The 144179-nt window shown below is 34.0% G+C and overlaps 1 pseudogene; it reads left to right on the plus strand.

Annotated features, from left to right (window-relative positions):
• The first annotated feature begins 49561 nt into the window (after positions 1 to 49561).
• Positions 49562 to 113743, plus strand: LOC149559247 (uncharacterized; annotated as a pseudogene).
• The last annotated feature ends 30436 nt before the right edge of the window (positions 113744 to 144179 follow it).

The following is a 144179-nucleotide window of genomic DNA, read 5'->3' on the forward strand; positions in this document are numbered from 1 at the left end:
TTGTAATGGTTAGTTGATCTTTTGCATTCAAGATTGAGTTTGTTTGTTTTAGTCTTACATTCCAAGGAAATTTTTGATTTTTATCCATGGCATTCAAGAGTGTGTTTTGAGAAAATTACATTTAAAGAAAAATGTGTTTAACCATTCAAGTTCATTCCATGAAAAACCTAAAAAACATGATTAAGTTTTTTGCTCCAACCTACAATGAGACAAGAAAGCAAATTGATTAGTCACCCAAAATCTTCCAAAAATGAAAGCTTAACTATGGGAAATTTTTTTAACTTTTTTTGTTCTTTATCCTATGCATAAAAATGCTTAAAATAACCTCTACTCTAATTCTTCCTCATCGGTAGCTATAGTCTAGCCCATCACATCCCCTATTTAAGGTGCATAATCCTCTATCTACATACCCCTATCTTCAACTTCAATGGTCAGCCAAGTAGTGTTTTTTAGTTTTCCTAATTTAGCTTCTAGATAGAGATTCCTTTGTTCCAAGACATTTATTTTTCCTATCCTCTTCATAATTCCTATTTGTATTGATGTACCTATCATAGGTTGTATAAAATTGATCCTCTAGTGCATAAATATTATTCTTTCCAAGAAAATATGTTGAAGTCATCAATCCATAAATTTGATTGCTTGATGTAGAATGGACATTTCAGAAGATTATATTCCCACTAGGGGAGTCTTTGGTTTCCATGAGAGTCATTTTTTCATTTTATGGAGCCAAGCTCCATATTTCCATGGTTTGAGGATCAATGCTATAACTAGATCCTCTCAATTTCCCTTGTTGATTCACATCTTCAAAATAGATAGTCTTCTCTTGTCTTCTCATTTGATCTAGCAATAGAGAGGAACTAATTTCTCATCTTGGAAAGATAATTATATCACTTCCTTTTATCAGTTCTCTTTCCTTATTGACATTCAAATTTTCACTCACAAGATCATACTCTTGTAGCCTTTTTACCGTCTCTGCTACCTTTTCATTTGAGTTGCCTGGTCTTAGGTATAATGATAATTCATTTTTCTTTATCTTGAAAAAAGAGGTTCTAAATTTTTTGGCATCAATAATCTTGTCATCTACCAATTTGGCCTAGAGCTCCAACTTCTTAGTCCTTTGCTCATCTTCATTAGCCTAATTGATTAGGAAGTTTTTCCTTGCCTTGTCAAAATATATGCAACTCCTAAGCATAATTTGAAGGATTTCTCTCTTGAATTTTGAGGAATTTCTACCAATTTTTTTTTCTTCCTTCTTTGTTGAGCCTACACTGAGATTTTTGGTTGCCCTCCATCATCACCCACTTCTACTACAATATCTTGTTTAGGAGATTCAAGATTGACTCTATTTTTAATCTATTTAGGAACCTAAGCTATGATCTCATCAAAATTATGAATGCACTTGTTGAACCTAGTCCAACAGCCTTCTTCATGATAAAAACCCTTAAAATATGGGTCAAATCTCTTTATTTCTTCTTAAAAACTCATTATATCCCTCTATTGTATTATTTTATCTCTACATATATTATGATCTAGATAATATGCAATTACACCCTCTTCCCATAAATTTTTTTCACAAGCAAGTTGTATCCCCTCATTCTTTTTAGAGCATTTCTTATTACATTAAAAGGTCCATATGTTCTTATAGTGGTATTTGGAAACTTATAATCCCTAAGGAATGTGTCATTTTCCTCAATTGCAGTTTTGCCAATTTCAAAATCTCCAATCTTGGAGCATCTACACAAAAATGTGCCCTTCTTGACATTGCAGCCTATGTATTCTATATTTGTTCAAATCAAATGCTAATAGAATTTTACAATTGCCAACCTTTCTAGCACAAATTTTGCGATAACATGTGGTGGTTGAGGGCATCGAAAAACCCTATTAACTATGTAGTGTTCAAATAGAAAAATAAGTCCCCAATCATGCTCTAATTGTTTTCCCTCATCATAGCATCTAGAGGTCTTAATCAATTTCCTAATACTTCTAGGAGCCCTTTCTACTATAGCCCCCAACATATTCAAAATAGGCTAGACAAAATTGTTATAAAATGAAATAGTATTTAAATAAGGTTAAAATATTTTCCATACCATTGTCTATCATTGCACAGGAAGATTTTGTCCCAGCTCTTCTATAGCCTCAATGAAACTTGGATCAATACATCCCACATTCTTATAGAGGATCAAATGCATCATTAGAGAGTAATGATGAAACATGAATTTATCTAGTCTTTCCTCTTGAGTTACAATAATCTCATCATAGATGTGATTAGCTATGTAAATGACAAAGTCATACCCAATATGCGTGTTTGGGTCCTAAATATTCAATACCATGACATAGATCCCACCAATAGAATACATAGTTCCATCTGAACCTAGGAATTTGTTCAAAGAAAAACTATGTTCTAAAGATATCTCTAGAAATACCCTAGAGGCAAAAAATCTCCTAGGTTCTTTGGTATATCTCCCTATTCCTATTTTAACTTTGGAATATGTCTCAACATGGTTCTAGCAATGAAGAAATTATTATGGTTTTTGAAATTCTCATTGAATTTTTCCAAGTCAATGGGAAACAAAATAGGTCCACCCAAGTCAAAATCATCAATGGAAGTCTTCTTTTCTAGTGCACAAAGTATACTATGGAATGATTTACTAATAGCATTGTAGGCCTTAATCAATGCCTTCACCAAATCAACATCAACAAAAACTTGTAGTACAATAAATTTTACACATTCCTTTTCAAAGGGTTGGGTATATGGACCTTCTCTAATCATTCTTATAGAAGTACTAGAATAATTCATTCCAGCTTCTAGCCAACACCTCTACACCTCTACAAAAGTTGTATGGGTCCCTAAAAGCATGACCATTGGTATATTGAAGGTTTAATAAATTAGGTAGGAAATGTAGAAATTAATCAAAAAAGGGGCTAGGAATCTTCTCATTTGATGAATTTGATAGAGATTCTTTGATTTGAGCCTATGCAATTAAATCTCCCTCTTTTTATGCCATCTTTCTGACCTATCACAATAATATTGAACTCTATTTGCTGAAAATTGGTCTACAAATACAATTCTTCTATATAATTTTAAAACACTCTACAAGTTGTAATGAAATTCTTGGCCCTTTTTACCTTTTATCTCTTTTCTGCAAATTAGAGCATGTCATTAATGGCATTAAAATTGCATGCACAAAATCTTAGTACTTCAAAAGTTGCCTTGCATTCAAATTTCACACTACTCATATCTCTAGCTCACCATCTAATTCTAGCTTGGACATGAGCTTTTACTTTGTTTTTTTCCTTTGAAACTTAAAGTGGAAAAGTAGTGATTGACCTCTTATCTCCACTTCTTGGAAGTTTCATGTCTTTCTTTACTTCTAACCATGACCATGCAGACATGGTTATTGAAACCATTTCATAGCTTCACAATTGATTAGTTAACTACTAGCTTAATCCTATTATGTTTTTTTATACACTAATCTCTACTTTTCTATCATGCTTTTTTGTTCACCATTCAAAGTTGTAAAGCAAAAAAACCTTTATTTAAAATTTTATGCAATATCACAATAGTTAAGGGCTTATCATTCAATACAATGGAGATGTAATATTAACTATCAAAAAACAATCATTGCTCCATCACAACTTGAAATCAAAGTTCTTTTGATTGACCTAAAAAGTAGAAAACTATCCCTCTTAACCAAACTTACAACATCAAAATAGTTGAGTCATCCATTATATTAAGCATAATGACCCAACAATTCATATTGCATGGTTTATCAACCCTTCATCACAAAATCTCTACCTTAAAATATAACTATGGCTTAATATCTTTGAAGGCACAAGAATTCTTATCTCTTCATCACATATTATTTCATCAATGTACCTTTTGTCCTTGCAAACTAATAAAACCTATCTTTTGGCCATTTTTTTCGTTTCTCTGCAATGTATTTGTCATGACCCAAATTTAAGGATATATGAATATTTGAATAATGTATTATACAATGATAATAATTAAGAATAATAATATTATAATCTATTATAATAGTGATATATTTGATAATGTTTGGAATGAACCTAATTTGGGGGTCCATTGTTTTTATCCGATCTTTCTCTTTTCTTGGTTGGTTTCTAGAAACCATTTGTTGTTCCTGTTGTTGGATTTCCTTTGTATGTTTCCTCAGTCCCTTTGACCTATTTTTGGTCACTCCTTGGACATTAATAAATTTAATTTTTATCTTTATCTTTATGGAATAAATATATTCACATATGTAACATGTGACGTAAGTATAAAACCTATTGCAATCAATAGCTGGTAGTGCATATAACAGGGTATCTAATGCATTATTATCTATTACTACACACAAGCAGATTGAATGTATAAGTTCTTAGGTTCCATATAGACTTATGGATGCAATGCCAACAACTCTTTTCATATTTGAGGTCTGATTTCTCATATCAGATTGATGCCTTAAATTGACCTCTTTATCAAATGGAATTATTCTGCTTGATCTACCCTTAGCATTTTTCCTATTTACTCATTGCTGATGTATATATTCATTTGAAATCCTCTCTCATGACTCATCACTGGTTCTATTGACTTCCATTGAAGAGATGGACTAATTTTTGTATATTTTCTGATCTCTAATTTCTTGAATCAGTTCATATATATATATATATATATATATATATATATATATATATATATATATATATATATATATATATATATATATATATATATATATATATATATATATATATATATATATATATATATATATATATATATATATATATATATATAATCATACCAATAGCCAAGACATAGGTGGACATGTCTATTCATTAATGAAAAGACCCGACTATATATAATAGTATATACTTTTAACAATATTTATTTATTATGATTTGACAAATTTAATATGATATTTAATTCATTTATATTTCAGATTATATAATATAAATTATGTCAATTGTAATAATAATATATATTTAATGATTATATAATATTATACAATGGTTTGTTCTATGATTAATCTTATACCTATTATCTTTTAATAACTCCTCTTAAGGATGATTGTGTTTACAAATCATTTAATATTTATAATAGATTATTATTATATATATAATAAACTATATTTCCAATGTTTACAATTTATTTATTTATTGTATTATTAAAATTCTATGTCATATCATTATATTAATGATATATATTACATAATATTAGACTATTTGCTTTTATATTTGTATATTTATATTGTACTAACATTTCATATTAATGGTTGTACCATATTCGATATAATATTATATTGATTAATTAATCAATATATTACCTTTAGTTATTAATAATATTTATATCCAACGTAGGTACATTATAAAATCATTATTAGTGTTTGATATTATTTATAATCAAATTATTTATTTGTTATTTAATATAATATTTTATATTACAACTATGTTATAATCTAATATATTGTTTTACATTGTCAAATATATCACTATTATAATAGATTATAATATTATTATTCTTAATTATTATCATTGTATAATACGTTATTCGAATATTCATATATCCTTAAATTTGGGCTCATGACAGTATGACTTAACACCTTCAATACCTATGATGTTGTGAAGACTTCATCTTTAACCCTTTTTCCACCTCACAATAGTTAAGAACATGATATCTATTAACCTTTTGATGTAGCAAATGCTACTTTAGATCCAATAATTTCCCTATTCGTGGCTTCACATTAATAAAACTTAACTCATGGTTTAATCTTGTGATGCTGCAATCATCAATTATCTCCACTTCTCCACTCTAACCTCACATTATCTATAACCATAGGAGATGTAGTGATAACTCAAATCTTGATCACCATGGTTACAATTTGCATCTTTGCAACTTAAAAGTCACCAAGTGAAATACAAGGCATGACTTCATAAATTCAAGCTTACCTCCACCTCGTAACTTTAACTTTAATCCTAGCCATGTTGCCCATGATATAGTATGAACCTCATAGTTGACTACTTTGCAACATCACCACTCTCAAAATAGTTAGAACACATAATGGAGAGATGAAGTGATCAAAATGCTTTGGCAACTTCACATCTTAAAACACTTAAGAAAATGACTTTATAATATATGAAATAAAGAAAAGAAACTAAGGATATGTAAATTTAAGTGTATAACTAAATTTTTAATGTATTCCAATTTATTGATTTCATATCAACCCATGAATAACCTTGTGTTGCATAAAATTGTAACCAAAATTATGCAAACCTCAAATTATGAACATAACAATGGAGAAAATGTTCGGTATGCTCTTAGGAACACAACAATGGATGAATCTCTTGGATGTATGAATGCAAATGGAAAATGTACCTAGACTAGATGATATGAAAAATCCAAAATGATAGAATGATGATGCAATAATGAACTTCGAATGATTCCTAACCCAGCCAGTATCAGGCCATTCTTCTTGTAGTGTCTCTTATGGTGTCAAATGCTTGAGACAAGATGTCTATTTAAAGTGGATGGAGGAAGCATCAAGAATGTGCTTAGAACCCACTAAGAGATAAAGATAGGGATTAACAACTAAGCACAGGAGATAAGGATAAGAATTGACAACTAAGCACCTTATCTCACATTCTAGATAAATGGATAAGTCTGATGAGGTGGCATGTCTGTAGAAGATTCCTATGGTGTAGACAACATGTGCTTAAAAGATGTGATGGCAACTAATATGAATGCACATACTTCTATGCAGTTTGAATAAAGATTAAATTAAATAAAATTTAATTTAATCAAGGTCTAGAAGAATTAATGGAAAATGGAGGATTTTAAATAAATAAAATTTATTTAAAAAAGAAATATGTGGAGAATCATGTGTTAATTAAATTAACACATTAGAGCTAGGAAGTATTTAAATTAAATTTAAATACTTAGACAAAAATGAACTTATTTAATTAAAATAATTTAATTAAATAAGTAGAAAAATGTGACTAGTATTAATTAAATTAATAAAGTCATTTAGGACAATTTTTAGTGTATACATTTTGCCCCTCTTTGATGTGATGTCGGGACGACATCATATCAAAGAACATACAGGTTGCCCCAGAGATGGAAGGAGAATTAAGGATGCCCCCTCACGGAAATTGCGTAAGAAATACAAATTTGGGCAATTTTCGTGAAAAGGTCTTGGAACGGAAAGAAGGGAAGAAAAAAAGAAAAATAGGATGATGGAAAATGATAATCTAAATGCAACTTAACTACATGAATGCAAGAGATTCAATTGTGTTCATATGGAGAGCAAACCTTATTTTAATATTGCAAGAGGAGTTATGCACCAAATGCTATAGAAGCATAGTTGACAAGATTCCTTTGCATCTATTAGATTCTTAACACAATAGATGCAGGTTTCAGAGTCATGAGGGAACAAATGACATATACACACTGGAGAGGTCTGGGCACACCCAAAGTCTTTTTAAGGAGCTTGATGGAAAGTGTGCTAACCCGTTGCCCCCAGTGAGCAATGCATTAACATAACTTGAAACTTACATAGATGTGCTAAAGAATCATGAAAATAGATCATATTGCAAAATAACATGTGTAATCAGGATAAGCCATTCAAATGATACCAAGATATGGAAGATTGAGGCACACTGGAGAAGGCTATCACTAACTCACAAAGATAAAATTAACAAAAAGACATTATGACCAAGAAGTCATTCAATTCACCATGCTTGCCATGAACCTGATAAATTTGTTAAATTTGTTAAGTTTGTTAAGCCTGTGTAGGAAAGATTCATCCTTAAGGAAAAAACTGATTAATTGATTGAATTGAAATGAGATATTTGTGATTGGTTGCTGGCAATGACAGTAAAAGGAATGATGTTCTCAAATCATTGAGTCTAAATGTGAATTTGTGTAGGCTCGTTTGCAATCACTATTTGATGAGGTTGGTGTTATGGATGGAAGCTCAATGTGGTGAGAATATGGATAAGATAAGATAAGATAATGAATTGAATGGGAATGAAATGGAAGGAATCGATTATAAAAATAATACATATGCTGTTAGAGGAAAATGTGTTGAATGGAAGACTAGAAATTTGATCAAGGTAGATGCAAATAGAATGAAGGAATTGATTATGGAAATAAAGTGATTGGAAGAAGAGAATATGATGAGATTAGAGGATAGATGAATCGATTGAATGATTGAGAGACTTGAATTGAATTTGATTATGAATGAATGAATAGAAGTGAATGAATGTGGAATATGTGGATTGAATGTGAAAGATTTAGATTGAATTTGATATGAATGAATAGATAGAATGGATAGAAGGAATAGAATGGATTGAGACCAATGACAAGGGAGCCATGGTATTCGTAAATGGATAGGAAGGTTGGGTAGATATATGAATGGAGGAATAATATGGATGACCAACGAATATAGTTATAATGGGAAACCATATTTCAAAGGAGTGACCAACAATGCCCCATTCCAAGGATATGAAAATGGAAGGAAATAATAGAGAGGAAGGATTGCATGAAAATGGACGGATGGTGTAAAAGCTCACATATGGAGAAAGAAAAGGGATGTGCTCTTCTTAAGCATGTATGAGCATTTTTGTTGTTGTGCCTCTAGTATTAATTATGAGCATGGGTATGAAAGTGGAATGAAGGAAGGCATGAAAAAGGGATAATAATACAAAGGATATGGAAGAGGGATAATTATATGAAGGATGAGGATGGAAAAGGGATAATGATATGAAGGATATGAAGGAAATGTGTGATAAGAAGTGGATGAAATGAAAGGGATAACCAAGATCAAGGGTATATGGAAGAAGGATAGGTGTGCGTAGGATTAGGGATGGAAAAGATATGAATGTATATGAAAAGAGAATGGGAATATGTAAGATAGGGATAACATGTCAAGATCAAGCATATGGAAGAATGTAGGAATATGTAGGATAGTGTATGTGGAAAGGATATGGAATGTACTTATGGATGGATGAGAGGAAAGGGAAAGTCATGATCAAATATGGGAAAAGGATAAAGACATGTGGATAATGTAGAAGGGATATGGAAAGTGGAAGTCAAGATCAAAGATGGGAATGATAATGGATGATAGATGAAATATAGAAGATAGGTAAGGAGGAACAATATGGATGGAACTTGCCCCTAGTGTAGAGTGCAAGTGGAAAAAGGGAAGTTAATGGATAGGTAAGTGAAAGTGGAAGACAATGGATACATAGTAGGGAAATGAAGGTAGGACTCAAGCATCTAGGTATATGGATGTATTCCTTGATATTTATGCTTCTGTAATTTGTTTATTATTATGTTTTATTTTTTAGGAATTGTTGGTATTTTCTCGTAGATGTTGATAGGGTAAGCAAAAGAATGCTAAAGTGAATTGGGGAATAGAAGACAATGACCTATGAAAAAGTTTGGATTGAGGGAGTTGAGTAGGTAGGAGGAAGACATGGTTGATGGATACTAGATTGGAAGACTTGTGAAGGAAGTGGAAAGATCTTCATTGGCACACACCTTGAAGGGTGGTGGAAAGGAGTAAATTGTGAAGGATGTGTAGGAGAAAGTTGGAATTTTGGGATATAGGGACCCAAAATGGATGAAGGAGATGATAGAGTTGGGATGGCAGATTTAGGTGTATAAGGACCCAAAATGGATCTGGAAGATGGAGGTTGAGAGAATTTATGAAGGAGGGAGGCTTTTGGATTAGCAGAATTGGATGTCATTTGGAATCTTTCTTTGAGATTCATTGCTACATTAAGTAACTTTGGTATCCACATAACTTTTGTACTTTTGATTTTTAGCCTTTGTGGCTTTGTGATTGTATTTTGGATCTGATTTTTCTTTTCTTGAACATGTCCCTTAGATGGGACATGTTGATCCTTACGCTCTTGTGGATTTGTGACTTTGTTTTCTTTTTCTTTGGCATCCAATTTGCTTCCATTTGCCATGGTATGGGTGCATGAAGATAAAGAAGATGAAGAGTTTATGGAAGGTGAACGTTGGAAGGAATTCAATGATGTGCGCCTTTGTTGATCTTTCTGAGGGGATAAATTGGAAAACATGGATAAGGTAGAAGGATGTATATAAGGACCTAATATGGAAGGAAGGAAAGAAGGGTTTGACGATGGAACATATGGACCTAGAATGGATGGACTATAAAAACCTAGAATGAATGGACTATAAGGACCTAGAATGGACTTGGAAGATGAAGGAGGAAGAGTTTTGGAATGGGAAAAAGTGGAAGGTGTACCAACATCTTGAGGAATTATTTTTTTAAGGGGATACTTAGTATTCTCAATGCAAGATGTGAGTCTAGGTGTATGGGGTTCATGAGGTGATTGGATAGGTGTGATAGGATCATGTGAAGGAGTAGGGTTATGAGGGGAATCATGAGGAATAATAGGATCATGGGATGGAGAAGGATCATGAAATTTGGATGAAGGGGTGCATTGATCTTGACTTGGAAGAGGATCATTGAGTGGAACGAGTGGATTGTGAGATGGAATAGGTTCATGAGATGGAATGGAGGGAGTGGAACTATGAGATGGAGTACTTTGATCTTGACATGAAAGAATATCATATAGCTCAAGGAGTGGGTCATGAAATGGACTAGAATCATATGAGGACGTAGAAGGAATGGAATCATGTGGTGAAAGAAGATCATATAACATGGTTAGTGGATCATCATATGTGGGCGTGGAAGGAAATTTGATCTTGACATGGAGGAGTATTAGTGAATGGAGTGGAAGAAACTTTTTCATGAAGGGGAATATCTATGGATGGTAATGCTGAAGATGGAATGGAATTAGTAATGTGCGTGGTAGGTGTAATGTCCTGATCTTGATTAGGAGGGGAATCAGAAGATGGACTAGGAGGGATGGATGAATCTTGAGGGATATTGGAATGATGGGATGGAGAAGTGCTCAGATCTAGAGGAGAAACATCATGCTTTGAAGGAAGATCTTGAGACGAAACTGGAGGTGTGGCTTTGGGTGATTGGCTCACATTATGCTAAATAATCAATCTAGCCAAAAGTGCTGTGAAATACCCCTGACGAGGTGGAGATGACATTGTTGTAGGCTTAGGAGATAATTTTGTTGGAGGATTATGGGATGATGTTGTTGGAGGATTAGGGGATAATGTTATTATAGGATCAGGATTTTGTGAAGGTGGAATTATGGATAAAGGATTTGGATTAGGTTCATGGCAAGGGGAATTACATGGAGGATTAGGATTGGATGGGACATGAGAACTAATGCCTTTGAGATATGAGAGACAATTCTTCATTTCTTCCATTTTCTTGGTAAGGGTTTTTACGTCTGAGGCATTGTGTGGGCCGTGAATGGAATTGTATGGAGGGATATGAGAGCTAGAAAATGAAGGACACATAGCAAAGAAAATGACCTTTTCCTACGGACTTAGTTTGTTCAAGAGTGTATTCTTTAGTTCCTCAATTTCTATGGCGAGGTTATTTATGACAGAGTAATTATATTGGCTATGGATGAAATTATCTACAGATGAAGGATAAGGAGATGGATTTCCCTTGTCAAAGGTAGGAAAATGGTGAACATGAGACAAATTTGAATTGAAATGTTGAGAAGGAATTTGATATGGAGAAGGTACGAGACCATGTTGTCGTGCAATATTGTCAATCATTGAAAGAAGCAGATTTGAATCCATGGATGCAAAATGAAAAGATTTGAAGAGGGAATATGAACTTGGAATTAGGAGCTTTGTGCTGATTGGACTTTGATTTGATTTGGAATTGAAATTGATTGCACTTGATATGATTCGATTTGATTGAATTTGAATTGATTTGATATTGATTTGGTTTGGATTTGGATTGGATGAGGGTTCGATTTGATTTGATAAGAACCCTATGATAGTGCAAAAAAAGTGAATATTTGGTTTGAATGAAAGTCCAATGATAAGACAATACTCCTATGTCCAAAGTAGAATATGTGATGTCAGATTGAAATAAAAGAAGACGTGAATGAGGTTTTTGAAAGATTGGGTTTTGACTTGGATGACTGAATCTGACAATAAATTGGATTAGAAGAATGCTGATTTGAAGAATCGAATTAGAAATGCATGATGAGCTTGACTAGGGAAATTGAATATGAATAATGATGAATCATGACTAGGATGAAGATTAGGAATGTGATTGAATGACGAGAAATGTAAGAGGGAACGATGTCGTGAAATGCTTTGGAATGATGATTAAGAAGAGATTTTTTTTTTTTTGATTTTGAAATGTTTTTTTGATGTTTTTGGATTTTTAGGTTTAAGATGCAAAAGCAAATATTGAAATATGTACAATGCAAATGTGCTTCAAACATGCCAAACACACCAACAGTTCTATAAAGTTTGACTAGGTTGTACAAGGCTCAACTAGGGGGCGTCCTCAATATACGCAAGGTACGTGAGGCCCGAATCAATAGATGAAAGGAAATACTACCACACAGCTGGGGGGAGACGGTAACCCAATCTCCTCCTTCACTTCCCAAAGGTATAAAGTTCTTTTGGGCTTAGCCAAGAGTGACAATATTACACTTCCAAGAAAGGTGTCTTTTGATTCACCTCCCGATTTTTATACTCCGCCAGAACGCTGGAGTTGAGGTCATCCCAAGGGGTGATGAAATCCCCAAGCAAGCCTCCTAATAAAATGAAAAACAAATCCACTTATTTCTTGTGCACCCAAAGTCACCCAAAGGCGCGAGGGGAGAGAATACGTAAGTGGACCTAGGTTTAAAAGACACTTGTTCGTTACCAAATAAAAAATAAAAAAATTTTAAGTTTTGTAATCTAATTGAAGACACACATGATTAAAATGTACAATGTTCGTTCAATTTTGCAAAAAATCAGGCACACAAAAAGCAAATTTTTTTTTTTTTTTTTGAATGTTTTGGCTAAAAATAAAAATGAAGATCTACATGTACAAAATAAATTTAATTCTAAATAAAAGTAAAGGAAATAAACAAATTTTGAAGGAAGAAAAAAAAAAAAAAAATTATTTTTATTTTATTTTTATGTTTTAATTTTTTTAATTTTAATTTTTTTTAATTTTAATTTTTTTTAATTTTTTAATCTTTATTTATTTTTATTTATTTTTTTATTGGAGGAAGAGGTGAACAATTACAAGCTGAATGTGCCAGTGATCAACATGGAGAAGAGCTCAGTGGAGGACGTGGGGTGTTAACGCATTAGCCGCAGGAAGAAGCTAGAGGGTTTGCACAGAGTGGCCGCGGGTGGTTCAGGTACCGCCGGCAGCGGGTGAAAGCAGCGCTGTGGGAGGAAGAACAATGCCGTGGGAGAAAAGAGCGGCCGTGGGAGGAAGAACAATGCTGCGAAAAAAAAAGAAACGGTCGCGAGCAGAGGAAATAGGCGGGGGCTTGCAAGCGGCCTAAGAAATTTCTGTCTTCTTCTGTGTGTCCAATAAATCTTCAAAAGAGTCTGCTTTATGAATAATATAGAAGCATCCGTTTGAAATGGTGTGACATGTTTTGTGGATCTGTTTGTTCTATGCTGTGGTATGAAAGGCGGGGTAGAAATGTGTGGAGCGGTGGACCAAGCAGGCAGGGCTTTATATCAGGTGTGTTCAAACGTAGACGAGAGGTTTTCCTGGGATGAATACCATCCAACAGAGAGAGGACGAAATACAATAATGTCGTTGTATATTAATGGGGCAGCTAAAGAAGGTAATAAAACAATCAATTTTATCGAAGGAGCGCAAAACATTTTTCAGTGAGTAAATTCCCTCAGATTTGTGGCTTACCATATGTCCACCCACCTAAACAATTTAACTAAATGCCATGTATATATAAACCTAAGTGATCTCAGAACTAATGAAGAAATATTTTATGAATGTTAGCAATAGAAAGAACGGGTTGTTGTTTATGTATTAGTCAATAGATGGCCGGCGGCGGCGAGAGAAAGGGGAAGCCGCAGGTGACGGCGGCGGCGCCAGAAGTAGGGGGAGCGGGCGGAGCAGGTTGCAGAACGGGCAGAGGGGAAGCAAGCAGAGCAGCTTGCAGAACGGGCAGAGTGCAGATGTTAGTGCCAGCGGAGGAACTCGGGAGAGCGGCACCGAGGTGGCTCGTGGGCGGTGAGGAGCCGCAGCGACTCTGCGGCAGCGCTGCTGGTGGCGAGCTGTGTGGAGACGGTGGTGCCGAACAGAAGGGAGAGCCATTGGGGTGGCGGCAGCAGTGCCAAGAGGAAGGAAGAGGAAGGAGGGATGGCAGTGCGGTAGAAGAGAGAGTGGCTGGGGCGGCGGCGCTGGTGCCGGAAGTAAGGGGAGCCGCCGACGGAGGCGGCTCGGGCTGGAGAAGAGAGGGAGCCACCGGCGGTGGTGGCTCTGGCTTTTAAAATTTTTTATTTTATTTTATTTTTTATTTTTTGTTTTATTTTATATATATATATTTTTTAATTTATATTTTTAATAAACAAAAACCCTCCTGTTTATTTATTTATTTATTTATTTTATTGTTGTCTCCCCTCCCCATATGCAAGAATGAAAATAACTCCACTATCCTTTTTTTTTTTTTTTAATAATAACCTAAATAGCATAAAGAAAATTGAAGAAAACCTACCCCAAGCCCCTATTTTTTTTTTTTAACAACGAAGAACAAGATATAGGGTACTCACCTCATGCGCTCCAAAGATGGTGACGAACCTCATGGCTTGATTTGACGCTCCCTATCGCAAGTTATTCTCCAACCGCGAGCCTTCATCTTGAACAGATTTGAACCCTTGAAGTGGGTCCCACAGGGCGTGCCAAAGTGTGTTGCATAAAATTGTAACCAAAATTATGCAAACCTCAAATTATGAACATAACAATGGAGAAAATGTTTGATATGCTCTTAGGAACACAACAATGGATGAATCTCTTGGATGTATGAATGCAAATGGAAAATGTACCTAGACTAGATGATATGAAAAATCCAAAATGACAGACTGATGATGCAATGATGAACTTCGAATGATTCCTAACCCAGCCAGTATTAGGCCATTCTTCTCGTAGTGTCTCTTATGGTGTCAAATGCTTGAGACAAGATGTCTATTTAAAGTGGATGGAGGAAGCATCAAGAATGTGCTTAGAACCCACTAAGAGATAAAGATAGGGATTGACAACTAAGCATAGGAGATAAGGATAAGAATTGACAACTAAGCACCTTATCTCACATTCTAGATAAATGGATAAGTCTGATGAGGTGGCATGTGTGTAGAAGATTTCTATGGTGTAGACAACATGTGCTTAAAAGATGTGATGACAACTAATATGAATGCACATACTTCTATGCGATTTGAATAAAGATTAAATTAAATAAAATAAAATTTAATCAAGGTCTAGAAGAATTAATGGAAAATGGAGGATTTTAAATAAATAAAATTTATTTAAAAAAGAAATACGTGGAGAATCATGTGTTAATTAAATTAACACATTAGAGCTAGGAAGTATTTAAATTAAATTTAAATACTTAGACAAAAATGAACTTATTTAATTAAAATAATTTAATTAAATAAGTAGAAGAATGTGACTAGTATTAATTAAATTAATAAAGTCATTTAGGACAATTTTTAGAGTATACAAACCTTACAACCCATAAGGTATGAGTATTTAATTAGGGCTTTTTCTCGAGAAAATTAAATATTCTAAGGAATTCTTATCATGAAAACACAATTTCTTTTCAATTTTCATAAGACATCAAAAAATTTAAGCTTGGTGAAAATTTAGGCCATCAAATCCATTAAAATTGTTGGGTGTAGACACAACATAAAAAAAAATTAACATGCAAAATGCTATTATTGAAAATCTTTGGAGAGGTTTGAGTATCAAGAAGAGTAATGCTGACATCTAGTCTTACTAGTTGTGTACCTCAAAACAGACAAATATCTTTTATTTCATCATAGATGGGTTTGAGTATAAAAATAATATCGAAAACTATCAAGAGGAGAATGGTTTTGGATGATAACACTTTGGAAGGAAATTAGGAAATTATGTGTAGAGCTCCTCATCATAATAGGATTGATGAAAGACTAAAAAAAACTGTAATACCATTTTCGAATGATAATACTCAACCATCATCAAAGACTAGAGATATTGTCAAATATAGTGGTACAACTAATTATTTTGAAAATCATACAAAACATTGGTTGGACATATGATGCAGGAGCATCATGGGTGTAAAAGTGTTCTTGCATCATCCATAAATTTATTTTCTTCTTAATCTTTTCTATTTTAATAAGGACTACTTGTGATGAGGGCACAATCCAAGAACAAATGAGCACAATAGGAAAAGGAGAATATTATTATAAAAAATAATCCTCTATTACATTTAGTACAATAAAAATTGACTCAAACACATGCCCTATGGGCTTACAATGTTGTCTTATTGTGGAGAAAAATCCTCCTCTAGTACCTCTCCCAAACTCCAAAAAAACTACATTTACAATGCCAAAAATGTCCTTAAGTACCCAAATTAGGTTTAGGGTTAGGAATAAATTCTAGAATATGCCACTTGAAATTCACCACAAAAATATAAGGTTCTAGAAAACACATTAGAAGTCAATGTAAAATTAGAAGAATCCATCAATGGTTGTCCAATTTCTAGGAGGCATAACTTTTGATCTGAGACTCTAATTGACAAACCGTTTACATTTTTGTAAAGCACTCCAATTGCTCTATAGACATATGGACCAAATTTTCTCATCCCCCATGTTTTAGGCCTGAAAAAGGTCATTTAGTGCTTCAAATATGAGTTTGAAGTGCTCTTAAGAGGTCTCCAAGCAACTTAAAACTGCAATAACTTTTAAACCATAGAGTCTTTTGACCTGAATCTTTTTCTAGAGTGCTCCAAATTACAAGAATAATCATCCCTCCAACTTAAACCCTCTAACTCATTATAACTATAGGTAAATTACAAAATAACCCATTTTTTGCATTAGCACATATCCCAAGGTGCTCAAAAACTCTAACTTAGAAAACCACTAGTGGAACTATGAGAGTTGGAATTGTTATTTGACCAAAAGGGGTATCTAGAAATGAAAACACTTTAAATAGAAACTAACACTAAGCATATTTTTGGGTGATATAGGATTTCCCTTACACCACTGGATGCTCTTACATCAGACAACTAGGGTAGATTGAAAAGTGACCTTGTCACTTTATAGTTGGTAGAGGAAAAACAAAATTGGCAACTTCCATTGTAGATATCCAAGTTGAATCTTCTACTGGTCATCCTTTCCATTCACTAGGTATTCTTCATACTACTTTTTTTTGGTACTTTGACCCATATGACTATCCAAAATTTCTTCTATCTCTTCCTTCTTAGAAGTAGAAATTAGACATGGCTCTAGCATCAACTCCTCATCTGCACCGTCATCATGATATATTATGTTAAGTCTATAATATTGAAAATAGTAGAAATGTGAATCCTATATGGTAACTCCACCTTATGCATTGCTTGAATCATTTTTTCTTCAAAATTTTATAGTGGCCAAATTTCTTCATCTTTAGCTTATTGTAGGTACCCACTATAAATCATTCCTTCCTCAAGTATACCATAACTAGATTACCAACTTAGTAATCCTTATGTCTCCTCTTTTGATCTTCCCCAGCCTTATACCATAGTTTCATCTTGGTACTATGTGATTACACCTCCTTGTGTAGGTTCTTGACATGTTCAACAAAGTCTTCTACCTCAACACTTGTCCTGTCCCCTTGCTCCATCTTCCTTAGCTCTAGTGCAGTTCTTGGACTACTTTCATACATAATTTTGAATGGTGATCTACCAGTACTCCTATTTACCTAATTATTGTTAAAAAAATCTCCTTGTGGTAGAATTAAATCCTACGCCTTGGGTTTATCTCCTACAAAACACCTCAATAAATTCCCCAAGCTCCTATTCACTACTTTTGTTTGTTCATTAGTCTGCAAATGATGTGTAAAAAAAAACATCAATTCTATCTTCAACTTCTTCCACAAAGTCCTCCATAAAGAGCCCACAAATTTAGTATCCCTATCAAAAACAATACTTTTTAGGAGACCATGTAGCCTCACCACCTCTCTAAAAAACAAAATCTGCAATGTGCACTACATCATGAGTCTTGTGGCATGGAATTAAATTTACCATCTCTAGAACCTATCAACCACCAAAAAACCTAAATCATTACCCCTTTGTTTCCTTGGCAATTCAAGAACAAAATCTATACTTATGTCCTCCCAAGGTTTTGATGGAATAGAAAATGGCTAATATAGTCTAGTATTATGACTAATTCCTTTGGTTGTTTGACATACTTGACAATTTTGCATAAACTTCTTCACATTGTGTGATAATTGGGGCTAAAAATAATGTTCTCTAATAATGGAAATCATCTTATCTTGACCAAAGTGTCTTGCACACCCTCCATTGTGTTTCTCCTTGATCAAGTTCTCCCTCATAAAACTCCTTGGAATACACAATTGACTTCCCTTGAACAACATACAATTTTGAATCATATAATCTAGCCACCTAGTCCTATCTAGAGTAACACATTATTTACAAGCCTTCTAAGCCTCTACAAAGTCAGGATCCTTAGGGTATAGATTTTTGAGTTCATCAAACCCAACCACTTCAACTTGCATTATTGTCAACAACATATGTCTCCTACTTAATGCATTTGCAACCCTATTAGACCTTCCACTTCTATGTTTCAATACAAATGTATAGTTTTGCATGAAATCTACCCATTTCAAATGTCTTTGATTCAATTTAACTTGGCTATTTAGGCACCACAATGCCTGGTGATTAGTATACAAGAAAAATTCTTTTGACAAAAATAATGCCTCCATTTCTTTAAGGCCTGAACTATTGCATAGAACTCCTAATCATAAATAAAATACTTCTTCTTTGCATCATTCAATTTTTCACTAAAATAGGAAATAGACTTACCTTCTTGGCTTAATATAGCCCCAATAACATTGCCACTAGCATCACAATACACCTAGAACACTTTGTTAAAATTAGGAAGTGCCAACACAGGTTTCTCTATCACTTTCTTCTTCAATAATTCAAAACTTCTTCCATCTCTCATAGTCCACTTAAACTCATTTCTATCCCCATGTTGGTCTAAATTTTTGCATAGTAAAATTTCTTTGTCCAAGTATAAAAATTCAAATTAGAATCCATTGATGGTGAATTGGGTTTCTAGCTAATATTATTTTCCCACCTATTTTGTGGTTGTTGTTTAGTCTTGGTGAAAGAAGTTTTACCCCACCATCAGATCTTATTTGAATCTATAGTTGTCATATACGAGTGCTATGGAAAGATGCTTGAATGTTACGCCTAGTGAGGTAGCGACCATCGAATAACTATCTTTGATACTAAAAAGTGAAGTCTGGAGCTAAGAATTGTGGTAACATGAATAAATTATGACACATGCTATGTCCTAGACTTGTCAATTTTGAGAATAAATACATGTGAAGAAACATGTGAATGGTGTCACCGACATCCAAGTTTCTTCGGCAATTCACTAAGTCACTATCAAAAAATCCATGTGGCTTGCCAGTGATGATGTAGCAAATGCCTAGATTTTGCAAAAGGGTAGTGTTATTTTAAAGTTGATTTGACCACATAAATTCCCATGTAGTATTATAAATGTGCATGGCCACCTTCTTTGACACCAACATTCATTGGTACGTTTTCAATCAATGTATGTTTTGTTCTCCATCACTAGAATTGAGAATCTGTCAAAGGTTGCTATATCACTACTAGAAAAATTACCACCTTTCCAGTAGTGACATCGTGAGGGCCTGATCATTGCAAAAGACAGCGTTCTTTTATAACAAGGAATGATTTTGAGGATCCCGAAGAATATCTTGTGCAAACTTTGCTTTTATTTCTGTGCAAGTTGTGCTTTATTTCTTGGCATCAGTTTTGATGTTTATCGGGAGGTCATTGTATCACTAGCCGGATAGTTGGTAATTTTGCTAGTAGTGATGTAGCGACTAGTCAAAAAGTGGTGATGTAACAGAAAATCCTTAAAGGTGGGCCCTGAACGAGTGACATGATAAAAGCTGAATTGTGTAGATCAAATTACATGGTGGCATCCTACTAAGCATCTATAAGTCAAAAAATTTGGATTAGTCAGAACTCACAATATTGCTAACTAGGTATTTAGTGTTTTTGTTGGTAACGATGTAGTGACCTACCTAAAAGTCATGAGCGTGGCAAGGCCAAGAACATGTGATGTCATTAAAAGATAAAAAGAGGTACATATGTACACTAGTGTGTTGAGCCAGCTCAACGAAAATAGTACCTGGTGTATATGAGAAATATGTTAGCAAAGGAATACTAATCTATTAAAAGAACAAAGCATTAACTAACAAAATTACTATAACATATGAGAGAGACCAAAAGAAAAACCCTCAAATGAGAATATGAGTCATGAAATGGCTCTCTCAATGAGATTATTCTCTTGATGTATGAATGAGTCTAATGGATTAGTTTGGTAGGATTATGGGATGTATGCTCAAGCTTCAAACTAGCTTCAATGGAGATTTTTGAGATTTTTGGTGTGGATGTATGAGATTGGTATAAAACTTGGTCTTAAAATGGCTTTATAACTTTAGCTCAAAAGTTGTGATGAAATGGCTTGGGAGGGGATTCAATTTATAGGCTAAGGGCTTGAGGGATGGAGGGTTAAGATGCAAGGAGAGATGAAAGCTTAAGGAGGGCTAGGATGCACTCAAAGGGGAGCACATGGATTGTGCTTGTTTAGCACCAACTAGAGAGTGACACATGTCAAAAGGTGAGTGGATGGAGGCAAGGGGATGGATGAGTCAACAAAGGAGGCTCAAGGGATAATATCTTCATAAAGACCCTTCATAATGGCTTGTAAGAGCAATGAATGGGCTTGTAAGAGTCTTTATGGCCTTTGTAAGAGCATTCATGGCTTGGTGGTTGGGATATTTTGGAGGGAGTTGAGATTGTTGACTCTCCTTGGCTTAGGAAAGTCTTAAGCTTACTTAGGGAATGTGACAAGGTTAGGGGGGATTAGAGGTGATTTAGGATTAGACTAAGCTTGTTAGAGATATGCAAGTGGATGGCATTCAATGAGGGTGAATGAGTTAGTGGCTAAGCTTGGTTAGTATGGGTGGATGGGGTGGATTAGGCTAAATGGAGGGTTAGGGATAAGTTTAGGGGTTATTAGATTTGAGGGCTTTATTTATCAAATAGATTTATTTAATAAATGAGGATTTTGGATTTAGATAGAAGAATAGGATTAATTGATAAATAATAGATTATTTGATTTATCAATTAGGACTATAGATGATTAATTAAATTAATCAGCTAGGGGATGGTAAAGGATTAATTAAATAAGAATTTAATTAATGATGCCTTTAGAGATAACTGAATAGGATTACCAAAGTGATGTAATCAAATTTAGGTGTCTACACCTGGATCCACTCCCCATGTATAAAGCATACAAAGATTTTTGATCGTGAGAACAAACAAGGATCAAAGGCCATCATTAACTCGCTATGGAAAAGTGCTTGGAAGTTATGTATAGCAAGTTAGTGAATGATGGCCCACCACTATTACAGTAAATTGTTGTCCACAAGATCAAGGATGGATCAACGATGCTCGTTAATTCCCTATGAAGAGATGTGCAAAGATTAAGTATAGAAAGTTAATGAGTGAGGGAACCACCATTGTTTCCTTTAAAGGACATTTCAAATATCTGCCATGTGATCAATGCAAGATCAGTGGTTATCACTAGCTCGCTATGGAAAGGTGCTTAAAAGTTATGTATACCAAGTTAGCGAGTTGATGACATGTGTCCTTGGTCATCTATGGGGCCAATTTGAAATGCTAGCGTTTAAGGAAAGGTATAGATGGAGGAATTTTATTGGTTTAACTACTAGCATGCTAATAAGAACATTGAGTCAGCCTAGCTTTCATTCCTGGATTGTAGGATTTTTTAGGGATGAACGGTGCAAATTTAAAAGGAAGTGCAATGCTACTCTATTTTTCTATTCTATGCATTTACGATGAATGAAAGCTTCACATGTGAGAGAAATAGAGTATAATATAGAAGATTTTCATTCATTCTAGTCCTATGCAAACAAAGATTTCATGTTTTTTGAGCATAAGAACCTATTGACCACATTGTGTTAAGCTTGGTAAAGATGTGAAGCGATTCCTCATCTGTTTGAGAGCAACTGCAAAAGTTCAAAGAAGGATAATTTAGGCAAGTCAAGTAAGTACTCATATATAACCTCTGTGACATTCCAGTTCCCATTATTATGAACAAGATGCCTCCTAAGAAAGCATTCTTTGGGCAAGTTAATTATATGGATAGGAATGTCCATGATAATTTGTTAGAAATACTCCCAAGATGCACTACAGAGCCTGCTCAAGTTAAACGGTTAATTTTATTAAACCCTAGGCTTAAAATTTCTGATGGCTTATATGATAAGGGGAACTGAGTTAGGGATGCAATAACTACTCAAACTAGCCTTCTTTTGTTTAAAAAGTGGTCTTCAAAAAGGAAGTTGTTTGTGTTGGCCCTCAAAATTGCAGCCTTGATTTTGAGCACTGTTGAGAAATCAAGCCCTATAAGTGCCCTTTTGATGAGATTGTACCCAACTGTCAGTTTGAGTCCCCTAAGGTGTCTAATGTTTCTAACACCCTGTATTCAGCATGTCTAAGCATTCCATGAAGAAAAATTGAGGTTTTGAGCCAATCCGTGAAGTCCCGTTTTGAGTAATTGTCATATCAACATTTTACCCTAAGTGTCAAACAGCAATAGGAGGCCTTGTTTGCAAATGAATATCTCACACCCAAAAATGTTTTAGGACTCACTGCTTTGAGAGTATCTAGTGTCCATACTCGAGAACCTATGTTTCTGATTTTGAGTAGTTTCAAGTTTGTTTGACTAGGTTTTGAATCCCTCAAAGTTGTTCTTTTAAATTTGTCACGCTGATGCACATTGCACATTTTTGGGAAGCCCTATTTGACCTATAATAACTTTTTATCAGTTGATCCTAATGCTAAAATTCCTTTTGCATTGCATTATAGACTTCAGAGACTTGTTATATTTCAAGTTTTAGCTCTTGACAAATCAGTTTGATCAGTTTTCAAACGCGATTCCAAATGGAATTTCTAAAGTTTTACTGGTGTCAAGTATCTGTAGATTGATCAGTACCCCTATTCATGACATCATATCTCTTGATCCGTGATAGGTGAGATTGAATGGTTTGTTTCCCTGTGTTCTATAGTGAAAATACTCCAAGTGTGTCAGTTTTGAAATCTTAACGAATCCATTTGCACACTTTTCTAGGGTCATTCTATTTGTAAAAAATGATATTTTATTGATGTCCACTATCTTGCAAATCTGAATAGCCAACTTTAGATGCTTGCCAAATGTGTCTAGTGATTTTTCATGAGCTAAAAGTGCCTCAAGTGCCCATTTGCTCAATTTTACAAGCCATTTACAAATGCAATTTCCAACCTTTTGACATGTTTATTTGCAGGTGAAATTAAGTTGGCAACTTCGGAGGTCGATATCTTTTGACCCCGATGTTTTCATGCAACAAGATCTAGCAGGCTTATTGTACATGTCAGAGAGATGTTATATCCAGAGTTCCAGAGCTCGGCTAGGTGTTTGAATCAATTTTTAAGACCAGCTTACAGGCCCTGCCATCAGAAAATTACACTTTGCAAAGAACAGTTAGAATGAGTTTCTAGAGTTGGTTCAATGATCAATTTGGTTTATAGTTAGTGCAAGAAGGTCACTGGATCACTTTACAATATTAGTTGTTCGGAAACAAATTTTTTTTTAGCTGGACCCACTCAGGGCCCGACTAATTGCATCAGACTAATACAAGATGAGAGATATCCATAGTGAGATTAATCAAGCATCCAAATATAGTTTAGTTGTATGAGATCATGGCCAGCAAGACAAAATTTTACATTATTCTTGAGTTTTATCTAGAACTAGCATCATGTTCCCCAGCCCCTTGCATTTTACGTATGGTAAGACCTAGTAGAGACCAAGGTAGTTGACAAGTAAAGCTGAATATCTAATCACTTTGGTGTAACTCTTTCAAATCTTAAGGACGTAACAATCAACTATAGTGTTACAATTATATCCAGCTTTGGGCCTATTATTAACAAGACTCTATTGAATGAAATAGTGTATAGGATGAAGGAAGTTTCTGACCACAGTAAGTTTGACAGAAAAGATATTTTTATGATGGAGAACATGTTAAATCTGAAGACATTGGGTCTTTGTAGTCCTCTATTCATCTCAAGATGGTTTGACCTTTATTAAGAGTCCAAATAGAATTAACCATGAGGAATGGAGGGCAGCAGCCATAGTGGTCTACATCATGAGCAAGGGTAGCCCCACATTTCTATGGGGGCACATGAGGATTAGATGTAGGGGTCTACGCAGTAAGGCTTCCCATGCAACGAATCAAAGTTTCCATACAAGATTCCAAAGGTCCATGTTGAAATAGAAAGCCACAAGAAGAAGCTAATAAACAGAGTCGGCAAATAATAGAACACACCATTAAAATAGAGACCATCAGTGCCAAGTAGAAAAAGACCCTACACAAAATGTTAAACCTCCAAGCCAAAATAGTGGCATTAGGAAGCAAGCAGCCCACATGAAGACCAATGCAAGAGCAGTCAGTGTTAAAAAAAAAATGCATCAAGACAAGCTAAGGAAGGCCACAATGCTGAAGAAACCCACGTCTATGTCTACTGGGAAGATCCACACTAAGTGACAAAGTCTAGACCTTGAAAGATAAAAAGGGATCAGTGTGATGAAATCATAATCATAAAGGAGAAAATAGAGACAAAGTATTTAAATAACATTTTTCCCACATTCTTTGCGAAAATTGTTTTGGAGTTGTTTCAATACAACTTAACACTTTAAGCTCTATGAATTGAAGGCAAAAGCTTTTGGGAAGTCGCAGATCAGAGGGTGGGGCTCGTGGTCAGATAGATGACGTCAAATTTGAAGACCTTGCAAAATTTTAAACTGGAGTACAAGCATGATGACATGGAAAGTATTGGCGGCAAGGCACGAGATGTCGACACGTGGCAGAGATCTACGAAGGAGGCAAAATCGCAATATGAAGATGCACACTCGATAAAATATGCAAGAAAGAAAAAAATTTCCATGTGGAAGCATGGGCCTGAGTCAGTGATGTGGCACCAAAATGAGAAGATCAAGACAAAGGCACAGGATTTCACCACGTGGCGCAATTCAACAGTTCGCGCATCCCTGCTAGACAGAAGTGCAAGGTTGTTAAATAATGCAGGGAAGTAGATTTTTGACACATGGCACTAGGTCCCTGCGATGCTGACATGGCATCTGAGAGCAGTGGTTAGCCAATCAAAGGTTGCCACGTGGCAAAAAGATTGGTCAACAGAGGTTGACCCCAAATTTGAAGGGGTGAGGAAAATATAAAAAGTTTTAAATGCCATTTTAATATTTTTCTCAAAAAATGGATGCACATTCAGAAATTCTGTTAAACCAAAAAGGGGATTTATTCTAATGTTCAGACATTAGATTTTTTTAAAATTTTTGAAATTTAAAATTCAAACTGCAGGCCTGACTTTTATAGCAGAGGAGCATTTTTTGAAATAAGATTCTAGGGGTTTTCTATAAGCAAAACATAGACTCCAATATACCATTGGAATCGGCAAAAGATGAGCTATCCATTTTTGGAGTCAGATTTTGCACAGGTAGCAATGTGTTCTTGCTACAAGGAGTTCTTTTTTCCCAAGTTCCTAGATTGTAACCAATTTCTGGTATTAGAGTTCAAAATTGATTTCTAGCATGGAAATGACATGGATATGCATAAAGGATAGTAAAATGCAGTTGGGGTCAAATGGAACTAATTTCAAATCAATTAAAGTTTGATTCCTTCATCATTTTGTGAAGATATCGGATATTTTGCTGATTCAAATAATTTCATCATTAAACAGAGATATTTTCCAATTAGTTATAATATAATGATGAAACAGAAAATCATATCAGATGGATAAAAGGATGAAAGAGGTTTTCAATTGCACAAGATGGGATTCCAAATGGACACTTGTTGTCTTCAGTTTCAATCCGAGAATTCATCTCCTCGCTATATTATTCTTTCTTTCTTCCATTTGAGGGGTTCCAATTTTTGTCACTAAGAAACCAGTTGGTTCCAGTCTTTTGGAGAAAAATATGCACATTACTATGATACCAAGGTTTTGGATCCAGTTCTGGTTGCATTCCCATGATTGTGACACCATTTTCTTCAGCATTTTTCTAGCAAGTGTAAAGATAATAAATATAGTTTTGAGATGTTAGGTTGTTTCATGTTTTGATTTTATGCATCTAAATGTATATTTTCAAAGAAAATGAATACATATGAGCAATAGTTTTACTAGCTTCATTCTGTTTCTTGTCTCCTATCTCAACAATCTGTAAGTCTTATGTGGTTTTGGAACAAATATCTAAGACCCATTTGCATCCCTTTCAGGTTGTATGTTTGATGTATTTTACTATTGGACCAAAGGGCCAAGTAAATGCTTGATATGTTTAACAAGGTTACTAGTTACTTGAGAAGGATATTTTGTGAGAATGAGATCTAAATGAACACTAATGTCTAAATCACAAGGTGATTAGATAGATTTGATGTCTGGGTATACAGAATATATCTTGATGTCACAAATGTATGTTTTTAATTCATGGATCTACCCAATGGATTAGGCACTGATCATGTGTAGGATCAATTTGTTCTCATTGCTACATGTTTGAGGATTTGTTGAACATCAACATCAATAATCAACGCTTTTCCCTTTCATGTTGAAGAGTTATAATAGAATGCCCTCACTCAACTTATGAGGTTCCTAGATCTGCATTTAGCTACTATAGATTGATATTATTTCATGAGCTACTAGGAGATATAAGGGTTTTTATCTACTTCATAATAGATTCAGTGTATGCTTTGACAACTGGTAGCATATAAAAAATCTATAGGTCCACTCGCCTAGGTTTTGTAGAGCCTAAAGAAGAAGGTCATGCCTTATAGTTGGCCTAGTGTCTGAATGGGCATGTTGAAAATGGGAGTTAGCTGCCCCTAGATTTGTTTTATTCTCATTAGGGTAATTGGAAATGGGTAACGTTTTCAAACACCAAAAAAATGGTGACTCTGCTAGGGATATAGGATGGCAATCCATTTTTTTGAAAGGACAAGAGTCTCTAGTGTTCATTGAGAATTTCAGTCCTACTCTCAGTTGGGTTTTTCCCATTCGAGTCACCAACAAGATGGTGACTCTGTTGGGGAGTGTATTGAATTAGATTTAAGACAAACCTTGAGAATTTAAAAGAAGAGATTCAATACAGCAAAAGAAGTGCATAAAAAAGTTGCAGTAGTAGGTTATCTGATGTGTTTTCTAGGTCTCTTACTCAAATATCATGCACCCCAGTTAAGCTTTATTCATGGACAACAACATGTTGTGAAACTAGATGAAAATTGTGTTCTATGACTGTTATAAGTCTATCTTCAATTAGTTCAGTATTTCCAAGTGCTATTGAGAAAATTTCAGAGTCAAGAAATGATTTATAAAGTTTATTTTCTTTTCAAGGTGTTAGTGATCTACAAGTTTTTCCTACATTGAATGTCTGGTTTAGATTTGTCAAGTGACAAATTATGTTTTATTTCTCACATGAGTGAGTAGCGACTCTCAAATCTCTATACCAGTTTGTTCGTAGTTGATTTCATTGTAAAATTTTGAAGGACTTTCAATTTTATGGGCAGATCTAAAGTTTTTGATAAATTCTTGGAAAGGAAGTTTTAAATTCTTGACAAGTTTATGTGGTTTCTTGTGTCTATTGAAGTATTCATTTCAAATGGAGGAATCACAGTTGTGATTTTCTTTTTCCTCTTCAAGGAGATGGCGACTCTACAAAATATTAGATCAGTGGTGTGAAGGAATTCCATGTTTGCACCTATGCCAATCAGCAAATCAAAGATATTATACAGCAACACATAAAGGTATTTGCAATTTTCATATAGGTGCATTTCATGAAAATTGAATGATAAAAATGGTTACCTCCATCCAATGTTTCAGCACTAAGAAAAAGAGGTAGGAAATTTAAAGGTTTAAAGAAATGGATTCTGAGTCTGGATATCAATATGAATTAGAGAGTCTTCGTGCGGAGATTGCTAGATTAGAAAGAGAAGATCATGATAATCTGGTTGTCATACTAAGAAGTAGAATTGGTGATGTTGAGGGTCCTGATGGATTACAAATTTACATTAAGTTCAAATCTATAGTCATGAATCTTCATGAGTCCTATAGACTAGAGAAGTCCTCATGGCCAATGTTGCTCTTACAAATTTTTACACCGTCTTTGGTTGATTGGCCAGAGGAGGCAAGATTCCAAAAGATTATTAAATTTCATGATATTATCATAGAATTTGAATGTGAGTTAAAGGCTATTGAGTCTAATGTTAGTGAATGTAATGAGTCTGTTCAAGATGATATAAAAAATGAAGAGTCTCAGTTTTATGGATTAGAGGATAGTAACCAGCAGTCTGATAATATGCATAATGTCAGTTCATCTTCTTATGATGATGAGTATACAGAAGAAGAACAGTGTAGTAGTAATGATAATATTTCTTCTATTGATGAATGTGTTTGCGTTGAGATGCCAATTGTTGAGGTGTTGTCTTAGGAAGAAGAATTATGTGATGATCAGAGTTCTGATTTTTTAGAATGTATTACTAATGAATCTGTTGTTACAAATGTGCCAAGCCATCGAGATAATGATCTCAGCCAAGAAGAAGAAACCAGGGATGAAGTCTTGTTAAATGTTGATGAGATTTCTGATTTGTTGGCTCAAAATTTTGAAAGGTATGCTAACCAATCTAAGGATGCTTGTGTTTTGACATGTTATGCAAATTCATGTAGTGAAGTCATTTCCCCTAAATTTGATGCTAAAGAAGATATAGTTTTAGAATATGCTTTGTCAAGTTTGGGAGGTGTATGTGATGGTAATTCATACATTAATACACATGATGACTTTTATGATGAGAATGAAAATGGAGAGATAAGAGTTGTTGCTGATTCAATATTTTCCTATTTTCATAAGGCTAAGATAAGTTCAGATAGCTCATGCAAGAAAAGTAATATTAATGGAATAGTATATCCTAGTAAGCTATTTGAAAAGGAATTTGATACATATAAGTACATTCTAGGCACACAATTTTATGATAATTCTTATGACTTGAGATCTAATCATTTGCTGGAATATGAAGAAAATGTAGCATATATTCAATCTGATATATGGTGTACTACTATTGCAAATGAGGATAAATCAGATTTTCCATACTCTTCATATTTGGAGGCACAAGGTTAGTTACCATCTAATTCATGTAACTCGTTCAATGAAGTAGAATATCAAACTTTTGTGTTTTTGGTTGAAGGAATCCATGACTCGATTAGTAGTGATCGGTTTCATTTTTAGTCTAATGTCGATTGTTATGATCATGTTGATTCATATTTTCATAGTGAGCAAGCTTTGTCTGATTTTTATATGCACTATGAAGATGATGATAGAAGTTTTGTTTTGCCTAACGAAGTAATTGAAAGTGTTGATTTGATTGGTGAAACAAATAAGGATGAGATTTTTAGTTAGCCTCTGGAGAATGTAAATGAAAATAAGGTTTATGATAGAGGTAAAAAGTTTTGAAACTTTTGGTGGCCCGGGGTCATCGCTTGTACATAGTTAGAGTAGTTTCCTATTTTCAATAAAGCTATTTGAGAGGAAGTTTTTTTGTTCAGGTGTGTGGTCTACTTCTCCTAGAAATTTGAAATCTTGCCATGCCTGCAAGGGGCATGCATCCCTAGATAGAGCCACTATTGGCGCTCAAAATTGCAGCCCTAATTTTGAGCACTATTGAGAAATCAAGCCCTATAGGTGCCCTTTTGATGAGATTGTACCTGACTATCAGTTTGAGTCCCCTAAGGTGTTTAATGTTTCTAACACCTTGTATTCAGCATGTCTAAGCATTCCATGAAGAAAAATTGAGATTTTGAGCCAATCTGTGAAGTCCCATTTTGAGTAATTGTCATATCAGCATTTTACCCTAAGTGTCAGACAGTAATAGGAGGCCTTGTTTGTAAATGAATATCTCATACCTAGAAATGTTTCATGACTCACTTCTTTGAGAGTATCTAGTGTCCATACTTGAGAATCTATTTTTCTAATTTCGAGTAGTTTTGAGTTTGTTTGACTAGGTTTTGAATCCCTCAAAGTTGGTCTTTTAAATTTGTCATGCTGATGCACATTGCACATTTCTGGGAAGCCCTGTTTGACCTATAATAACTTTTGATCAGTTGATCCTAATGCTAAAATTCCTTTTGTGTTACATTATAGACTTTAGAGAATTATCGTGTTTCGAGTTTCAGCTCTTGACGAATCCGTTTGATCAATTTTCAAATGTGATTCCAAATGAAATTTCTAAAGTTTTACTAGTGTCAAGTATCTGCAGATTGATCAGTACCCCTATTCATGACATCATATCTCCTGATCCATGATAGGTGAGATCAAATGGTTTATTTCTCTATATTTTATACTAAAAATACTCCAAGTGTGTCAGTTTTAAAATATTGATGAATTCGTTTGCACACTTTTCCAAGGTCATTCTATTCATAAAAAATGATATTTTACTAATGTCCACTGTCTTGCAAATTTGGATAGCCAACTTCAGATGCTTGCCAAATGTGTCCAGTAATTCGTCATGAGCTAAAAGTGTAGAATCATACTCATCTCATGAAAATCTACCAGTACACCAATTTTCAGAGCCTCAAGTGCCCATTTGCTTAGTTTTCCAAACCATTTACAAATGCAATTTCCAACTTTTTGACATGTTTATCTGCAACTAAAATTAAGTTGGCAACTTCGGGGGTCGATATCTTTTGATCTCGATGTCGTCATGTGATGAGATCTGGAAGGCTTATTGTATGTGTTAGAGAGATGTTATATCCAGAGTTCTAGAGCCAGCTAGGTGTTTGAATTAGTTTTTAAGACCAGCTTACAGGCCCTGCCATCAGAAAATTACACTTTGCAGAGAACAGTTAGAACGAGTTTCCAGTGCTGATTCAATGATCAATTTGGTTTATAGTCAGTTCAAGAAGGTCATTGGATCACTTTGCAATATTAGTTGTCTAGAAATGAAATTTTTTTTAACCGAACCCACTTGGGGCCTGACTAATTGCATCAAACTGATACAAGATGAGAGATATCCATAGTGAGATTAATCAAGCATCCAAATGCAGTTTAGTTGAATGAGGTCATGGCTGGTAAGACAAGATTTTACATTATTCTTGAGTTTTATCTGGAAGCAGCATCATTTTTCCCAGCCCCTTGCATTTTACCTATGGCAAGACCTAGTAGAGATCGAGGTAGTCGACAAGTAAAGTTGAATATCTAATCACTTTGGTGTAAGTCTTTCAAATCTTGAGGATGTAATAGTCAACTATAATGTTACAATTATATACAGCTTTGGGCCTATTATTAACAAGACTCTGTTGAAGGAAATAGTGTATAGGATGAAGGAAGTTTTTGACCACAGTAAGTTTGATGGCAAAGATATTTTTATGATGGAGAACTTGTTAAATCTGAAGACATTGGGTCTTTGTAGTCCTCTATTCATCTCAAGATGGTTTGACCTTTATTAAGTGTCCAAGCAGAATTAACCATGAGGAATGGATGGCAGCACCCATAGTGGTCTACATCATGAGCAAGGGTAGCCCCACATTTCTATGGGGGCATGTGAGGATTAGATGTAGGGGTTTGTGCACTAAGGCTTCCCATGGAATGATTTAGAGTTTCCACACAAGACACCAAAGGTCCGTGTTGAAATAGAAAGCCATAGGAAGGAGCTAATAAATAGAGTTGACAAGTAATAGAACACGCCATTAAAATAGAGACCATCAGCACCAAGTAGAAAAAGACCTTGTGCAAAATGTTAAACCTCCAAGCCAAAATAGTGGCATTAGGAAGCAAGTAGTCCACGTGAAGACCAGTGTAGGAGCAGTCAATGTTAAAAAGAAAATGCATCAAGCCAAGCTAAGGAAGGTCGCAATGCTAAAGAAACCCACGTCTATGTCTGCTGGGAAGATCCACGCTAAGTGACAGAGTCTGGACCTTGAAAGATAAAAAGGGGATCAGTGTGATGAAATCATAGTCATAAAGGAGAGAACAGAGACAAGGTATTTAAACAACATTTGTCCCACATTCTTTGCAAAAATTGTTTTGGACTTGTTTAAATACAACTTAACACTTTAAGCTCTATTAATTGAAGGCAGAGGCTTTTGGGAAGTCACAGGTTAGAGGGTGGGGCCTGTGGTCAGATAAATGATGTCAAATTTGAAGCCCTTGCAAAATTTTAAACTGAAGTACAAGCATGATGACATGGCGAGTTCTAGCGGCAAGGCATGAGATGTCGACATGTGGTGGAGATCTACGAAGGAGGAAAAACTGCAATATGAAGATGCACACCCGATAAAAAATGAGGGAAAGCAAAAAATTGCCATGTGGTAGCATGGGCCTAAGTCAGTGATGTGGCGCCAAAATGAGCAGATCAAGACAAAGGCACAAGATTTTGCCATGTGGCAAGATCTGACAGTCCGTGCATCCCCGCTAGACAGAAGTGCAAGGTCATTAAATAATGTGAGGAAGTAGATTTTTGACACGTGGCACTAGGTCCATGTGGCGTTGACATGGCATTTGAGAGTAGTGGTCAGCCAATCAGAGGCTGCCACATGGCAAAAAGTTTGGTCAACAGAGGTTGACCCCAAATTTGAAGGGGTGAGGAAAATATAAAAAGTTTTAAATGTCATTTTAATATTTTTCTAAAAAAATGGATGCACGTTCAGATTTTATATTAAATCAAAAAGGGGATTTATTCTAATGTTCAGACATTAGATTTTTTAAAAATTTTTGAAATTTAAAATTCAAAGTGCAGCCCTGACTTTTATAGCAAAGGGGCATTTTTTGAAATAAGATTCTAGGGGTTTTCTGTAAGCCAAACATAGACTCCAATATACTGTTGGAATTGGGAAAAGATGAGCTATCCATTTCTAGAGTCAGATTTTGTACAAGTAGCAATGTGTTCTTGCTATAGGGGGTTTAGTCCTAGGTTTCTAGATTGTAACTGATTTTAGGTATCAGAGTTCAAAATTGATTTCTAGCATGGAAATGACATGGATATGCATAAAAGATAGTAAAATGCAATAGGGGCCAAATGGAACTAATTTCAAATCAGTTAAAGTTTGATTCCTTTAGCATTTCATGAAGATATCAGATATTTTGTTGATTCAAAGAATTTCATCATTAAAAAGAGATATTTTCCAATTAGTTACAGTGTAATGATGAAACAAAAAATTAGATTAGATGGGTAAAATGATGAAAGAGGTTTTTAGTTGCACAAGATGGGATTCCAAATGGACACTTGTCATCTTTAGTTTCAATCTGGGAATTCATCTTCTTGCTATATTATTCTTTCTTTCTTCCATTTGAGGGGTTCCAAGTTTTGTGTCTGAGAAACCAGTTGGTTCCAGTCTTTTGGACAAAAATCTGCATATTACTATGATACCAAGGTTTTGGATCTAGTTTTGGTTGCATTCCCATGACTGTGACACCATTTTCTTCAGCATTTTTCTAGCAAGTGTAAAGATAATATAGATAGTTCTGAGATGTTAGGTTGTTTCATGTTTTGATTTCATGCACCTGAATGTATATTTTCAAAAAAAATAAATACATATGAGCAATAGTTTTACTAGCTTCATTATGTTTCTTGTCTCATGTCTCAACAATCTGTAAGTCTTATGTGGTTTTGGAACAAAGATCTGAGACCCATTTGCATCCCTTTTAGGTTGTATGTTTGATGTATTTTGTTGTTGGACCAAAGGGCCAAGTAAATGCTTGATATGTTTAACAAGGTTACTGGTTACTTGAGAAGGATATTTTGTGAGAATGAGATCTGAATGAACACTAATGTCTGAATCACAAGGTGATTAGATAGATCTAATGTCTAGGTATACAAAATATATCCTGATGTCACAAATGTATGTTTTTAATTCATGGATTTACCCAATGGATTAGGCACTGATGATGTGTAGGATCAATTTGTTCTCATTGCTGCATGTTTGAGGATTTGTTGAACATCAACATCAATAATCAATGCTTTTCCCTTTCATGTTGAAGAGCTATAATAGAATGCCCTCACTCAGCTTATGAGGTTCCTAGATCTACATTTAGATACTATAGATTGATATTATTTCATGAGCTACTAGGAGATATAAGGGTTTTTATCTGCTTCATAATAGATTCAGTGTATGCTTTGACAAGTGGTACCATATAAAGAATCTATAGGTCCACCCACCTAGGTTTTTCAGAGCCTGAAGAAGAAGAAGGGTCATGCCTTATAGTTGGCTTGGTGTTTGAATGGGCATGTTGAAAATGGGAGTTAGCTACCCCTAGATGTGTTTTGTTCTCATCAAGGTAATTGGAAATTTGAAACATTTTCAAACACCAACAATTTGACCCTCATGCTAATATCTGGAATTTTGATTTGGGAAAGCTAGTAGTTCCAAGTGTTTTCATGGATTATGATTTGCTTGAAGACATTTCCAAGAATTATGACCAAGCTACTAGGGTTGTGAGAAGAAATGATGGTGTGCCTCTGGTCTTAATTAGCCCTGAAGAAATTAGAGAAGTTTTTCACCTAGAACCATTGTCAGATTACCATGTGCCAATCAATTTGCTAGAATTAGAGAATGAATACAAAACAAAGAAAGATGTAATTATGGGAGGTGCATTGAGGGCACACATTGGTACTATAGGAACTTTTCTAGTAATTATTGCAGCCTCTAGAGAACCTTTCAAGAAGAGTCTTTTCATTTCCTGGGCTGAAGAGATATACAAGACCTTGTGTCATGTTTTTGGTGAAGATGAGCAGGATTTCATGCCCATTGGCCTTATGTATATGATGGTTCAAATTGCTTCTTTCGGTGTAGATGTTATCTTTAATTTTGCTTCCTTTTTGGCTAAAGAAATTCACATTGGATTAGTTGGAATTGCAAAGGACAAAGTGGAGAAAACTTTTGGCCACTATTCCCTCTTAATGCACATGTTCTTGTTTAAGGGGGTGACATATTTTGGTAATGAGATGGAATTGAATAGAGAGGAAAATAGGGAAATATTGCCAGTCCAGTTGTGGAGTACAAATATGACTTGGGAATCAAATAATGCCAGTTTTGTCAAATTTGATAGATATTTTGCTTCTAAGTTGAGATATCTCATATTAAGAGACAATCCCAGAATCCCTATGGTATAAATGGACCTCCTCAGACCTATAGAAAAATCCCATAGCTTGAAAGTTTCAAACAATTAGGGAGATATTATTCCTTACCCTATTTCTACAGTTTTCAGAATCTATGGTTTTAAAGGGAGTCCTCATGTCTTGCCTTACCAAGTTCCTTTGAAGATAGGAATGACATAAGTCTTGTGACAATTAGGAGGAGTAGAAGAAATGTTTCTATTGAAGAGGAAACTAGGGTCAATTTTCCCTATCTAGATAGTGGCCCATCAGTTTGTGATTACCACAGGGGGTTGGCTCTTTTTGCATAAAATTTTGGATCAGTATATGATGGTTGTCTCCCATCCCCATTTTTATGATTGTGAGGGATTTTTCAATCAGAATTTGAGGCATAGGATTAAGCTGGGACCAATCAAACATGATTCATATTATCCAGAGGAAATTACAAGAAATGAATTCTCATTGCAGGAACAAGAAACTAAAAAATAAAAATGGAGAGTTTACTCTTGGGTCCTAGAATTCATTTATTATTTTGATTATAAATATAGTCCTTTAGATAATGCTAATATAGAGGCTGACATAATAAATAAGCTCATGAGTAACTTCCCTAAAATAATGGAAGCTATGAATGAGAAGAAATAAATTTGTATTGATTCTTATCCTGATAAGGCTAGAGAAGTCATGAGGAGGTTGGCTTTCAATCCTAATATAGGAGCTGGTCAAATACTTGTATAGTGGAAGCCTGGTTACACTATAATTCAAAATAAAAGGGCTCCTATACATAAGGGCAAACAAATAATGGGATCCACTAGTACAACCCTAGAGGAGAGACTTGATGAGCCTAGTCCCAAGAGGTAGAAGATAATGAGAGAAGAGAGGCCTCAAGTTGAGGAATATTCTCCCACTCAATCCCCTTTGAGGATTGGAGAAGAACAACTCACAAGTGAGAAAATTGAGGAAATGGGATCACAAGGAGGTATTTTTGTTACTCAAGTAGAATTGGATGAAGGTAACGCTCCAGAAGCTCCCCTCCCAAGTTTGGACCTAACAATATTTGACTATAGAGTTAGGGAATTGGACCCTATGTTAGAATAGGCAAGTCATCAATTTTTGGCTGATATAGTTTTGTGAAATCCAAGGCTTTTCAGCAGTTTGCATGGAGGCCAAACATGAATTTTTTTGAGGAAAAATATAAAAAGTTAAAAACAGAGCATCTAGAAATGGATGAAGCCTCCATCCAAAAAAAAATAAAGGAAAAAATGATGCAAGCATTCTAGAACATTACCCTTGAAAAGGGAAGGCAAATGGTAAAGACATCTAACATTCTATTATTGCCCAATTGGGATATTGCAGATGCATTGAGTTTCAATTCTGTTTCTAATAAATTGGAGTTGCAAGACCCAAATAAAGGGGATTTCCAAGGCACTGGATTCATTGAAGATCAAGTTGCATTAGTTAGTTGGTCATTAAGAAGAGGATCTAGAGCCCCATCATCACAACTAGATGAGTCTTGATTGATGGGAAGCATAATTGTGAGAAGAGTTGTTGATACCTTAGATGTGTAGGCAGCACACTAGAATGTGGATTCTTCCAAGTTTCTTTTGGCCACTGCTAAGAAGGAGGAATAGTCTATGTTTGAATTATAGAATAAGTATGAGATAGTGGTGGATGCCTACAATAAAGAGGTAAAAAAAAGAATTGAGCTTGAGAACAAGCTATTGGGAAAATCCACTAGGCCAAGAATAACATACCCTCGCCCCCTAGTTGAACCCTTCAAATCCACCCCCCTCATAGAAATGTCAGATACACCCCAAAGGCCACAATACTACACTACTGAGGATTTTGAAGAAGAAAAGAGTAAACTATGGCCCTTACATGTAGAATTGGAGTCCAAATATGAAGATAAATTAAGAAAAGCTCTCACATATTTAGGAGACAAAGTTGAATGGCCACTAATTAATGATCAGTTGGCTAGAGTGATCAGTATTTGGGAGGATTTGAAAGCCAATGATGAGGCTCTAAAGCCTATTGTGAATAAATGGGTAAGAAGGGAGAAAGCAATGACATTTTTGTGTTTATCTGTTATAAATAATTCTCATGATCAGATTGAAAAAACCTTTGACATTGTTTCCGATCTTGCTGATTTTGACAATAAAAGGATACATTTATAGAAGATAATAATAGGCTACTTAAAGAAATACAAGAGCCAAAATTTTAGTTTGTTTCCTTGTGCCATAGATAAAAGCAATAATTTGAAGAAAAAAAAAGATGACTAGGCAAAAGAGCTTGATGATATTTTTTGTTTAAGGATGAGCAAAATTATAAATGAAACAGGGCATGCATGGTGGGCTACCACAATAGAAGAAATGGTGAAAGCCCATATATTCTTTGATTCTTTAAAGAAAGAATTTGTTGATACTGATAATGAGGCTAAGTATATACAAAAAAGATAGAGGGATATTTTGCAATTCAATTGGCCAAATGACACATTATTTGACAAGTGGATGGCAAAAATAGCTCTTGGTGAACAGTTTGATGAAGATAAAACTGATAGTGATGAGGTGCAAGGTGAGGAAATCCAAATCATTGAAACTCTCACTACCAAGGCCCAACCAGAAGAAGAAGACACAAATAATTAATCACTTTCAGTTGTAGGCCCACTAAAAAAAGGGAAAAGGTAGATGTTGTTCCTACCATACAGGATAAAGATGGTGAAAACCTACAGGTGGAGGTTAATGTGCCATCATCAGAACAAACCTCATCATTGGCTAATTTGGTATTTGCATACAAAGAGAAATTATATTAATATCCAACTTAGAAACATTAGAAGATGTGACAGAAGCTAACCCACCAAAAGGAATGTTTTGATTTAGATATCTTTTATTACCCACATTTTTGTCATTTTGTGATAGGTGTATGTAAATATTCCTTGTAAAGGACACCTATCATTTTCTCTTAGCCTGAAGCTTGTTGCATCTCACACTATATAAATGAGATTCTAGGGCTAGAGAAAGGGTCCGAATTCTATTTTTTCTAAGTGATATACTTAGTCTTTTTTTGGTCCATTGTTTGGAGCAAATTTGTGATGTATTTTCCCTATTAGTTCCTAAGAATACATGAATAATAGAATGATCCTTGTGTTTCTTCCTAAGGTCATTCTGAGTTTACTATAAATGTATACAATTTTCAAAAGAAATGAATACAAATTATGAGCTATCCCCATATCAGTTCTTTCTGAATCTTGTCTCCTTTTGATTACTTGGTTATCTTGATATTGTATAAGTAAAGGCTTGTGCAATTGAATGTAATCCAGTTAGGTTGTATATCTATTCATCACTGCTATTAATTCAATAGATTAAGTAAAAGCTTTGATGAATTTGATAAGATTGCTATAGTAGGGGAAAGGATTTTTGAATGATGAATTATGATAAGAATTGCTGATAAAATTTGTTGTAAGGCAAAAAATTAGATCTAAAGATTTGTTTTAGACTCTAAACTCCAATGGATTAGGCACTAGTGAAATTGATTCAGCTAAAAGAGAGATTTATCATAAATGGTTTTCAAATGCAAAATTATAATCAATTTTACTTTTATTTCCTAAAATTTTTTAAAGTTGGCCTGTACTTGTTTGCATGGAATGTTTTAGCTTTATTTAGTCACTATTGCTGAGAACATATGCAAACCTATAGAAGAATTTTGGCCAAATCTATTATATGGGATGTGTTTAGCAAATTGTCATGAATTATGCATGTATTTGAGGATTTGAGATGAGAACAAGAATGAAACTAAAATATTCCTCATACAGTGTTTCCTAGTCTTGAATCATCCCTGGGTATACCCACCTTGGTTTTGCAGAGCTTGAAGAGTAGAAACCCACCCTTGGTTTTGTTGATGTTGGGCCAAAATGGTTTGCACATACAATTATTAATAAGAATTGGCTAGTCTTTAGATTGTGTGAGTAATGTCATCTTGGTATTGAGCATTTTGTTGCTTAGTAGTTTAAAAAAACCGAAAAAATTTGGGAACCAAAATAGAAGGTTAAATTTCAAACAAATGAAACAACAAAACTAATCGTGCAAGGAAAGAAGTCAGGACCTAATACTATCAAACAAATAGTGGTGCCTGCTGTTCAAAAGACTTCAACTCCAGGCATTCTTGTAAAACCAACTATTGTTGAACCTGTTGATATGATATCCATGTTGTCCCAAATAACTCTAAAGTACCTTTGTCTGGACTTCTTAGAATTAAAGAACATAAAAGAAAGGCTTTATCATGGTTGGGAGGGATAGGAAACAATAGCACTATTGTAGAACAAACTATTATCCCACAAACCCCATTAGTAGTAGAGGATAGTGGTATTATATCCCAAATTCTCCAAAAAAATTTAGATGATTCCTTAGTGGCCTTTATAGAAGATATTGACCCATTTTTCCTCAGTCTGATCATAAAAGGGAAGACCCTAAAAAATTATATGATAGACTCAGGAGCTTCTAACACCATACTGTCTTTCAAAGTAATGGAAGCCTTAGGGTTGAAAGTGGACATCAAGTAGGGTAGATGTAGAGGAATGGATGCTAGGAAGTCCCAGTCATAGTCACCATAAATGCTTTACCATTCAAATTAGTTGCATATCCTAAATTAGAGTTAACCATGTCTATCCTTGTAGTGGATATACCTCCACACTATGGAATGCTGCTCTCCAGAAAATGGAGTGATGCTATGGGGGGAAGCCTACAATGTGATTTGACTTATGCAACTTTTCATATTGGATATAAAGCTATCAAGGTGAATAGAGAGCCTAGGGTCAGTCACATTTTAGGGGAAGAAATTGACAGAGAGTCAACTTGTTTCTTGGATATTGGTTTCAATGCTTTCAGAGCTGAATTAATTATTCAAGAAGTGGAGAATTTGACTGCTATAATTGAACATGAAGTTGAATGCTATACTAACTCACCAACATTATGGACAATGTTTTTCGATGGGGCTAGTTCTAAAGAGGGTGCAGGGGTAGGGGTGGTTTTTGTCTCCCCTAAGAAAAATACTTTCAAATATTCATTCACTTTGAAGTTTTCTTGCACAAATAACATAGTAGAGTATTGGGCCTTGTTGCTAGGATTGAAAGTTGCTACACATCATGGAATCAAGAAATTGCATGTCATAGGTGATTCTGAACTAGTTATCTCCCAGATAAAAGAAACCTATGCATCCAAGAATAGGAGATTGAAACAATATAGAAATTCAGTTTAGAATCAGATAGAATCTTTTGATGCATTTGGTATCTAATGGAGAGATAGGACTCAAAATAAAATTGTATTAGTTGAGGAAAAATCCTATGAACTTAGGTTGGCCTAACAGCTATTGAGAAATCCTTTAATAGGGTGACATTCCAAGTTGAATGTTCTAAAATCCTTTAACTAGGCACACTCCTAACATGGTGTTTGAAATCCCTTGACCAAGTCACATCTAATGGTGTGTTCTAATCTTTCATAGGGCAAGCCTTTCATAGGGCATCACTTCAGAAGGGTGAGAAACAAGGTAGAATGTTACTGGTGGTTTTTTCCAAATTCAGTTTCCATGTAAATCTCTGTGTTATGTGTTGATTTCATGCATTTGATTTCTGAATGTTGATTTATTAGTAACTGGTTAGGATGAATGTTTAGCTTGGATGCATGGTTGGTTTGAATGGGCTCACTATACTTAGTGAAAAGTTTGAATAGGTAGTTTTGGACCTTGAATAATTGATTCACCCCCCATCTCAATTATTCTAAAGAATTTTTAACAATTGCTATCAAAGCTATCTGCTGATTTGGTTTAAAGGTACTAGAAATAGGAAAGATCAAGATGCCTAAGAGAGAAGTTCCGAAGCTCAATAGAGATAAATTTGTTGCACGAAAAAGTTTGATGAAACTACACCTTGGATCTATAAGTGATCATACGCAAACCATAATCAAAGTGGAACATGTTGATCCAGTTGGTGTCCCTACTACAAAATATATGAAGAAAAAGGAGCACAATAAAGCAATGTTGGAGATTGCCTCTACCCTCAATTATGCTGAATTTGATGACATCAAATGATATACATCTACATTAAAGATGTGGGAAGCCTTATCAAATATCTATGGAGGAGATCAGAATATCCAAAGAGAAAAAAGAGAAAGCCTTAGAGGAAAGTTTGATGAGATGAGAATGGAGGAAGATGAGAACATTGCCCAATATGCCTCTAGAATAAAGGAAGTAGTAAGTGCAATTAGAAGTGATAATGGTATTTTTGAAGATGAAATTTTTATTAGAAAAGTATTGAGAACCTTGCTCCCCATCTATGCTATTAGAGTGTCAACCATCCAAGAGTTAAGATGTATACCAGGGAACAAACTCACTCTTGAAGGTATAGTGGGTAGGCTTACTTCTTTTGAGTTATCTAACTTTGATAACTACAAACTAGAGAACCTTGAATTTTCTTTCAAGGGAAAGCTATTGTTGAAATAAACTGAAGAGCTAAAGGCAAAGAAGAAGAAAATAAAGATCAAATATGCATCCAGTGATAGAAACACAGATGAAGGGGATGTGGAATAGTTAGAGGCTTTGTTGGCTAGAAGATTTCATAGAGGCAAAGGTAAATTCAAAGGTAAGCTTCCTATGATTTGTTTCAATTGCAATGAAGTAGGTCATATTGCTACAAGGTGTACATAGAAGAAGAACTACAAAGAAAGCAACAAGTACAATAATAGAAGAGAAGATGATAGTAGAGACTACAAGGACAAAGGGAAAAAGTGCTACATTATTGAAGAAGATAATTCTAATGAGAATGTTGATGAGGTAATCTATGTAGCCATGAAAGATGAATTAGATGAAGATGAGGCAACAACACTAGTAACCTATGTAAACAAGAATGACAAGTGGATTATAGATAGTGGATGTTCTCATCACATGACTAGAGACAAAAGTAAGTTTGTTACCTTTACTCAATATGATGGCAATAGTGTTAGATTTGGAAATGATGCTCCATGTCTAATCAAAGAAAAAGGTTCCATTAATCTTACAAAGAAAATATCATGTGATAATGCATATTATGTTTAAGGTATGAGCTACAATCTACTGAGTCTGTCATAGTTAGGCAATGTAGGATGCAAAGTAGAATTTGGAAATGAAACTATGAAAATCTATGACACTGATAAAAATCTAATAGGAAAGGGTGACTAGACTAGGAGTAACTTGTTTTATCTAGATATGGAAGATGTTTCTTGTCTTGTTGTAAGATCTGATAATGTGTGGCTATGGAATAAGAGGCTATGCCATGTAAACTTTGATAATCTGATTAGCATCAACAAGATGAAGAAAGTCAAAGGATTGAAAAAATTGGAGAAGCCTAACAACACAATATGCAAATAGTGTTAGCTAGGGAAGATGACAAAGTCAAGTTTCACAAGAAAAACTTATACTTCCAAAGAAGTGCTAGAGTTAGTCTATACTGACCTATGTGCTTGAATAGAAATGCAAAGTTACAAAGGAGACAGATACATAATGTTGTTTGTTGATGACTACTCTAGAATCATGACTATCATGTTCTTGAAGCAAAAGTTTGATGCATTCCAAATGTTTAAGTGGTACTTGGCTAGGGTTGAGAAAGAGATAGGAAAGAGTATGAAGTGCCTAAGATCTAACAGAGGAGGTGAGTTCACATCAAGGGAATTTGAGGTGTTCTGCAATGATAAGGGAATTAAGAGACAAACATCAACACCTAAAACTCCCCCATAGAATGGTATTGTAGAAAGGAGGAATAGATCAATGATTGACTGTGCTAGAACTTTAATTATGTAAAAGAATGTTGCACTAAAGTACTTGAGAGAAGCTATAAGTACAACTGTCTACACCCTGAATCAAGTTCAAATCAAGAAAGGTACTAATGCAACAACTTTTGAACTATGGTATGGCTACTCACCTAATGTTAAACATTTCAAAGTGTTTTCTTATAAGTGTTATATTCTTCAAGGGTCCAGAAATGGCAAGTTTGATGCAAAAAGTGATAAAGGCATATTCCTTGGATACTCCACTAGAAGTAAGGCCTATAATTTTTCAAATGCTAACACTAAAAAAGTTGTGGAGAGTGCAAATGTAAACTTTGATGAGCATGCAGAAGTTCAAGATAATGCATCCATCAAGAAACCATAAGAGTACAAATCCCTTGTATACTTCTATGAAGGAATGCTAGATGAAGAAGAAGAAGCAACCAATCAAGTTGGGAATCAACATCAAGTTTTAGTATATGTCAAATTACAACTAGTGAATGCGAATTTGCAAAATGAAGGAAATTCACATTTTGATTCCAAAATTAGTACACTTGAAAGAGATGTAGAGATACTTGATAGAGATATACATAGTGACTATGATGTTGAAAGATCAAACATGGAAACAAGGATTGAACCTAGGCTATCAAAGTATGTGAGAAGACATCATCCTGCAGATCAAATCATTGGTGACAAGGAAGCTAGGGAAATAACAAGGAATAAACTAAGAAATAAATCATGTCTACTTAGCAAGATTGAAGCCAAAATAGTGAAGGATGCACTACAAGATAATTATTGGTGCAAAACAATGGAAGAGGAGATAAAGAAAATAGAGAAGAATAAGACTTGGACTTTAGTTCCAAGACCAGCTGATAAGAATTTGATTGGAAACAAGTGGGTGTTCAGGAAGAAGCTAGATGAGAATGGTGAGATCACAAGAAATAAGGATAGACTTGTCTGTAAAGGTAAATATTTGCCCCTGTTGCAAGAATGGAAGGAATTAGAACTCTACTTGCATATGTTACTTACAAATGTTTCAAGGTCTACCAAATGGATGTAAAGTCTACTTTTCTTAATGGTATACTGGAAGAGGAAGTCTACATAGAACAACTAGAGGGTTTTGTTGATGAAAAAAACAAGGATATGGTTTGCAAACTACATAAAACTCTCTATGGTTTGGAGCAAGCATCTAGAGCTTGGTATGAGAGACTTCACAAATATCTAGTGAAGATAATATTTGAGAGGAAAGATGACAACAAAAACTTGTACATCAAGTCAAAAAAAGGTAAGGATATCCTAATATCAGAAATCTTTTTGGATGATATAATATTTGGAGGAAAAGATGCACTATACAAAGATTTTGCTGACCAAATGAAACATGAGTTTGAAATGTCAATGTTTGGGAAAATCAAATTCTTTGTTGGATTACAAGTGCATCAAATGAAATATGGCATATTTGTGACCCAATCAAAGTATACCAAGGAGATACTAAAGATAGTTGGCTTAGAAGATTCAAAGCCAATTAACACATCAATAATAATAGGACACAAGTTATCCAAGAATGATGAGTCAGTTGAAGTCAACTAGACAATGTATAGATCAATGATTGGAAAGTTATAGTATGGTGTCCATAGTAGACTAGACATTGCATTAGCTATTGGGATAGTAGCAAGATTTTTTGAAAATCAAAGAGAAAATCACCTTATGGAAGTAAAGAGAATAATGAGATATCTAAAAGGAATAGATGACTTTGGCTTATACTACAACAGGAGTGAAAAGTTTGAGTTGAATGCCTAGGCTGATGCAAATTGGGGAGGTAACATTGATGATAGGAAAAGCACTAGTGGAAGAGCACTCTTCTTAGGAAGAAGGCTAGTCACTTGGATTAGCAAAAAGCAAAGTTGTACCTCACAGTCCATAGCTAAAGCTAAGTATGTTGCAGCTCCCATCAATTGTACCAATATTGTATGGATTAAACATCTGTTGAAAGGGATGAAGGAGGAGATAACTAAACCAATGATACTATATTGTGATAATACAAGTGCCATCAACATATCCAAGAATCTTGTGACACGTGAAAAAAAAAAAGCACATTGCAATTAAGTATCACAATGTAAGAGAACTAGTGGAAGACAAACAAGTGCAGATGAAATATATCAACTCAAAGGAACAAATTTCTGACATCTTCACAAAACCATTACCTAAAGATGCATTTGAGTATCTTAGAGGTAAGCTAGGGGTAAAGCCCCTATCTTGGGCTATTTAAGAAACAACAAAATTGCCCTACATCAAATGGGTTGATTGTTGAAATGATATAAATTGATGCAAAGGATACTAAAGTGCTAAAATTCCAAATAAGTCACAAGCATGGTGATAGAGGGAGAAATTGGAAGTTGCAAAGCCTACATCTACATATTTAAAGATGCTAAGTCTTTGGCATTGTTGTCAAAGAGGGAGAAATGGTAAAAATTGATCAAATCTAGAAGGTCAAAGGGAGATATAGAAATTGGTCAAATAGTAGAAATTGATCAAATCGAAGATATAGAGGGAGAAATAGAAAATCTATATTATTAGATGTATAGAAGGAGAAATAGTAGAAAGGAAGTAGAAAGGAAATAACAGCTAAGAGAGAGAAGCAAAAGCAAGTAAAGAAATTATGAAAATAGATCTAAGGGAATCAATATGTATCAACAAAGAGGGAGATATGAATGACAACAAGTTTCCTTTTTGGCATTTGACTTGCTATTTTAACCTAGTTAGCATTTTTGATAACTTGGTTGATCAATTTAGTTTGTCATCAATGCCAAAGAGGGAGATTATTAGAATATGATTGAAAAGATCATTGTTGAAGAAGGAGATTGTTGATAAAGAATATTTTCAATCATTGTTTTGTCACTAATGCCCAACCTACTATTTTCCAAAAAGAAAATTGCTTATAAGATCCAAGTACTATTACTTAGTTCATTAATGAGGAGGAGTTAATTAATAAGATGTAACAAAAGCACCTAAGTGAAAGGTTGAGTTATGATATTGTAATGAAGTATAAGGATCAGTTAAGACCTTGGTAAAATGATGTATTGTTAATATACTTGAAGATACAGAGGTTGGTCACACTTAGAAACATTAGAAGATTAAGTTGTGACAAGGCTATCTGCAAAGCTTGACTAAATTCATTAGTAGGTGCTGAGCAAGTTAGTTTATGCCAAGTAGATTTGCAGTTAGTGCTAAGCAAATGCAAAATCTAGTGTGTGCTGAGTGAAAGTGTTTAGGTGTGAAGAAAATAATGGGTGTCCAAAAAAGTTTAGGTGATGAGCAAAGAAAAATGTAATAGGTACTGAGCACCAAAAAAAATTAGTTGATGCTGAGTGAATCCACAATAGGTGCCAAGTAACATAGTATGTGTTGAGCATTAGTAATTCAATAATGTTGAGTGGCTGCATTATTTGAAATGTCCAAGATTCACCATATTTGAGTTGATCAGGTTGTTACCTTGAATTTTGTGAACTAGATGGAAGATAAGGTTGGTGAGCTGGTAGTATAGAATTTCATGTTAACTATTTTTGGGTGAATACAGGCAGATTCCACATGATGTTTCTAGAAGAAACAAAAAGGAGGGAAAGATAAATCATATCTTTCCTAATCAATTCAAATACAAATATGAGAAAAAAGAATAGATCAAGAAATGCATTCCAAAATTCTACTTAAGAAGTTATAGGTTAGGAATCGAAGAGGATGTGGTTAGAGAGTGATTTTTTTGGAGTGTGAATTGTCAAGAAGAAGGCACAATGAGAGAAGAATAGAGCACAGAGACTCTACTTTGATAAATGACCATAGGGAGAATATTGCATTGCCATAATGAGCAAGAAGACTTAGGAGACTAAGCTTGAAAGGAGGACAAGATGTTATAGCTACAAAGATTGAAGGCCAGGAAAAGTTGTGAATTGAATTGTGATCTAAAATCTATAAGTTAAGTTGTAAGTTGTATCAAATAAAAAGTCCTTAATTATTATTCTCTTGAAATTGTATCAGTTGAGGAAAAATCCTATGAACTTAGGTTGGCCTAATAGCCATTGAGAAACCCTTTAATAGGGTAACATTCCAAGTTGAATTTTCTAAAGTCCTTTAACTAGGCACATTCCTAATAGGGTGTTTGAAATCCCTTGACCAGGTCACATCTGATAGTGTGTTGTAGCCTTTAACAAGGTAGGCCTTTCATAGGGCATCACTTCATAAGGGTGAGAAACAAGCTAGCATGTTACTAGTGGTTTTTCCCAAATTGGGTTTCCATGTAAATCACTGTATTATGTGTTGATTTCATATGTTTGATTTCTACATTTTGATTTATTAGTAACTTGTTAGGATAAATGTTTACCTTTGATTCATGGTTAGTTGTAATGGGCTCACTATACTTAGTGAAAAGTTTGAATAGGTAGTTTTGGACCTTGAACAACTGATTCACCCCCCTCTTAATTATTCTAAAGCATTTCTAACAAATGCTACACTTCTTAAAATTTATCAATAGCTCCTCTTCCCTCAACCTTTCAAGGACACTACAAATGTGCAATAAATTTTCATCCAAGTACTTACTAAAAATTAAAATATTATCGAGATAGACAATAAAAGAATTTCCCAAAAATTTGTTTAGTACCTCATTCATAAGCCGCATGAAAGTGTGTGGTGCATTGGTTAGTCCAAAGGGCATGACTAATCACTCATATAGACCCTCCTTGGTCATGAATGTAGTATTCCACTCATCTATCTCTTATATCTATATCTAGTGACAACCACTCTTGTGATCTATCTTTGTAAAGTACTGAGCTCCACTCAAATAGTCCATACGATCATGCATTCTTGGCAAAGGAAGTTGATACTTGATGGTTATTCCATTTATGGCCCAAGAGTCTGAACACATTATACACTATCCATCTTTCTTTGGTGCCAACACTATAAGTAGTGCACATGGACTCAGGCTCTCTTGAATCAAACCTTTCCTCAACAACTCTTGAACTTGTTTGCTTAGCTCCTCAGTCTCAGTAGGAGTCATCTTATGAGAAACCTTGTTAGACAGACTAGCTCCAGGGACTAAATCTATTTGATGACTAATTTTACTTACTATAGGCAACCCTTCTAGAACATTATCAAAGATGACATCTCCATACTCACTTAATAGACTTGAAACTTCAAGTGGAATTTCACTACAACTTTCCTTATCCTTTTTAGGAGTTAAAGCATAACACATACTCTGATGTTTCATGCCATCTAAAAAATTTCTTCCATCAACATGATATACCTTAGCACTACTGCATACCTTTTCACTCTCCTTTATCAAGGGCTTCAATTTGTGGTAAACTCTATCCTTTGTCAGAGAGTATGTATTTACATGACCATCATGTATAGCATGCCTATCAAAATGCCTCAACATTCCCAAAAATAAATGGAAGATATCCATTGGAATGATGTTACAGACAACCTTGTCATGGTAACTCCCAATCTTGCAATCTACCAAACATTGCTCACTAACCAGGACCTTATGATGATCTTGCACCCAAGAAATCCAACAGGGTTGGGGTTGTTTCTCCCTCTTAAACTTTATCTTTGAGACCATCTCCTCTGACACTAAGTTGTCAATGCTTCCACCATTAACAATCACAAAATTTACCCTCACACTTACACCTAGTATGAAACAAACTACTCCTTTGCCTAGGTTTAGTCTTATTGCTTAGTAGGACCCTTTCATTAACTAGAACCTCTCCTCTTTCTACATCCTTTGAATGTGATAATAGTGCATCATCATCCACATGAGTAAACCTTACTTGAGCATCATCTCTCCTATATGTATTTCCTTGGTGTTGAGGGAATTCAAAGTGTCATGTCCCCAATTTTTGGTGACAGTTTGATTTAATTAATCTGGTTGTCCAAGGACGACTAATTAATTATTTTAATTAAATAAATAAATATTAAAAGATAACCTTGTATTTAATAAAGTGACTTGGAAAATATTTAATAAAGTCACTTGAGGGATAAGATCAAAAATGTTCTAGAAGTCTCTGGAGAAGGTGGAGAGAAAAGAATAAATAGGCACCCCGGGGCTCCATTTGAACCAGGCAGTTGTTTTATCTCTTTTGATTCTAGATTGTGATTTAATCAAAGGAGCATTGTGGAACTTAGGGTTTCTGCAATTAGTTGGCCATTGAGAACGATAACTCTCAATCGGTACGCAATTTTGAGGGTGTGAAATATCATCTAAATTATTGCAGATTGGAGGTGACAATCAGTCATTTCATCGGAGCGATCATTTGTGGCTTTAGGCTAGCTTTTTGGTTCTTGCATCACTAACCTCTGAAGGATTCAATTCAGATTATCAGGTCAAGAGTAGAATTGATGAGTTTGGTATCAGGAAAGAGTTTAAGAAGGAGTTCGACTGCTAAGGAACATTTTTTCAGCGTTCTCTATAGAAGTTGCTGCATGAACAAATCAGAGGTTAGAGATCAAATTTCCAAAATATCTTATTAGCCAGTATTCCATAAATTATTAAAGTCAAAGTCTAGAGCCGAAGGCTATCACAAATATTCGCAATCTCACAAGCCCACTTGTTAATTCAGAAATATTGGAGTTCCTTTTTAAAGACGAGTGAAGGCAAATTGCAAAGATCATTTTATAGTGAAGATGGAAGCGAAATTGAATCAAATTAATTCATAAACAACTTTCGAATTCCGGCCAAGCACCGGCAGTTTGTGAACAAAAAAAATAGCACTAGCAGATTGTCAAGACAAACAAATCCGATCGCTCATGTATATCACGAATTAATGGAAATAGCGATTATCAGATCATTGCCCGATCCTACCTGTGCTCTGTCGGCTTAATCCACGTCAGGAGCGGCATCTCAGCGAAAGGTGTAAATTTGTAGAAGATCACAGTGTGAGCAAAAAGAAATGACAGAACTGATCGAGGGCAGACTGTGAAATTTTCAGACCCATTCTTCCGTCCATTAACCGATATTAATTAAGGAAGATGTGTAGGTAGAGGTCAAGCTCTCATTCCAGCTCGCGCCGATTGAACCAGTCCATATCAATCAGGCCAAAGGAAGAAACTTCACATGTCCTCCCATGATTTAATTGGTTGATCCAACTGTCAACTGCTACAAACTCAATATAGATGAGATCTTGGACGTGTCAAAGCCATAGTCTTACAGCTGATTAAAACACAGAGAAAGTACACATTCAACTAATATGTTGGAAGCAGATTTGTAAGTGATGATGATCATATATTAATCAAGCAATAATGAGCAGGTGGCCAAATCTAGGACAATGCCGAACCGACACAAGATTGCAATACAGGGCTGAACTGTAATTGTATCAATGATCATTTCATGCAACCAAAATAGCGATTACTAGCTCAAACGGGATAGTGGCTTGGCAGTTTGTTAGTGGCTTCAGTTTGGGATCAGACAGATTCGATATTAATAGCCCTTCATAATCATTGATGGAGCCGGCAATCTCAGGTTTTTATTCCTATATAATCTAGGTCATTGTGTGATTATTGGGTTAAGAAACATTGATCCTTTCATAAACATTATTGGCATTATTATCTATTGTTTTGGTGAATTAATGAGATACTACCCTTTGCATGGAAAAATTCATAGTACATTGTCTTTCATAGTACAACTCCGACTACAAATTTGACATCAATTCATCACTGGTTCTTAGCGACCTTGATTGCTAATTGTTTGGCGAAATGTCAAACTCTTGAAGTTTTAAAATTATAGTGCTTAAAGAGTCAATAATCCTGTCGGGGATATTACAGTGGTACCAGAGTGGTTTTCTTTCCATCCTGTGGGGTGAGAACCAAATTACATGATTGATCAGCACTCTACTTCAACCAAGATGGACAGGTACAGCACAAAGTCTCCAAGGACACAATCTCGAACAAGTAATAGACGCAGTATTCAGAGTCAGAATTGTGGAAAGGAGGACTATTCAGGCATTCAGGATGAGCTCAGAAAAATCAAACATAACATGTTTGAACTGTTGGTTAAGCACCGCCATATGATTGACAAGCTATCCATCCCAGCTAAGGTGAATAAATCAACTGGATTTCGTTTTGGAAAATCTTCTCGCAAAGCACTAGCTGATACAGTGGGCGATGTTACTAGGAACCTTAATGGGGAGTTCGAGAAACAAGTGTGCAACCAGTCAGAGGCTTCAGTTCAGTCACAGGAAGAAGTGGTGAAGGATATGACGCTGATGGATAGTAACTGTCAACTTGACACTCAAGTTGAGATAGTTGAATACGAGTTTCCCAAAGGTGATGTCTCATGTACTCAGGGTAGTTTAGTTCCGACAAGCAATGATTACAGTGAAGTGAGTTCAGATGATGATGAAGATGTCATTGTGCATGATGATGAGATACTTGGTGAAAATGAGCAGACATCGAGCATTTATGATTTTGCTAACAGAGAGTACCAGGCTCAGTTAGATGTTCTGTCACATGAGGATGAGAATGGCAGTACTTCACATGATTTGTCCAGCCAGCTGAAGGTAAGCAAAGATAGTATTGTGGCTTCTTTATCTCATCATGACAGGATGCGAGAGATGTTAGAAGAGCACATCCAGATGATTCAGTTACAAGGAAGACATAAGGGAGTTTAGGCGAATTCTTCTTGCTGTGACTTACATGCAATTGGTGAAGGAATGGGAATGACGAAGTTGAGCTATTTGCATCTTCTATCAGACCGTGATCATCTTCTAAGCCTTGCCAAAGACTATTTAGATGCCTTGAGGAGGAAGGAGGAGGAATTTGTCAAGCTTTCTTGCGAGCTTGAGGACACTCGAGCAACTTTGGCATTACAGGACTGGGAGAGACATGAGAATGAGCATGGCATGGAGCTAAGTTTAATTTCATCTGGTATGTCTAACACTCAGCTTTCTACATTTGACGGATCATATATGGTAGCTGATAATGTTACGAGTTCATCTTGCATTCACATCCAGGATACAAGGACAATGGCAGACAGGTATGTGAAGTTAATTGGTATTGGTCACATTACTCAGGTAAGGAGTTTGCTTGAGTTACCAGTTGTTCCTTGTTTACGGATATGGACTCAAGAATGTTTCAGGGGCATTTGGGGTTCAGTTAACTGGAGATCTTTAACACTTAATAGTAGCAATGTTTGTTTGAATGCTATCATGAATTTGATTAGCAGAATATACGGTGTTGTCTTCCCTTGTGCCAGTAGAACATCTGATGTTGGTATTAGTTTTTATACACTGGTATTGGGCTTGGTTCATATATGTAGACAACCCTTCTTGCTGAAAGGTGTTGAAGATTTTTCATATTTGCCAGTGTGTACGAATGAGTCCCAGGATCATTTTGTCCTTGATGACATCCAGGAGAATGAAATGGACAGTTTTGAAGACACAGTTTCTTTGTCAGTTTCTTTGGGTACAGAAGAGCTTGACAGCAGTACTACAATTTTTGACAAATTGGATATTGATATGGACCTTGGAGATGATTCACGAGATATGGATGTTAATATTGAGGATACTCCTTTAAGAGCTCCAGAAGAAGATTGTTGGAGACAGTTCAGCCAGAGCCATCGTGTGACTAGCCAGTTGAAAGTTAGTGAGTGAGACATTGCTATCGCTTGTGAGCATTTTGATACTGCTTGTCAGTTGTTGGCTGTTACTGGTTGGGGTTCTTCTATGACAGATGAGTCCAGTGGTGGTTACTTTTCTTTGGCAGAGACTCATGCTTTGCGTGAAGCTGTTCGGATATTGAAGCAGGATTATTTACGATTGGTAGCCGACCGTGATCACTTGGTTGAGTGGGGGAGTACAACATATGAGGCACTCTTGAATCATGAAGAGGAGGTGTGTGAGCTTTCCCAAGAGCTCATAGCAACTACTGAGGTGTTAGAGGACACACGGTGAGATCTACAAAAGTCGCAGTTTCAATTGAAGGAGGTGACCATGGAGTTGGAGCATTTGCGATCAAAACTAGCTCCAGACCCAGTTCATTTGTCTATTGAGGTAGATGACGGTAAGTACACTCCTATAGTTGTTTTTGAGGAGCTTATTGTTGAGACTGACACACATGTTCAGGGTTTGGAAGAAGTTGGTCTTAATGAGTTTGGGATACTGGTAGAGTCAAGTTTCTAGATTGATTCTTCTCAGATAGTTGATAGTGTGGTACAACTGAGTATGCCACCCTTACAGGAGGACCAATTGTGGTGTAAAGGGGAGTATGTTAATGTTTCCTCATATAATTTTTACTGCACTGAACCGTTCATGGAATATTTGCTGGATAGTGCATGTGTTCATTTGGACTCGCATAAAGTGACGGAAGGTGTTCTCATCCAAGATACTAGTATTATTTGTAGATTGGTTGAGAAGATTATAGGGGTCCTTTCTACTATGCTACCTCATAGGGATCTCGAGGAAGGGTTTGTTGAGCAAAATGCATGAGATCCTATCCAGCCTATAGTCACTTGGAGTCAGAAAATGGAGCCATCTGTTGATTCCCAGTTCAGTGATGATGAGCCAGCAGCAGAGTTTGGAGGTTCTTACCGGCATTATATGGTAGGGTATGCTCATCATTTTTCTTTTGACACAGAGATAGAAGATTTTATTTCATGCAGATGTAGATTGGCTCCAGTTTCTTACCATCCATTAGGGGATAGATTGGCACCTTCTTTCGAAAAAAGAAGTGGTAGTAGCAAGTTATTCAGCCTGCAGCATCGACACACTCGGAGCAGTTTTTCAGAGATTGAATTTGATGGCAGTAATTTAGGTACCTATGGCTGCTATCATATCTATAGTGCAGTTGGGTGCAGGTGTCATTTTGACAGGGGCTTGAATTCTGATAGAGTTGATGTTTCAGTTGGGTTGAGATCTACAGAAAGGTTTCTTCTATCAACATCTAGAGTTGGTTTTCAGATGATTCTATCAGAGTTGTCAGTTGTTTGGATATTGAGCATAGTTTCTCAGCTACAGGTATTGATGATTTCTCCACGGGAGTATGATGTGGATTGGGATGATACACAGATTTACATTTGGGATCTAGGCAGACTGATTGGTTCATGGTTCATCCATTTCTTGGGGACAAGCAATTTCAAGAAGGGCAGACTGTCATGTCCCCAATTTTTGGTGACAGTTCGATTTAATTAATTTAATTAATCTGGTTGTCCAAGGATGACTAATTAATTATTTTAATTAAATAAATAAATATTAAAAGATAACCTTGTATTTAATAAAGTGACTTGGAAAATATTTAATAAAGTCACTTGAGGGATAAGATCAAAAATGTTCTAGAAGTCTCTGGAGAAGGTGGAGAGAAAAGAATAAACAGGCACCCCGGGGCTCCATTCGAACCAGGCAGTTGTTTTATCTCTTTTGATTCCAGATTGTGATTTAATCACAGGAGCATTGTGGAACTTAGGGTTTTTGCAATTAGTTGGCCATTGAGAACGATAACTCTCAATCGTTACGCAATTTTGAGGGTGTGAAATATCATCTGAATTATTGCAGATTGGAAGTGACAATTAGTCATTTCATCGGAGCGATCATTTGTGGCTTTAGGCTAGCTTTTTGGTTCTTGCATCACTAACCTCTGAAGGATTCGATTCAGATTATTAGGTCAAGAGTAGAATTGAGGAGTTTGGTATCAGGAAAGAGTTTAAGAAGGAGTTCGACTGCTAAGGAACATTTTTTCAGCATTCTCTATAGAAGTTGCTGCGTGAACAAATCAGAAGTTAGAGATCGAATTTCCAAAATATCTTATCAGCCAGTATTCCGTAAATTATTAAAGTCAAAGTCTAGAGCCGAAGGATATCACAAATATTTGCAATCTCACAAGCCCACTTGTTAATTCGGAAATATTGGAGTTCCTTTTTGAAGACGAGCGAAGGCAAATTCCAAAGATCATTTTATAGTGAAGACAGAAGCGGAATTGAATCAAATTAATTTAGAAACAACTTTTGAATTCCGGCCAAGCAGCGGTAGTTTGTGAACAAAAAAAATGGCACTAGCAGATTGTGAAGACAAACAAATCCGTTCGCTCATGTATATCACGAATTAATGGAAATAGCGATTATCAGATCATTGCCCGATCCTACCTGTGCTCTGCTGGCTTAATCCACGTCAGGAGCGGCATCTCAGCGAAAGGTGTAAATTTGTAGAAGATCGCAGTGTGAGCAAAAAGAAATGACGGAACTGATCGAGGGCAGACTGTGAAATTTTCAGACCCATTCTTCCATCCATTAACCGATATTAATTAAGGAAGATGTGTATGTAGAGGTCAAGCTCTCATTCCAGCTCGCGCCTATTGAACCAGTCCATATCAATCAGGCCCAAGGAAGAAACTTCACATGTCCTCCCATGATTTAATTGGTCGATCCAACTGTCAACTGCTACAAACTCAATATAGATGAGATCTTGGATGTGTCGAAGCCACAGTCTTACAGCTGATTAAAACACAAAGAAAGTACACATTCAACTAATATGTTGGAAGCAGATTTGTAAGTGATGATGATCATATATTAATCAAGCAATAATGAGCAGGTGGCCAAATCCGGGACAATGCCGAACCGACACAAGATTACAATACAAGGCTGAACTGTAATTGTATCAATGATCATTTCATGCAACCGAAATAGCGATTACCAGCTCAGACAGGACAATGGCTTGGTAGTTCATTAGTGGCTTCAGTTTGGGATCAGACAGATTCGATATTAATAGCCCTTCATAATCATTGATGGAGCCAAAAATCTCAGGTTTTTATTCCTATATAATCTGGGTCATTGTGTGATTATTGGGTTAAGAAACATTGATCCTTTCATAAACATTATTGGAATTATTATCTATTGTTTTGGTGAATTAATGAGATACTACCCTTTGCATGGCAAAATTCATAGTACATTTTCTTTCATAGTACAACTCTGACCACAAATTTGACATCAATTCATCACTGGTTCTTAGCGACCTTGATTGCTAATTGTTTGACGAAATGTCAAACTCTTGAAGTTTTAAAATTATAGTGCTTAAAGAGTCAATAATCCTGTCGGGGATATTACACAAAGGTATGATGACCTTCTTCATTGCAATGAAAATAGGTACCACAAAAGCCTCCTCTTCTTGAACCTTTTTTATGTCCTCTACCTCTTCCTCTTTGATCTCCAAAGTTTTGATCATGGGAGCAGTTGAAACCCTCCTTCCACTAGTTTTGGCTAGTACCCACATCTTCATTTTTCTTTTGGTTCTCATTTTTGCCTCCAAATGACCTACTACTGCCCCTTCCTCCTTGACTACACCCTCTTTTCCTTCCATCAAACTATTTGTCTAACTTCTCCTCAACTCGCAAGGAAAATTGGTATGCCTCATCAATGCTAGTCATTCTAACTAGATTTAACTCCTCCTGAATGCTAGGTCTTAACCCACTAAGGTAACATGCAACCTTCTTCTTGTTTTATTCCGCACGCCTTTCCCTAATAAGGACTTGATGAAACTCCTCTATGTATTCCTAGAAAAAATTTCTTACTTGCTTTAACCATTACATCTTCTTGAACAAATCAAGCTCATAATCAATAGGAATGAACTACTTCTTTATTTTGTCCACCATGTGATCTGATCTTGTGATTTTCTCCTTTCCTCTTCTATTTATTTCCAACTGAATCTCTTTCCACTAGATTTTGGCATGGCCTTTCATTTTGGCCTTTGCAAACTTAACCCTATTAGGGTCATTGATATCCTCATACTCAAAATATTCCTCGAGCTCATTGATCCAATCAATCAACTCATTCAAGTTTAGATTTTCCCAAAACATGCTAATGTCAATTTTAGGTCTTTTTCCAAGCTTGGTAATGGCCCTAAAAATCTTCTCCTCTACATGGTTTAGGAATTCTCCATCTCCTTCCCCTTACTACCTAATATTTCTTTCTTCTTCATTTTCTTCCTCACTTTCGTTGCCTATGACAACATTCATCCCTTTGTAGATCTCCTCCTACAATGCCTAGACTTGTCTTTGGAGGGCTCTCACATCAAGAGTAATAACTCTTGCCCTTCTACCACTCTCTCTTCATGAAGGAATATTCTTGTATCAAAACCCACAACCACACAATCCTAGTGCAAACTACCTCACAGTCGACACTCTATCTACACACTTAGGAAAACTTGCTCTAATACTGCTTGATCAGGGCACAATCCAAGAATAGATGAACACAATAGGAAAAGGAGAATAGTATTATCAAAAATAATTTTCTATTACATTCAATACAATGAAAATTGACTCAAAGACATGCCTATGGGCTTACAATATTGTCTTATTCGAGAGAAAAATCCTCCTCTAGTATCCTCTCCCAAACTCCAACAAGAAAACTTCCTTTACAATGCCAAAAATGTCCTTAAGTACCCAAATTAGGTTTAGGGTTAGGAGTAAATTCTATAATATGCCATTTAACATCCACTGCAAAAACAAAAGGTTCTAGAAAACATGACAAAAGTTGGTGTAAAATTAGAAGAATCCAGAAATGGTAGTCCAACTTCTGGGAGGCATAACTTTTGATCTAGGATTTTGATTGACAAACTATTTACATTTTTAGAAATCTCTCCAAGCACTTTATAGCCCTATGGACCATCTATGCTCATCCCCCATTTTTTGGGCCCATACGAGATTTTTTAGTGCTTCAAATCTAACTTTGAAGTACTCTTAGGGGGTCTTTAGGCAAATTAAAACTGCAATAACTTTCAAATTGTAAAGTCTTTTCACCTGATTCTTTTTCTGTAATGCTTTAAATTACAAGTATAATCATCCCTTCAACTTATACCATCTAAATAATTATAATTATGGATTAATTACTAAATAACCTATTTTTTGCATTGGCACCTATCCCAAGGTGCTCAAAAACTCCAACCCAAAAATCCAAAAGTCAAACTATGAGAGTTAGATTCCTTATTTGACTCAAATGGGTATCTAGAAATGAAATAACTTTAAATAGAAACTAGCACTAAGCATATTTTTGGGCAATACAAGATTTCTCTTACACCACTAGATGCTCCTGCATCAGGTTGATAGGTTGGTTACTATTTTTCGAGCATACTATTTTTAGTAAGTTTGTCATACAAGCTCATCATGTTTTGATTTTCTATATAGAGGTTTATTTCAAAATTATAAGCCTACCATAAAAATCTCATTGCTCTAGCTTAAGTATCAAAGAAGTTATTACAGATTTTTAGTGGAAAATTTAGGAGAAAAATATTTAGACTCACTATTGGAGGCCTTAGATTGCCTAGGTGAGGTCTAAAGACTTGATTAAAGGGTGCTTGAATCATGTTGAGCCTATAGATTAGGAGCTAGCATCTTTGAAAACTAGTTATAATAGCAAATTAGAGCAACGGTTCAAGAGATATGGTCTTCAAAGTTGGGCTACCCAAATTTTCTAAATAATTTTTCAAAGATTTATTTGACCAACTCTATATGTATTTTTAGGGTCTATCAATCCTAAGTATTAGGTTTGACCATCTAGAACATTCCTAAGTGGCATAAAATTACCTATTTAAGAAATTCCCAAACATTGTCTAGGACAACTTTGGGTGATAGTTCATAGCTTAGTCTTGCATATTACTATAATGAAGGTGTCCATGTGGGTTAGCCTATGGTACTTCTAAATTTTGTAATTTTGCATTTGTGAGGAAAATAAGGAGTCTATATTTTGATCTCACATTTTTTGTTGTTTCTTTACTTCTATTATGTGTTTATGGTATTGAGGGGAGCACCCTTCATCAGGTGGTATCAAAGCTAGAGTTCTTGAGTGTGTGGATAGATCATCAACTATGATGTAGTTTACACCAGGATTATGATTTGGGCTGAGCATGTAGACAGGTTGCCAATTGTGAGGCAGTTTTCACTAGGGTTTCAATGAAGGTGTGAAAATGCCTCCATGAAGAAAGAATAGCAGAAGAGCTCTAGATGTTACACCTAAGGGTTTTCCTCTAAAGAAAAATACAAGCATTCTAAGAGCAAATGCATAGAGGAATAAATCTTCTTATAAAAGATGAAAGCAAGGATGAGGATGAAGTAGAAGAAAATGTTGAAGTAGAGGTAGTTCTAAACCCAAAGGACAAGAGGCTTTTTAGGGCCATCTTCAAGATTGGAAAAATATTATAAGTTTGAAGTTCCCACATTTTCAAGAAATTTTAACCTAGAGGAGTCGATCAATTGGATCAATGAATTGGAGGAGTACTTTGAGTATGAAGATATTGAAGATCCTAATAGGGTCAAGTTTGTGAAGATGAAACTAAAGGAACATGCAAAGATATGGTGGCAAGAGGTTCAGTTGGAGCAAAATTGAAAGGCAAAGGAAAAAGTTACAAGATGAGATTGAATGATAAGTAAACTAAAGTGACAATTCATTCCTATGGATTATTAGCTTGATCTATTAAAGAAAACTAAATGGTTGAAGCAAGTGGGAAAATGTGTTTAATAGTATACCAAAAAGTTCTTAGAACTGTCCACACAAAATATGATAAGGAGAAAGTGGCTTGTTATCATAATGGGTTAAGGCCAAGTATTCAGGAAGGACTAACTCTAGTTTGAATGAATAGTATTGAGGAGGCATACTAGTTTGCCCTAAGAGTTGGGGTAAAACTAAGCAAGAAGTTTGACAACAATAATAGTGAAAGAGGTTGTGGTGGAAGATTTGGTAGATGATCTTATGGAGGTCATAATGATGATTAGAAGAACAAGGATGTGGTTGGAAGTAGTAATCAGAATTAGAGGGGGAAAGTTACCATCATTTCTATGATCAAAATAATAGAGATCATAGAGGAATATGTAGAGACAAGGATCTAGAAGAGGCTTCCATGGGAAATGTTTTCACTACAAAGAAGAAGGGTATGGAGCATTTGAATGTTCCTAGTGCCAAGGAAGGACAAATTGAAGAATATAAGGCTAGGCTAGAGTTGAACATGTTGATGAAGATGCTAGATTATCACATTCTAAAGATATTGAAAGAGGAGAATTCCTTGTTAATATAAGAGTTCTATTGAGTTGTGAGAATGAATGGGATCAAAGAAGGAGTTTGTTTTTCAAAAGGTGTTGATGTAAAGATAAGTGCTTTGTTGTGATCATTGATCATGGAAGTACTAACAATTTGGAGTGAGAAATTATGGTCACAAAGTTGAAGTTGAAGAGATAGAAATACCCACATCCATACCAAATTTCTTAGGTGCAAGATGACCACAAGGTCATGGTCAATGAGCAATGCTCAGTGAAGTTAAATATTGGAGGCTACCAAGATGAGGTACTTTGTGATATCATACCTATGGAGATATGTCATGTGTTGCTAGATAGGCCATAGAAATTTTACAAGCATGTTGTGCATAATGGGTGAGAAAATACCTACACTCTAACCAAGGATGGAGTGAAGCATAACTTGAAGCCATTGAATAAGAATGAAGAAAAGGTATGTAGTGCTGCCAGAATATGTTTGTTGATAGAAAAGAGTTTCTTAAAGGTATGAAGTGTGAGCATTTGTATTTTTCTATATAATTCTAAAAGATAGTAAAAAAGAAGTAGGGGAGGTACCTATAAAAGTTACAAATATGTTAGGAGAGTTTTTTAATATTGTATCATATAATGTACCTAATGGATTTCCCTTATTAAGGAAGATCAATCACCAAATGGATTTGGTTCCAAGAGCCAATTTTTCAAAGAAGGAAGCACATAGATTGACACCAACAGAAAGTGAAGAGTTGAATAAACAAGTTCATGAGTTGTTGTAGAAGGGGTTGATTTGAGAGAGTCTGAGTCCATGTGTTGTACCAATAATATTAGACCAAAGAAGAATGCAGAATGGAGAATGTGCACAAATTCTCATACTATCAACAATATCACACAAGTAAAGATTTTCATTACTAAGGATAAATGATATTATGGACTACTTGAGTGGGGCTAATTTTTTCACAAATATAGATCTAAAGAGTGGGCATCATTAGATTTGTATCAGAGAAGGTGATGGGTTGAAGGCTAATTTCAATAAAAATAAGGATTGTATGAATGGTTAGTCCCACCTTTTGGGCTAACTAATACACCAAGAACTTTCATGTGGCTCATGAATGAGGTATTGAAGGAGTTTATGGTTAAGTTTTTCATTGTTTACCTAGATGATATTTTTATCTTTAGTAAGACAATGGAGGAGAATTTGATCCATATTTGCAAGGTGTTTGATAAATCAAGGGAAGAAAAGTTGCTGATAAACCTGAAGAAGTGTAGTTTTGTAAAGGAGTTGGTGTATCTAGTATTTGTAGTCTTAGTAGAAGGCCTAAAAATGGATCCAAAGAAAGTGAAGGATATCCTTGAATGACATACTCCAAGAAGTAAAATAGAGGTAAGATCTTTTAATGGACTGGCTAATTTTCATAGAAATTTCATAAGAGGTTTCAGTAGTATTTGTGGACCCTTGACTAAATTATATGAGATGGGATAGAAAAGAATTTAAGTGGACTATAGGAGAAGATAAGAGTTTTAATATGTTGAAATAGAAATTTAGTGAGCATCCCATTTTAGAACTTCCTAATTTCAATAAGGTGTTTTAAGTAGACTATGATGCTAGTGGTACTATACTAAGAGCTATTTTGAGCCAAGAAGGTAGACCAATTGCTTATTTTAGTGACAAGTTGAATGATGGAAATAAATTAATTAATGATTAGGAATTTTATGCTATAGTTCAAGCATTGAAGAAGTGGAGACTCTATCTTCTTCATAAGGGGTTTGTTTTGTATATTAATCATCAAGCTCTAAAATATTTGAATAGTCAAGGAAAATTAAACCAAAGGTATTTGAAGTCGGTTGAGTATTTTTTGAGTTATACATTTATTTTGAAACACAAGAGTGGGAAGTCTAAAAAAGTTCCAGATTCTCTTAGAAGAAGAAAAAATTTGTTGCTAGAAATGAAGATAGAGGTTGTTAGGTTAAAGAAACTTAGTACTTTGTATCCAAATGATCCAAATTTTGGTGAAGCATGGAAGTCTTGTAAAGAACCTATTACACTTGATAAGACAAGGTAGTTAGATTTCACGATCTAAGATATATGTTGTTCAAAGGAAGCCACTTATGCATTTCAATAAGTTCAATGAGAGAGAATCTGTATTGGATACAATTGATTAATTGTGTGTTGTCTTTGATGTTACAATAATGTCATATCATTTTCAGTTAGTACATGCCAAGCTCACTTGGTTAGTGAAGATAATTTTCTATGTCTACCTAGCATTCCTGTATAGAAGACAGTGTCTACCAAGTCCACTCAGGTGTCAAAGAAAATCATGCAAAAGAAGAGTGTTAACTGAGCTCACTCAATTAATGAAGAAAGTTGGATGGAACCAATTCTAACCAAGCTCACTCAGTTACCAAAGGATTCTTTCAAGTTTCCATTATTAACTGAGCTTCTGTTGGTTAACACAAGAAATTACTTCTAAGTTAGTGTCTACCTATTTTGGAAGATTAAGCTCAATTTAATTATCTATTGGTTCTAATAGACTATGGTGATATATATTAATTATTGTAAGTTGTATTTGAGTTGACTTACAATATGAAAGGTCAAGTTATGGTTTCAAAGTGTGCAAGATGTTATGAATGAACTACAAGGGATGAAGAGAGAAAGTGAATTTGAAGGGTAAGTAGAATATCCTTGTGGAGTAGAAAAGCTATATTCAATCAGGAAGGATTAAGTACAAGCCAGAATATATATTTGTAATTAGTAAGTTAGTTGTGTCTAAATCAATTCAATACATTGTTATTTCCCAACCTTTGTAGTAGTCATCGAAATCTCTTAACAGAGTCATTTGTAAATTCTCTAACAAGGTGACAGTTTTATTGAATTGTCCCAAGACCTCTAACAAGGCCACTCCTAATAGGGTCACACCTAATAGTGTATTTTCTAACCTTTAATAGGGTTGGCTCCTAATAGAGGTCACTTGAAAAAAGTGAAAAATAGTAACTAGTTACAATTAGTGGTTTTTCCCAAATTGGTTTTCCATATTAAATCTTGATGTCATATGTGTTCATGCTATTTCTTCCATGCTTGAAATAAATTTTGAGTAATAATAATCACTAAAAATATCTTAGGATATGTAAAATTTATTAGTTACTAAGTATATTCAATATTTACCAAGTTACAACATTTTATAAGAGATTACCAAGCATTAGTAGTATTCAAATTTTAGATTGTAATTTGTACTGATATCCAAGGGATCTAGGATTTATTTCAGTAGTAATTGATTCACCCCTCCACTCTTACTTACTCCTCTTATATATTCAACAATTGGTATCAAATATTTTTGTGCTTGTAGAGAAGGTTTTAAGGACCTAAGCTAAAGATTAGAATGCCTTATAAAAGAGAGATTTCAAAACTCAATAGAGATAATTTTGTAGCATAGCAAGGACTTATGAGGTTACATCTAACTACTATTAGTGATTCAAGTTGCAAGTATCTTGACACTAAATAAAAAATCTCACATGAACATTATCAAATGAAGATATTATTGAGAAGAAGAACCATAACAATATGATAATTGATATTGCATCTACTCTTAGTTATGCTAAATTTGATGAGGTACAAGACTATAAAACTTCTCATGAAATATGGACACAACTGAAATATATCTATGAAGAAGATGACAATGTAAGAAGAGCCCAAGCAAAAAGTCTTAGATGACAATTTGACCAAATGAAAATAAGAGAAGATGAAAAAATACAAAAAAATATGGAAAGAATCAAAGTTAGTGTAAGTGCAATCAAAGCATCTGGACGAGACATCAAGGATGAAACCATTGTAAGTAAGGTACTCAAAACTCTTCTTCCTATCTATGTAATTAAAGTATCTACTATTGAAGAAATGGGATGCAATCCAAATAACAAATTAACCTTTGATGCTCTAGTTAGAAGATTGACAACTTTTGAATTAGATAACTATGATAATTGTGTTCCTATTTCAAAAAATTATTGAGTTTGCATTTGAAGAAAAATTCTCACTCAAAGAAAAGAGCAAGAAATAAAAGGAAAATCAATCAATAAGTGAGGAAGAAACTAAAGAAATTTCTAATAGTGATCTTGAAATTTTTGAAGTCCTACTTGCAAAGAAATATTCCAAAAGCAAAGGAAAGTACAAAGGTAAAATTCCTCTAATATGTTTCTCTTGTGAAGAAATTGGTCATATTGCTGCTACGTGTCCAAATAGAGAAAGAAAGGATGAGAAGAAATCTCAAAATTAAAAAGGAAAGAAGGAATTCAAAAGTCACAAAACCTACAAGGAAAAAGTTAAGAAAACTTGTTTCATGGCTAAAGATTCTGATAATAATAAAGATGAAATGGTGTATACTGCTGTTAAAAATGAATCTGATGATGAAGAAGATAAGATGGCACTTATTTATCATGTTAGTAAAAATGATACATGGATTATAGATAGTGGATATTCACACCATATGACTAGAGATAAAACAAAATTTGAACATTTTTAATACTATGATGGAGGTACTATAAGGTTTGGAAACAATGAACCTTGTTGCATAAAAGGAATAGGTCGTATCTCATTAACCATTGAACTTGCATTTGATAATGTCTATTGGGTTGAAGGACTAAAGCATAATCTATTGAGTGTGGCATAGTTAAACAAAATTGGATTCAAGGTAGAATTCATGAATGGCAAGGAAAAACAACTGGATGATAAAGGAAATTTGATTAGATCAAGAAAGCAAACAAAAGGTAATCTATTTTATCTTGATCTTGGTTAATTCTCATGTTTTTATTGCTCAAATAGAAGAAAGTTGGTTATGGCACAAAAGACTATGTCATGTAAACTTTGATAATATGGTTAAGATAAGAAAACTTAAAAGAGTAAGAGGTATTCCTAGTTTGGAGAAACCTAATGTTGGTCCATGCAAAAATTGCCAAATTGGTAAAATGGGAAAGACTAGTTTTAAGAGAAAAAACTATCAGTCAGAAGAAGTATTGGAAATTGTACATACTGAATTATGTGGATCCATTGGAATAGAAATTTATAGTGAAGAATTTTTTTTTCATTATTTTTGTTGATGACTATTCTAGAATGATGACTATGATGTATCTAAAATAAAAATTAGAAGCTTTTGAGAGATTCAAATGGTATCTGGCAAGAGTGGAATAAGAAACTAGAAAGAGATTGAAGTGTTTAAGATCAGATAGAGGTGGTGAATTCATCTCCAATGAATTCAATAATTTTTTCATTGAAAGAGGAATCAAAATACAAGTATCAACCCCTTGTACACCTTAGTAGAATGGTATAGTTGAAAGGAGGAATAGATCCATTATGGATTGTACAAGAATATTGATGATTGAAAAGAATGTTGCTATCAAATATTGGAAGGAAGCTATCAGCATTGTAGTTCATACTTTGAACCAAGTTTAGTTGAAGAAAGAATCAAACCAAACTCCCTATGAACTATGGTATGCCTACAAGCCTAATGTAAGTTACTTGAAAGTATTTAGCATCAAATATTATATCTTGAAAGAATCTAGGAAAGGAAAATTTGTTTTAAAAGGTGATGAAGGCATAGTTCTAGGATACTCCTGCCGAAGTAAAGCATACAAATGTTTGAATTTTTCCATTCATAAGATCATAGAAAGTGTACATGTAAGAAACTGATGAGTTCACAAAAAGAGTGAAGAAGAAAGCAAAAGGGAGCCAGAGGCTTATAGAAGATTCATCTACTATGAACCAAATACCCTACCAAATCTATTTGAAAGAAAGGAGACTTTATCTCTTGAGCCCCTTAAATCTCCAATAGTTATCAAGTTGCAAGAAGTGAAAATTGAGTCCCAGTCTAAAGGACCTAAGTCACATTTAGAGGCTACTAAGCTAGTTCAAATAGAGTCTAATGGGTCCAAGTCACAAAAAGAAGAACCTAAGCTTGAAGTTGAATTTCATAATGAAGATAGTGGAATTCATTCAAAGCCCAAAGAGCCTATGTTAGCAAGATATGTCAGAAGGCATCATGCACCTGATTAGATTATTGAAGACAAATAACATGGAACAATGACAAGAAGAAAATTAAAAGGTGCATGTTTACTTGTTGAATTTGAACCTAGAAATGTTAAAGATGCTCTATAAAATGGAACTTGGATTGAAGCTATGAATGAAGATATAAAACATATAGAGAAGAACAAAACTTGTACTCTTTTTCCTAGGCCTAAGGATAAAAATGTAATTGGTACAAAATGGGTGTTTAGAAATAAGCTAAAAGAAGATAGAAAAGTATCTGGAAACAAAGCAAGACTGATATGTAAAGGCTATTCTTAAGAAGAAGGTATTGATTATGGTGAAACTTTTTCTCCTATTGCAAGGTTAGAAGGTGTTATAACTCTACTTGCATATGCAACTCATAGAGGATTCAAAGTATATTAGGTGGACGTTAAATCTACATTGAACAACTATAAGGTTTTGTAGATCTTAGAAAAAGAGACATGATCTACAAATTACACAAAGCACTATATGGGCTCTATTAGCCTTAGAATGGTTTTGACATTTGAGTGCCAACACACTTAACCACTTTCTACATTGAAGCCGAGCAACCTTCAAGTGTCGAGTATACAGGAGCTGAGTGATATTTAAGTGTTGAGTCACATATGATGCTGAGAAAAATAGAAACACAATAGGAGCCGAGTGAGATAGTTTTGTTACATGTGCCAAGCATCAAAAATTAGTAAGTGCTGAGTAACATAGAATGCACATATGAGTTTGTAACTTCACTAATTCAGATGTAAACCATTTTTATGGCCAACATTGAAGGATCTAGAAGGATCAAATAGATAAGATCGAATCTTTTATTTCTCCTATGCAAACTACATGTAGCCAATTAAAAAAATGAAGAAGGCATGCAACCAATAAAAAAATTGCAAGGAATAAGTGGGAAATAGAGATTCAATATGGATCGTAAACCCACACCTAACCCTAAGTCTTTGAATGTATTTATAAGGAAGACAAAATCTCATTGTATTATGAATGGATAAAGTGTATGGGGAAAATATAGTGAAGTTTAGAGTGAAGAGTAAAAAGACTTAGAGGAAGAGATCAGTAGTTAGACATTCAGTTGATCAGAACAAAGCAAGGGATATGAACAAATATCAGATCCCAGAGGATCACAATCAAAGAAAGTAGATCAAGTGCATGTATTCAGTAATCAAGGATTGTAAGCTATTAGGTTTATTTTACCTAATACTTTCTAGCCATTGTATTAGAAATGAAACCCTATGTTGATAGGTTAGCTTAACAACTATTTTGTAGATCCTTTGAAAAGTTGATTAGATCCTTTAATAGGGTAACACTTCATGTAAAGTGTTTGTAAATCCTTTAACTAGGTCACTATTGACACAGTGTAAAGCCTTTAATAGGGTGGGCCTTTAATAGGGCAGACCATCATAAGTGGTCAAACATTATTGTTGTAGTAATTTTATGGGCATCATCCCCACCCCAGTTTTACCTTCTTATTCCTGGAGAGTTTTTGGGTTACCAAAATATCAAGTGTTATGTGGTGATGCATGTTTGTTTCTCATGATTGTTTAATATTTATATGCATGCATGTTAATTTCAGTTATATGTTATTAAGGATTTAAAATAGGCTAAAGGCTAGTACTTCTAATTCACCCCCCCCTCTTAGAAGCACTCTTCCCATTTGAATATTCCAACAATCTCAAAAAAGCTCCTAGAGCTTGGTATGAAAGGATACATAATTATTTGACACATATTAGTTTTCAAAGAATAAATGATAACAATAGTCTAAATATCAAGGAAGGACAAGATAAAAAGACTGTGTTGGTAGAAATATTTGTTGATGATATCCTATTTATAAGAAATGATGATATATGTAAAGCATTTTAAAAAGAAATGAGTAAAGAATTTAAGATGTCCATGTTTGGTGAGATAAATTTCTTTATTAGATTGTAGACACAACAGAACAAAAAATGGTATCAACATCACTCAATCTAAGTATATCAAGGAGATACTAAAGAAGCTAGAATGGAAGATTCAAGACCAGTTGGAAAACCCATGTATACTAGACATAAGCTCTCAAAAAATGATGATTCCAAAGAAGTAGATCAGACCTTACATAGATCAATGATTGGAAAATTATATTATGTAGTACATATAAGGCTTGGCATTGCCTTAGCAGTTGGGATAGTGACAAGATTCTTAGAAAATCCCAGAGAAAACCATATGGTGGCAATCAAAAGAATCATGAGATACTTGAAAGGTACCAAAGACTATGGCTTATGGTACAAGCTTGGAGGCAATTTGGACTTAAAAGTGTTTACTGATGTTGTGAGGCCTTGCCTTGCCATGGCCCATATTAGCATCGATGATACATTATTATTTTGATACTCATGACTCATTATGTCAAAACATTATTTGATGCACTAAAAATTATTATGCTATTTATGATGTGTTATGCTTTACTTTTAGATATTTTTTTTTTTCATTTAATGCCTTATAAACTCGTATGATTATGAAGTGAATGAATGCAGAACTAACAGTTTGATTTTTCCAATTTTAATGAATAGAATGAGATGAACAATTGAATTGTAGAAAATGAATGTTTTAATTTACATAAATTTCTTGATAATTATTTTTACATACATACATGTGTTTCTTGAACTACTGATGTGTACAATGAGTGTGCACAAAAATTAGCCAAGAAAACTCAGAGGAAAGATGAAACTAAACCCCTTGCTAATTTGTGTTATCTTTGTGTTGTCTTTCTTTAAAGGTTTTTATTCAGTCTTATTATTCCCTTAGCTTTTATTTGTTCCTATTAATTCTTTAAGGCTTAAAAACATTAAATTTAAGTGCCCTAGGGGTAAAGGTATAACTGGGGAGTACTTTCCACCCCTTAACCTCCTTGGTTGACTTTTAGGGTCACTCAAAAACCTTACTTTTGGTTGATTGCAAAAATTGATTGTCTCCTTCATATGTTAGTGACCCAAACTCCATGTTGAGGTTACTTGAAGTCTAGTTGAGTTAAATATCTTACTTAGAGGCATTTTCGAGTATTTTTGGGGTTGTTACCCAATCTCTAGTTTTAGAAAAAGTTTGAAGATTGAAGGAAGAAAAGGGAAAAGATCTTCTCAACTTACCATTTTACCATAACATTTTGTGAAGGTAGGAGTTCTTCACTCTTTTGGATTTTTTCTTCATGTTGTTCATGATTGAATCATGTATAAGGCATTGAGTTGTTCTTTGTATTGCTTTCTTGTGTGTTGGGTTTGATTTGGAGGGATTTTATCTTGTTCTTGATGTATTCTTATGCTTGTCTTGAGGTTTTTTTTTTGAGGGGATTTCATAGGGATTGTTTTGGCATTACTCACCCTTGGATAGGGAAGAAGTGGCCATGTACGAGGGAAGGGCCTTGGTTGGACCTCAATGGTGTAGAGTCTCCTCTCATGACGAGAGGAGGGAAAGACGGTAGGGTGTATGGACCCTTACTTTTCATCACATACCTTGTTTGATATTGTGAATTCTTTCATATGGAAAGGAATGAAAATCCTTGTGGAAATAGCCTTGAAAGGGCCTTGTAGAAGAACGTAAGTTCTTGAAGTTTTAGCCCCGAAAGGGCTATGTTATGTTATGGTGATTGATGTCTTCCATTGGGAAAATCCACCTCCCCCATAGTCAGGTTATATGTTTGGACCTATTGTGTAAAACTAGGTTGGGGTTTATGCTTGAATTGATCTTGATGTTGTGATTCTTTACCCTGGGTCAGCTCTTGTCTCCTCCTTATTCTCCCTTGAAGAATTGAAGATATTGGAAGAAAGCACTTGTGAAGGATTTAGAAGAGATTTCATTTGAATTGTAATATTATGTAAAATGTATTTAAATTTTGATGTATTGGCAAAGACATCGGGTTTTCTTACTGGCTCTTTCCTGATGGAGCCTTGAACTAGGATGAATAATAGAGAAAAAAAATATTATGAAAACCTCCTTGCATTGCTCTCGTGTGATTTCAAATTTCGCAGATGTATGTGAGAAAATAGAATGATAGATAATGTCTTTGAATTATGAATTTTCTAGTTTTCAATTATGTTAATGGAAAGCAATTTGATATGTTGAAGTTTCCAATTCGATGTTTAAGTATTAAGATGAAATAAAAATCTTACATTGTGATAACAAAGTTATCTCTCTCCTTGTTAAGTTTCATAATTGACAAAATCAAGTTTGATTAAGAATTATGCATCACCTTGAATTTTGAATAAATGGAACATACACCTTGTTATTTGATGATTGATAAAACATAAATTATAGGAGGAAAGACAAAAAAATTATAACCTTATGCATACCCTTGTGTTAATATGCTTGTTAAGAAGAAATCAATGTTACCACAAGGATAGATGTCACTAATTACATAGCAACCAACCATTATATCTTAATGAGAAATTTTTTACTATGAAAAAAAAAAGAACACCCCCAGGAGAAAATTTGCTCTCTAGAGTTTGTATGAGAGTTGCAAAAATTTGGCCCCAAAGGCAATAGAGCATATTCTTTCTTGATGCCCTTCAAAATAAAAATAAAAAAATAAAAGAAAATCTTTTACAAATTTTGTTGATGCAAATATACATTATAAAATTAAATTTTAGGTGGCAATAGTTATTCTTGTTAACATATCCTACCCAAAATCCACCTAATAAAATTTTTAACATTACTACCCTTACCATCTCCTAAACCCCACCTAGAAACCTTTATCCTTTTATCCGATTTGGAGGCCAGGCATGACTACTTGACCACCTGCTTGTTTGACGCGTGACATTCATAACATATCATTTCAATGGGGGGGGGGAGAAAATTTCATTAAATTAACCCTTAAATTCTATCCCCTTTCCCCCTATTCATTTGCTCTTTTCATGCCCACTTTCTATCTAATCCAACTCCCTCTAAGTACTGTCCTGTTAGTGTCAGACCTAATTGAGATAGACTAGTGTTCTTTTTTTTAAAAACATTATTTGGGGAACTAATTCTACTCCACCCCTTCCCTTTAATACTTGTACCCAAGTGAATCATTACCCCCAGCCAACATTGGCTTGGAAATCTTTTTAAAAATTTCCACTCCCCACACTGGTTCAGCACTTGGAGCCACAAGACCAAGTGGAGAAACGTGCACAGGGGGTGTCTTTGGGTGATTTGAATGGGTAGGTGAGTTTGGGGTTAGACCTGAGGTTGTAGTTAGTAATGTTGTAGTAAGGTTAGTGTTATATCATGATGGATGGTGTATAGGTTAGTATGATTAATAGGAAATTTAATTGTTATTAGATTCTTTAGACTTGGAATTGTTTTTCTTTCTTTGTGTTAGTATAGATGTTTAGAAATAGTTTTTAGAAAGTGGGTAGTGTGATTTTAAGATAGTTTTAAATTAATTAGTTCTAATTTAGTTATTCTTTATTATAGTTGTAATATAATTTATGTTATTAATTTGTTTTATATAATTGTAGGATTAGTTTGATTGATTTTAATATTGGTACTATTAATGTGGACTCCAATTTATAATAGTGTTAAATAAAGTTTAGATTTACCTATAGATTTAAGTGAAATTTGTAGGGTCTTAATTTTAAATATAAATGACAAATTAATAAATTTGATTGTGTCTTAGTATGTTAGAGAAATTTTTTTAATTTAAAATGTAGATCAAAATTTTGTTAATAATTTTTATCTCTTAGGGATGCATATTAAAGGTTAGTTTAGATTTTTTATTTAAATTTTAAATGTAGCTAGCGTGGGCCGAATGGTTAAAGTTAAATGCTATCTTAGAGTTTCAAATTCTCTTAATATTAGATGATTTAAATTGTAATGACGTTCAACTTATCAAGTTAATTAAAGGGTCTAGTTAATTAGATCATTTTTAGGGTTAGTAGTATGTTACTCATAATTAAATTGTCTAAAACAAGATTATGTAATTTAGATGTAGATGTTAGTCTATTAGTACGTTAGTTTAAACATACCGATAGATTTTGTGTTATGTCCAATGTCATCCTTAGGAGATAATATTTTAAGGCTTCTATTAAAACAAATTGATGGATTATGACTTTAGTTTAATGGATTAGTCATTTAATTTTATTAATGGATTTACTAGAGACTTTCAATTCACCTTAATAACCTCTTTTACGAAATGATCAATCCACATCTTAACCCTGTTATTTATCAATGGTGATCTTGCATTTAGCTTCTAAATAACTTTGGTCATCTAATTCATAAACCTCTCAGACAATTAATCCCTTCGTAGTTTAACATTGAAACCTTTGACGACCATATTAACTTATTGTATCATAAAGATTATTAAAAAAAAAAAAAAAATTGTGTGAATTTTTTGTCCATATATTTTGGGCATGACATTTTGGTATTAGAGCACATGTTTCAACACTAGGAACCTTAAACCATTATGCTTCTGAACTTAACTAAAGCTTTAATTGTGTAGGATGCCTCCTGTTACTCAGAGCAATTGATGAGGCAAAGGTCATAGGGTGAGAAGTGGTAGAGCGAGACAGGAGGATTGACCACCACCACCACCTACACCACTGAATCTAAATCATGATATTTTGGATGCCCTATAGGCATTGATTGGTGTAGTCCAATAGATGGTAGCACCTATAGTATAGCCAAGGTAATAGATTCTCAAAGGGAAAGCACAAGTTCCTAGAGGAGGTGGGGCTGGAGATAGAGAGAGGAGTAGGAGTCCTCCACCGAGGCAGCTCAAGGGTCAGGGTGAGCATGAGGGTGAGTCGATACATTAGAGAGGACCACCACTCGACAAACCTCCTAGACATATAAGAGATGATATCAGAGAGTTGATACAACTTGGACCACCACACTTTATCAGTTCTATAGAGGGGATAGCAGTAGAGGCCTAGTCATAGAGTCTTTAGTGATGCTTTGGATTATGTCCTTATGGGAGTAATCTAAAAGCATGTCTAGCAGTTCATCAATTGAGGGGAGATGCCTCCAATTGGTGGCATCAGGAGGAGACTATAGGAGGAGTGAGCATGGATACCCTTACATGGGAGTCATTCTTAGAGAGATTCAGGGAGAGGTACCTATCTAAGCACTTTAGACAGAAGCAGATTGAGGAGTTTCACTCTCTACATCAAAGGGGTCTCACCCTAGCTCAGTATCAGAGCAGATTTCTCGAGCGCCTTCTATATGTTGAGTACATGAAGGATGAGAAACTATGAGTGCATTGATTTAACATGGGCCTAAATTTCTCCCTTTAGGGCCCAGTTCATATGGCCTTTCCTACTACCTTCAGATAGGTAGTTGAGGTTGCACTAGTTGCTGAGGGTACTCGAGGTAGATAGGAGTCACGGGATTAGTCTTAGAGCCAAAACTCTACCCAGCAGAAATCCCCTTGGAAAGGGAATCAAAACTGCATAGTAGGGTCCTCTAAGGGCCAACAGTCCCAGTAGTAGAAACCTCAGCAGCAGTAGCATAAACCCTCATAGGACTATTAGGGCACCAAACCCAAGTAGTGGCATTCATAGGGTCCGAGATAGGATCAGAAAGTACAGACCCCATAGTCATAGCCAGCGAAGACTCAACAGTCTTCTAGGGTTGGTGTCAGTGGATCTAGCAGGTTAGGAGGCCCGCAACAGTCTGGATCATAGGGTACACAATCTTATACATGAGAACCATGTAACACTTGTGGTGGCATGGGTCATATTGCTAGGAAGTATCCTCATAGATAGTCCTCTAGTGGCTAGAGAGGGGCATTTTAAGAGCTGATAGTTAGTGATGTAGGTAGTCCCATAGAGTTTTTGTAGCAGTTGATAACCACCAGGTCTAGCATTAGGCTATAGTTATTGAGGCTATAGATAGTATATAGGGTAGCATGGTTACTATTTTATTTGATTCTGGAGCTACTAACTCATTTATATCTCCTTTTATTGTGGAGCATTGTGGGCTAGTGGTAGTTAGATAGGATGTCAATTGGAAGGTAGAGTTAGCCTTAGGAGCCAGAGTGTCAGTTAGTGCCATGGTGCATAGTTGCCCAATTCAGATTAGAGACATGTCCATGATGTCTAATCTATGCATCAACCCTCTAGGTTCTTATGATGTTGTTCTTGGCATGGATTGGCTTTATGCCCATAGCACCAAGATGGATTGTCGACAGAAGAGGGTGGAATGTGTGGATGTGGATGGTATCTCTAGAGTGATCCTTGAGGTTAAGAGGCCCATATGCCTTCGTATGATTTCCACTATGTAGCTTAGGTGATGCATGTGAAAGGGATGTCAGTTATTCACAATCACCATCAGTGATAGGGAGGAAGATTCAGAGGGGGAGCCATTCTTTGATGAATTTCCTATATTGCAGGAGTTTGCAGATGTTTTTCCATTAGAGCTCCCTGGTAGGCCTCCACCTAGAGAACTGGATTTTCATATTGACCTTGTGCCAGGAGTGAAGCCAGTATTGAGAGCACCATACAGGATGACTACTCATGAGCTTAGCAAACTAAAGGTTTAGTTCGAGGAACTCTTAGAGAAGGGGCATATTTGACCTAGTGTATCACCTTGGGTTGCACCAATGATCTTCGTAAAGAAGAAGGATGGATCACTTAGGTTGTGTATTGATTATCAACAATTGAAAAAAGTAACCATCAAGAACTGATACCATCTTCCTAGGATTGATGACCTCTTCAATTAGTTGTAGGGTGCTCCAGTGTTTTCAAAGATTGATCTAAAGTTAGGTTATTATCAGTTGAAGATTATGGATAGTGATATCCATAAGACTACATTTCGTACTAGGTATGGTCACTACGAGTTCACCATGGTACCATTTGGCCTCACGAATGCTCTCGCTATATTCATGAGCTTATGAATGGAGTATTTCATACCTTTTTGGATAAGTTCGTGGTTTTTTTCCTAGATGACATCTTGATTTATTCTTGTGATGAGAAGGAGCATGAAGAGCACTTGAGACAAGTATTACAAAAGTTGAGGGAGTATCAGTTATTTGGTAGCTTATCAAAGTGTACATTCTTTAGACCTAAGATACATTATTTGGGCCATGTCATATTAGGTGATGGTGTCTCAATAGACCCATCAAAGATTAAGGCCATCATGGATTGGCCTACACCCACTAGTGTCACTAAGGTGAGGAGATTTATGGGACTAGTAGGCTATTATTGATGCTTCATTGTAGGATTCTCTAGATTGGCACACCTCATCATGTCTTTTTAGAGGAATGGAAAGAAGTATGAGTGGTCAGAGAAGTGCGAGAGAGCTTTTAGAGAGCTCAAGAGAGCCCTCATGAGTGCACTAATTCTTGCAGTACCAAATCCATCTACAGATTTTGTGGTGTGCACTGATGCATCTTTGGATGGTATTGGGGCAGTGCTTATGCAGGATGGCCGATCTATTTCCTTCGAGTCTAGGAAGTTGAAGACTCATGAACTCAATTACCCGAGTCATGACCTAGAGCTTCTAGTTGTGCTTCATGCTTTAGAAGGGGCCATGAGCTTTCATCTATGACTACTAGTACCAATTTGAGAGAGTAAATTCTATAGCACTTGCTAGCAGATGAGCTTTACACAAAGGTTAGTCAGGTGGTGCATTCTTAGAGACCCTCAGAGGGGAAGTATTCATAGTATTCCTTGGAGTTTGATGGACTCTTGCATCATAGAGGATGTATGTATGTACCTTCCATTAGGGGTTTGTGCAAGCTCATTATACTTGAGGCTCACAGAGCACCTTATGCAGTGCACCCCAGTGTTAAGAAGCTACATGCAAATTTGAGATAGTTATATCATTGGCCAGGCATGAGAGTGCAGATTGCTAACATAGTTATGAGATGCCTCAAGTGTCAGAGGATAAAGGTAGAGCATCGTCATCCTGGTGGGCTCCTTTAGCCTCATGAGATTATAGAGTGGAAGTGGGATGTTATATCTGTGGACTTTATTGTTGGTCTCCCTTTGTCGTCTCGATGCCATGATGTCATTTTGGTGACAATTGACATGTTGACCAAAGTTTCCCACTTCTCTCCCATGCATACTACATACATAGCATGGAACATAGCTCAGGTGTTTTTATAAGATATTGTTAGACTTCATGGCATTCCCCATAAGATCATCTTTGATAGGGACTCACTATTCACCTCATCATTTTGGAGAGAGTTGCAGTCAGCTTTGGCCACTAGGCTCAATTTTAGTACAGTGTACCATCCTCAAACCAATGGGCAAACTAAGCAAGTGAATCAAGTTTTGGAGGAAATGTTGTGTATGTACGTGATGGATCATCAGGTCAAGTGAGAGGAATACCTACACCTTGTCAAGTTTTCCTATAATAATGGGCACCATTCCTTCATAGGTATACTACCTTATGAGACATTGTATGGAAGACCTTGCAGGACACCTTTGAGTTGGGATAGGATTGAGGACTGAGTATCTATTGGTCCTTAGTTAGTTAAGGAGATGGAGCAGTAGGTGACTTTGATTAGATAGCACCTAAGAGAGGCACAGGATCGGCAGAAGAAGTATGCTTATGTGAAGAGGATATATTGAGTGTATCAGGTTGGGGATAGAGTTTTCTTGAGGGTGTGGCCACACAAGAGTCTGATCCACTTTAGAAAGGGCTCTAAGTTGGCACTCTAGTTCATTAGATTGTTCGAGATCCTAGAGAGGATAGGACCAGTTCCCTACCTTTTGGCCTTGCCACCTAGCCTGTCACGCATCCACAATGTGTTTCAAATTTCAAAACTTAGAGGATGCATTTATGATGAGTCTCATATTATAGATTGGGATGCCTTGCATGTGGAGTCAGACAGTGAGATAGCATTGGAGCCTATCCATATTATTGCTCAATGGACCCTAGCACTTTGAGGTTGAGAGTTGGACAAGGTTAGAGTCCAGTGGGATTGCTATGATGAGTTTATGGCTTCATGGGAGGATGTGGCATAGATGTGATCTCAATAACCCATATCTTTTTGATGAACTCCAAGAGTAAGTTCATGTCTAGTGGGGGAGGATGTGAGGCCTCACCCCAACCCATATTAGCATTGATGATACATTATTATTTTGATACTCATGACTCAATGTGTCAGAACATTATTTGATGCACTGAAAATTATTATGCTATTTATGAAGTGTGATGCTTTAGTTTTAGATATTTGTTTTCATCATTTAATGCTTTATAAACATGTATGATGATGAAGTGAATGAATGCAGAACTAACACTTTGATTTTTCCAATTTTAATGAATAGAATGAGATGAACAATTGAATTGTAGAAAATGAATGTTTTAATTTACATGAATTCCTTGATAAGTATTTTTACATACATACATGTGTTTCTTGAACTACTAATGTGTGCAATGAGTGTGTAGGAAAATTAGCTGGGAAAACTCAAAGGAAATACAAAACTAAACCCCTTGTTAATCTGTGCTATCTTTGCATTGTCTTTCTTTAAAGGTTTTTATTTGGCCTTATTATTCCCCTAGCTTTTATTTGTTCCTATTAAGTCTTTAAGGCTTAAAAACATTAAATTTAAGTGCCCTAGGGGTAAAGGTATAAGGGGGCAGTACTTTCCACCCCCTTAACCTCCTTGGTTGACTTTTAGGGTCACTCAAAAACCCTACTTTTGGTTGATTGAGAAAGTTGATTGTCTCCTCCATGTGTTGGTGAATCAAACTCCATCTTGAGGTTACTTGAAGTCTATTTGAGTTAAGGATCTTACTTAGAGGCATTTTGGAGTAGTTTTCGGGTTGTTACCCAATTTGTAGTTTTAGAGAAAGTTTGAAGATTGAAGGAAGAAAAGGGAAAAGCTCTTCTCAACTTACGATTTTACCATAACATTTTGTGAAGGTAGGAGTTCTTCACTCTTTTGGATTTTTTCTCCATGTTGTTCATGCTCGAATCATGCATAAGGCATTGAGTTGTTTTTTGTATTGCTTGCTTGTCATGCCTGACCACTACTTCGGGTTTTTTGCAAGTTAGGACCTTGCTATTATAAGATTCCCTTCAGTTGTTATGTTTTTAATTCTAAAGTATTTGGTTATATTACTGTCTTTGAATGATGAGACTCATGTTGAATGTATTTTCTATTTTGAACTATGTTATTAGCAGTGCATGACATTTAGGATTCAATTATGTTTATAATGTTTCAAACTCATTGTATACTATATTCTGTTTCTTATTGTATGATTAACTTGACATTTCAAATACATTTAAATGGTAATATGTTGCATGCTTTTAAAAATCATCATTGTACTTTCATATACATGACTGTAAAGGGATTAAATACTTATATTGTGTATACCCTTGAGATGGTTTTCTTTTCATGACTCATATTAACTTGTTATTTAAGAGAACCACAGTTTGCATTGCATATATATTTGTTATTAAAAGAAGGGGGGGGGGGGGGGGGGGCACTAATTACTCTACATTGTGATTGGAATAAAAATTTCTATTTTTTTTTAAAGGGTTTAATTACCCCTTAAGCATTAAGAAACCATAAATGGGCATCGATTTTCATGAAGCAGGAAAAACATAATCATTTTGTTGGAAGCCAAACATGGTAGTGGCTTTGTAACTATCTTGCGCATAGTCCTGTGAAGTGTCATAGTTGACCTAAATGATGAATTCTTGTCAATGAGGATTGATGGCACTAAGATTTTGGTTAGCCATTTCTTGTTGTGAGTCAAGTTTTTGCAAAATACGGGCTGGAGACTAGGCCGCATTTCTCTGCTTGGCTTAACATATGTAATCATGTTGCTAAGGTATCGGCTTAGTGTTGGTTATTATTGGGATTCTTCTACTACATCCCATTGTGAAGTCATTTGCAAATTATTATTGTGTCAGCTATGTGGAGATTGTTATCAATTTGATTCAGTATTTGGGGCCTTGGCATCGAGTTGCATTGCAGAGCATTTTCCATCATCAGTTTTCATGTAGGGGCAATTTCTTACCCTACTCTCTCTCTCTTTGTTTGCAATTGCAATGTTATTTCAATTGCCATGTTGTAAATGGTTATGAGTTTTACATATTTTGTATCGACACTCAAGGATGGATATGTGCAGAGCATGGAACTGTGTGCAATGCTTAGCCCTATATATACCCATCTTTGAATGTGGATTTATGGAAAAATGAAGTCAGTTGTTTCTTTATGTATAGATTTGATTAGGCTTTTCCCTAACCATACATTCTTTCCTCGAGTTGAACCCGGTCGAGTTTCATATTTGCAATAGTATGTATGCAAAGTGTTTAAGATTTTCTTATGGGTAGTCGGCTTTGACAGGGCTGAGCTCTATGGAACCCATATCTTAGAATATTTAGATATGAGAGGTTCAACCACAGTCACAAGCTTAAATTTGGTTGCAAACTTGTGACTAATTAGGGCACAGTTACTTTGTTTTATGATATAAATAATTAAGAGGAGGGTTATGTCATTATTTTAAAAGAAAATAGTATGTTGAATCCTGTAGCTCGATTAATTATTATATTAAAAACAATAACTTAGCAACCAGTATGTGACAGTTTTGGAAATGACATTTTGTCAAATAGTTAAAAAGAAAGCTCGATTCAAACAAGAAACTCCCTAAGATAGCATGAATTAACCCATGATATATGATGGAATTGAGTCATGAGTCATTGCAGTTTGTTTGTGAAACTATTTGTAACTGAATAAGACATTATTTATATAAACAAAGTCAAGGATAGATCTTATTTTTGTAATATCGACAGTGTCATTATGTGAATAGTTTGTGTGCTTCTTATAGCTTAGGGATTGGCATCCTAATTACTTTTGGTTATTGGCAAGATGTAAGTTACTTTGCATTCTTGTGAAGTGCATGCTGAATGGATCTTAGATATTATATTTTTATATGTTGTTATGGTTATAGCTGGGTGGTGGCTTATTATCAAACAGTGGTAAAACTTCTACAGACATTTGAATATTCAATGACATTGCATAGGATCTTTTGTTAAAGCTTTGGTTGTATTTGGAATCAATTATGTTTAGTTTAGGCTATGAAGCATCTTAATAGCATTTAGGGATTGTTTTGAGATAATTGGTTTGAAAGAGAATCTTTTTTATACAGATATATTTCAGTTTATGATTGAAATGGAAGTTGTTTCATTTGTGAAGCTGATTTATGATATATGTTTGATGATTTGTCAATTAAAGTAAGAATATCATATGTATATGGTTTAATTATCTTGGCCAATTTGAAGGATAAGCTTACTTTGTTATAACAGTAGAGATAAGTAGTATAGTACTACAACTGGTAAATATCATTAAACTGACGTAATAGTTTAGTTGTATTTACAAGATCGTAATATTGTAGTATTTATTTCTGTTGTTAAAATAACCTAAGTTTACTTTCAAATTTGATAGTAGAAGATGAGAGTTTTAAAAGATGAAGACTGTAATATCACGAGAAAACTGACTTTTTATTCATTGCATGTGCATTCTTAGAATATCTGATTGATATCTATTTTAAGGATAGCTATAATGAACATATATCAAGGTGGCTGAATATCAATTTATCCTATTCAGTTAATTAATTCAGTGATAATTTTAAAAATGAATTGGTAGGTTAATTACATAGAAAAGATAATTGGCCTTACCTATGACTTAAACCAATAAGGTTAAGTACGGAGAACAAGGCAAGTCTCTATTGCATCATTTCATGAGTACTATAGAGAATCCCACTATGTGTTGTCTATGGGCTTACCATATATGAATGCAGTATCTTAGCACCATAGTGATGACACCTCAGTATATATATGGTTCATTAACTGGTTATTCTTAGTGCAAGTTTAATTTTGCATTGTTAAGAAGATGTTACTTCTTGTATAGTAATTTTAGAATTGCACTATGTTATGTGGTTTAGATATTTGCATTATGGTTTTATATATGTTTATTCTGACATGTATGTAGGTGGACAACGCTTTTCAACTCAGTGTGTACTGAGCCCTCTTTGTGTTGTGTTGCATTTTGTGTATGTTTCAATTATTCAAGTTGAATAGCTAGTGCTAAGGAAGACTGTTGAAGTTACTTCTTGAAACTGAATTTGATATTTGAAAAGTCCATATGTTGGACTTAGGCATCTTTGAATGATACTGTTCTTCATTATTGTACTAAACTCATTATGTATTAACCTCATTATGGAAATTTATTTAGACAATATATTCTTATATTTTGAGGTCTTTGAATTGAGAATGATTCAATCATTGTACTTGTTCTTGTAATATGATGATTAAATAAATAAAAAATTTGTTCATTGATTCTTTATGTTTGTTCTTAGTTTTTATCTTTGTTTTGTGTAGCATTACATTTTGGTATCAGAGCACGGTTAGGATAACCAGGAATCTTGGGTTATAGGGCTTTTCTCCTCATCAATGTGTTATTAACAGTTATTGTTTTTAGGTTGCTATCATGCCTCTCGTTACTAGAGGAGCTCAAGGATGTGGCATTCCTGAGGATAACTTTGCTGGCAGAGGCAGAGGTAGGGGTAGGGGCCATCGTAGAGGTCCTAGGCACCAGAGAATTTTTGGGGATGATTAGTTTGATTAGAATGCTAGGGCTAGAAACAACCAAGATAATCAGCCAGATCAAGCTATGGTACTTCAACAGATACTGGAACATTGCGATAATATTGAGACTAATAACCAGATTCCTAGTGGGGGAGCAAATGTGCAGGTACCTCTTGTGCAGGGTATTAATCTTCCTATAGAGGATGATCTAGTGGCTAGAGCTCAGCTCAAGGATCTTTCCAAGGTAACAGGGCCATTATTTTATGGTACAGAATAGGGTATAGCGGTAGAGGCTTGGTTGTTGAATATTGAGTGGTGTTTTATCTTACATCATTACTTGAGTAATGTGAAAGCAAGATGGATGGTTATGCATTTTAGGGGATTTGGTTCCTTGTGGTGGGAACAGGAGTTGGAAAAGCTTGGCATTGATATCTCTTTAGTTACTTGGGAGCTCTTTGTAGAGCATTTCAAGGAGAGGTTCATGTTTGAATATTGGCGTCAGGCCCATACAGAGGAGTTCTTTCAGATTATGCAGTCTATCTCTATAGTGGAAGCTTATGAATGTAGGTTCTACAAGCTTAAAAAAAAATTTGGTTGGAAAAAAAATGATAAAGCCATGATACAACATTTCATCAGGGGGCTTATGCCCAAGATTGGGGAGGAAGTGAGAACTTTCAGACCTGTGTCTATACAGGAAGCTTCAGAGTGAGCAAAGCTGATTGAGATGAAGTTTGGCTATCATGGGACATCATACAAGACCAGCATGGATTTACCTACCCTGAATTTCTATAAGAATCAAAAACCTCTTCAAAATAGTTCAAAATTAGGATTTTTCAGTTGGGAAATTCAAGAAGAGGAAGTTTGATAAGAACTCCAAGGGTTTATAATGCCTAGACCATCTCAACCACCTTAGAGTGTGTAGAGTAATAATCCACCTCCTAGTCTTTTTGGTCAAAACATGGGTTTCAAGAAATCTGTTAAGTGTTATCATTGTGGTCAAATAGGTCATTACCAGTCTTAGTGTCCTAACTAGGACAAGCCAAAGGTTGGACCTAAGCCAATTGGATCAGAAATAGGCCGAACACCAAAACATGATTATTGAAGCTCAAGGTAATATTCAAGGTATGAAAGTATCTATTTTATTTGAATCTAGAGCTACAGATTCATTTATTTCTTATGCTTTAGTTGCATATAGTGGAATTCCTATGGTTAAGGAAAGGAATAGATGGCAAGTGGAGTTAGCATCAGGTTCTAGGGTGAACACTAATATTGTTGCTCCTGATTGCAAGATTTGAATGAAACCTTTTACTACTTTAGCAAACCTTAGGGTTATACCTTTAGGATTGTATGACATAGTTTTAGGAATGGATTGGTTAGAACAACATCAAGCTATTTTGGATTGGAAGGATAAGATAATCACTTGTTTGGATGATGTTGGATTAGCTAGGGTTATTGCTAGAATCAAGAGACCCATCTCTTTGCGGACAATTTCTACCAAGAAATTGGCGAGGTGTGCTTGAAAAGGTTGTAGTTTGTTTTCTATATCAGTAAATGATCTAGAAGATTCCATGGTTAAAGGTTCTTCTTTTGATCATCCAATCTTGCAGAGTTTTTTGAATGTTTTTGTTAAGAAATTCCTGGAATACCTTCGAGAAGAGAAATTTATTTTCAAATCAATTTAGTCCCAGGAATGGAACCAATTTCCAAGACTCCATACAGAATGATAGCTCAAGAGCTGGTTGAACTTAAATTTTAGTTGGAGGAGCTTTTGGAGAAAGGTTTGATTCATCCTAGTGTATCACCTTGGGGTGCTCCAGTAATCTTTGTCAAGAAGAAAGACAACTCCTTGAGACTTTGTATAGACTATAGATAGTTAAACAAGGTCACTGTTAAGAACATGTATCCTTTGCCTAGAATTGATGACTTGTTTGATCAAGTCAAGGGTGCTCGAGTCTTTTTGAAGATTGATTTGAAATTTGGGTATCATTGACTTAGAATCCAGGAAGCTGATATTCATAAGATAGCTTTTCGCACTAGGTATGGGCACTACAAATTCATAGTAGTACCTTTTGGGTTAATAAATGCACCTTCTATCTTTATGAGCCTAATGAATGGTGTGCTTAGAACTTTTCTAGATAAGTTCATAGTGGTTTTTCTGGATGATATTTTGGTGTACTCTAACACTATTGAGGAGCATGACCATCATTTAGACCAATTTTTGGAATGCCTTCATAGGAACAAACTGTATGCCGATCCTATGAAGTGCAAATTTTTCAAATCAAAGATTTGTTACTTAGGTCATATCATTTCTAGGGATGGAATTTCTATAGATCCATCCAAAATTTTGGCTATTGTAGATTGGCCAGCACCTACGAATGTGTCCAAGGTTTGAAGTTTCATGGGCTTAGCAAGCTAAAATTGCATATTTGTGTCAAACTTTTCTAAAATAGTGCATCCTATCATGTCTCTTCAAAGAAAAGGGAAGAAATCTGTGTGGACAGAGGAGTGCGAAGTGGAATTTTAGAAACTTAAGGAATGTTTGACCAGTGCACCAGTTCTAGTAGTCCTTGACTCAGCTAAGGATTTCATGGTTTTTACTAATGCATCTTTGGATGGCATAGGGGCAGTGTTGATGCAAGAAGGATGTGTTATAGGTTATGGGTCCAGAAAGCTAAAGATTCATGAGGTAAATTACCCTACTCATGATCTCAAACTTGCAGCGATCATGCATGCTTTGACCAAGTGGCAACATTTTCTTTTGGGTCAACGATTTGAGTTGCATACTAATCACTGAAGCCTTTAGTATCTTTTCACACAACTAGACCTCAATGCTAGACAAAAAAGATGGATGGAGTTCCTATGTGAATATGAATTCAAGATTAGTTATGTGCAAGGGAAGGAGAACATTTTTGCTGATGCACTTAGCAGAAGGTGACATGAATTATCTTCTTTGATCCTAACAGTGGATCTTAAGGATAAGATCTTGCAGAACCTTTTTGCAGATCATTGGTTTTAGGATATTAAAGTTGTTATTGATAGTGGTAGAATCTTGGAAGGGCATTTTGAGGGGTATTCAGTAAATTTTGAAGGTTTATTTCTATTTAGAGGGAATGTTTACGTTCCTGAGTCGGGTGATTAAAGAAATTTAGTTTTGTTTGAGGCCCATAAAGCACCGTATTTGACTCACCCGGGTGTCAAGAAAATGCATGCTAACCTTAAGTAGCATTACTATTGGCCTGGAATAAAGAGAGACATAGCAAATTTTGTGGCTTGATGCTTGGACTATCAGTGAGTTAAGGCTGAACATTAGTACCCTGTGGGACTATTGCAGCCACATAATATTCTAGAATGGAAATGGGACACCATTTCTATAGATTTTATTATTGGATTTCCTATTACAGATCATAGGCATGATGTTATTATGGTGGTAGTGGATCATTTTTCTAAGGTTGCCCATTTTATCCCAGTTAGATCATCCTATAATGTAGCAACGGTTGCCAAGATATATATGGAGCAGGTTGTTAAGTTACATGGTATTCCTAAAAAGGTTATTTCTGATAGGGATCCAATGTTTACTTCTTCTCTTTAGAGATCCATACAACAAGAGTTAGGTACTCAGCTGAATTTTAGTTCAGCTTATCACCTAGAGATAGATAGAAAAACTGAACATGTCAACCAAATACTGGAAGACATGCTTAGAATGTACGTAATGGATAGACATAATAAATGGGAGGAGTATCTACACTTGGTAGAGTTCACTTATAATAATGGATATCATAGTTCCATAGGTATGGAACCCTTTCAAGCATTGTATGGTAGACCTTGTAGGACACCTCTCAGTTGGGATAATTTGGAGGACAAGACTCTTTTAGGACCTAATATGTTGCAAGATTTGGAGTAGCAGGTTAAAAGGATCACAGAGCACCTTATTACTACTCAAGATAGCTAGAAGAAATATGTTGATAAGCATAGAATTGACCATCAATTCTTGGTGGGTGATAAAGTGTTTCTCTGAGTTAGACTGCGTAAGAGTCCAATTTGTTATGGAAAGGGATCCAAGTTAGCACCTCGATTTGTGGGTCCATTTGAAATCCTGGAATGGATTGGACCTATTGCCTATAAACTTGCCTTGCCATTGAGTCTTTCACACATTCATAATGTTTTTCATATTTCAATTTTGCATAAGTATATACCTGATATTGTTCACGTACTTGATTGGAAAAATTTGCAGATTATGGATGGTCAAATCATGCTGGAACCAGTGCAGATCATACATAGTAGAACTATGAGTTTAAGAGAGAGAGAAATAAAGTAGGTAAAGGTCCAATGGGACCCCAATGATGAAACATTTGCTACTTGGGAGGACACTGAAATGATGAGAGCAGCTCATCCATTCTTGTTTACTGACTTCCAGGAGAAAGTCAATTTCTAGTGGGGGAGGGTGTCATGCCTGACCACTACTTTAGGTTTTTTGCAAGTTAGGACCTTGTTGTTATAAGATTCCCTTCAGTTGTTATGTTTATAATTCTGAAGTATTTGGTTATATTACTGTCTTTGAATGATGAGACTAATGCTGAACGTATTTTCTATTTTGAACTATGTTATTAGCAGTGAAAAAGATTTAGGATTCAATTATGTTTATAATGTTTCAAACTCATTGTATACTGTATTTTGTTTCTTATTGTATGATTAACTTGACATTTCAAATACATTTAAATGGTAATATGTTGTATGCTTTTAGAACTCATCATTGTACTTTCATATACGTGACTGTAAAGGGATTAAATACTTATATTGTGTATACCCTTGAGATGGTTTTGTTTTCATGACTCATATTAACTTGTTATTTAAGAGAACCGTAGTTTGCATTGCATATATATTTGTTATTTGGGGGGGGGGAGGCTAATTACTCCAAGTTGTGATGGCATAAACATTTCTATTTTTTTAAAAAAGGGTTTAATTACCCATTAAGCATTAAGAAACCCTAAATGGGCATCAATTGTCATGAAGGAGGAAAAACATAGTCATTTTGTTGGAAGCCAAACATGGCAGTGGCTTTGTAACTATCTTGTGCATAGCCTTGTAAAGTGTTGCAGTTGACTTGAATGCTTGTTAATGAGGCTTGATGGCACTAAGAGTTTGGTTAGCCATTTCTTGTTGTGAGTCAATTTTTTACAGAATATGGGTTGGAGACTCGGCCGCATTTCTCTACTTGGCTTAACATATGTAATCATGTTGTTGAGGTATCGGCTTAGTGTTGGTTATTGTTGCGATTCTTTTGCTACTTCCCATTTTGAAGTCATTTGTGAATTATTATTCTGTCAGCTATGCGGGGATTGTTATCAATTTGAGTTGGCATTTGGGGCTTTGGCATCGAGTTGGATTGCAGAGCATTTTCCATCATCAATTTTCATGTAGGGGAAATTTCTTACCCTACTCTCTCTATGTTTGCAATTGCAATGTTATTTCAATTGGCATGTTGTAAATGGTTATGAGTTTTACATATTGTGTATCGACACTCAAGGATGGATATGTGTAGGGCAAGGCACTGTGTGCAATGCTTAGCCCTACATATACCCATCTTTGAATGTGGATTTATGGAAAATTAAGTTTAGTGTTGCTTTATGTACATATTTGATTGGGCTTTTCCCTAACCATACATTCTTTCCTTGAGTTGAACCTAGTCAGGTTTCATATTTGTGACAATATGTATGCAAAGTGTTTAAGATTTGCTTATGGGTAGTCGACTTTGACAGGGCTGAGCTCTGTGGAACCCATATCTTAGAATATTTAGATATGAGAGATTCAGCAATAGTCACAAGCTTAAATTTGGTTGCAAACTTGTGACTGATTAGGGCACAGTTACTTTGTTTTATGATATAAATAATTAAAATGAGAATGATGTCATTATTTTAAAAGAAAATAGTATGTTGAATCCTATAGCTCGGTTAATTTATATATTAAAAACAATAACTTAGCAAACAGTATGTGACAATTTTGGAAATGACATTTTGTCAAATAGTTAAAAAGAAAGCTTGATTCAAACAAGAAACTCCCTGTGACAGCATGAATTAACCCATGATATATGATGGAATTGAGTCATGAGTCAGTTTAGTTTGTTTGTGAAACTGTTCGTAACTAAATAAGACATTATTTTTATAAACAAAGTCAAGGATAGATCCTATTTTTGTAATATCGATAGTGTCATTATGTGAATAGTTTGTGTGCTTCTTATAGCTTAGGGATTGGCATCCTAATTACTTTTTGTTATTGGCAAGATGCAAGTTACTTTTCATTCTTGTGAAGTGCATGTTGAATGGATCTCAGATATTATATTTTTATATGCTGTTATGGTTCTAGCTGGGTGGTGGCTTATTATCAAACAATGGTAAAACTTCTACAGACATTTGAATATTCAATGACATTGCATAGGATCTTTTGTTAAAGCTTTGGCTACATTTGGAATCAAATATGTTTAGTTTAGGCTATGAAGTATCTTAATAGAATTTAGGGATTGTTTTGAGATAATTAGTTTGAAACATAATCTTTTTTATACAGATATATTTCAGTTTATGATTGAAATGGAAGTTGTTTCATTTGTGAAGCTGATTTATGATATATGTTAGATGATTTGTCAATTAAAGTAAAAATATCATATGTATATTGTTTAATTATCTTGGCCAATTTGAAGGATAAGCTTAGTTTGTTATAATAGTAGAGATAAGTAGTATAGTACTACGATTGCTAAATATCATTAAACTGACGTAATAGTTTAGTTATATTTTCAAGATCATAATATTGTAGTATTTATTTCTATTGTTAAAATAACCTAAGTTTACTTTCAAATTTGACAGTAGAAAATGAGAGTTTTAAAAGATGAAGAATGTAATATCATGAGAAAACTAACTTGTTATTCATTGAATGTGCATTCTTAGAATATCTGATTGATGTGTATTTTAAGGATAGCTGTAATGAACATATATCGAGGTGGCTGAATATCGATTTATCCTATTCGGTTAATTAATTCAGTGATAATTTTAAAAATGAATTGGGTGGTTTAATTACATACAAAAGATAATTGGCCTTACCTATGACTTAAACTAGTAAGGTTAAGTACGAAGAACAAGGCAAGTCTCTATTGTGTCATTTCACGAGTACTATAGAGAATCCCACTATGTGTTGTCTATGGGCTTACCATATACAGATGTAGTATCTTAGCACCATAGTGATGACACCTCAATATATATATATATATATATATATATATATATATATGGTTCATTAACTAGTTATTCTTAGTGCAAGTTTAATTTTGCATTGTCAAGAAGATGTTACTTCTTGCATAGTAATTTTAGAATTGCACTATGTTATGTGGTTCAGATATCTACATTATGGTTTTATATATGATTATTCTGATATGTATGTAGGTGGTCAATGCTTTTCAATTGTTGTGAGTCAAGTTTTTGCAAAATATGGGCTGGAGACTAGGCCGCATTTCTTTGCTTGGCTTAACATATGTAATCATGTTGCTGAGGTATCGGCTTGGTGTTGGTTATTACTGGGATTCTTCTACTACATCCCATTGTGAAGTCATTTGCAAATTATTATTGTGTTAGCTATGTGGAGATTGTTATCAATTTGATTCGGCATTTGGGGCTTTGGCATCGAGTTGGATTGCAGAGCATTTTCCATCATCAGTTTTCATGTAGGGGCAATTTCTTACCCTACTCTCTCTCTCTGTTTGCAATTGCAATGTTATTTCAATTGGCATGTTGTAAATGGTTATGAGTTTTACATATTGTGTATCGACACTCAAGGATGGATATGTGCAGAGCATGGCACTGTGTGCAATGCTTAGCCCTACATATACCCATCTTTGAATGTGGATTTATGGAAAAATTAAGTTGGGTGTTGCTTTATGTATATATTTGGTTAGGCTTTGCCCTAACCATACATTCTTTCCCCGAGTTGAACCCAGTCAGGTTTCATATTTGCGATAGTATGTATTCAAAGTGTTTAAGATTTTCTTATGGCTAGTCATATTTGACAGGGTTGAGCTCTGTGGAACCCATATCTTAGAATATTTAGATATGAGAGGTTCAACCACAGTCACAAGCTTAAATTTGGTTGCAAACTTGTGACTGATTAGGGCACAGTTACTTTTTTTTATGATATAAATAATTAAAACGAGGGTTATGTCATTGTTTTAAAAGAAAATAGTATGTTGAATCCTGCAGCTCGGTTAATTATTATATTAAAAACAATAACTTAGCAAACAGTATGTGACAGTTTTGGAAATGACATTTGGTCAAATATTTTAAAAGAAAGCTCGATTCAAACAAGAAACCCCTTGTGACCGCATGAATTAACCCATGATATATGATGGAATTGAGTCATGAGTCATTGTAGTTTGTTTGTGAAACTATTCGTAACTAAATAAGACATTATTTATATAAACAAAGTCAAGGATAGATCCTATTTTTGGAATATCGACAGTGTCATTATGTGAATAGTTTGTGTGCTTCTTATAGCTTAGGGATTGGCATCCTAATTAATTTTTGTTATTGGCAAGATGTAAGTTACTTTGCATTATTGTGAAGTGCATGTTGAATGGATCTCAAATATTATATTTTTATATGTTGTTATGGTTATAGCTGGGTGGTGGCTTATTATCAAACAGTGGTAAAACTTCTACAGACATTTGAATACTCAATGACATTGCATACGATATTTTGTTAAAGCTTTGGCTGCATTTGGAATTAATTATGTTTAGTTTAGGCTATGAAGTATCTTAATAGCATTTAGGGATTGTTTTGAGATAATTTCTTGGAAACAAAATCTTTTTTATACAGATATATTTCAATTTATGATTGAAATGGAAGTTGTTTCATTTGTGAAGCCGATTTACGATATATGTTTGATGATTTGTCAATTAAAGTAAGAATATCATATGTATATTTTTTAATTATCTTGGCCAATTCGAAGGATAAGCTTAGTTTTTTATAATAGTAGAGATAAGTAGTATAGTACTACAACTGGTAAATATCATTAAACTGACGTAATAGTTTAGTTATATTTACGAGATCGTAATATTGTAGTATTTATTTCTGTTGTTAAAATAACCTAAGTTTACTTTCAAATTTGACAATAGAAGATGAGAGTTCTAAAAGATGAAGAATGTAATATCATGAGAAAACTAACTTGTTATTTGTTGCATGTGCATTCTTAGAATATCTGATTGATGTGTATTTTAAGGATAGCTGTAATGAACATATATTGAGGTGGCTAAATATTGATTTATCCTATTTAGTTAATTAATTTAGTGATAATTTTAAAAATTAATTGGGTGGGTTAATTACATACAAAAGATAATTGGCCTTACCTATGACTTAAATGAATAAGGTTAAGTACAGAGAACAAGGCAAGTCTCTATTGCGTCATTTCATGAGTACTATAGAGAATCCCACTGTGTTGTCTATGGGCTTACCATATACGGATGCAGTATCTTAGCACCATAGTGATGACACCTCAGTATATATATGGTTCAATAACTAGTTATTCTTAGTGCGAGTTTAATTTTGCATTGTTAAGAAGATGTTACTTCTTGCATAGTAATTTTAGAATTGCACTATGTTATGTGCTTCAAATATTTGCATTATGGTTTTATATATGTTTATTCTTACATGTATGCAGGTGGACAACGCTTTTCAACTCAATGTGTACTAAGCCCTCTTTGTGTTGTGTTGCATTTTGTGTATGTTTTAGGTGTTCAAGTTAGATAACTAGTGCTAAGGAAGACTATTGAAGTTACTTCTTGAAACTGAATTTGATATTTGAAAAGTCCATATGTTGGACTTAGGTGTCTTTGAATGATACTATTCTTCATTATTGTACTGAACTCATTATGTATTAACTTCATTATGGAAATTTATTTAGATGATATATTCTTATATTTTGAGGTCTTTGAATTGAGAATGATTCAATCATTGTACTTGTTCTTGTAATATGATGATTAAATTTTAAAAAAAATTATTCATTGATTCTTTATGTTTGTTCTTAGTTTTTATCTTTTTTTTGTGTAGCATTACATTGCTTTTGTGTTGGGTTTGATTTGGAGGGATTTTAACTTGTTCTTGATGTATTCTTATGCTTATCTTGAGGTTTTGTTTTTGAGGGGATTTCATAGGGATTGTTTTGGCATTACTCACCCTTGGATAGGGAAGAAGTGGCCATGTATGGGGTAAGGGCCTTAGTTGGACCTCAATGGTGTAGAGTCTTCTCTCATGGTGAGAGGAGGGAAAGAGGGTAGGGTGTATGGGCCCCTGCTTTTCATCACATACCTTGTTTGATATTGTGAATTCTTGCATATGGAAAGGAATGAAAATCCTTGTGGAAATAGCCTTGAAAGGACCTTGTAGAAGAATGGAAGTTCTTGAAGTTTTAGCCCTAAAAGGGCTATTTTATGGTATGGTGATTGATGTCTCCCATTGAGAAAATCCACCTGCCCCCTAGTTAGGTTCTATGTTTGGACCTATTGTGTAAAATTGGTTTAGGTTGTATGCTTGAATTGCTCTTGATGTTGTGATGCTTTACCCTAGGTGAGCTCTTGTCTTCTCCTTGTTTTCCCTTGAAGAATTGAAGATATTGGAAGAAAGAACTTGTGAAGGATTTAGAAGAGATTTCATTTGAATTGTAATATTATGTAAAATGTATTTGAATTTTGATGTATTGGCAAAGACATCAGGTTTTCTTACTAGCTATTTCCTAATGGAGCCTTGAACCAGGATGAATAGTAGAGAAAGAAAAAGATTATGAAAACCTCCTTGCATTGCTCTCATGTGATTTCAAATTTTGCATATGTATGTGAGAAAATAGAATGATAAATAATGTCTTTGAATTATGAATTTTTAGGTTTTCAATTATGTTAATGGAAAGCAATTTGATATGTTGAAGTTTCCAATTCAATTTTTAAGTATTAAGGTGAAATAAAAATCTGACATTGTGATCACAAAGTTATCTCTCTCCTTGTTAAGTTTCATAATTGACAAAATCAAGTTTGATTAAGAATTATGCATCACCTTGAATTTTGAATAAATAGAACATACACCTTGTTATTTGATGATTGATAAAACATAAATTATAGGAGGAATGACAAAAAAATTATAACCTTATGCATACCCTTGTATTAATATGCTTGTTAAGAAGAAATCAATGTTACCTCAAGGATAGAGGTCACTAATTACATAGCAACAAACCATTATAGCTTAATGAGAAAATTTTTCCTATGAAAAAAAAAGAACACCCCAAGGAGCAAATTTTCTCTCTAGAGTTTGTATGAGATTTGCAAAAATTTGGCCTCAAAGGCAACAAAGAATATTCTTGCTTGATGCCCTTCAAAATAAATAAAATAAAATAAAATAAAATCTTTTACAAATTTTGTTGATGCAAATATACATTATAAAATTAAATTTTAGGTGGCAATAGTTATTCTTGTTAACATATCCTACCCAAAATCCACCTAATAATTTTTTTGACATTACTACCCTTACCATCTCCTAAACCCCACCTAGAAACCTTTATCCTTTTATCCTATTTGGAGGTCAGACGTGACTAGCTAACCACCTGCCTATCTGATGTGTGACATTCATAACATATCATTTCAATAGGTGGGGGTGCAAAGGAAAATTTCATTAAATTAACCCTTAAATTCTATCCCCTTTCCCCCAATTCATTTTCTCTTTTCATGCCTACCTTCTATCTAATCCAACTCCCTCTTAGTACTATCCTGTCAGTGTCAGACCTAATTAGGATAGACTAGTGTTCTTTTTAAAAATAAATTAATTGGGAAACTAAGTCTGCTCCACCCCTTCCCTTTAATACTTGTACCCAAGCAAATCATTACCCCTAGCCAACATTGGATTGGAAATATTTTTAAAAATTTCCACTCCCCACACTAGGTTAGTGCTTGGAGCCATGCACCCAAGTGGGGAAACGTGCACGGGGGGTGTCTTTGGGTGATTTGAATGGGTAGGTGAGCGTGGGGTTAGACCTAGGAGATGTCTATTGAGCATAAAATATGCACTTGATGTGACTGTTTCTAAATTTTATTAATTAATTTATAAATCACATACCAGTAGTTCTGTGATTTATAAATTAATTAATAAATTGTAGAAACAATCACATCAGGTGCATATATTTTGTTGTTTAGCCACGACTGACCTAAGGGTGTACTTAGTAATGTTGTAGTAGGGTTAGTGTTAGATCATGATGGATGGTATATAGGTTAGTATGATTAATAGTAAATTTAATTGTTATTAGGTTGTTTAGACTTGGAATTGTTTTTTTTCTTTGTGTTAGTATAGATGTTTAGCAATAGTTTTTAGAAAGTGGGTACTGTGATTTTAAGATAATTTTAAATTAGTTAGTTCTAATTTAATTTATGTTATTAATTTGTTTTATATAATTGTAAGATTAGTTTGATTGATTTTAATATTGTTAATATTAATATGGACTCAAATTTATAATAGTGTTAAATAAAGTTTAGATTTACCTATAGATTTAAGTGAAATTTGTAGGGTCTTGATTTTAAATATAAATGACAAATTAATAAATTTGATTGTGTCTTAGTATGTTAGAGAATTTTTTTTTAATTTAAAATGTAGATAGAAATTTTGTTAATAATGTTTATCTCTTAGGGATGTATATTAAAGGTTAGTTTAGATTTTGGAGTTAAGTTTTAAATTTAGTTAGGATGGGCTGAATGGTTAAAGTTAAATGCTATCTTAGAGTATCGAATTCTCTTAATGTTAGATGATTTAAATCATAACAACTTTCAATTTATCAAGTTAACGAAAGTGTCTAGTTAATTAGATCATTTTTAGGGTTAGTAGTATGTTACTTGTAATTAAATTGTGTCTAAAACAAGATTATGTAATTTAGAGGTAGATGTCATTCTATTAGTATGTTAGTTTAAATCTACCGATAGATGTTGTGTTATGTCCAATGTCATCCTTAGGAGGTAATATTTTAACGCTTTTATTAAAACAAATTGATGGATTATGAATTTATGTAATGGATTAGTCATTTAATTTTATTAATGGATTTACTAGAGACTTTCAGTTCACCTTAATAACATCTTTTGTGAAATGATCAATCTGCGTCGTAATCCTATTATTTATCAATGGTGATCTTGCATCTAGCTTCTAAATAACTTTGGTTATCTGATTCTTAAACCCCTCGGACAATTAATCCCTTTGTAGTTGAACATTGAAACCTTTGATGACCATATTAACTTATTTTATCATAAAGATTATATAAATAAATTAAAAAAAAAATTTGTGCATTTTTGGTCCATATATTTTTGGCATGACATTTTGGTATCAGAGCACATGTTTCAACACTAGGAACCTTAAACAAATATGCTTCTGAACTTATCTAAAGCTTTAATTGTGTAGGATGCGTCCTGTTACTCAGAGCAATCGATGAGGCAGAGGTCATAGGGTGAGAGGTGGTAGAGCAGGACAAGAGGATTGACCACCACCTCCACCACCGAATCTGAATCAAGATATTTTGGATGCTCTATAGGCATTGATTGGCATAGTCTAGTAGAGGGTAGCACCTATAGTACAGCCAGGGTAGTAGATTCTTAGAGGGGAAGCACAAGTTCTCAAAGGAGGCAGGGCCAAAGATAGAGAGAGGAGTAGGAGTCCTCCACCAAGGTAGGTTGAGGGTTAGGGTGAGCATGAGTGTGAGTCGATACATTAGAGAGGACCACCATTCAACAAACCTCCTAGACATATAAGAGATGATATCAAAGAGTTGATACAACTCGAACCACCACACTTTATCCATTCCATAGAAGGGACAATAGCAGAGGCCTAGTTACAGAGTCTTCAGTGATGCTTTGGATTATGTCCTTATGGGAGTTATTTGAAGGTGCATCTTGTAGTTCATCAGTTGAGCGGAAATGCCTCCAATTGGTGGCATCAGGAGGAGACTATAGGAGGAGCGAGGATGGATACCCTCACATGGGAGTCATTCTTAGAGAGATTCAAGGAGAGGTACCTATTTGAGCACTTCAAACAGAAGTAGATTGAGGAGTTTCACTCTCTATATTAGAGGGGTCTCATCGTAGCTTAGTATGAGATCAGATTTCTCGAGCTCCTTCCATATGTTGAGTACATGAAGGATGAGAAACTACAAGTGCATCGATTTATCATGGGCCTGAATTTCTCCATTTAGGACCCAGTTCATATGGCCTTTCCTACTACCTTTAGATAGGTAGTGAGGTTGCACTAGTTGCAAAGGATACTTGGGGTGGATAGGAGTCACAAGATCGATCTCAGAACTAAAAATCTACCCAGAAAAAACCCCCTGGAAAGGAAATTAGAACTATATAGCAGGGTCCTATAAGGGCCAACAGTCCTAGCAGTACAAACCTCAGCAGCAGTAGCAGAAACCCTCACAAGGTTATCAAGGCTCCAAGCCCAAGCAGTGGCATTCACAGGGTTCGAGGTAGGATTAGAAAGTACAAACCCCATAGTCATAGCCAGCGAAGACTCAACAGTCTTCTAGGGGTGGTTTTAGTGGACCTAGTAGGTCAGGAGGCCCACAATAGTCTAGATCATAGGGTATACAATCTTATACATGAGGACCATGTTACACTTGTGGTGGCATGGGTCATATTGCTAGGGAGTATCCTCAGGCATAGTCCTCCAGTGGCTAGAGAGGGGCATTTTTGGAGCCAATAGTTAGTGACATAGGTAGGTCCCATAGAGTTTTTGTAGTAGTTGATAACCGCCAGGTCGAGTATTAGGCTATAGTTATTAAGGCTATAGGTAGTATACAAGGTAGCATGGTTACTATTTTATTTGATTCTAGAGCTACTAACTCATTTATATCTCCTTTTATTATGGAGCATTGCAGGCTAGTGGTAGTTAGACAGGATGTCAGTTGGGAGGTAGAGTTAGCCTCAAGAGCCAGGGTGTCAATTAGTTCCATGGTGCATAGTTACCCAATTCAAATTGGAGACATGTCCATGATGTTTGATCTATGCATCACCCCTCTAGGTTCTTATGATGTTGTTCTTGGCATGGATTGGCTTTATGCCCACAGTACCAAGATGGATTGTTGACAGAAGATGGTGGAATGTGTGGATGTGGATGGTATCTCTAGAGTGATCCTTGGGGTTAAGAGACCCATATCCCTTCGTATGATTTCCACTATGCAGCTTAGATGGTGCATGCAAAAGGAATGTTAGTTATTCGCTATCACCATTAGCTATCATGGAATTATTTATCAATGGTGATCTTGCATCTAGCTTCTAAATAAATTTGATTATCTAATTCTTAAACCCCTCGCACAATTAATCCCTTTGTAGTTGAACATTGAAACCTTTGATGATGATATTAACTTATTGTATCATAAAGATTTAAAAAAAAATAAAAAAATATTGTGTTCATTTTTGGTCCATATATTTTGGGCATGACAGATGCTAAATGGGCAAGAAGTCTTGACAAGAGCATTCTTCCTTAGTAAATCTTGGTATCTTGGAAAATTAAGAAACAAAATTGTACATCTCAATCCATAATAGAGGTAGAGTATGTGGTAGAAGTAGTCAACTATTCTAACATTGTTTGGTTTAGATAACTATCAGAAGGAATGAAGGTAGAAAGAAAAGATCTAGTAGTCATATGTGGTGATAACACCAGTACAATCAATATATCAAAGAATCTAGTGATGCATTTGAAAACAAAGCACATTGCTATAAAATATCACTTCTTAAGAGAATTGGTGCAAGATAAAGAACTTAGATTGGAATATCTGAATACAAAAGAATAGGTTGTAGACATATTCACCAAACCATTACCTAAGGATGCATTCTTGTATTTAAGAGATAAGCTAGGGGCCATTCCCCTATCTGAAGCTCACTAAATGAAGTTTAGTGATGCATCAACCAAAGAAAGTTGAAGATCAATAAGTTTATGTTGTATTGACAAGGGCATATTGCAAATGGATCAGTGTTTAAGGTACATTGATATTATTAGTATTGTTTTCTTTGGCATGTGTTGTCAAAGAAGGAGAATTCTACTATCATATCTCTTACAAATTTTTCATAAAGTGGGAGAAGTTCTTTGAAGAGATATAAAAAGGAATAAACTTGGTAGAAGAGTGTTGCACATACAAGTTTTTTGATAGAGGGAGAAGCTAAAGAGCTCATACTGATAGAGGGAGTCTTGTTCTCAAAATTCCATTTTGCTATGACATGTTGTGTTTCCATAAATGTCAAAGAGGGAGATTGTTGGATACAATTGATTAATTGTGTGTTGTCTTTGATGTTACAGAAATATCATATCATTGTCAGTCAGTGCATGCCAAGCTCACTCAGTTAGTGAAGATAGTTTTCTATATCCACTAAGCATTCTTGTGTAGAAGACAGTGTCTACAAAGTCCACTCAAGCATCAAACAAAATCATGTAGAAAAAGAGTGTTAACTAACACTAGTATATTAGGCCCCTATTTTTGACCAAAATGTTCAACCAAAGGCCTCTTTAGGTTGTTAAATTTATTTTTTTTTTAAATGGGCCCAACAGCATCAAAATTTGACCATGGTTAAGTTGATAGTCAAAATTTTGACCTTCCAAACATATGATGTGATAATAAAAAAGGGCAAGGTAATGTTCATTTTGTTTTCACGCGTGCAACTGCAGTAGGCCGGAGTTTGGCCTAGGGTCAATAGGAGAGGAGAGGTTTTTGGTTATACTTCTTTTTTTGGGGAAAGAAAGAAGTAGAAGGAAAGGTGGTGAAAGATAAAAGGAGGAGAATTCTATTTTCACATTTGAAATTAGATTTAGGTATGTTCATGTGGGTTGCTCAATTTCTCTACTATGCCTTGATGTTTCTTCTAGTGCTTTGTTCTATGGTCTTGAGGTGTGTTGGAATTGCTGAAATAACTAATTAGTATTACAAATACATCTATTTATTTCTTTTTTTCCATTTTTTTAAAGTCTTGGTGGAGTCATCTTTGAGTTAGGATGGATATCTCCATGCTTAGAATGATAGTCATGCCTTGATGTTGGGTGAGATTTAGATCATAAACTTGGGTTTATGAGGACTTATGCTAGTTAAATTTACTAGATTATATTTTCTATATCGTTCTTTTGAATTCAATTGAATAAAATATATTTGTTTAATGTTTGAGATCACACCATTATCTATAGTCAGGATGAGAGAGCTATAATTTATCCATTTTCTTGTTTATAGCTCTCTCATTCTAAGGATGGATCATGGAGTGTGGTGTAAACTATTATGCATATAAAATCTTTAGAAGAATGACACAGTTATTAGTTATCATTATTTATGGACTATGGAAACCTAATATATTTGATGGATTATACTTTTCTAAAGCTATCATAAGGAATGAGTCTAGGTCATGCCCTGGGTAGATTTTGGTGAAAGAAATACCTAAATATCCTTGGCTCTTAGCTAAAGAGGTTCTCTAAAACTTCAACAAAACAAAAGACTGTTAGACTTTCACCTAGCCTACACTATTTCTATATGCTATATGCTCTATTAAATTTACCTAGAGCCTACACTTGGCTCACTCAGTTGGAGTAAGCGACATGAAAAATTGGTTATGTTAATGAGATGGTAAAATGTCTTTGGAAGAATTGAACATAAATTTTTACTCTTAGGGCCCTTAGTGAATATGAAAATTACCTTTTGAGCTAGGTCAAATATACTCTAGACCTTCATTTGACTTGCTCTATTTTTGTATTCTATATGTCCTATTAAATTTACCTGGAGTCTACACCTCACTTGGTTAGTTGGAGTAAAGTGCAGGATGTTTTGAAAGTATTAATGAGTGTGAAAAATGTCTTTTCAAGATATCAACAAGGATTTGAACTATGAGAGCCTTGAATGAATATACAATTTAGCTTTTGAGATCTCTGCTATAAAGGCTAGCAGATTTTTACAAATAATGAGTTATTGTACTCTATTTCTTTCGAGATCTCCACTATAAATGTAATGCCCCACCAAGGGATCCAAAAAATTTCACTAAGTTTGCCAAACAATTTATTTTTAAACATGAAAGATAAACTATTCATAACATTTTCATAGTAACAAAAGCAATAGAAACAATTTGAATAAAAGTACACATAACATACATAACAAGTTACATTCTTTAAAGATCCCTTAACGTTGATTCACATCTAAATTAACTATTCATCTAACATCACATCCTTATGAAATAACAATGATACATCCAATGTTCTTAAACAATATACAAGTGTCCTTTTGTAATTACATTTCAGATTGCTCAATCATCCATTGTACATGTCACAAGGTATGAAAAGCTTAAAAGAATAAACATCCATGTAAATAAAGTACATCATCATCCAATATTAATCTATGATGCAAAAAAGTAAATAAAACCACATATCATACATGACACATCATCATAGAAGATATAAACACCCATCATAAAAGATAACCATATATCACAAACATAAATAACTAAGTGCACGATTCCTCCCAACCGTTAATAGAATCATTAGACCATCGTGGATCCTAGCCATCCCTCCATGCGTAACATTCCAAAGCACTGAAGACATCATTAGTATTATCATAGTAGGAATGTCACTCCTAAAAAAATCCTACTAACATGCAAAGTAAAGCATAGGATATCATCATCTAACATATGCAAATCATCAATATAAGAAACATACCAGTAAATACATCCATCACAAGGTATATCATCTATCATAATGATCCAAGAAAAGAATGAAGATAAATACCAATCAAGAATACTCCAGCCACGGTGTCTCAAACGAATCTCAAATGCTAAGAGTGGAAAAATACTACTACCTGACTGCGTGGAACCTAAGTGGTCCACTCCCACCGTGCTGAGGAGATAATCTCAAGTCCCAAACAGGCTATCAAAACCACATAGCATAAATCTCTATAAGTCCAAGAATCCTAAAAGTACACTAACTAAAAGGTTCAATCACACAAAACTGACATCTAATTCTCAGAGGCACAACAATGACATGTAGGAAACCTACTCTGCAAGCAGAAAAGTGTCATCACATTTATCATGTACAAGTTACCCTGGCAGTTAGCTAAAGTTCACGGGTCCATACTAATCTCATGCGGCCACTAGTATCCTCTCATACTAACAAGGCATACTACAGAATGCATGGTCGCAACCATGCGTTCTCACTACTCCCATCCTAGCCTGTACAAGTGCTCAAGGCATGGGCGAGAACATCAAAACAATTATGTTTTTAGATTCATTTAATCCCCATTTAGTGTGTAAATATTATCACTTATTAACCAAACTTACAATGAGTTACCCTAGCAGCCACTTAGGGCCTCGACCCCCATTGCAAGCCGCTTCCCGACACTACAAGTAGATTACCTACCCTAAGCTCATGGAATCGTAAATCACCACAGTCTTGTACAAGTGACTGGAAAGAAAATCCTAAAGATAATCCATAAAAAGAATCATCAAATATTCATGATAAAAGCATCAAATATCCATAATAAGAATCATCAAATCTCCAAGATAAGAATCATCAAACCTCCATGAGCATCTGGAAAAACATCCATAGAAAATCATGACCACAATAGTTCTCTATTGGCAACTGAAGGCATCACTGATAATCATAAGTATCCATTGGTTCTCAATAACCAAAATACATCTCAAAATAAATCACAATATCCATTGGTTTTCAGCAAGCAACCAAGAATATCTCAAAATCATACTAATCGAAGACTCCAAAATGGTTGAGTCAAACATGTCACAACATGACATCATCAAGAAATAAATAAACATTTTAGTCTCATCATGGCGACTAGAAAATAAACCAAGAATAACTGATCGATGACTCAAAAATGATTAGCTCAAGTGTCTCATACACATACATCTCATCTTCACACATGAAGACTGATGAACAATATCAATCAATAAATACAAACATTTCATAGAGCATGCGATCACATTACTATGGTTGGGCTTATAAAGATCGAGACCAAATAAGATCAACATGCCATCATATCTCATAACCCCTGAGCCTCTGAACAACCTAGGACTGGTCAACACTAGTCAACCCAAAATCTGAAACAAGAAGCATATAGAATACACGATGCAAAAATTTGTTTTGGTTTACTAAATTCACATAGTTGATTCAAGTGTAGAGGTTTCCAATTTTCTGTTTGCAAGTATACTTTCAAGTGTTTTAAGTTTCATCATTTGACCTACAAGTCAACCCAATTGTTCTCTGATAGCATTATCCTTCCATTATTAAGAATTACATTCTAAGAATAACTTAAGGATAAATATTCACTAAAAATGATCATCATTGACCTTTAATTAAATTTTTCTCTATATTTAACCATGATCCATAATCTAATTTATTATCCTTTCAACTTTTCTAGGATCATTATTCATTATATTATAAGAGGACCAATTATCATTCTTTGAATAAGAGATCATAACTTTATTAAAATGATCAATTAATCCATCAATTAACATAGGTATACCATCCATGACCTATTATTATTCTAATAACTCTTAATTAAGAATTAATTAAATATTATTAAAATTTAAGCCTCTTAATTCAATCATTATCATCATTGACAATCATATAATATCTAAAGTCATAATTCAAGTCATAAAACTTATCAACTTCGATATAGATAATCTACAATCTTGTTAAAAGAATTATGTTAATTAAATCTCTATTACATAACTTAATTATTAATTAAATCTATTTAACTCTCATTCATTGCTTTAATTAATAATTGCATAACCATAGCAACATTCCAATTAATATCAGTTGACTAATAACTAACTATAATTCTGTAATGACCACATTCATCATTCTTATATGAATACTGATGTTTTCTTAATTAATCCGTATCATCAATAACCATTTAGATCATTATACTATTATTTACTAATAATTTGCTAGACCCAACAAACATTAATAAATAATAAACTTATCACAACTATAAATAGTCAATCTAGAGAACCTTTACATAGAACTTCATTAGCTAGCTCTTAATACCATTAAGGTATATCAATAATATGCAATGTATTAATCATAACAATAATTCAAATCATAGCTATGTTATAACAAGGTCAAAATGTAACAATGACCAATTGTCCAATATCATTAAAATTTGAGTCTCTTAATTTAAAATCATCTTCCTAATATAAAATTACCATCTCTAAATTATTTAATATATATTAAATAGTATTTAATATACATTAAATAAATATAAAAATTCCACTCTATAAACTATATCAAAATCTCTTTTCTTTTAATTTTCTCTCATTTAAAAATCTATTTACTTAGATTGACTAATAATTAATTACACTTCTTCTACTATTAACTAATCTTAATTAAATTTGATTTAATTAGATTAGATAATAAACCATATAAAACTAATGCATATTAATAAGATTCTAATAAGGGAAGATTGCAATAATATTATTAATTCATTCCATGCTTTGATATATTATTTTTGTGAAGTTTAAGCATAAAGAACTCTTGGTTATGGGAAATAGAGAAATATCTGTCCTTGAATAAAAAAAATCTCAGTATGACGGCCCTATCTCCCTAATGAACCATTGGATCGGGCTGAAATTGAAATATGTTGGAGAGGGCCAAGTTGCTCCAATTCTAACTTGAGCGATCAAATAAATTTGATCTCGATAAAAAGTTATGAATGACTGAGTTCGGGTCTATCCAAGGGGCAGCGATAGGACAATTTGTGATGAATTAAAAATTTTCTCTTAAAAGGTAATTGTTCTCTAAATTTATCCAATAATTTCACTAATGGATTTGGCCATAAATCTTGAAACCATTTTCAAATCTATTTCAATTTGATTCTAATTCAAACCCAAACCCGTTTAGATCTAATTTCTTCCTTAATTGAATCTAGGGTTTTTCTAATGTTTTCTTTGAAACCAAATAAATTACATATCTAAATTCTAATTTCTAAAAATCAAAAGGAGTATTCAGACACATATATTAGACATGATAAAGACAGGAAGAGAAATAGTGCAAAGAGAATATGCGAATATCACGAGTGCACTTGGACACTAATGCTAACTTTGTCATGCCTTAGAAGTTCATAAAAAATGTCTTCCTTCTCCAACATTCGCAATTCCTCTAAGATCCAAGCCAACCAAAAACCTCCAAGTGACTAGAAGTGCTAGAAGAAGCATGGAAGTATATAGAAGCATATGAGCATGTAAAAATATATGAGCATGTAGAAACATATGAGCATGAAGGAGCATATGAGCATAAATAAGAATATGAGCATGTAAGCTTGAAGCTTCCATTTTTAGCTTGAAGCTTGTAGCTTGTAGCTTCCATTCAGCTTTGTCTCAAGTACACTAGGAGAGCCTCAATTTAAAGGCATCTAAGATGCATCTAGAGTGTCTCTAGAAACAACTAGAAGATAAGCATGACAACCAAGCATGAGCCTTCTCCAACCTTTTGGATGAGTCTTAAGGTTGTAGACACCATGTGCTCAAATAAAATGCTAACTTCTAAGTGTAGACAACTTGTGCATTCTTAGAGTGCAAACTCCAGTGTTGTCTACATGACAACTCCCGAGAATTTGCCAACTCCTATGTGAGAAAATATTAAAATAATGCACATTAATTAATATAATATTTACTTTACTCTTTTCAATTTAATTTATTTATTTACTAAATCTCATGCACTAACTTTAATAATTCCACTTTTCAATCTTAATATATTTATATTTTAGACACATGAAATCTAGAATCTTTTAATAATTTTAAATATATTTTCCACTTTTAAATTTCATTTTTCAAAACTTAATTGCTAAAATATTTATTAGCTTTAATAATAATATTATTTATTCATTTATTTGAAAATGAACTTCAAATATATTATTATTAAAATAAATATTGTCACATTCCAACTTTTAAAGTTTAATTATTTTATTTTCAAATTTAATTATTTTATTTAATTAATTTCTTAATTAATTAAATAAAATAAATATTAAAATACCATTTTAATATTTCTATTAAATTAAAACATTATTTAAATTTTTTTTTAATTAGGCTTAATTAATAGAAAATACTCCAAAGACTCACAAGGTAAAAATATGAAAATCTATCATAGCCAAAATACATACAAAATCAAACCAAGGGTTAATATCACGAATTATGTCATCTGACATATTCGGAGGGTACTCAACTCGGATACTTGTCCTAATTTTCCAATTAGAATAAATGGCTTAAAGGGTTGGGATTTGGACTTGAGAATTTATCTCCCCTCTCTTATCATTGAGATAATGTGATAGGGTACGCTCATCCTGGCAATTTAGGGAAGTCGATACTCGGTACCTGCAACCTGCATAAAAACCATGCATGTACAAGCACGATATATACTAAACTAAATAGGCAATGACAGAAAGTGGTGCAACGTGTAGATCTCGACTAGCAGGTGACTATGATTCGCTTCTTTAACCACATCAGACACGCCATACAAAAGCAAACACACAAAGAAAACACACACACCATACACATGCAAGTATGGGGTAAGTATCCATAAGAAAACACATATGATAATAAACCATCTAGCTAATCATCATTAATAACTGCAAACACTAAAAATAATCATCACGCATACATGAAATGTAAAGTCTAAGTAATCTCATCACATAATAAACTGAATCCATAGCACAATATCTGATAATCTCAAAAGAATGTTGCTAACCAACAACATAAAACTAGCTCTAAAAGAGTTGACAATGATAACAAAATGCGAACTAGGGGCAGGCACTACAATAAAAGCCTTCAGCATATAGCTATTTTCATGGGACTTTGCGCTCAAGCTTTATTATTAGTTCTTTATTTATTTAAACTTGGTTGCTTTGAATTCACAAAGATTTGGGTGCCATGATTAGATCTTCTAACAAATTCCCATGTTAACTAAATCTTTCTTGGTTGTTTTAATCTATAGTTTAGGAATTGTTGACTTTATTTTCTAACACTTCTTTTGGAAATGATTCAATTGGCTCTTCTTTTTTGATCATAAGGACTTTTGGGTTTTTGATGGTATAGGTGCTATTGATTTTTGTCAAGAAATAGTTGAATTGGCTTAGGGTAAGTGTTTTGAACTAGTTCATTGGGCGAGATCTTTGTAGTTTGATCATAATGGGCACCAACTTGAACAATGATTTAGTGTTCCTCATGTGTAGCTTCTGAATGAGAACAGGCTCAGTGAAATAGCTCGCAAGTAAGTGTTATTTCTAGTAATTTTGGACATGGTATTGTTTTAGCATGATAATGCAATTGAATAGCCCAAGTCTCTTTTTTTCTTCTTTTGATGTTTAAAATACTATGACTTTGCATTGCTTAGGTTGGAACAAGAGTCTTGTTGCTACTTTAACATGGAATATTTTGAATCCCTAGTTCTGACTAGAGAATGGGATCAAGCTAACAATTACCTCTCCAGTTTTACACTAGTCAAAGAGAATTCCACTCTAGAAAAAACTTTCTTGGAGATCAAGAAACAAAAATATTTAGAAGCATTGGACATGTAAGTAGTATTCTCTATTGAAATTTGACCTATAGTAGTACTTGTTGGATGTGTTGTGAAATGCATTTACTACATGAACACTAGACACCTTATTTTAACAACCTCTAATGATTAAGAATTCATATTTTTTAGGATTCTTTTGTCATGAAAATTGGGCTTTGTGTTATCTTTCATCTTTCTATTTGTAAAAGTTGATTTTGAGTTTGTAGTTTAAATTTAATGCTAATTGATGATTATTTTCAATGCCCACATCTTAGCTACTAAGATTAAGTGCTATCTATGTATTCTAAAGATATTCATGGTTCATATTGGAGAATGTTTGTGGATTTTGTTTGTTTATTTTCTAGTCATTAAATATTTTGTGAATTTTGTAGACAGTTATTTCCATATTATGGGTTTCTGGTTTTAACTACATTAGAAAAACTTTAGTTGAGATCAAGAAATGTAAATATTTAGAAGCACTAGACATGTAAGAAAAATTCTCTATTAGAGTTTGAGCATAGGTTCAATATAAGGTTAATTGATGATTCTGTTCACTACTTCTATTTTTGCCATTGGGATAATGCTAGCTTCTTATTCCCAAACTCTTCATGGTTCATATTTGAGATGTTTGCAAATTTTTTTTTTCATTTAAAATTTCCTAGTTTTTTCATATTTTGTGATATTGTAGACAATTATATCAAGGTTATGGGTTTTAGGTTGTAATTTCTTTAGCTATATTTTTATTATACAGCATAGAGTTTTTCAGGTCAAATTTTTTATTAGTTTTACACTTTTTCTAGGAAAGATTATGCAAGTGCTATGGAAATACTTAGAAAGGATCTCAAAGTATTTGAACATTTTAATAGTGGCATTTGAAAAGAGCTTATAGATTTAGTACCTCTAGGAAACAATAGGTAGTGCTTTGTTTTATTACTTTTTCAAGCTGTCCCACTTTCTGTTTTATGTGTTGGTTCTAATTTTAAAGCATAATTTGGTTCAATGTAGGGGAAATGAGCAACTTTCAAATTATGGGGATACAATATCTCAATGAAAACTAGTTTTTCTAGACCTACAAATGTTTATAAAGGCCAACCCTCAAATTTGCAATAAGCTGAAATTTCCACACATTGATACTTGTAGGTTAAATATCCTCATAAATCAAAGGTCAAACTTCTCTACTTACATTTCCAATGTTTCCAAACTCGGTTAAATAAAAACTATTACTTTTTGATAGTTTTAAGCATTGCATTGTAGAGTTGTTGGAAATATATTGCACTCACTGAAAATAGTATCTTCAAAGGAGAGATGTTTGATTGACTTAAGGAACTAGTTAGTAATAATTAAAAATTAATCTAACACCAATTACCTCATTCCAGAGATGAATCATGATAAAGCTTAAGTAATGTGATTAGAGTTTTATTAAATGGAGTCAATTGCATGTTTGTTAATCACTTTTTAATTAGCAGTCTGCAAAATGTTTGAAAACAATTCTACCTATTTGGATAGTGCAATTTTTTAATTCAAAAACCCATTAAGGGTCATATTTTGTACTGCAAGAAGGGATTGTTTCTATTTTTTTTTTAAATTCTTACAACTAGAACATAAGTTTTATATGCCTATTTTCCCAGTCTAAATTGGTAGCATCAACATTGCAAACACCCTGCTTCGATTCCTGATATTAGAACTTTGTTTTTTGATCACATATGTGCACCTTCTGGTGGATCTCGAAGCCACAAAAATAATTCTTTTGTTGGAGTGATTCACCATTGTTTTCTTTATTTCCTTGTTCCTTTAGATGCTGTAAGTTGCATTACTAGACAATATTTGAAACAAAGTTATACCCACTCCATATCTTAATTGTTCAGGTTTTAGGTATTTCTTGATATCATGCCCTCTGCCAGTAACACACCTTTCCTCTAATTTATTAAAGTCATTTCCATAGGGATTTGATCTCTCTGGTAGATTTAGGTTGTCTCTTATAGGATGTATGGAAAATTTTGAACCTTCCATACCACATCCTCCTATACCTATGGGCACAGACAATGCTTTCCCACCTTAGAATGGAGGTAAATATTTAATGAGTTTATAAAAACATAGTTTTTCAATCAATCAATTTCTTAGTCATTCATGAATTTTTATTATGGGATATTGGTTTCTTAATTACTTCTCCTTCTTCATATCTAAATTTTCTTCGTATCTGAATTTCAATAGGATCTCCCTCCTTTGGCAAGGAATAAGCAACCAAACAATGTATATTTTTTGATATGTTTTAGTGTGTGATGACTTTAGCAGGTTTGTAGAAGAAAATTAGAGCACCCACTGCAAATATTGCTAGATTTGATTATCAATTTGTGACTCCTATTTTTTTGAGGCTTCTAAGGGCCAATAACATTATGAAGGTGAGGGTTTTTTATGCAGATCCCCTAGTTTTGGAGGCTTTTGTGGGCTTTGGTGTTTAGGTCATGGTGGGCATTCCAAATGACATGTTGAGGCTTATGAGCATCTCTTTCGTAGCTATAGGCATGTGGGTTCATGGTAATGTCACTAGATATGCCTTCAAAGTGGGCATTGATATTAGGTAAAGATTTAAAGATTTTCTTTCAATGGATGTTTATGATTGATCGGTTTTCAAGAACTAGAATTTTTGGTCCTTTTTTAACTTTTCAAGAATTTGTCATCTTTATGTATCATGTGTCAATTAGTGCTAAAAGCTAATGATATGGATCCCAAATTTTAAGATAGCAAGGGGAGAAATAGACCATTAGATGTTTAGTATAAATGTTGAACTTGGTATTCAGGTAAACAGGAATGTTGTTGCTCCTTGACCTAGGATCTTTCTTTTTTGGATTCAACACATTAAGAAAGTTGCCTATTTTTATGACCCATGTTAGAACACACCTTGTTGATTTGTTTGGTCATATTTAACCCCCTTCCATAAACTTATATTGGAGCTCATGAGGGTGTTTTGTAGATGAAAGGGAGTGAGTAGTAAAAATTGTGCATTAGTCTACCATCGAATTTGAAATCTGGTAAGAAACTTTACAAATCTCTTAACTTAGTCCCATTACAATAAAGAAAGAGGGTCATTGACAAAGTGTTTATAAAGCCATCACTAATTAGTTTCAAGGTCTCATATCTCCATTATTTTTAAACATATGGTGTACTAAACAAGAGCATAAGTGCTAAAATACATGTGTCAAAGATGGAGGCAAGGTTGTTTAAGTTTATAGCTTTGTTTACATCTTGATAGGGTGTATAGGTTTACAAGCTCACTTGATAGCTTATCCAAATTTCATGAGTTTAAAGTTCAAGAATTGGTTTAGACTCCTCTAGAGCTAATAATGAAGAACCCAAAATAAAAATACTACATTTATCTCTTAGTAATTTTTTTATCACAATGATCAACATTGGCATATTTTAGTGTCGTCATTTTATGATAAGTTGACATAGATGCCATTGTGACCATTTCCAAATGTAAGAATTACAAAGATTGTTCTTACAACTAGAATCATCAGGTAGTAGCTCGCTAATGCCATTTTAAAACAATCCTAATCTACCCACCTTTAATAGATTTTATCAAATTCTTCTATATAATTTGAAATTTTGAGATAAGCTTTGCTAATGCATAATTATATAACTCATGATATCATTGTACTATGACTAAAATTTCTTAAAATGATTATCACTAAGTTGTGGGAACATATAGTTGTGTTTTAGTGATGGAAGAGTGAAAACTTTTCTTTTGTTTTAAACATTCTTAATTGTGCTAGAAATTTGATTTCTATCTCAAAGCTTAATTATTTAAAGATGCAAGCAACAGTTGATAAGTTTGTTTGTAGGTTAGTAGGAGAGAATTTAGAATTTTCTAAAGGATCCCATATAGAGATTTTGTATAGGTTGAATGTTGTCATTAATTGCAACTTTTCTAATGTAGTTGATTTCAAAAATACATTTGTATTGTGTTTGTGCCACATTGGAGAAAAATGGTTTTGGATGGGTGGGCTTTACAATCCTACTTTTAAATGCCTAGCAATATTGCAGACATCCAAACAATGTGTAATCCAAGATTCCTTGAATAATTTTGATCTGTTCATTGAATATCTACTTGTATAAGTAAAGACAATTCTTGGCTATGAGTAGGTGGACTTTGCAATCTTGTTTCAAAATGCCTATTAGCACTGTAGATGTTCATGCAACACAATGTACAATGTGCATCAAATAATTTTAACCTCTATTGAATATTATTCCTGCAAAAGAATTCAATTCTTGTCAAAAAAGGACTTCACAAATTTTCATCTGAATATTCACCTAGCAATAGTGTGTAGTTTAAGATGTGATATATTATAATCCTTCTGATGCATATTTTCCCTTTTAAGTAAATTCAATCTATTTTTTGTTTAGTTCTTAATAAGTGGAAAAATGTATTAAGGCTTTTGTCCTCTTGTCTTATGTTGAATCTTTTATGGGAATTTTTAACAATCCATAACATCTCCAACCTACACTAAGAAGTCCATTCTTCACCATAACACTTAGTTTGTAATATAAACAAAGTAGGTTGTTTCACATCAAACTCATTAAAAATAGTTTCAAAATCCAAGTTGAGCTTCTCCTAGGGGACTAAAAATCATCCTCTTGGAGTGAAATTTATCATTTTTCTTACCAACTCTTTTAGAAAAATGGCTTTTTGATAGAGATTATTTTAGTTCTCTCCTAGCAGTTGGTAAATAATTACAATAGAGATTATTTTAGCTCTCTTCATTTAGTTTGATTAACAATGCTATTGTACTAAGCATAGAATCCTATAGCATGTCACTGTTTCCAAAATAAAGTATTAATCCAAATGTTGCATGATATATTATATCCATCACATTGTAGAAATTTGGTCTACCCTTTAGAATCTAGGTAGTTCAACCAATTTTCCCTATCCAAACTATGATGTGATTCAGAATAGATGCATACATATGTTGTACCTATGGCATGTCTGAAGAAATATAATATTACTCAGCTTTTTTGCAAGTTTGTGAGACTGTCAAGGTCTAGTTTGCCTAATATATCTAAATTTTAGTAAAAGCAAGAAACAACTATATTTTAGTCCAAAAGAAGCCTATTCATTTTGACAGAAGTTTTTCTCGATGGTAATTTTGGACACTTTAAATATCATGTTTATGAATTTAGTCTACAGTAGTCTCAAAATATTAAGGGCATAGTGATTGCCTAGTTGCATCTAGCTCTCTTTGATTGGCAGGCATTAAATTACATATGGTAGCAAAGATGCTTATAAGTAAAGTTATTTTTTCATGGTATTTTAATCACATGGAAATAGGATTATTAGTATTTTGATACAATAATTGCTTCTTCTCTTGCTTGAATGGTGTTCTTATTTGAGAAAGTGTACCTCTCCATATTGTGCAGATATTGTAGTGATGAGCTATAAATGACAATCATGATCTAGTTATTGGGGACATTTGAATACCTAGGGATTCTCACCATTCCATCCCTTTTTTATTAAGAGGGAAAATCTATCTATGATTCTATTAATTTTTATAGATTTAGTGATTAGTACTCTTTATTATCATTTCATGAGCACTAAGATATGATCACTTTTGTGCTCTGATGTAGGAAAGCATGTAATCTTCTCATTTAAGGCCTTTCCTACTTTACTATGCTAATTTATGCCAAATTGCTTTAAGGTTTGATATTTGTGGGAGACATAGCAATGGGATGGGTTAGGAGGAAGAAAAGGAGAAGAGAAGAGTTCAAGTATTCTTCAAATTCAAGCAGTTAATTTTATGTCTATTTTTTGTTGTTGTACTTGAGATTGAAAATAGCTTCCTTTTCAACTAATTTCAAAGCTTCATTTGATTATTTTCCCATTTCTCCTTAGAAGAATAAAGGAAGAGCTAGAACAAAAGCTCCCAAATAAAAAATAAATAATCCTGTATGCAAATATGACAAAACATCAAAACTAGATCCAAGAGCATTTAATCAATAAAACACTTGAGGCCCAAATACAGAGTAAGGTAGAAAGAGGTATGGTAATGTGTTCTCTAATTTGGAAGAGTTATTTTATAGAGCTCCTACATAAGTTTTGTTCCTTTATTAAATTGTACTATTATCCATTTAGCCAATCTTATTTGCTTGAATAGTAAAAGATTGGTATGACTTCCTTCATCTATTTCAAGCACAAGCATCAGAACAAAGCTAAACAATTTGATGATTCAACTAAGAAAGAACTGCAACCATCCTAATCTATTAAAATCATAGTTTAATCAATCAAGTAAGGTTTTAATTAGTAATTGAGCTTGGTTATTTTGAAACTAATTACTAGTGGGACAAATTGATTTAGTGTTATGTCTAACATTGAGCTTTCTCTTCAATTGATTACCCACTAGTGGCTCTATTGGTTTAGTAGTGTGGCAAATTTGGCTTATTAGATAGACTTATATTGCATTTGAAAGCTCAAAAAAATAAGGTACCAATAAAAATTTGCATTAGTTAACCTTCATTTTTATTGTGCCCTCAAGTTTCTTGTACTAATTTCAAGTAACACAGCAATCAAGAGAAGAGTTTGCTTGATGTTCTCAAGTTCTATGTGCTTCTGCATTTTAGGGCACGCACTTTTTAGTTTCTAAAAATGATTTTCTAATGGTACCAAAATTGTACATTGATTACAGATTTTGATATTTTCTCAATGGACGAAAGTTCTAGACTTACTGGAATACTATCTTTAAGCATGTGCAGTTTTCTTACAAATTCATTTTTAATGTTTTTTCAATACAAATCAATGATTTTAATGATCCAGAAAGAAAATTTTGTATCTTTTTGTTAAGGACACGAGCTGGTGGGCTTGGGATTAATCTCACTACTACAGATACCTATATCATTTATGATAGTGACTAGGTAAGATATAAGTTTACATCTTATCATATTAGTTTCATTGTGGTATGCATTTTTAATGCTTGTTTATAGAGTAGAACAAATTATTTATTATGCAAGAACTTTTTTTTATGAACTTGCATGGAAGATTTTTTGTATGTATTTATTGTAATTATATCATTATAATAAGTTTGATTATGTAGAATCCTCAAATGGATTTGCAAACAATGGACCAATGTTATAGGATTGTACAAACAAAGCCTGTACATGTCTATAGACTTATCAAGGCTCATTCTATGCAGGTAAGGATTGTTTGTTTAATTGTTGGAGACTACTTGGAAACTCTAATTAGTGGAATTCTTATTAAGAGAGATGGAAAATCTATAGGTCTATGGTATTCCCAAAGGTCTCTTTTATTATGCCTATAAATCTAGATTGTGACTTAGGCATATATCATTAGTAAGTTTCTTGTGTAACATCTATGATGTTTGTAATTGAAAAATAATTGAAACTTCTCAAAGAATGGTTAAAAATTCCCAAAGGTCTCTTTTATTATGTAGGTTACTATGAGAGTTGGTAGTGCAGGTTAACACAAGCAAAAAATTGCTTGCGAACATTTAGAGAATAATAAATGCCATAGTTATGGAATATTAGGATATGTGGTACATTTTTCAAGTCCTTGTTATAAATTGACCTCTAATGAAATTAGGTGCTATCCTTGAGAGAAATCTCAACATTTCTTGGAGCATTGTTATGAAAATTATACAATGATCTAGGCGAAGTATATTAGGTTTCTATATTTTGGGCAAGGGTTGGGGAACAAAGTGGTGTATGCTACAATGTTCAAAATACATTCAATTTACTTTCCATGATTGGTGGTTGATGATTTTCCAAAAATAGGCATATTTTCAAAAAAATTGCATCAGTAATCTCCATTCTTTGGCTCTTCTTGTCTCAATAGGCTAATCATTGTTGTGTAAATGTCTCATTGTAATGGTGTGCATACAAGTGGTGTTTGGTGTTTTCTATGATTTTGTATTGTACTCTCTTTCTAATTTATTGAAAGAATTGGCATGCTTCTTGATATCTAATTTAATCAAACAAGATGTGACATCCTATCTTCACCATAGCATGTAGGAGTAGAATATCCACCATGTCCAAAGAGCTCTACTCCAATATTTACTCTGCCTGAGACGTAGCCAATAACTTCTTTTTCAACTGAAAGGCATCTATGGCTTTTGAGGTTTCTAGCCTAAGGTATGCATTTTATAGGAGTTTTCATGTCAAGAGAGGTTTAGCATCTTTGATATTTTGATTTTTGTCTTCTAAATATGGTGGGAATCATATTGGTTGGTTTGATTTGTGGATTTCTTAGTTCCTTTAATTCTATTCAACATGCTTTTTAATTATTTTTTCTCATGTTTTCTATTCCATGCCTGCCACACCTTTCACTTTAGTGAAATATCATTGCCAATTGTGACATTATTAAATCCAAAGTGCCTAGCCACTTATTCAAAAAACATAGTTCAATTTATAAATGTTAATGCATGTGTCTATTTTATCAAGAATATGAATGAGATAAGGAGACTTGTATACACCTTAAGTGCCATCTAGAACTAATAGTAGCATATTGATTAACAAAAATAAAATGAAAAATTGACTCATCTCTGGAAGCATCACAAACTCATTTCTAGAAGCATAACAAATCTGACTCCTTTATGTGCTAAACAATATTGCTAGTTTACTTTGACCTACAAGATTATTTACTTCGCTTATTATTATAATAATCTGAGGAACTCTTGGCCTTCAAGTCCTATAAATAGTTCTAGTTTGCTATTTTTTTAAAACATAATTCATAAATCACAATAAGAAGGAGACAGTTTTGAAATTAGGACTTTCTATTTAGGGCTTTTCAAGCTTATCTATTTGTTGGCTATCATGGTCCTATAAGTTGTTTGGACTCATTGATGTTATAAAAATATTGATTATTCATCCATTTAATCATGAAACAAGACTTCATAATTTGAAGGTCAGGGTCACACTACTAGACTCTTCATCAGATAAAAGCATGAAGACAACTGATGTAATAATTATGTCCAAGATTTATGCTTTAACATAATGATGGGTCTAATAATAAGATTGAAATGTGCTAATCCTAATGGAATTTTTGACAAAGAATGAAAAAAGAAAATGAAGCACCAAATGAAGGAACTAGCCTCAAGAAAAGAAGTTGACCACAACAAATATCTTTTGAAAAGGAGCATGAATGCCAAATTTGAAGACTATAACTGATGTGGCTTCAATGAATGTTGCTAAATTAGATGAGTTGATCAAGAAATATTCAATTGAGATCCCTAGTAGTAAAAATGAATTGTATAGAGATCCAAAGCCAAAACCTATCACTGAGTTACCAATGAAGATTTTCCAAACAAAGTAGTTGTTTGATAAATCATCAACTAAGGTTTGAACATACATAGAAGCAACTCAGTAGGAGAATGGCTAGGTATTGCATGATGAGGTTAAGGATGGTGTGATTAATAATAGTTTTCTTTCTGAATCCTAATAATGTTCTAGTTTTGTAACTCATAAATTTGAACATCTGGGGGACAAATTGATCAAATTAATGGATTGCAATATAGAGCTTGTAGCTTTGAAAAATTGTTTATTTACTAGCCTAAATGAAATTGGACTTGCAACTAGTGTTATTGGTACTTATCAAAATTCACATATAGGTAGGCTAGGACAAGCTCAACTATAAATTTTCAACAAATAGGTTGAGATAACAAGAAATTCTCATGGTAAAGAAAATTTTAAATATGAATGGCATGGGGCATCTAATACAAGTATATCATAAATTATATGACATGATTTTAGAAATAATAGATTAATGAATGGTGGTCTAGCATATGGTGTTCCTATTTATCTTGCTCCTGAAGATTGCTCCTACCTAAGATATGAAAGATTATGTTCAAAGATGATGTCTTTGGTGGGGATTTCTTTTAAATGTTTGAATTCTAGAATATTCTTTCCTTTAATACACATATTTTTTATTTAAGAAGGAATGTTTGACTAACTAGTATTGCTTATTCTTTACAGTGTTCCATTTTTAGACTTGGACATTAATGGGGAACAATATGTTGTGTTGTGCCAAGTTATTTTGGGGAATGTTGAGGAAGTTCCTCTTGGCCTCTTTAAAAGATAATTTTTGACAATAGTTTTAATTTGATCTTATAGTATTTTTTTTTTTTAAAGATAACATTTTTGAAAATAGTTTTCACTCATTCTTGTTATTCTGCAAGATAATGATTCCCTATCCATTCCAATGGGGAGTGCCCATATTTGATGCAAGACAAGCATTTGCAATGATGGCTTATGCTTTTGTCTCACTCATTGAGGTTAGCTTCTCAAATTCCAAATTTCAATCTTCATATTTAATTGTGCTTTTTATCCATATGCTACAAAGCATAAATAATAAAGATTTTGTTGCATGTTGTAGTTGCCACTAGCCTAGTGGACATGTATGCAATTTTTTGAAGAATACACATGGCATGTATGTGTGTGTGTGTGTATGCATTTCTTTTTATATATTTACATATATAATATCTATATGTATGTATATAGTAGTGTGTGTACATGGATGTATACCATTTTTAATGGAATGCCTCAAAGAAATGTGGTTTTATAGCATTCCATAATTGTAGGATATGCACAAATTGGGATATATATGTGGATACATTCATACACTACAATTATCACATGTACATATGTAGAGAGCTGATTCTACATGCATGCACTAAAATTTATTGAAACCTAATTTTATTTGAAAATGAAATTGCTTGAAACCATAAAAGATCTATGCAAGAAAACCATCAATTACACCCTAAGAACATTGTAACCCTTGTCGCATTTAAGGAACACAATTTGTGGCACCTTGCACCTTGATGACTCTCATGGGCCCCTTTGGCTTTGGAAACTCTACTCTCTTGGATGGACTTATAGGTAATATCAATTGGGTTTCCATTTCACATCAAATAGATGATGAATTTCATATTTGATTTGTGATTCATGAAGCTTTTCAGATGTTTGATTTGTGTTGTGTAAATTAGATAGATTGGTAGATAATTCATTTTAGTCTAGACCTATCAAGCTAAATGGCTGAAAGCAAAATCTCTCCTTTGGAACTGCTATATGATTTAATCAAAGAATTATTCTTTGGGTGAATTTTTTATGTTTGATGTTATATTCTTACATGGGTGCTATTTTCCTCTCCTCTTTTTTCTTGTAGGCATATGTAACTCAAGATGATACTCTAATTGGGACCTTGATAGTGAGAGAAAGCATAGCATACTCTACTTGTGTAAGGCTCCCTAATAAAATGCCCTAGTTAGAGAAATCAACACTGATAGAGTCTATACTTGTGGAAATGGGTCTTCAGGAACGTGCCAACACTCCCATAGGAATTTGGCACTTGAGGGGAATTAGTGGTGAAGAAAAGAGAAGAGTGAGCATTGCCTTAGAAATTCTAATGAGGCCAAGGTTGATTTTTCTAAATGAACCAACAAGTGGCTTAGACAGGTAAGAATCTTTCTAAATTGGTGGTAGATACTAAATCCATCATCAACATTTTTGTTTGTTAGAAGTTTTTTTGATGTTCCTCAAATGATACCATTGGTTCAAATTCATTTGACAAGGAATCTTTCAACCCAATGATAGTTGGTTGAATTGGTTATATTGTGAAGTCTTATATATGTAAGAGGGAGCTACTATTATAGATATAGAAGAGGGAGTCAAGTGTATGGACTAGTGTAATACCACAAGCAATAAAACTTCAATTTTTGCAAGATTTCCTTGATCCTTTGGAGTCTCAAATCAAATTGGTTTTCTTTATTAATGCATTGATAGGAGTTATTAACCATCCACATTTCTAATTGATGTTTTCCACATCGTGTTAAACTTGTTGTCACACCAGTTCGAGAACCAATGACTTCTTTTAACTATTTACTTACTGCAATAGAATTTAAGAATAATGGAAATCATTCCATGAGTATGGAGGCTTGATATTCATGGAATGATTAGAATTGACATGTATTATAAGTTACTTCAACAATGGCCCTTCCTATGAACTTGTTGTCTAAAACCTTTCTAATGAGATAATGTGTTATGAGCTCTTCATCAGTGGGATGGAACATGAATCCAAGAGGCAGTTGTGCATCACCCATATCATGACTGTAACTAAAATTAAGAGCCTCTATTATTGAATTATCTTCCCTATCACCCATATTCATTTCCTTTACTATTCATGCTACACATGGGAGTCTTTTTATATGATGATTTATTTTCAATCATGTCCATTTGCTACTAAACAATTCATAATCTACAAATTTGAGATGCTAGAACTTTTCTGGATGTGTAGGCCATCAGAACATACTATAGGGAGGATGGTGAACTTATTCTCAATTGTCAGACTCATGCGAGTGATACAAATTGTAGAATCTTAACATATGGTTGTTCAAATTTGATATCTCCTAAATGATTTCCTTTTAGCATATAACTTGATGTGCATAGTTGCCAAGTTTTCTTATTGTATTAGGCATATTGATGAAGAAGCATATTAGTTACTATCGGTATTTACAATAGTTTGATTAGTTATTATCAATGTTTTTTAGGCATTCTACAAAATAGTTCACATGCCTTGCATATTATTTGACATTTTGCATGCATCCTGCACTCTCTCATCCGACTGATGATGGATTATGAAGAGTGATCCGAAATGATGATGCTAAAAACACATAAAATCAAATCCAAAATGAACTTGCATTACAAATGGATTGTGGAAATCTGATATTGTTAATTTTGCATGCATGTCTACCCGGACAATCACAACTTAAACATATGTTTAAGTTGTGATTGTCCGGGTAGACATGCATGCAAAATTAATAATATCGGATTTCCACAATCCATTTGTAATGAAAGTTCATTTTGGATTTGATTTTATGTGTTTTTTAGCATCATCATTTCGGATCACTCTCTGTAATCCATCATCAACCAGATTAGAGAGTGTAGATGCATGCAAAATATCATATCATCTGTACGACATGTGAGCTATTTTATAGAATGCCTAAAAAATGTTTACACCTAGGCATTAGTAGAAATTTCTACCTTCATTGGTCAAAATTTCTACCAATGCCTGGGTGTTTTTTACCTTCATTGATCAAAATTTTCTACCTTCATTGCTTGAAATTTCTACCTTCATTGGTCAAAATTTCTACCTTTATTGGTCAAAATTTTCTACCTTCATTGGTCAAAATTTTGCCCAATTCCTGACAAAACTTGCACCATGGCTCTAGAAGGTTTTTGACCAATGTATTGGTCAAAATTTCAACCAATTTTTTTTTGACCAATGGGTTGGTTGAATTTGGTTCAAAATTTTGACCAATAATGGTCAAAAAATGGCCTCAAATGTACTAGTGTGAGGTCACTTGGTTAATAAAGGAAATTTGGAAGGAACTAGTGCTAACTAGACTCACTTTCTTACCAAAGGATTTTTGCAAGTTCGTAGTGTTAAACAAGCTTTTGTTGGTTAATACAAGAAATTGCTTCTGAGTTAGTGCCTACTAAGTTGGGTTAGCTAATGAAGGATTTTCTTATTTTGGCATATTAAGCTCAATTGATTTATCTATTGGTTCTAGTTGACTATGGTGATGAATATTAATTATTCTAAGTTATATTTGAGCTAACTTGACAATATGAAAGGTATAAGTAAAAGGTCAAGTTATGGTTTCAAAGTGTTAAAGATATTATGAATGAATTGCAAGGGATGAAGAGAGAAAGTGAATTTGAAGGATAAGAAAAATATCCTTGTGGAGAAGAAAAGCTATATTCAATTAGAAAGGATTAAGCACAAGCTAGAATAGTGATCTATAATCAACAATTTAGTTGCATCTAAATCAGATCAATGCATTGTTACTCTCTAACCATTATAGCACTAATCCAAATCTCTTAACAGAGTTGGTTTAGCAATCATTTGTAAATCCTCTAACAAGGTGGTAGTTCTATTGAGTTGTCTCAAGACCTCTAAAAGGGTCACTCCTAATAGGGTCACACCTAACAGTGTGTTTTGTAACCTTTAATAGGGTTAGCTCCTATTAGGGCTCACTTTAGAAGAGTGAAAAATAGTAACTAGTACAATTGGTGGTTTTCCCAAATTGGGTTTCCACATTAAATCTTGTTGTCATATGTGTTCATGTTATTTCTTTCATGCTTGCAATAAAGTTTGAGTAATGATAATTCCTAACAATATCTTAAGATCTACAAAATTGATTAGTTACTAAGTACATTCAATATTTACCAAGTTATAACATTTTATAAGAGATTGCCAAGCATTAGCAATATTCAGCTGTCATATTGTAATTTGTACTAAAATCTAAGGGATCTATGATTTATTTTAGTAGTAGTTGATTTTTCCCTCCCCTCTTAGTTACTCCTCTCATATTTCCAACAAATCCCATCAAGGATAAACATAAAGGAGGATTGGTTATACATTTTGGCAGAGATAAAACCATAGTTTTGGTTGCTAAGAATAATTAGTAGCTATAGTTGCAACAAGACTTGAAGAAGTTTGTACAAAGTTAAAAAGTATGCCATATTGTGAAAGGAGTAAAGTAGAATATAGGGTTATATCAGCCATTACATGTACCAGAGAATCCATGGGAGGATGTCAGCATGGATTTTGTTCTTAGATTACCAAGGACTTAGCAAGAGCATGATTCTATTTTTGTGGTGGTTGAAAAGTTTTCAAAAATGACACATTTCATTCCTTGCAAGAAGACTAGTGATGTTGTTCATGTAGTAGCATTTTTTTTCAAAGAAATAGCAAGATTAATGCCAAAGAGTATAGTTTTAGATTTCAAGATACCAATTTTTTAAGGTATTTCTTGCATACATTATGGAAGAAATTAAATATGAAGTTGAAGTTTAGTTTATCACATCACCCATAGATAGATGGATAGATAGAAGTGGTGAATAAGAGTTTGGGAAATTTACTGAGATGTTTGGTTAGAAACAAACCAAAAGGATGGGATCTAATTTTACCATGGGAAGAATGTGCATATAATAATTCTATTATTAGGAGTACTAGTAAATCACCATTCTAAATTGTATATGGGAGGAGTTCTAGAAATGCTTCTAAATTGAGATAGTTGGATAAAGGAGAGATAAGTAGTACTGAAGTAGAAGATTTTGTTAAACAATTAAAAAATATCGATGAGGAGGTGATGAAGCACATTATAAAGAAGAATACATGGTATAAGGCTAAGGAAGATGTGAAAATGAGGTTTTAGGAATTTCATATTAGAGATGAAGTCATGGTTTATTTGTGAAAGGATTGTTTTTCAGTTGGAACGTATAAAAAGATAAAGAAGTTTGGTCCATGCAAGATAGTGAAAAGGCATGATTCTAGAAATGCTTATGAAGTAGAGTTGCTTGTTGAATTGAATATTTCACCAATATTTAATATTTTTGATTTGACAGAATATTATGAATTAGGTGATGGAGATGAAGTTGCAGAATTGCAATGAAGTATTTTAGCATCTAGTTTGGCTACAAAGGAGGTTGAGGAGATACTAGACAATTGTGTTGGAAAAAGTACAAGGAATAAAACTTATGAGAAATATCTTGTCAAATGGAAAGGGAGGCCAATAGAGGATTCATCATGGCTAGCAAGGGAGGAGATTAACCATCTTGGTTTTCCTCTGAACATTTGAGACATGATAGAGTCACTTCTCAAATTACCCCAAGTGTATGCTGTAGGAGCATCTTGGGTGTAACAAAAATCTTGCATCACCCAAAGAAAATTTCTTCTTAATATTTTCTCTTTTAATAAGGACTAGTAGACAAGGTGGTTACTATTTTTGGGAGCTTACTATTTTTAGTAAGTTTTTCATATGAGCTTAAATTGTTCTAATTTCCTACATGTTCATAATTATAATCCTACCATAAAAATTCCATTTCTCTAGCTTAAGTATCAAAGAAGTTATTGCAGATTTTTGGTGGAAAATTTAGGACAAAAATCTCCATGCTTACCATTGGAGGCCTTAGAGTGCCTAGATGAGGTCCAAAAAATTGATAAAAGGGCACTTGCACCTTTTTGAACTTGTAGATTGAAAGTAGACATTTTCTAAAAGTGATTATAATAGCTAATCTACGTAATGGTTCAAGAGTTATGGCCTTTTGAAGTTGGGCTACCCAAAAATTTTAAAATAATTTTGTCAAAGATGTATTTGGATGACTCTATATGTATTGTTAGGGTTTTTTACTCCTATCTATCAAGTTTGAGCATCTAGAACCTTCCCAAGTGGTTTAAATTGCCTATTTAAGAAAGGCCCAAACATTTTCTAAAGGAAAGGTTTGGGTGATAGTTCACATCTTAGTCTTGCATATTACTATAATGAAGATGCCCGCATGGATTGGCATATGGTACTTGTAGACATTAACTTTTCAAAAAACTATTCTTTCATTCATCAAAAGGATATCCAATCAGACTACTATTTTTTAGACCAAGTTACTATTATGGTACAAATGTGTTATTATCATGCGCAATTAGGTTTGGATGGTATTCAAAGCATAAATGAAGCACGAGTCATCAAAAAGAATATCACTTCTGCATAAGTGATGATAAAGAATGGTTTATTTATTAAATATGTGTGTTTAGGTTTTGATAGAAAAATCATCAATGGTCGCAAGGGGATAGAAAAAATATGATCTTTACATTCTGTTATGAGTACCAATTATCAAAATTAGACATTCTATAAGAAAGACTATTCACGTTTTTATTGTTATTGCATTGATGACAATTATTTTAAATAAATCAACTATAATCATGGATATATATGTCCATAGACTTTGGTGCCACTTATTTCTACTAGGGTGAGTGCATCAAGATAGTGTACAAAAAGGTTGGGTATAAGTGGACACCGTTTTTAAAAAATTAGGTAAACCTAAACTTGGACAAGATATTTAAGGGTGATCCACTTATAATGAAAAGATGTGTAAAACATATAAATTGTATTAATTTGAATCTACTTTCTAAACTAATAGAGTTTTTTAAAAATAGATAAAATTAGGTTGGTCAAAACATGTCTACATAGAATATAGTTCCTTATATTTTTAGAAAATATAACATAGTTGTTTTTTATGTGTAGTACAAAAGATAATTATATTTAATATTTTGTAAATCTCTGTGGTAGGATGATAGTTAAGAGTCATATCTAGAAGTTGTGTAATTTTTCTAATTTTTAGTTGAGTATTTTTTTTATGAATTATTGAACTAACTATGTCCTAACTTTTTGGTACCTATTTGTGTGCTAAGTATAACTTGCATCAAAATAATCAAACAATTGTTTTTTTTTTAAAAGTGTGTAGAATCAAGTCTAGAGCAATAATATATAATTTGGTTAATTATATCAACTCTCTCTCTCTCTCTCTCTCTCTCTCTCTCTCTCTCTCTCTCTCTCTCTCTCTCTCCTCCCTCCCCTCTCCCTATCCAATAATCTCTCTCTCCATCTCATCTTCCTCCTCTCTCTCTCTCTCTAATATCCCCTTCTCTCTGTCTTGTAATCCACCTCTATACCCCTCCCCTAATGTAGGAGCAACCTGGATTACCTTGTAATCCTTCTCTTTTAGTCATTCTAATAGTGTTATCATGAAGTTCCTAGTGTTAGCTAAGTACTCATAGTGTCAACCAAGTATACACAATGTTAACTGATTACACACAATGTTAACTAGCTACATGCAATGTTAACCAAGTACCCACAGTATTAACCGAATTCTAATAGTGTTAGTGTTAACCAGTGGTGTTAACCAAGTTGTCTAGTGTTGATTGAATGTTCCTTCATGTTTTGAGTAAACCTTATATTTGTTGATGCTTGGGTCCTTCTTTAACTAATTTTATCTATGATTGGTTCTTAATTTGAACTGACTTGAGTATTTAATTTGGACCATGAATTTAATGATAGGACCTTGCCTTGGGATGAGTATAGACTATTTTGAGGTCAACCTTTCTATTATGTAATGATCTAGAATTTCCTCTAATCTATTTTAGCAAGGATAAATAGAGGTATTTGGATTAGTTTAGGGGTAGGGACTTAGATAATTCATAGAATTATTTTTTGGAATTGCAATTTGAAGGTAGAAAATAGATCCTGAATTTGTATATGTATCTAGCCATAACTAAGAAGGCCTTATAGATGGGCATGTATTTTGATAACTTGATGAATCAATAAAAGTGTTATGTTCTCTCCATGTTTTCTTCCATTGTGTTTACTCAACAAGGTATTTGGATAGTTAGGTGTACTTTTGGACCATGTTGTTCATTCCCTCATTTTATTAAGTGGTACCAGAGCTTGAGGTTTTTCCTTGTGGAGATTGGATTGTGTAGATACCTAGGTTGAATTTGGTTGTAGGGGTGAATATATAAGGATTTGACATATAACTTGGAGAGGGTAATGATCTTGAAGGACCCTATTTGTAAAGATCATTCAAGGTAGAGGAAATGCTAACACAACTATTATGGACATGTAGAGACAAATTGTAGCCAAATTAGATGTAGAGATAGCCTAGAGGAGAGGAGCACATCTTGATGATGTGAGTATTGTCTAGGGAACATTCAAAGCCTACTGTAGAAGTTATTCCTTATGATGTAAAGTTGGATACCAATGCTATGTTGGATTAGATCTCTGAAATGGAGAAGAGCTTTGAGTTTTAGAACACTCTTGATAATAGGAAGGTGAAAATTGTAGTCACTAGGTTGAAAAGTCATGCTTCATTATAATGGGAGAATTTTTAAACTAATAGAAAAAGGAGAGGAAAGGATAAGATCAAGAATTGGATAAAAATGGTGAAAAAGGTGAAGAAGAAGTTCATTCCTCTTGATTACCAAGTTATCTTGTTGAGAATGATCTAGAATTTGAGACAAAAGGTCATGACTATAAAGGAGTATAGTGAGGAATTTTATAGATTAGACATCAGATTTGGACATGTGGATGATCAGCTTGAGAAAGTTACAAGGTATCTCAATGGGTTGAGATCTAGAATCCAATATGAAATAATAAACTAGAAAGTGTGGAAGAAGCATAACAAAATTCCTTGATAGATGACGAGATCTTGACAAAGAAGCATGAATAAAGACAAAGAGGTAGAAGTGCTAGATTCCCAATAGGTAGAGGTAGATCTTCTAGAGAAGGTAGAAAATATGGTAGTTTTGTGCAAGATAAGGGAAAATATTAATGGAAAAGTGATGAAAAATATAAGGTAATTACGATGTTACTCTAATGACCATAATTTTACTTGTATCATTTATAACCATATTCATTAACTAATTGCTACTCAAATTTATTTAAGTGGTAATAGATTCAATAATCTTCACTACCTATCTACTTACATCTCTTTCCTATTTGGTGTTCACTTTTACAACTCAAAAAAATAGATGTATATCTTAGCCTTCTATAAAATTAATTGTATAATAATGCATATAAAAATTCTAGGCCTTACATTACATATTTCATATCCCATCTATATTCCTATTTTCATAAATTTCTAACCACATACTTCTAAACATCTATTAATTAAAACATATACATTCACTTTTAAATTTATTACGTTTAATCTATGTTCAACTATCTACTATTTCTTAGTAATAACTAAAATCCATTAACTTCTAACACTCATAGTATTAACTAATTCTATAACCAACATTTTAATACATTTCTAAACACACTTATGTATTACACTAATCCCTAAACTTACCATACTATCTTACAGACTTCCTCATACTAAACTTTCCCCACTTACTAACCATTGTTTTAAACTAACTACCATCCATCAAATTTGCATGCTCTCTAATTTCTACCAAAAACCCAAGGGAATTTTGATGGTGGCACATGGGTGAAATGAAATGAGAGGGCCAACCCATGTCCTTTGGTGGCCCCCTTTAAGGCATCTTGGGAGAAGGAAATAGGTGGGTGGAAGTCATGTGATTCTTTGCTCTCTCCACAAAACTTTGCTTAGGCCCTCCTTTACATTGTTTATATGTGCCCCTCCATCTAACTCTTCAACTAATGTGCTATACCAACTGTAGCTACCAAGGATCCCTACTAGCCACTTGGCCACCTAATTCTCCCTCCCCCTCATGATTATTGGCACTTCCCAAGCTGGGTGTACTTCCCAAGCCTCCATGCATTCTTTTTAGGAACATTTACATATGAAAGAACCATCTAAATATGAAAGGACTGTACAAAATATTGGTAGTAATCCAAGTCAACATCCCACCAATAAGAGGGGAAAGTACACAAAGTCACAACTAGATGGAAGAGTGGTGTGGGAATTATGGAGAAGTGTGTATAGTGGGGGACCACCAACCAAATGGTATCGGCTCCCATCTTTTCATATCAGTTGTATTATATATATATATATATATTTATTTATTTATTTATATATTTAAATTTTTTTTAAAATTATTTTTTTAAAAAAAAATTCTAAAAAAAAATGTTTCTTGGTTGTATTAGAGTGGTTGATTCTTGCTAGGGCAATGTGTAGAGTTTAAAATCCCTATGTATATATATTTTTATAAGTTATTGTTTCTATAATATTTTTATTTCAAGTTTAGAAGTTAGAATATTACCTACCAATATTTTAGTGGTCTATAATAAAAATATGACTTTATTCTATTATTCTCCACTCTCATACAAAATCTAGAGAGTGATTTTTCACTTACACACTAGTGTTCCAATGGTGGATTTAAGTCATTCTGTCTATTGATTATTTTCTCTATGCATCTATGATGTTATAAGTATTTAATTTGATATTTAATATAAATATCATACTCATGAATTTAGTTTAACAAGACCTTAGTTTAATGAATTAACTAACTTCCAAACTTATGCATCTAATTGAATATCTTATTGAAGCCTCATGGAATCATTTATAACTTAAAATTGAAGAAATCCTAATGAAATATTCACTTGTAACACCATAAATATATGTCTTGTATGAACTTGCACATGATTAACTATGAATTCAACTAAATAATTTCTACACATTATCAAGTAAATTGTGATTATATTTTCATCCTAACCATACATCACAAAAATCATGGAGAAGATCAAGCATGTTTTGTATACATGTTTCTCATAAACTTTCATAAACTAAATGTTGATACTTAGTAAATGAACCTTGAGTACAACTAAATGTCTACATCATATTGTCCCTTTCTTGAGTATTCAAAAGAAATGACCATCCTTTTCAGATGAACCCCTTTTATATTTTGTTAATGACTACTATGATAAATAAAACTTTCCTCTCAAATGCAATTGAATGCATGACATTGAATATTGCAATACAAATACATATGATAGTATCCAAATTTATTCACTCCCTTTATGGATCTATTCTCCACAATAATGTACATAAAATGAAGTTCTCATTTTTTTTTCAATACTATACACAAATGACAAAATAGGAGGGTACAACTCTCACAATGCAATATACAATAATATGGAGAAGGATTTCATCCCTTCAAATATGTTACAAAGTTACACATCCCTTCCTTTCTACTATGCAACCATTCATTCAAACAACATGAATAAGATGGAGAGATTCTCCAATACATGTACAATGCACAATGACAAGTTTTATCCTTCAAGAAACACCTACAAGGTGATCTTTCCAAGTTTTTTCCATTGTTCCCTTAAACACTAATCTACAAATGCATCACAACAAAACAACAAGGACCATGGGTACTCTCCTCCCAACCATAGGTCTCTAAAGAGACCACCACTGAGCTAGAGAAATAAGGCTCAAACTAGGTTCCAATCTTACAAATGTATTCAAACCACATTACAACATTGAACAATTCCATCCCAAGGATATTTCACAATGGTTCACCTATGGAACCATGAACATAGGGTAAAGTGTGCTTTTCAAATAGAAGAATTTCCATATCAAATAATATCTACAATAAAAAAAATCCATATCCTTTCAAGGCTTTCACAAAACATCAAATTTTATGCCCTTTAGAGGATTTCAAAATCATCATCCAACACACTACCGTCGACTATAGCTTCCTTGGAGCTCATACTCCATAAAATTCCTTTCTATATCATGCTTCCCTCATCACCCCCAAAACATGATATGAAAAATTATGGCATACAATGGATCCCATACTCTAAGGTTCTCAACTAAATTTCAAGCCCAACCAACCCCTTCACCCAAGACTTTTCTTCCATTCCCAGAGGGTGAGTGAAGTCTTCACACCCATAATAAATCTCATGAATAAAATTATGAGAAAACAAAGCAAGAAATAATGAGAATAAAAACTTCATTCTCATCATAGCACAACACAATGTGATACAAGATGATACCACATTTTTTCTTATAATGAAATCCTCATTTCCTACATGCTCATGAATGAAATGCCATGATTCAAATCCAAAAATGGAGGAACATAACTACATGGAAAGAAAACACCAACCTTTATTTCTTTTGCAAAATGGAAATGAAAAGTTGTAGAAGAGCTCCCTCCAATATTCCAAAACCTTAGAGTCTCTAACATTAGAGTATGGGTAGGAAACCCACTAATTTCCACCAAGCACTCTAAAAAACCTCCAACTTCTCTCTTAGCCAAAAATGACCCAAAAAAGAAGCCTCCCTTTTCTTACATCCTTACCCCTTTCTGAAATTGTAATCTTGACCAAGTGGAAGAAACATGTAAACTCTTCAATTTCAAAATTATAAGAAAGTGACATGTCTGGAGGGTTCCCAAGGTCATCTAGGCTAATTGAATTTGGATGCATAACCCATAGTACTATCATGAGAGCACTTATTTTTGCCAAAATGACCCTCTAGGACTAGTATTTAATCCTTAAAAATTAATAGGAAGTTGGAATTCAAATTTTCCTTGATGGAGACTTCTCTTAACACTCTACCATAAGGGGTTAATTTTGGTATTGCATTGGGTTAGCTTTAGGTTAGGTGACTTTTTCCCAAAACCCTAAATGACAAGACAAGTGTCAAGTGACACATAAAAATAACACATTACATTTATAGTGACATGTCTCTAATTATATATGCATTAAACTATTACACACCTATATAATTCATTTTTATGAAACAAAACACATTAGAATGAGGTTTGAATCTTTTCCACTGATTCAACCTTGGTTATGTCATGTTCACATGGGCTTGAGCCTTAGTTCCCCACTAAAACCCATGGTTAAAATCCTACACACTACACTCAAGCATCAGTAGTCCAAGAAAACTATATAAGCAATATATAAATAAATGCAATAAATCACTTTCACCTTTAACATTAGGCTTTCATATTTCATCATTTCCAATTAACTTTCCCTTTTATAATCATTCTCAAATAAAATATTGAAAATATTAAAATATCAAATCTCAATGTCCACTTTCATTGACACACTTAAATCCACATTTCTAAACATAATAAACCATGATCATTTTTATCTAATCCAAATGTAAAATCAACTTACATACACCAATGTAGGATTCAAATGAAAAATAGATAATTAAATTAAATTACTATAGATAATTAAATTACTTCACATTAACAATAATGATATATGAATTATAACCCCAAATACACAAGTATGCTAAAACATAAGTAATTAAAATCACATGGAAAGCATGTCTGACAACCAAAGTATCACAATTAATTTATCAAATTAGTATCATCCTGGCCTATAGAAAACAAGATAGTTGGATAATCATGTATTAAATAAAATCACATAGAATCGTCTCATAGCCTAGAGGTTCCAAAATATCAATGTCTATAAAATTACCTAAACAATAACACATGAGATCATCATATCATCCAAATGAGAAAAATATCACTAACCTCCAATAACAAAATACAACATAAATAATTTACACTAAAATGTCACATAATGTTGAATTCCTTGCCAATTTAGAATCCTTCCATACAATGCACATTGATCCTGAGATGAGGGATAGCCTTAAATTTACTTAAGTCAAATAATCAAAATTCATACTAGTTATGTCATCATTGATGTGGTAATTGTTCATAGCATTTGGGGTAGATGAGAACAACTTTAATGAACATGTCTAGCTCACCTATTTATTTTCATTAAACTCTAGTTCAATTTCCATCACAATTAAATCTTCTACTCTCTCAAGCATCTATGAACGTAACCCAAACTTACATTTTGTTTTAGTTATTATTCCTATATAGATAATCCATACTCACCATAGTATATCACTATAAAATTTTACCACATTTAGTCCTACATATTTTATGCACATTAATTTATCTTAACACCTAGCATTATGTTATCATATTGTGGTGTTTTAATTCCTTAATGAAAATTCCCATGAAGGTATATGAAAGACCATTGTGTTGGAAATATAGGAGTAACTGAGAGGGGGGTGTGAATTATTTACCATTAAAATAGATCCTAGATCCCTTAGATGTCAATAATATAAGTTAGACTAATAAAACTGATTACTACTACAACTTGGTAAACAAATAGAAATTGTTGTAACTTGGTAGATATAGAGTATGAATTACTTTAGCAGATCTAATACTATCAGCAATTAACTTGTAAACATGAGAGAAAATAAATGAACACATGAGACACCATATTTAACATGGAAACCCAATATGGGAAAAACCACCAATGTAACTAGTTATTATTTTTCACTCTTCTAAGTTGGCCCTATTAAGAGCCAACCTGGTTAAAGGTTATAAAACACACTATTAGGTGTGACCTTCTTAGAGGATTTAATCACCTTGTTAGGAGTGGCCTTGTGAGAGGTCTTAAAAACAATTCAATTTAAATACCACTTTTTTAGAGGATTTACAATTGGCTATTAAACCAACTATGTTAAGAGATTTTAGATCATTTCTACAATGGTTAGAGAGTAGCAATGAAATGGCCTTATTGTGATGCAACTAAAATTTTGAATCCAAATCTCTATTTTGGTTAAACTCGATCCTTCCTATTTGAATATTACTTTTTGGCTCCACAAGGATATCTACTTATCCTTCAAGTTTGCTTCCACTCTTTTCTTTTCAATCTAATCAACACACTTGCATACACTTGAAAATCACAACTTGACCTTATATTTATATTATTCAGATTGTCAAGTAAACTCAATATAAATTAGAGTGACCAATATTCATAGCCATATTAAACTAGAACCAATAATTAATATTTATATTCCAAAACAAAAAAATCCTTCATTAGCTAACCTTGCTCAGTTAACACTAGTTCTAAGACAATTTCCTATGTTAACTAATGGATGTTCGATTAACATTGCAAACTTGCAAAACTCCTTTGGTAACTGAGTGAACTTGGTTATCACTAACTCTATCCAACTTTCCTTTATTAACCAAGTGAGCTTGGTTAAAACTCTTTTCTACCTAAATTTCCTTTGATGATTGAGTGAGCTTGGTGGACACTATCTTCATAGAATAAACTCAGGAATGCTTGATAGACAAGGAAAACTGTCTTGCTCACCAAGTGTGCTCGGTAAGCACTAACTATCAATTGATATGCCATTTGTATAACATCAAAGACAATACACAATTAAACAATTGTATCCAACACATTATTACAAAAATTATCCTTTGGATTTGAAAAACTATGTTTTTATTTAATGCATAAGAGGAGGGGTCTTACAATTTTTGTGGTAATTCTTTTAGATGTGGTAAAGAAGGGCATAGATCCTTTGAGTGTAGATCCTCTAGTGAGAATGAACAAAGTAACATAAATGTTATGATTCAAGAAGACATTAAGGGTTCAACAAGTGGACCTAAGGATAGAGAAAATATCATGCTATGAAGAACTTTATGTAGTATGGGAGTTGACGAGGAACATGTCCTAAGGAGAATTATTTTCAAGACAAGATGTAGGATGGATGGAAAATTCTACAAAATCATCATTGGCAGTGAAAGTTCATCAAAATTGGCATTAGAGGAGTTGGTTACAAAGTTAAAATTGTAAAGGTTGATGCATCCTAAACGCTATCATGTTTTATGGATTAGAGATGAGCATAATATATTGTTAAGTGAATAATGTGTTGTGAATTTAAATATTGGAAATTACTTTGATGAAGTTCTAGGTGATGTTATGCCTATATATTGTTGTCATATTTTGTTGAGTAGACCTTGGTAATATGATAGATATTCTATACATGATGGAATATTTAATTAGTATACTCTTTGGGTGAATGGGAAAAATAAAATATTGTTTCCTTTGATTGGGAGTCTAGATGAGCTTAATTGTACTACTATTTGAGTTTGTGTGGAAAATGAAAAGAAAATTTGAAAATAAAATGAAGAAGAATCAAATCTATTTTTCCATGATTCCCAGAAGACCTAGTTGTTTCATTAATAAGAGAGTGAAATAAGTTAGTAGCAATTGAGTGATAGACAATAATGATGATTGAGTGACAGATAGTGATAATGGGTGATAATGATAGTGATAATGAGTTGTTGTAGAAAGGTTTGATCATATATAGTTTAAGTCCATGTGTTGTACCTATTGTATTAACACCTAAGAAGAATGGAAAATGAAAAATGTGTATTTAGTCTAGAGCTATTAACAAGATCACAGTGAAATATAGATTTCCTATGCCAAGGATGAATGATATAATGGATTGTTTGAGTGGAGAAAAGGTACTAAGATTGATTTGAAGAGTGATTATCATCATATCATAATTATAGAAGGTAATGAATAAAATAATTCTTCCAATAAAAAAGATTGTTTGTATGAATGGTTGGTAACTCCTTTTGGTTTGACTAATGCACTAGTACTTTCATGAGGTTGATGAATGAAGTTCTCAAGAAAAATTTGGGTAAGTTTGTGATTGTTTATTTGGATGATATTCTGATATTTCCTAAGACTAAGGAAGAACATCTTGAGCATATTAGATATGAATTACATAGATTGAAAGAGGAGAATTTGATGACTAAGACAATGTGACAATGACAAATTTATAAAGAATATCAATTTTTTTTTTGTAATGTTATGACTGAGACAATGGGAGGAGATAAAAAGGATTTTAAATAGACACATGGACCAAGTAAGATTTTTGGGACTTCAAAAAAAAAGTTTGTTGAGTTACCTATATTGGATTTGCATGATTTCAATAAAGTGTTTCAAGTTGAATGTGATACAAGTGCTAGTGCAGTAAGAGCTATGTCGAGTCAAGAAGGTAACCCTATTGCTTTCTTTAGTGAAAATTATAATATACTAAAAGGAAGTATTATGTATATGAACAATAGTTTTATGTTATTGTTCAAGCCTTCAAGAAGTGGAGACATAATTTGATTCCTAAGGAGTTTTTTTTGTATACTAATCATAAAGATTTATAGTATTTGGGAAGTCAACATAAATTAAATTAGAGAAATACAAAGTGGGTTGAGTACTAGCACAATTTAACATTTGTGATCAAGCATAAAAGTGAAGTTACTAACCAAGTTTTTGATGAATTGATTAGAAGACATTCTTTGTTGACTAAGATGAAGTTTGAAGTTCTTGATTTTGATGAAATCAAGGAGTTATATGATACTAGCCTTGATTTTTCTGAGGCATGGAGAGAGTGTAGGGCACCAAATATATGAGATCACATGAGTAAGTATGATGAGTATTTCATGAAAGAAGGTATGTTGTTCAAATGAATTTAGTTATGTATACCAAGAAGTGCTATGAGAGTTAATTTGATTAAGGAAAAGGATTGTGGTGGATTGGCTAGAAATTTTAGAATTGATAAGACATTGAGTTTATTGAGGAATAAGTGTGAGGCCTGACCCTGACCCATCATAGCATAGATTTTTTGCTTGCATTTTGATATTCAAGACTTGCATATTTTGACATCTATTTGAGACTTAGATGGACAATGGCTTATTTTCTCTATTGATATTGACATTTACAAAAGCATTTTGCATCTATGATATGTACTAAGAACCTAGTATTGTGCATGGGATTATCAAACAAATATGGATACAACTTTACACATCATAGAATAGAAATTATATTATGATGTGATGCAAAATATTAATTTGATTATGATGATTTCTGATTAAAGGTGATATGTAGATTTTGATATTTTAACAATTTGAATGTTTTATTTGAAATGATTAAGAAAAATAATTTAATTAAATTATGCTTATCTGGATTATGTAACATTTGGATTTATATTCATTTATGATATGTATTTTATATTACCTCCTTTGACTACTGATGCTTGAGTTTAGTCTACAAGAAGTGGAACCATGGAAATTTTGTGAAAAATAAGGTCCAAATTCATGTAAACATGGTTTAGCCAAGGTGAATCTTTGGAAGGTCCAAAAGCCTCATTATGATGTATTTTATTTCATCAATGTGAGCTTGCCAGTGTGTATGTGGAAATTTTAATATAAAAAGTATATTAGGGACATGTTATGATAGTGTGTAATGTGCTTTTATGTGTCAGTTGACACTTGTATATATATTTTTGTGTTAATGATGTGTCACCTAAGGTTTTGGTCATGGTAGCATTTTACCCTAAAACAAATTACCTTTTTAATGATTAAGTAAACCCACTTGAGAAGGGATAGGATGGGTCACAATCAAAATAAATTCTAATTTAGACTTGACCAAGGGTTTGAAGGGTCATTAGGTGGTCCCAAAGCGTGCTTTCTGTGAAAATAAGCTACCCATATGATAGTATAACATGTTAGATGCCTATTTTTGACCATATTAATGCCTAGATAGCCTAGGGGGGGCCTTTATTCATGCATTCTTCCACCAATTCGAAAATGGATTTGTCACATGAGTTCTTTCCCATGTTTCCACTAAGTCAAAAATAAAAAACTTAGGGGGAGATAATTTTGTAAGAGGAAGTGGCTTGGTGTTTTTGCCAAAATATTTAGTGAGAAGACCTTTTTAGAGAGTCTTGGACAAACTAGTGGGGTGTTCACCCACTATCTAAGTTTATAGATAGTTAGGGATTTGGAGGGAGGCTAAGGGAGATCTTCATCAACTAGCATTGCGTTTATCTTGGACCAAGGTTGGTTCTCAAACCATGTCCATTTTGTTTTAGCATTGCATAATGAATTTGCAAGTATAGAGTGTTTTTATGGGATCATATATTGTTATTGTAATCTTTGCGTTGTGTTGCAATTGTACATTGTGTTTCATGCATTTTCTTTGTTTTCTTCCTTGATCTCCTTGTTTTGTTTGAATTTTGAATTATTTCATGGCTGTGAAGGCTTCAATCACCCTTGGGAGGGAAGAGAAGCCTTGGGTGAAGGGTTGAGTTGGGCTTAACATTGTAGTTGAGAAAATCTACCTCATGATGAGGAGTTGTTCTTTCTTTCATGGAGTATGGGCTCCATTGAAGCCATATACATTTTGTTGTTTTGGAGGTATAGGTGTATGTGTGAGAAGAAGGAGATTTTATGATATCCTTGAGTGACAAGAATGCACTTTTAGTTTGAGTTTTTTTGGGTATGGCATTCTCCTCTTTGAAGAGCCCATCTTCACCCAATGTAATTATGATTCTAATGGTGAATCAATGTGCAAGCCATGGAAGGGATTGTATGTTTTGTTTAATTTAATGCATTATAAAATGTTGTGTGTGTATCCCATTTGAACTTTTCTTTCCCTACTTAGTGGGTGGCTTCATAGAAGCCTAGGATGGGAGGTGAGCCTCCATGGTTCCTAGTTTTGTATTGTTTTGTGCAAGTTGTGGAATCAAACATCATGAAGAAGCTAGGGTTTTCCCTTGTCATTGTTGAAGAATCAAGTATTGTGATGATTTCATCCTTTTCATGTCATTTGATATGGGTTATGAAGGTCAAATCTTCATTGTTATGTTCTCTAAAATGTAAAAGGGAAATGTGGAGATGTAAAATTTGGAATATGTTATGCATGTAAATGAAATTGTCAAAGAAAGAATATAGTATCTTCATTTTTGTATAAGAATAAAGAAACAATTCATGTATGAAATATACATCATTCTTTTGGAAATTCATATTGTAGATAGCTCTTGTACATAAGTAGATCCATGAAATTTAATGCATAGTAAAGTTGTGAAATTTTCCCTTGTCTCACACATGGTATCATGTTCCCACTTCCAACAAAGCTTGCATAGGCCTTGGGAAGGAAGTAAGTAAGATGGAAAAGGTGAGGGGGTGATAAAATCAAGAGATTTTTCTCCCAGAAACATTGCACAAAACCCCACTTTCTTAATACCTTGGAGATAGCACTCAAAGGGGACATCATAAGTAGATGTCCTTCCTTTTTGGTCACATGAGCCATGGGGGAGGAAATTTTACATGGGAAGGGGAAGATTTTTTGGTAGGATAAATTGTGTGGATAATAGTTAGTTAATACATCTTAGTTAGTAGAGGACTTAGTGGTAGGTGGGAAATGGGTAGTTGAAAAGTTTTTAAATATTAGTAAGACAGTTAGGATGACTTACTAATAGAAATAGTTAATAATAATTATAATTTAAATAAAGTTGTAGTTAGTAATAAGTTAAATTATAGTTTTAAATAAGTGGGTAATATAGTAATAAAATTTTTTATTTAAGTCATTGAATATCAAAAGCAAGAAATGATAAATTCGTAATGGTTAAATATCTATAGTAGTTAATAATTAAATTAGTTGGTAAGTATAGATTGATTAGAAGTTAAACTAGTAGTTAAGTACGTTAAGGTTAATAGATTCATGTAAGCTTAGTTTGATTTACTATTAGGATTATTAAAATAAAATAATAGTTAATGAAAAAAGGGTTAGTATGTGGTAATACATTGTAGTAGTTGGGAAAATAAATAATTAATAGTTTTTAAAAAAATGTAAGAATTCATTAAAATAGGTGTACCTATATTAAAATAAAACATAATAAAATTGGGCATGGAACGTAATGAGTTGAAGATGTATATATATATATATATATATATATATATATATATATATATATATATAAAATATATATATAATGACTTGAACATTTAGGACATATATACTCTATACATTCACAAATTCTGAGTTATCACCACTGCATTGATAAAGAATTATGCTTCACATTTATATACACCATGCCTTATTACATGGTTATAATGTGGAATCAACATGATACCACCATCTATCTTTTATGATTATAGTTTTAGATTTTCAACAAAGGTTTGAAATCTAATTGGTATCCTTGAAAATTTGAAGTCTTGGATTCTAGAAGAAACAAATTCTCCTACATTACCTAGGATTATTTATCTTCAAATGATACCCTAGAATTCTACTCTTGTACCCATGAACCTTAATACATGTTTGAGGTATTCATTAATGTTGTTAAGTATTACCTCCAAATCAATGGTCAAATAAGTAATATCTCAATGTTATTGAGAAACATGAGTTTTTATACCAAACACCCCTTAGTCTAATAGAATATTCATAACAAAGTATAGGTCTATATGTGCTATCCTTTAGTTCACCTTTCAAAAAAAAATTGGTTTTGTTTTGCCTTATCAAATTTGGGCATGACAATAAGTATTATTCACCACAAAAGTATTATAAGAATGATAAGAAGTTTTTAAGGAGTTGAGCATTGTGTCAAATTGAAATATGAGTAAGTTAGAATACTAGATTATTTACACCTACTTCTATTCTTGTGAAACCAAAGTATATAATTGAGAATGATGAAATTATTTTGAAGCCAATGCATGATCAAATGATAGAAATAAATTGTAGGAGAACTATTCAAAATATTTGGAATAACTATTTTGAAAAATTAAATCAAAGTGGAAGATACTAACTTGTTGAAATTGTTAAAAATCTGAAATTTAGAGAGACACTAAGAACTTTGGGGTTAAGATCATCTAAAATATAATTGAAAGAGGAATTGTTAGAAATATCTTTGATGCATACACAATCCATTGGTTCAAAAAAACATACTAAAGATTCTACAAGTTGACTGGTCCTTGCATGAATCGTAATGGGATTTGGAAAAAACTCATATGATAAGAAAAACATGTAAATCATTAAGGTTAACTTGAACAACATTAGTCAAAGCCTTAGCAAGGCAAGAGAAAATTGAGAGTTCTATTGAGACTTCTTTTTGGTCATTCCAAGGTAGCCTCCCATGTAAGGATAAAGTTATGGTTGATGCACTAAAAACATCAATAGGATTTTTTTGGCTTGATAACACAAGGGATTCACCAAACCAAAATGATGTTGTCAAAAGATGAATTGAAAAAAATGGTGAGCCACATGAAAAACATTTTTTCTCTATGACTCATACACAATTTTACAAAATGTTACTTCAAATATTTCCTCAAATTAATATCAGCCAAAGGTTTCTATGTTATGATAAATCATACACACGATATAGGTTCTTGTAGGGTTCATGTTGAGTTTTCTATGCATTATAATATTTATCGTTATATATGTTGTAATTTCCATACTAATGACATATTGTAGGAATGTGGTCTATAATTACCTCCCAAGTCACCAAGAGAATTTATTTGAAGTGTACTATGTAAACAAGATGATGGATACATTTATTATAAGACCATGTGTTTGAAAGTTTGTTTCCTTCAATATGATGGTTTACAAAAGTTGCATAAATGCCAACATCTAGATAGCACACATGAAATTTGAAAGGCACTAGTTTCAGTTGGAAAGTATAATTCATTTATATTGTTGATCTCATTTTGGTTTTGACATATGAGTGACAATATAGTTAAGTTATTACTTAACAATACTTAGTGCCAAGAAAGAAGGGTATGTCAAGCATAAGATGTTAGATAATGCATGTCAAGAAAAATGTATAGTATGTGTCGAGCACCAGTATGTGTCAAGTAGATAGTTAGTGCCAAGTCACTCTACTGATGAGAAAGCTAATACATGATAAGTGATTTAGATGTTGAGAGAATATTGGATGTCAAGTCATTCAAATGTAATGTTACAACATTGAAGATATATTGGATGTTGAGAATCAGAGGCTTCAAGCGTTGAGTAAACAATTTTTGACATAGATGTTTGTAATGGCACAAACTCCTATATAAACTATTTTTTGGCTAACTTAAGGATTTTTTTATAGTTCTAAAATATAAGAAATAATTACATTGAGAATAATTATACAACACATGAAACCAATTAGATCAAGGGATGAATTAAATGGAAAAATGGGTGAATCACAATTGTTGATTTCTACCTAACATTAGGTCACCTAAGTTTTCTTAATGAAGGAAAACTCTAAAAGAATATTTGTGTGAAGGGAGATGTTTTTATGCATAGAAATAGAATTCATGGTGACTAAGGAGTTGTGAGAGAGATATGAATTGCAGAATAGTTAAAGAGAATAGTGAAAAGTAGAAGGAGGACATAAGTGATACATTTGATCAATGCGATCAAGTATACATCTGGAAAGAGAAAATTTTATGTCTAGTAGAGAGGTTCTAACTAAAGGATCAAGGCTGAAATATTCTAATAGGTGAATCAGTTAAAATCTCTTAACTAAGTAGTTCTAGTAGGTTTTTGTAAATCCTTTAACATGGTGCTTCCTTTATTGTAAGTTGAAGTCCTTTAACAAGGCACACTTTTAGGTGGGTGTTGAAATCATTTAATAGGTGAGACCTAATAATCTTTGGAAGCCTTAAATAGGACAAACTTTCACATGGTAGTGATGCAGGAGCATCTAGAGGTATAAGGGCAATCCTGTGTCACCCAAAAAAAAGTACTTAGACTTAGTTTCTGTTTCATGTTTTTTCATTTATGGATACCCATTTGGTTCAAACAAAGGTCCCAACTCTCATAGTTCCACTATCAGTGTTTTAGGATAGAGAATTTGAACACCTTGGGATGCGTGTAAATGTCATAAAAACAAGAATATGTAATTGAGACATCATTTTGGTGAACTAGAAGGTGTAAATTGGCTAGATGAATGTAATTGTAATTTAGAGCATTCCAAAAAAAGAATCAGGTCAAAAGGCCCCACGGTTTGAAAGTTATCACATTTTTTTAGTTTTTGGAGACCTCCTAAGAATGCTTCAAAGTCAGGTTAGGGGCATTAAATGACCTCAAAAAGGGCCAAAAAATGGGGGACAAGAAAATATGGTCCATAGGGCTATAGATCACTTCGAGAGCTTTCCAAAAATGTAAACAATTCGTCAATCAGAGCTACGGTTCAAAAGTTATGCCTCCCAGAAGTTCGGTTACTATTTTTGGATTCTTCTAGATTTGCACCAACTTCTAACATGGCTTCTGGAGCCTTCTACTTGTTTGGTGGATGCCTACTAGCACTTTCTAGAATGTACTCCTAGTTCTTAACCCTCTGGGGTCTATTTAAGGATATTTTGGACATTGTAAAAGGCAATTCAGAGTGGAATTTGAGAGGAGGTACCAAAAGGAGCAATTATCTCCAGTTTTGTGCTATTGTAAGCCCTTAGGGCATGTTTTGAATTCTATTTTCTCTGTACTGAATGTACTATCTTCTTTTTATAGTTAATAAAATTTCCCTTTTTTTGTTGTGTCCATTCTGTGCTTGGGTAGTGTCCCCATTAAGTGGTATCAAAGATGGTTTTCCTGAGTGTGTAGACAGAGCGCCGACTGTGAGGCAGTTTGCACCAAGACTATGTGGTTATGGGTTTGAGTTAAGAAGATGCCTCCACAAAGAGAGCATGGTGGAAGGGCCAGAGCTATTAATCTTGAGGAGGTTAGAGCCCTCCAAAGGTAGGTACAAGCATTGTAGGAGGAGCTTCGTAGAGGAACAAATGTTGTCGCAGGTGATGATAGTGAGGATGACAATGAAGAAGAAGAAATTGGACCAGAAGGGGAAGTTCTGAATCAGGTAGAGGAAAGGCCCTGGTGTATTTTCAAGAAATTTGAAACCAGATGAGTTGATCGACTAGATCAATGAACTAGAAGAATACTTTGAGTATGAGGATATCAGGGACCCAAATAGGGTTAAGTTTGCAAAGGCCAAACTGAAAAGCCATGCCAAAATTTGGTGACAAGAGGTTCAATTGGAAAGAAACAGAAGAGGAAAGGAGAAGATCACAAGGTGGGATCAAATGGTGGAAAAATTAAAGAAGCAGTTCATTCCTGTGGACTACAAGCTTGATTTGTTCAAGAAGATGCATGGGCTAAAGCAAGCAGGAAGACCAGTCTAAGAATAATACAGAGGAGTTTTATCAACTTTTGATTAGAGCAGGGCATGCAGAAGAAAATAAGGAGAAGGTTGCTCATTATATCAATGGGTTGCGACCTAGCATCTAGGAGGAATTAAGTCTGGTAAGAATGACCAGCATTGAAGAGGCATACTAGTTTTCCCTATGAGTTGAAGAGAAGCTAAATAAGAGGTTTGAAGGAAGAAAAAGAGGGTGTGGTCAAGGAGGAAGGGGAAGCAGTAGGTCATCTAGAGGTCAAAATGAAACCCAAAAGAAAAATGAAGATGTGGGTACTAGCAAGAACCAAAGGAATGAGGGTTTCAACCACTCTCGTGATCAAGACTTTGGAAATCAAATAAGAAGAGGTAGAGGACATGGAAAAGGAAGAGGAGGCTTCTGTGGTACCTATTTTCATTGTAATGAAGAAGGTCATTGTGCCTTTAAATACCCTCAATGACAAGGAAGGACAAATAGGAGAGCTAAGGGTGAAGCTAGGGTTGCTCATGTGGATGAGGATGCACAGTCGTCACATTCAGAGGATGCAAAAAGAGGAGAGACCTTGATCCAGGACAAAGGAGGAGTTTGTTTTGTACAAAGATTGAACCAGGACAAAGGAGGAGTTTTTTTTGTACCAGGTGCAAATGTGAGGAAAAATGTTGTGATGTGATCATTAATGGTGGTAGCACTAACAACTTGGTGTCAGAGGAGATGGTCTATAAGCTGAAGCTCAAGAGGGAGAAACATCCCCAACCCTATTGGATTGCTTGGGTGAAAGATGATCATAAGGTCCTGGTAAGTGAACAATGTCTCGTGAAATTCAAAATTGGGAGTTACCATGATTAAGTTGTCTATGATATTATTCCAATGGATGTTTGCCATCTATCATTGGGTAGACCATGGCAGTTTGATAGACATGCAGTACATGATGGTCATGCAAACACATACTGTCTAACAAAGGATGGAGTTCACTACAAACTAAAGCCCATGAAAAAGGAAGGTGAAAAGGTATGTAGCAATGCTAGGATTTGTCTTGTTGATGGAAGAAAGTTTTTAGATGGAATGAAACATCAGCTTATGTGCTATGCTTTGATTCCTAGGAAAGATAAAGAAGGTAGTAGTGAAATACCACTTGAAGTTTCAGATTTACTAGGTGAGTTTGGAGATATTATCTCTAATAATGCTCCAAAAGGATTGCCACCATTAAGGAAAATCAATCATCAAATGGATCTAATGCTGGGAGCTAGTTTTCCTAACAAGGCTACTCACAGGATGACTCCTACTAAAACAGAGGAGCTAAATAGATAGGTTCAAGAGCTATTGAGGAAGGGCTTGATTTAGGAGAGCCTGAGTCCATGTGCAGTACTTGCAGTATTGGAACCAAAGAAGGATGGAGAGTGGAGGATGTGTATAGACTCTCGAGCTATAAATAGGATAACCATCAAATATAGGTTTCCTTTGCCAAGAATGGATGATGTTATGGACCACTTGAGTGGAGTTCAGTACTTCACAAAGATAGATCTCAAGAGTGGTTATCACCAGATATGGATTCAAGAAGGAGATGAGTGGGAAATGACCTTCAAGACCAAGGAGGGTCTTTATGAGTGGTTATTCACGCCCTTTGGATTGATGAATGCCCCGAGCACCTTCATGCGGCTTATGAACGAGGTAGTTAAGAAGTTCTTGGAAAATTTTGTTATTGCCTATTTGGATGATATTTTAATTTTTAGCAAGACTTTGGAAGAACATTTATTACATATTCGTAGTGTCCTGGAAGGGTTAAGGGAAGAGAAATTATTAATTAATTTCAAGAAGTGTATCTTTGCAAAAAGTTAGTCTATTTGGGGTTTGTTAAATCACTTGAAGGTCTCAAAATGGATCTAGAGAAGGTAAAAGCCATCTTGGAATGGCCTACTCCAAGGTCTTCTACTGAGGTAAGATCATTTCATGTTCTGGTTAGTTTTTACAAGAAGTTTATTAAGAATTTTAGTGGCATATGTGCACCCCTAACTGACACAATAAGAGGGGATAGAAAAGAATTCAAATGGACTACAACAGCTACGAAAAGTTTTGAATTGCTGAAGAAGAAGGTGATAGAACAACTTGTGTTGGCACTTCTAGATTTTAGAAAGGTGTTCCAGGTGGATTGTGATTCTAGTGGCAGTGCTATTGGGGCTGTATTGAGCCAAGAAGGTAAGCCTATTGCATATTTTAGTGAAAAATTCAATGATGCAAAGAAGAAGTATTCTATCTATGATCAAGAGTTATATGCAATAGTTCAGGCCTTAAAGAAATGGAGGCATTATTTATTGCCAAAGGAATTTGTTTTGTATACTGATCACTAGGCATTACAATACCTAAATAGCCAAGGTAAATTGAATCAAAGGCATATGAAATGGGTAGAGTTCTTGCAGAGCTATACATTTGTGTTGAAACATAGAAGTGGAAAATCTAACATGGTTGTAGATGCACTAAGTAGGAGATAGTTGTTTCTTACAATAATGTAGGTTGAAGTAGTTGGGTTTGATGAACTCAAGAATCTGTACCCTGAAGATCCTGATTTTGCTGAAGCATGGAAAGCTTGTAAAAAGCCTATTGTTGTAGATAGAACTAAGTGGTTATACTATCTAATTCAAGATGGTATGTTATTCAAGGGCAGCCAATTGTGCATTCCAAGGAGTTCCATGAGGGAAAATCTGACTAAAGAGAAACATAGTGGAGGGATGGCAGGACATTTTGGTCAAGATAAGACCATTTCCATTCTTAGAGAACATTATTTTTGGCCTCAAATTTCACAAGATGTGAAGAAGTTTGTACAGAGTTGCCAGGTTTGTCAAGTTGCC

This window comes from Cupressus sempervirens, chromosome 5 (assembly GCF_028749045.1).
Source record: "Cupressus sempervirens isolate cs-2001-9-10 chromosome 5, ASM2874904v1, whole genome shotgun sequence".
NCBI lineage: Eukaryota > Viridiplantae > Streptophyta > Pinopsida > Cupressales > Cupressaceae > Cupressus > Cupressus sempervirens.